Source organism: Candoia aspera, chromosome 1 (genome assembly GCF_035149785.1).
Source record: "Candoia aspera isolate rCanAsp1 chromosome 1, rCanAsp1.hap2, whole genome shotgun sequence".
NCBI lineage: Eukaryota > Metazoa > Chordata > Lepidosauria > Squamata > Boidae > Candoia > Candoia aspera.
Window position 1 is genome coordinate 137,925,955 of NC_086153.1, and position 144,179 is coordinate 138,070,133.

The window sequence follows — 144,179 nt, forward strand, 5'->3', positions numbered from 1 at the left end:
GCCTGGACTGGTCCCTGCAGTTTTCTTGGCAAGGTTTTTCAGAAGTGGTTTGCCCTTGCCTCCTTCCTAGGGCTGAGAGAGAGTGACTGGCCCAAGGTCACCCAGCCGGCTTTGTGCCTCAGGTGGGACTCTCTTGGTTTCTAGCCTGGTACTTTAACCACTACACAAAATAAGTAAGAAACTTAGTAGTAGTAGTAGTAATAAGAAACACCATATAAGTAAGAAACTACTAACTCTGCTGCCATCAAATAGTTGTCCGGATTTTTGCAGCCCAAAATATTGCTCTCCTAACATCTCCCTCTTTATAAACCCACACACATAACAGGGCAGCCAGTGCACTGGGCTACTAAGTATGTCCAGCTGCAGAAGCTTCCAATTTGCCTTTCCCTCCCCACCCTGTTTCCCCCTTTAAGGAAATGTCTTCCAGAACTGGGTTATTTCACCAGTTAATCTTTTTAACCCGAGGCACATATAAGGAAAGTGGAAATCCTGTTCCGCATTTTGTGCTTGCAAGTTGCATCTAAGTGCTAACCGAGAAACTGTTCTTTCAGAACAGCCTTCCTCTGCAAACACACACACACACCCTGATGCCCTCCAGATGTGTATGGTTTTAGCTCCCATCATCCCCACCAGGTGCCTCAGGTAGAGGCTGGAAATTAGATGAAGATGAAATCATGAGGACATGACACAAAATAAGAGGTGACCAGGGCATGTTCACATCATACCTCACAGGGTTGTTGTTGTGGGGAAAATAGGAAGAGGAAGGAGTATTTGGTATGTTCGCCGCCTTGAGTTATTTATAAAAATAACTCAAGGCGGGAATAAATAGTTAGTTAGTTAGTTAGTTAGATGCAAGTGGGGAAGGAAGCAACAATCCTGTTGTTCCTAGTCATTCCAGCTATGCTGAGTGGCAATACTATGACTTCTTCCCCTGTTGAATGGTTGCGACCTTGCCCCCTATGGGACTGATGTTATTGTCATCTGTTTGAGTTGCTTTTCATTTTGCCTTTTGTTTCTGACAATTCTGTCACTTTGGGATGAATACCTTCAAGCAGGAGAGAAGTCCCTTTATCATGTGGTTAAAGACACTCCAAGTAACTTCTTTTGCAAAAAGGAAGTAGCTGGCAGAATAGGGATGTATTCTTTCTGGTTATAAGCTTGTCATTTCAAAGTCTGCACTGTACAGAAAGGCAGAGACACCATTTTTAAAAACTGTACCTTAGAAGCATGCATTTTTAAATGTCCTGCTTTAGGCTTTTATTTGGCCCTCAGCCAAGTGGATGAAAGTCTGGCCAATTATTTACATAGACCCAGTATTAGGTATTAATAGCATGTCCCACATTCTCCTAGGGAGACCTGGCTGAATTACTAATTAATTTTAATTAATACTTTTATTTGTAATTAATTATGTTTTTTAATTTAATTAAACAGTGCAGTCATGCAAGGTAGAAAGGTTTCACCCTCAACTCCCAAATAGCCCAAATAACTTCTACACTATTTGACAGCTGGAAGGTGAAACCCTTCTGCCTCGGGAGGCTGGAAAAACAATGAAACAGTAGAACTCTGCACTTATTCTTTTAAAAAAATAATACAATAGGGAAGAAGTAGGAAGTGATTCAGAAGGAAAAAAATGGAGCTTTGCCTTCCATTACCTAGCCTGGGAAAATATAAGCAGTAAGCACCATCTATAACAGAACATGAAACTGTTTGCAGAAAAGTTAAAAGATTATGAAGAGACAAAATTTGCTAAATTTCACAGAAATTGGTGCATGGTATTCCAATTGCTCTCCTTTCAAATCTGAGCCCCCCCCCCCCGCCTGATGATGATGATGATGATGATGATGATTTTTGCTTTCACCTGAACAGGATGAAATTGAGAGAAAAACCAGACAATTATGAGAGGATAACACAAAAGTCAAAAAAAGATGTGTAGGTGTTTTTGAGTTGTCTTTGACTGTAGCTTCTGCCTGTTTGGATTTACCTCCACAGCATTCTGAAACTCTCAGGATTCTGGGGGAAGGCAATTTGATTAAGACCTGATCCCAGTCTCCCCCTCCTGTGATTGTGGCTACTATATTGAAACACACATACACACACATCCCTACACCTCTGTTGGTAGGCCAAAAAGGGACAGCATGGGAAAAATCTCATTTACAAGGACAAAAGAGAAAAAGAAAACAGGCATACAGCTCTATTATTTATAATTATTTTATTCAGTAAAAAAAATAGAAAGAAATCTTTTGTGGGAGGGATAAAAATGACAACAACAGAAATCATGACCTTTAAACAAAATGAAATAGTGGGATAGAATGTGTATGTTGTGAAAAAAAATGGAAGAGAAGGTAGAGTAGGGTAGGATAAGATAGGACAGGATGGGAAAGGAGAATAATAGAAAATGGAATAAATAAACTAACTGAAGGAGGATCGAGCTAGAATGAGTCAACTGAGAATGGGAACGAGGTTGATAAACAAATGGGTTCATTCAAAAGAGAAAGCATCATCTCTACTCTGGAGCAGTTTGGACAGCAGTATGCCAGGCCTCAATTCCACATTGGACACAGAGGTTGCAGAGGCTTTTGAATCAGAAGAGGGAAAGTAGAGATGTCATCCTGCCTTGACTTAAAAACCATCCAAATTGCCCTTTTTATACCAGGTATGGCTTTTGCCCCAAGTTGAAGCACTGCTGTATATTATATGCCTGGAAGTTTTCCTTCAGGTTACCACCCCATTGTTTTTGTTTATTTTTTTCTTAGACTAGGGCTGATCTTAGGCTCCTGGACTCAGTGAAATCCTGTAAGCAAGATGGTTTCAGAAGAGATCACGTTGGTAATGGCCCAGTGAAAAGATCTATATGAGAACCAGCAACAAGATTTGTTTTTATTGCCTTTCATTTCGGGAATAGACTTCACACCTCGTCAGAATATAAGATTAAAGAAATTAACAGAAATTATGAGGAAACCCAGGGAGGTTATAAACTAAAATGTGGTCATTCATTAATTGAATGAGGTTGGATGTACCCCAGCTGAGTCACAAGCAGCTCATCCACAGGAAGGCTTTGCTAGGTTGGGCACTCCTGATCTTACATGAACATGGTTTCATTTGTGTGGGAGGAGGAATGCATCCTATGCGTGCATGAGAGAAAAGGAAACAAAGTATGTCAATACAATTTAGGGCAGGGAGAATGTTCAAAAAGTACCTGATGGCCTTCTACTGCTAAGGGCAAGCTGGCCATTTAAGCTGCTTGGATGGGAAGCATACATATGGAGAAAGCAAGAGAGCAGAACATGTGTACATTACTCTGAGCAACTTGGCACTACAGAAGGCCATAAATGTGATTGATGCAAAAGAAAAAAGAGAGCTGCAGAATACTGCAACCATTATTTGTGAGAGGTAGCTGCTGAAGGCCTAAAATGATGGTGCTACTAAACACAGGATGTTTGATTTGCCACTAGGCCCCTTGACAGTGTTTCTGTCACCATGTTCTTAAACTGTAAGGAAGAGACAATGCACCAATCAGTCTCCATCCAGGACACACCTCCTATGAACGTCACTAATTTAACTGCGAAGGCAAAACAGAAGTCTTCCTCTGGCTAGGAAATGGCTCCAGAAACTGATAGAGCCCCCAAACTGGTTTAACCTAACCTATATGTTGTCTTTCTCACTTTGACAAAAGCTTTCAAGAAGGATTGAAGGAATATGGGCAACAATGAGCTTAGAGGTTCTAAGTTGGTTCAGGTTCAGGATTCCAACCAAATGCTTTATCCAAAGGCCTTTTATTGCTGGAGCCAATATCAGCTGATCAAGACCCTTTAAACTGGCACACAAATTCTGATCCACATCAAAATATAACTTTGAAAACATACTGCATTAGCTAACATGTAGTAGAATGGCCTAACGCGGGATAAGCTGCATTAATGCAGAATTGCAAGTCTACAATTTTGGAGTTGCTCCAGGTTTTGAAGCCATATCTAGCAGTGTGAGCCACATATAGCAGTGTGATGCCCTCCAAATAAATGCCAAGTGCCCTGGCCTTGATGCACAAAAGATATGAGTCATGATGTTGCACACAAGCACACAAGCATACACATACACAATGATGAGAGGTCCTCTCAAAGTGGAAGATTACCCACAGGGCAATGTAAAGAGGGATGCATGCAGGTCCTAATTTGATAGATGTGCAGGTTACAGGCTGTTATATTAGAAACAAAATTCAATTTCCCAAGAAGCTAGCTTTTATGTTTATATAACCAATTTTCATCCCTTATGGCTGTAAACATGTACTATGGAATAAATACATATGTGATTCTAAGTCAGGGGTGAACAACTCACATGCCCACACCATCCAGAACACTATTTGTGGCCATATTTCACTCTGAAATTGTGCTGAAATTTGGTAGCAAAGTGCCCAGATTTCAAGTGGCACCTTCTCGCCCCAGAATGAAGGGTGGAAACATTACTGGGTTTTTTTCCCCTGGTTTTCTGTTTTATTTTAATCATTGTCAGGTGCCTAAAGTTCCAAATTATAACTGAAGAGGTCTACAATTTTGACTAATAAAACAAAACAAAACAAAACACTTTTTTCAGGCTTATTTTGAACCAACTTTTTCTTTTGCATTTTTTCCCCACAATTTTAAGGATAGAAATAGGAGGGGGGGGGGGCTTCTGGCAGGCAAACCATTACCACTTTCACTCTTACAAATGTCCCAAACTGTTCGGGATTGGCAGTTGAGATGGGTAAGATGGGGATAGGAATGTTTTGCCTCTGGCTTCAATTTGTACTCCTATCCCCTAAACCACAAGAATTTGGCTAAAAAGGTTAATTTCTGCTTATTCCAGTGATACTCCATCCCTAGGTGGCCTCCTGTAGCTCCTCCCACCCCTTTTTTAAATTACAGAATTAAAACATTTTCCCCAGGTACTGTAGGAAGGAGGACCCTAGGCAATACCATGGACTTCATTAGCAAACTAGGATCTAAACCAAGACAGCAACAGGGGCAGTCCAGCTACTTCTATTACCTGGCAGCATATTATCTCCATTTGTTTTCTTTAAGATAACTGCACCATGACTTTAAACCTCACACCAACTAAACACAGGCAGTGGAGGTCTATCAACCCCAGGAGTGGACTTGTCTTCCATTGCCATAAGCCGGATGGTAAGACGAAGTAGGTGGGTCCCACTTCTGAGTGTCTTAGAGTGCTTCCCAGGATCACTGCAATAGCAGTAGCAATAGCAATGCAATAAAAAAGAATAACAAATAAATGAATGGAGTGTCAACACTCAATAAAGTAATAGTTAATGAAATTTAGTCCATTAACAGATGATATGATCCCCAGTGGATCAATGTGTTATTTTTCTTTCTGCAACAAGACACACATACACAACAAACCTATAAAGGGATTACTATGACTGGGAGATGTAATTTTATATAAACACTGATGACTTTTTTTAATTAGTAAGACTTTGATGCTTCTTCCATCTATCTCCCTTCCATGGTATTTGATTGCATTTGAGATAATGCGCTCATGTGTCTCCGGCAAGTGGAGATCCAGCTAAAATATAAGAAATATTTTCCCAAAACAGCTTCTGTCAGATTTGTCTTGAATGAAGCAAGACTGATTTACTCTAGAATTAAAAAAAAAAAAAAACCTCTGCCAAAAAGTAGAACAACTGAGGACTACCTTGCCACCCAAAGCCTGGTGTACAGGACTGGCTATATTTTCACACTGTTCTATATTAAGTCCTAAGCTCTGAACTTTCTATGAACCATTTTAAAGCACTGATTGAAATTTAATGTGCTGTAAATTATGTGTTTCCTGTTTGACTAATAGTGGGACTGATTTGTTCTCTTATTTAAATGAATTTTAAACTCAGAACTAATTTATCCCTTTGTTAATGCAATTCCTAATTTATGCTAAGAACAACCCTCCCTTCCATCCAGATTTTGGAAGGAAGAGTCAGACCTGTACCTCTGACTCCTTATTTAAATAAATCTGTTGCTTCTCAGAGTGGAAACACAGGCTGGGCTGGAGCGGGAGAATGCCTCTTAAAATTTTCCCGTAAGAAACTACGGTCAGCTGTAGTCAGAAAGGTGTTTATTTATTTAGGTTCTTTATACCAATGAAAACCAAAATTTCTTGGCAGTTTACAAAGCAAATCATAAAACCAAGATTAAAGCTCTTTTACAGTTAAAGATTGTTTTAAACGATCTTATTAATGCCTGTTTAAAAGCCAAGAGAGGACTCACCCAGAAACACATTTCCAAGATTTGGGATGATTGCAGAGAAGGTTCAACCAGAAATCCTCATGGGATAAAACCTGCAAGGGAGTTTGTTCATCTGACCTCGGTACGTTGTAACTTTCATCCTTGCAGCATGGCTAACATCCTCATCTTTCTATACACATGCATACCCACACGGCTATGAAGCAGGGAGTCAGGAGTTCAAGTTCCAGATGTTAATTTTATTTATTTATATTTATTGGCTGCCCAACTCCAGTGGACTCTGGGCGTTTACTGCTTCATGTACTTCAATATGTGAGAAGAACCCTGTCTGACTATATTTGGGGACTCTCCTGCCTATTTTGCCAAGTGGGTCTGTGGACTTGTGTCCCACTGTTCTTCTGTAATAGCATCACTGAGTAAGCTGCCCACTAATGGCAACTAGTGTTAAAAGGCACAAAAGTACTGGCTAATGTAGTTGTGTTATGTGTGTGTCACCCACCAGATTAAAACCTGTCTTTGTTTAGATTCTCAAGCACTTTCAATTGCTTTCTGGATCTTGGCTCTCATCCTGTTTTGCTGACAGTCTGTAGGCTTCCCAGGATAGCAGCTGGCTGCCTTCTTTCTCCCAGGGAATTCTCCATGATTCCTCTGCCTTTCCAGAAGATACCAACTCAAGTCCAAACAACCATTTGTCCTCTAGTGACCTATGTCCAAATCACTTGTCTGTTGGTTTTTTATCTCTCACCAACCTCTGTGGGCTCTTGTCAGGCATCATATGAGATAGAGCAATAAATCTTAACTCTGATGCCCAATGCCATATTCAGGAACTTGCTTACAGCAGAAACTTTACAGATATGATACAGCTTAAATAAGTTGTGTTAGTGCAGATAAGGAAAATCATATATGCGGAAAAGGTCTGCCTACTGCAGAACCCAGAAATCAAGCCCTAAAAATGTATTTGCTACAAAGATAAATTCTAGGCTTCCCCCCCACACATACTTTTTTTCAAATTAATTGACTTTTGTGCGCTGTTTTCCCAGCCTTGAGAGTCAGAGACATCCCTTCTATGTTTACGTAACAGTTCTGTCTGGCCTGAGAATTGCTGGTCCTTAGCTGACCAGCTTCAACCCATATAGCTCTGCAGCTTCTTCCATTTCCCAGACGGCGCTTTCTCCAAACCTCATGTCTTCCAGCTGCAATAAACTGGTTTCTTACTTCTCTGCACTTTAAAAATAAAACATTAGCAGCATTTTTAAGATGCTTAAGATGATCTCTAGTATGTATAAAGATACTTACAGACACACATACAGATATATAAGCTCAGTCCTGGCAATTCTTTTGTCAGACCATCATCATCTCAAAGTGGAGGGTCCTTCTGGACAAGCTATAGCATGGCTTTATCCTTGTGTCTATGACATTCCACCTTTTTTTATGCTTCTAATCCTGGGTCAGCCATGACACAAGCAGTGGCTGGGTGATATTATTTGTGGCAGAGCAGCGCTGAGCAGACTTGGGGAATCTACTTTTAACAGAACTGTAAGGTTTACTGAATCAAGTGAGATAAAAGTTGGATAATGGAAAAATGGCAAGGTAAAGGCAAATCCCGTGACTAGCATACAGTGAAAGGAATGGTCTACATATACAAATACAAATCGACACCTGAGTTACGAAGGAGAGGGGATCTAACTAAAATGAAATCTGATCAGCAGATCTGTTCAGACTTCTGCAAAAGCAACCAGCCAAGGCCCTCATTTAACATGTGAAGGACATTATGATATTAGGGCTACTAGATATCAGCTGCAAAAATCCACAAGACTACAGTATTCTACAAGAGCATAGCAAGTTTTTGCATGTCTTTGTTGCCATCTAAAGATCATATGGAGTCTTGAAGCTTAAATCTCATAGCCATGTAGTTGAGAAGCAACTACCACAAAGCAGTTTTGGCATTTTGTCTTTGCAATTTCTTTGTTACTGTTTAAGCATCAGGAGTTGAAAACACTTGCTGCTCCATGCGAAAGCTTCTGGCAGTCTATCAGGAGATCTGAAGATCTGAATCGTCTTCTGTCATTGCTCAGCTGGAATGCAAAGCCATCTTCTCTGTAGCTGATCAGGTGGTCATTCTGCCTGTTGAATATAATAGCAGTCTTTGAAGGGGAAGAATTAGACACATGACTGTGGAGTCATCAGGTTAGTTTTTGTCCTGGCCCCACCCACTCTTTTTGGGAGTGTGCCTTCCTTTGCCCTGAAGAAAGCTATACACCTCTGACTGAAAGTATCCTAAGCTTGCCATACAGTTTTATGCTCCTGGCTGGGTGGTATTCAGCAGGAAAGGGGTGAGATAAACTTTTATGACATAGGACCCTTCTAATCCACAAGAAGGATTCTTCTGTTGTTAGTAACTCTCCTACATCCTTAACTTGAAGCCAGGATTCCGCCTTGCTTAGCTTGAGAATTGCAAACTTTTCATTCTGCATTGGACTGAATGACTGACTAAAATATATCTGCAATTTTGTCTCCACTATGGAAGTGAATGTTTGACTCAGAAGAAGCAGGATAGCAAGGGTATTGATGCTTTTAAACTTTGATGTTGGAAAAGACTTCTGAGAATACCACTGGTAGCCAAGAAAACAAACAAATGGACCAATAAACAAATCAACGGAGAGTTCTCACTTGTGGCACAATTGACGAGGCTCAAATTATCCTACTTTGCATACATTATGTGAAGAAAGACCTAACTCTCTCGAGAGGGCTGTAATGCTGGGAAAGATGGAAAGAAAGAGAAGAAGATGACCAACAGTGGTGATGGTGCACCACTGGAAGACTTGAAGGACCAGGTTAGGGATAGATTATTGTGGAGAAAACTCTAGGAGTCAACACTAACTTAAAAGCACATAATCAATCACTCAATCAATCAAACACATTAAACTATCAAGCTGCCAGTGAGCTTTTGTCCTTTCACATCACATCTGTCAAAGAATAAATTCACAACCCATTTGTACTTTTTTACACCAGAACAAAATTCTAGGTAGAGAAAGAACAAATTCCTAACCAAAGTGAGAGAGAGAAAGAAAAATCTTCCAGGATTAACTTATTATTGAGCACATTTCTTTCCCTTAATGAGCCAATTTGGTTAAAAGAAATGCTTTAAGGCATTCACAAATGCTTTAAAAGCAGTAGATCCTCTGGTGTATATCTCAAGATGCAGCCAACAGAGAAATTTCATCGTCCATTGGGGAAAAAAAATAATTTGGCCTACCCCTCATTATACCAGTATAAGCAAAATCCATTAAAATAAAATACATCAGAGACATAGAAGAGCTCTCTGTAATATGGTGTCAGATCAATGGATCTGCTGCTACATAGTTTAAGAGTTCCAGGAATCTTCATTTCTCCAGGCTGAATTAAGAAATGCTAATAGAAATAGGACTAGTTGAGCATGGCAGTGTAGCAGAGCAGGTCACCACAGGAAGACTTTAAAGGTTAATGAGTAAGAATCCAGCAGAAGATGGAGGGTTTCCACATATGAACTGATAGGCCTATGAACATAATTATTATCTGTTCCAAGAAAAATTTGAATATATTCTGTGCATATCTACATATAAAAAAGCTAGGTATTTGAAACAGGACACAGGCCCCCATAGCAACTTTGTATCATATTTGCATAGTGTAATTTGAATGTAGAGATGCAAACAAAAGCCAACTTTGAAAGGGTAGGGGGAATCCAAAGTCTCTTGACCTTTCAGAAGAGTGGCATGAAGTTTAGGCAACTCACCTAACCTCTTTTTTACTTGTTCACCTCTGATTATGCCTCTCCCTTTCTCTTTAGCTAGAGGTGTGCAAATGTTTTTTGGGGGAAGGCTAAGGGTCACATCTGGCCTTGGAATGGCATGCCAGGTCAAAACCTGCATTTGATATAAATTAAATACAGTGTTTAAATCATCTCCTTTTCCCACATAATTACAATTTGGCAGCACCTTGGGCACCCCAAACTCATGCTGATTGGGGGACACAGGGAAATGTTGTTTGAATACATCCAGAGGGCACTATACTGAAGGCAGCTGTTAAAAGGGATTTTTCATATTCTTGCCCAACAGTATAAAGATGCTTTTGAGTTAAGCTCATTTCCTGCTGATTTGTGAACATAATCAAGCCATTTTCTTGCCAACAGTACACAAGTATATTGTCACTTTCTTCTAGGATGTGTTTTGACTTTCTATTCCTAGCATTGGTCTAGTGGTTAAGGTGCTGGGCTAGAAACCAGAAGTCTGTGAGTTCTAGTCCCGCCTTAGGCAGGAAAGCCATCTGGGTGACCTTGGGCCAGTCACTCTCTCTCAGCCCAACTCACCTCAAAGGGTTGCTGTTCTGGGGAAAATAGGAGGAGGAAGGAGTATTGGGTATGTTCGCCGGCTTGAGATATTCATAAAAATAATAAAGGCGGAATAAAAATTAAATAAATAAAATAAAGCTGTCAGTATTTTCTGGTAGTCTCCCATTCAAGTACTAGTGAAGTCCAGCCTTGCTTAGCTTTGACCCCAGACAAGACTACTAAGACTTGAGAGGCAGAATATACTTGAGAAGCAGGATGGGTCCAAAGGGCAATTACTTTGGACCAGTCAGGTAATTTTTCCCCAGACAGAAAGGAGTAGTAGCCAGTGAGCTGTGCTGCCTAAAGGAGGAGGACACCCTTGTTTTGCTGAATAAACTGCATACCCCAGAAACTGACGAAAGGCCTAGAAGGCAAAGGTCTTACCACCACAAATGGGGGCACAGTAATGTATTAAATCCTCAGGAATCCCAGACAAGGGTGGCTTAGACAGCCTCTGGAACAAAACTCTTAAAGGTTCCAGTAGCATTAGGACCTCACCAGCCAAAGGTGGTCTTCAAACTGCCACCCACCCCAATGTCTTTTTTGGGGCCTAAACTTATTATGACATCTCCTCCAGCCAAAAGTTAGGTTTTTAAAGTGTAACTTTGGGGAAAACCAAACAAAAATCAGGAAAAGGATGGTTGCTAAGGTCTTGCTGAAGATAGTTTGATCATAAAGTCTCATTAATCTATATCACTTGTTGCACAGCAATATAATTCTACCCCTCCTTCGTTCTCCTGCCCCTCATCTTGCGACAACAGAATCAAGAATCACCCAATGAAATTATGTGATGGAATATTTGGGAGAAAAGTACTTCTTAAACTGTAGAATACTCTACTGCAAGATGCAGTGATAGTTACCAACCTGGACAGTTTCAAAAGGCAAAAAAATCTTGTTGGCTGTCACAGTACCTCTAATAATAAAGGCCCTATAGCTCTCAATTCCATTTACTAGGACATATACATGGAAGGGTGCCAACACACTTATGTCTTCTTGATAGGTTTCCAGGAGGTGTCCGGCTCATCACAATGGGAAGAGGTTGCTGGACCAGACATATCCAGCTCAGTTTTAATGTTTAATGTTAGCACTGAAGAGTGTAAACCATCCCAAATTCAAATATTCTAGATTAAAGGATCAATTTACAGTATTTTCTTCCAGAGCTGGGTGAAGGCCTTGGCAAATGAGCTTCTGCAGCTAAAGCCAACATTAAACTGCAAAGGCTACAAGTCTTTGGACTGGACGTCTGCTGACAATGGCAGTGAGACCAAAGCGTAACCGTTTCCATAGTTCAGTAAATGGAGTGTATGATCTTTTTAAAAAACAATGCTGGAAAATCTTTCAAAAGAGGTCCTGGGCAATGTGCAAGAGTATGTGCTAAGTTTCTGAAACAGTGGCACAAGCCTCAAAAAAGACACAATGGCTTTAATGGTTTCCAAGAGATGTTTTGCATGTTTGTTTATTTGACTGACATAATTATAATTATGTGGCCTTTGAGCAAAACTGAGACTAAAAGGAAATGTTTTCAGGTCAGAGCATCTCATCTTAGGAACCTGGCATTGAGAATGCCTAAGCATCTCAGCCAAGCAAATTGTCTTCAAGGGAAAACCTTCCCAGAGTCGTGCCTGGCTCACCATCCCCAATTTGGTAGCATGGCCTGAAGCCCTACAGTGAATGTAGTACTTCTGGTGTAGCAGAACCCTTTATCTCTACTCCCTCACCCTCCAAAGGAGGGGCAAAAAATATTTGCTGTTGTCCGAATTATAGATCCTGAGATGCCTAGTTCCCTCCTGCCCTCTAGTGGGCTTAACTACAAATTTATATAAATTCAGAGATATCCCCACCACCACCCTATGTTCTACAATGAAACTAATTTATTAATTGTGGCAGCCCTTTCAATACCACAGCACCAGCTCCAACAGGAATCACAAAACTTATTTGGAGTTGTAAACGACAAAGATTTTTGATCCTGATGCCAATTCTATATATGACTGCTGAAAAAAGTACAGGTGCTCTTGTTTAGCAACCACAACTGGGACTGGCAACTCGGCCATTAAGCAAAGCAGTCGCTAAGTGAAACCGCGACTGTGCTTACAATCTTGCTTCAGCTTTCCAGCTAGTTTAAATCACTCGATCTTTGCAGGCTTGAGTACCTTGTTGCAAAACAGCATAATTGTTAACCATGTTTATTTATAAATTCTGGAATGTTTATGAAAGCAACGAAGTGGCAGTATGAGCTTGCCCTGTTAGAAGAGAACATCCAAGAAGCAGGCGTTATCAGTAGAATCCCTCTCCAGTAAGGCACTCCAGGCACCCGGTTTTACTATCTTTCCTGCATGAAAGACATTTTTATTCTGCCAGTCCTTTTAATATGTTAATGTGCCACCATTTTCTCCTATGCTGCAACAGAACCTTTAAAATAATATCTGCTGTTGCAATGTTTATTTTTTATATGTTATGTATTTTTAGCTACCGTTTTTAAATGATGATTTGAAAAACATAAAATCATGATGATTTTAATGCAGGAAGGTATTTTACTATTGCTACTGAAATGCTAGACAATTACAAATTCAGCAAACAGAAGTAAGCAGTAATGGAAATAAGGTAACATATTAAACCAATTGGTTCCCTTCACTGAAATCTACAGGCCTTAAACCTGCTGACTTAACCTGTATGCCATGTCTATTAAAAAATTAGTCTACAAAGATCAAGATGTTAAAAGCTGAAGAAAGATGCACACAACTGGATACTGTGTAGATAACCCAAAATGATAACTAATCCTCTTATTTGAAATTGAAATCTTAGACATACAACACCTTCACAGTACACTGAAGCCAATTTTAACATATTATTCCTTTTAAAATGAGGACCTGCACTTCTTCCTCCTCCCTGCCATGACTGCAAAGTGTGTTAATGGAACAGAATGAGTTATCTTCAACAAATATGGCAGGAAAATGGAAGAACACAAAAAGATGCCTTAGACACCATTCCTTTTTCACTTCAGTGCAGAATTTTATCTCCAGTGACCATACTCATTCATGTTAAAGTCCTTAATTATTTTACCTTTTGATAAGCCCACCTCATTAAGCACTTACTACAATTTGTCTATGTGATACTGTCATGAAGTTAATTCAGACTGAGAGCAAGGAGAATGTTTTGGAAAATCTACAGCAAATACTTAGTATCAATCCATTTAATTTTTTTTATCATGAACATGGACATGCATATTTTGTTTTTAGTTATGAAATGTAACTATTGCATTCCTTTAACAGGAATGCATTTCAATATGATCACCATATTTAAAAAACTAGCTTGTCCATATGAAAGCCTATTGTTTTGCATATGCCTTATGCTTCTTGCTTGTTCAGAAAATATTAACACCTAAGTGCTTTGCCTGGGAAATTTTGATTCTGATTGTTACTGACACTCGGGCAGAGACAAACAGCTATAGAAAACGGCACTGACTTTTAATCAGATGTAGAGCAGCTTTAGCCACATCTTCTTTAGAAGGACTGGCATCAAGGATTTGACATGTTGGATTTTTCATTCTTCTGTAAGACTCTTCAACTCTATTAAAAAAAATAGGTAGCATTACAAAATGTAGAAATACTTAGCATACATACTAGGAACCAACAGCAAAACTTTCAGTGTAGTTCAGAAGCTATGAATTGTGGCTTAAATACTGCCCTGGCAGGGTTCACACAGTCATTAATCCAAAGCCAAGCAAACTGATACGTTCTTTGTCCAAGAACAAGGAAGGGTTTTTATTAGGGCTGTGCAAAGCTTCAGTTTTAAGCTTTGATCTGAAAGTGAGTTCAATTGTCTCCTCTGAATTGAATGCATCAGATCTAATCAGTTAACTTCAAATCAATTCAGAGAGTTCATGGGCTTTTGCATATATGCAGACACACATTTATTAAAATGAATCTTTGAATCAGAGCTTGGCTGGTTCACAAACCTGTAGGTTCACAAACTCCATACTATCTTTGGAGTATGTTATGGAGTCAAGCTGAGAACCCAAGATTTCACATACTCCAGCTTCAATTACTATGGAACACGATTACACCTGAAAGCACAGAACCTTATCTGACTGAACCTGTTACTATTTGCAGCCAGTCTACCTAGTATTTCAGGACACCTGACCCAAAGCAGCAGAGCCTGCAAAGTGCAATGTCACACACATACCCCATCCTTCTAAAGGCCTTATCGTTCAGCAAAACCAGTGTGTAACTCTCTTCCCCATAACTGTCCATAATTAGTTTTCCCATAATTAAATAATTCCTTACTTACTCCTTATCTTAAACAGACAAAGCAAGATTTTCATGGTTGTGCCAATAAGGAAGATAGTGGCACCGTTTTGTATTTTAGTACATACTTTAGACGGAAGGAATCATTTGCTGCCAACTCAACCTCTTCTTTTGTCTTCTCCATCCCACGTCCCTGTAACCTCCGGACTCTTTCTTCAGGACTAACAGTTAACAGCAAGACAATGTCTGGGCTCAGAAGGTCATCAGGCCAGTGATACACCAGATGATGAGATGGAGGGAGATTCTGCACTTTCCCAGGTATTTCCGCTGCAATTGCATATGCTGCAGTGCTATGCCAGTATCTATCCAAACAAAGGCATTAGGGTGACTTTCGAACCAAAGTATCTATTGTTTTCTGCTTCTAGCTTTTGCATGTGAAATGAACTGTGAAGACAACTCTCTCTCTCTCTCAAAATGGTCACATGAAGGGTGGGCTCTCTCTGGTCCCTTCTCTTAGGGAACATCAACTTCAGGCACCGGGGGCAAGCCTTCTCAGCTGCAGCCTCACTTCTCTAAAACAGCATTCCAAAGGCAGATAAGCTCCCACACTACTGGTTTTTCAGAAAGCCAATAAAACCTAGCTTTTCTGAAGTGCCTTGGGAACAGATGTGCAATGAAGGGGACCCTCCTGCTGTGTTGTGGCTGTCACTTGGAACACTGATATTCTAATGTTGTATTTTTGTAAGCTGCCTTGAGCCTTGTTGGATAGACTAGTATGTAAATTTTAAGCAGCATATACATAAGTATGTTCTGATTCTGAATGGTTTTAAGGAATTTAAACTCATGTATTGCTCACTTTCTCTTCACAAGGACCCTGTGAGCAGGTCAAGCAAAGCGATTTTCTCAAGGCACCAACTAAGCTTTGGAGCTCCGTGAGGACTTGGGCAACCCCACAGAATTACCAGCTTTGCCTTAACATTTTGTCCAAAAGTAACAGAGAAAGTTGTACAGGTACTTCTGCTCAGACTGCAGTATGAACACCAACCCTAAACTCAATGTGATACAAGAATACAATCCATAAGCATTAAAAGTTTTTAAACTTTTTAAAAGTTTAATTTCTCTGAGATTTAAAAAAAAATCAATTTCCTTCTACTATGAAAAGTTTTATAAATATAATACAGCACAGTATGTTTGTGTATTTTATTTATATATATATACACACACAAACACCCCTACATATACAGCACTACATATAGATCAGAATTAGTCATTCTAAGTGAGCAAGACTGAAGAAGAATAAATGGATTTAAGTCTTCTATTACATCTGTTACTGTATTAATCTAGTCATTCCCAAACTCTCCAGGCAGCTCATAAACAAATACAGCATTAAAACACAAGAATAACACATTTTTTTGCTTTTGTTAATTTAGATTAAAGGAAAGACACATTATGTGGTCCAATAAATTTGGGAAATTAAAGTCCTGGGGGCTCAAGGCCAAGGTACTTCGATATATCTATATCTCACTCATATAGATACCAATACATATACAGTTATCTTGTTCATGACTGATGGAAAAAATAACCTAGATGGCTGATATGTTTTAGAAACAAACTGCACTCTGCATTCTACAATGAGAACTAGAAATTTACTATTTTAAAAATAAGTTGAGATTTTTGAGACTCTAAAGGAGCCAAATACAAGGTATCAGCTTAAGAACCGCTATATTCAATTACATTTTTGTAGCACAGATATGGTGGTCACAGCATCCATGGTATCTCTGGTTGCTTTTGAAGCTCCTCAGTTTCCTTCAATATAGATTGGAGCTGCTGTTAAAAGCACAAATACCAAGTCCCTTTCAGCAATAAGAGAAGTCCATAGTTGTTTTGATCCCATTAATTCAAAATTAAGAATGATATTTTACTGCTATCATCAACATCATCATCATCATCTAGCCTTTTTTGCAGGAGTGCCTTCGAGTCAGTTTTGACTCCTGGCAACTGTCTGGACTAGTCCCTGAAATTTTCTTGGCAAGGTTTTTCAGAAGTGGTTTGTCATTTCCTTCTTCTAGCCACATACATTTGACTATTCTGAAGATTCTGTATCAGAACTGTGATAAATAGAATAAAATAACCTCAGGTAACGGATAAGTATAAAACAATTCCACCCACAGTTGCTCTCTGAGTGAGATGGGCAGTGACTAAATTTGAAATATAAATAAATAAATTCATGTTAACTTCCTACTTCAACCTTTCATAGAAATACTAGAAAAACAACTTGTATGGCTAACAAGACGACACATCTTTTCAATCAAGACACTTTATTTTTGTGGATAATTTGGTGCTCTCTGAGCTTGGTTGTTTACTTGCAGATGTTTCATTACCCAACTAGATAACATCATCAGTGCAAGTAAGTGTGAGGTTTGCTCCCTGTTTATATACAGAAGCTTGCCCAGCCAGTTTTGAAACAACTGTAAGCAAACAACCAAGCTCAGAGAGCACCAAAGACTCCCCAGTTCAACCCTGAGCTACATAGATTCTCTTCTATTGGAAACACTTTATTTTTGCAAACCTGTCTACAATCACCAGTGACTTAGCGGATTCGTGAGCTATTTCAGAAGCCACAATGTAGTTAGTCAGTGCATAGAATGCTCTCCGTATGAGTGGTGGTTCATCATCAAAAATCTTCCGCCACTGGCTAACACAAGATGGAGGAGTCCTCAAGAGCACAGCATTCAGTGAATCTTTCAAAAGATGAGTTACTGTTGTTTTGCCTACATGTGGTACAAGAAGGAAAGTGGACCTTAATTATGATACAGCACATGGATTGATCAAGTTTGAAAGAACTTAGATTAGATCATTGGTATCATATGCAATAGCCCATTGAGTTTAGATCCCTTCCTGTCTTATGTGCAGATGAGGCAAGCCTTTTCAGAGAAGTTAAGACAACTGGAGCTGTAAGGCCGATATTCCCTTAAGAAAGCAACTACCAGCCATTCTCTTGGCAGTTGCTGTCAGAAGGCTACAGCTGTGACTGAGAAGAGTTGGAATCTTAGCCTGCTCCAGGAGGGAATCCCCCTACCTCCCTAGTAACACTACCTCACAACTGCCACCAATCCTGCTGTGAAGAGGTGTGATGAAGGCAAGAAGCAACTTTCTTGTACCTGCATTGAATGAAAAGATTAGGGTAGCACAGGATCTAAGCTTCACACCAGGGCTTAATCCCCTACTTGCACTGAATTCACTGGCCTCATTCATAAATCACACATCATGCTAAGCCATAAAGTGATCTATTTGGTTTAATATGCAGTGTGCATCCAATCATGGTCTTTTGTAAATCATAACTTTGTTCAAATTCAGCTAGTTGGGCATCATTCAATAAACCATGATCAAATAAACTATGGCATACTACAACAAAGGAATAGAATGTCATCACCTAGATATGTTTATAAATGGCAAGCATCAGATGGATTACTAAACAAAGTGAAAAAAAATAATGCTTACTCACCTGATAGAATTGCTTTATGAATTAAAACAGATTAATGTATGTCAGCCTTCCTCACCCTGGTGCCCTCATCCTATGCTGGCCTACAATTCCTATGATCCTCACAAGAATGGGAGGCAAGGATGCTCTGAGGGAGGTAGAAAGATGGGTGTGCAGAATATATTTGATCCACGCACTGTCAGCTACCCAACCCTGCCATATGGCAAAGATTTCTGTTTTCTACTAACATTAACATCTGTTCACTGGTCCTCAAATTACTATCAATCACACTTATCTTTTATTTGATTGTTGCCATTTTATTTTCTTGCTCCTTTGGACGCTCGAACAACCTCCAAAATAACTAATCACCAGCAAACAATTCTGGGCAGTATGTGGCTTGCTTGCTTGATTTATTTATTTATTTCTGTGCAGCGACTACAATTTATAAAAAAAAGTATTCATAATTCTCAAGCCTGGTGAAACATTTGTAAAGGCAGTGGTGAAAAATGAAACCAATTACATAGGGTAGCTAAATAACTAGTATTTTTTATTGGGAAGGGTTAATTTTCACGCATGTTAATCCAATGTATCCCATTTAGAAGTTAAAGTCCTGTTCATGAGCCTCTGCTGCAAATTAGGATTGCATGCCAGATTGTCAATCCACATCCCCTCACACAAAGTGAGACACTCCAGCCCCTCCCCTCTGCTGGGGACAGAAAATATTTGACCATTTAAGGCAAAGGGGAGAACTCCATGGGGTCTGTTGACTGAATCTGGAAAAATCATGGGACCACCATGATACCCCCAGCCTTTGGTTGCCAAGAGGCTTCTGGGTGCAATTTAAAATGGTAGTACTAATCTATAAAGTCTTACATGGCTTTGTGCTTTGTTATCTGCAGGACCACATTCTCCCACTGGAATCAGCCGAGCTAGTTTGATCTACAGGGAAAAACTGTTAGTGATGCCCCACTTTAGAGAGGGGAGGAGGGCCAAGGCTTGCTGGTGTTGCTTTTCAGTGGCTGCACTGGTTCTTTGGAATGACCTCCTAGCCATAACCAGTTGGTTCTCAGCCTAATTACCTTCTGGAAACTGCTCAGAACAGACATCTTCCAGAGGGCATTTGAGCCTTGACACCATCTTAGTTTGGTTGTAATTTGGTTTGGTTAATTTAACATCACTCTATGTTTTTCATTAGTTTGTGGATCTTTTATTTGCATACATTGTTTATTGTATATTGCTTCTCATATAACTTACCTGTAAACTGACATGATTTGGCAGAATACTCACTTGTCTACTCTTAACCCCAATTTTTTATGACTTTAAGATGTCACACAAACCCTGTGTCTTTTCAGTTCAGTGTGCTATGCAACCCACAAAATCGGTTGATTTGATACCTATCTGAAATGTGTTCTATGAACTCAGTCAAAAGAAATGCCTATGCTTTCATAAGAATATATTTAAGATTTTCCTTACCCGTTGCATCCAGCCCTTCAATAACTATTACGGGAAAATTCCCTTTCTTTGGATGCTTAGGACACTTATCCACAAGTTCTAGAATCAATCCGGCTTCAGGAATTATTGAAGTGCACTGTAATAAGAGGAGACACTGATTTAGAAGGGCCTAGAAGCAGAACCTGAGGCACTGCTTCTGCAGGTAAATTCTTTAAGTGGCCTCAGCAGTGTTTGTGATGTCCGCTTGAAGTGTCAGATGGATTAGAGAACATGGCTCCTGCACCCTGAGTTGTCTCACCTAAAAGAAATTCAGCTGACATTCACAAAAGGCAGATGCTGAAATCTTCCATCTTCCACATAGGAGCTGTATCTTGGCCATTCAAAGGGAAGATAATAGGAAATCAACACTTGAAATCATCACTTACATTTGATTGGCCTAATTTAGGAGATATTGTGTGATTAAACATGCACGTTTTTCAAGATTCTTTGGAATAGCTACATCTCCTGCAGCATCTTCAAGAAAACATATATATTCCCTATTACAAGGCACTATGGAGTGCAAAAAAGAACTTGGACATTGAAAAGCTGAGTTTGCACAACACGCTATACCATGTTTTGCATAGTGATGCATGGTTTACATTCTCTACCAGAATTTATACTTTCCCTTCAAACATCATAAGCAGTTGATTAAACAAAAACAAAAATCAAAAGGCCTTGGTAAAGGATACTTCTACTTAAACTCCTTTAATAACTTATATAGAACAGGACAATCACTATGGTCTGGCTCAAATGAAACTTTTGAGAAGATACAACCTTTACAGAATAAAAGATTTCTATAGCAATAGAGAACTCCTCAATAAAGAGGAGGTAGAGCATCAAGTTACTATGTTTTTTCTTAAATATTAAATTAAATTAAATCTCTACCAGGGAATAAGGATGTTACAGCTTCAGCAATTTGGTCTTACACTAATTTTGAGAACTTAATACTTAACTATCTAAACAACCAAAAGGAACAATCTCAAAACTTTATAGGCTACTGATGCAATTAGAAATAAGAGATCCACCTCTTCCTTTTAAAGGAAGCTTGGGATACTCATTCTGGTAAACCCATCCAAGAGACAAATTGGCAGGCATTATGGAAATCAGGTGGATTCACCTCAGCTTCAACGCAAGAACATCCGTGGAAGATTTTATATCACTGACACTTGATTCCAGTCAGATTGGCACATATATATCATAATTATTCTTCCAAATGTTGGAGAGGTTGTCTTTCTTTTGTAATAGTCATACAATAAAGCTATACCTTTTTGGTGTAAAAATTTTGGGGAGACAAACATCATTACTGAACAAAGGACTGAATGCTCCCCAGAGTTAGAGTTACTGTACTTATTTATGGGACTGAATCTCAAGCATAAAAATAAGAAACCTATAATCTACTTAATTTTCAGCTAAAATAATAATTGCCCAACACTGGAAAACTGTGGATAATTTAATAATTGAGGTGTGGATTAACAAGGCCTCTTCAATTGCCATGTTAGAAAAGATTATAGATACAGTGAAAATAAAGAAACACCAGATGCAGGAACTGCAATTCTATCAAATTTGGGTGGACATTATATTTTATGTCAATTGCAACAGATGTACTATTGGTAACACTTTAGATATATGGTAACTATCAACATGTATATTCTGTCTTTTTTTAGCAGGTTTTTAAATAAAATTATATATCTTTATTCTATATGCATCACGGATTTATGTCACTCTGTTACTTGACAGTTCAATAAATAAAAGCTAAAAAAAAAACCCTCCTGAAATTGAAACAAGCATCATCAAGAGTCATGTGTTAATGACATACATTATTTCTACATATTCCAAATGTGCCATGGAACAATGGTTCCTGAATGTAATTTAGTGATTCTTCCTGAAAGAGACATGAATGGGTCAACACAGGTGGAAGTAATGTATTGTGGGTGTTTGGTTTTGTTTGTTTTTTGTGCCTCCAAGCCAGTTTTTGACTCCTGGCAACTGCCTGGACAAGTCCCTCAGTAACATTTCAAAAGTGGCTTGCCCTTGCCTGCTTCCTAGGGCTGAGAGCACACGACTGGCCCAAGGTCACCCAGCTGGCTTTGTGACCAAGGCGGGACTAGAACTCACGGTCTCCAGGTTTCTAGTCTGATGCCTTAACCATTACACCAAACTGGTTCTCATAATTTATTGTGGAACGCAAGAAAAGAAGTCAGTTAACCCAAGAAACTAAAACTAAGGGAGACAGCTTTAGCCTACAACAGAGCCAATATTGCACGGGGTTATACTAATCTCACCCAATCGCCTGTGTTGTGGGAAGAGCAAAACCTAATCAGTTGACCTGTATATCTAAATGCATCCTATCCAGTTCTTTAAGAAAAAGAACAGGAATGACTAATTTACTGCCAAGGGCTGAGCACAGAATACTCCTCTCAAACAGTGACTGACTGCAGTGGTCAGGCCAACTGCTGCCGATCTGACCAAAAGATGGGACTAGTGATATCATGATATCATACCTTGCCAATATGCTCCAGGTGTAAAGGCTCAAGAAATCGTAGGCTTCCTGGAAGAACCATGACAATTTTTGACCCAATTAGTGTGGCTGCTACTACCGCTCCCACCAGTAAGGCAATTTAACTAGGTTACACATCTTGCAGGAGCAGACACATATCGATCACAAGGTCTATTTAGCACAGGGGTCCCCAAACTCTTCAGCTCATTGACCCCTTCATGATGTTTCAGATTGTCCATTGACTCCCAAATGTTATATGAAAATAATTTAATAAATACTACTTTAACTAATAGTACTATGAAGAAGAAGAATATCAACCCTTGCAGGTTGATATTGACCACTTTGGCGGACCCTGATTTAGAACCTAGATCAGTGCTTCTCAAACTTGGCAAATTTAAGACATATGGACTTCAACTCCCAGAATTCCTCAGCCAGCATGTCTGGGAATGGCTGGAGAATTCTGGGAGTTGAAGTCCACATGTCTTAAACTTGCCAAGCTTGAGAAACACTGACCTAGATGATCTGACTGAGTCTACCTTCCTCCATGCTCCACCTTAAAGCTGTAAAAAAAAAGACAGTTTGTGGCTGCAACATCAAGCCTACTTTATCATCCTCAAACCACCCAAAGTTCTGGAAACATGAAAAAACTGCTCACCAGTTTGTGCCAGTACTGATTAGCCTCAGCAAAGTTGTTTTCCCTGTATCATCTTCAACCCTTATCAAACCTCCTCCACTCTACCCACAAGAGTACCTAGTTACGATCTGGTTGATGCCTGCTCAGAGACACCCTTCCTCCTTCTGTACATTTCACTTATGCCCAGGAAGGAGATATGGTTCGACGGACTCCTGTTTCTATGAGCAGCCCACAGGAGGGCACTTACTTCCTCTAGCACTTCGCGGGCAGCTTCCCAGGATCTGAACACGGTATTGCCGAGAAGGTGAGCAACGGCAGGATGGAATTCCGGTTCTTCAGCGGCCACGACCTGTGCTCTACTAAGCAGCTCTTTATCCTGTCCTGCCCCCTTAAGGCGCCACAAGGCACAGCAGAGCCCGCCGCTTTTGGCCTCCTCGTACACAGAAAGGTGGGCTGGCGCTGGGAGCAGGAAGCTCAGCAGCTGTTCCAAGAAGGCCTGGGTCTCCGGCAGCCCCTGCTCGTCCTGAACTAGGAAGCCTTTCTCCAGCACTGCTCCGTGAGGGCTGTAAGTGAGGAGCGGCAGGACTCTGCCCCGAGCCCCCCAAGGCGCCCGCTTGAGTCGGCACTGCACAGCTCTGTGCAGCCTGGCCGCTCTGACGCGCTCCCGCGGGGCTGGCGCCGCGGGGATGCCAAAAGAATAGCTTCTGCCCGGAGGCGGCAAAAAGCATCGGGGCCGCGCGCGGTTGGCAGAGTCCCCACCGGCGCTGCTCAGGGCGAAATAATCCACATCGCCGCCTGCCGATTCAGCGACGAAGGAGCGCTCGAGCCAGCCCGCTTGGGTAGGAGACAGGCGCTTGGGCGGCACTTCCATGGTTGATCTCAGCAGCCGGAGGAACCCAACCATGCTGCCCTGCAGCATGACCGCACCCGGGAGAGTTGAAACCAGTGGCGCGATAAGCCGCCGGCCCGCGCCTTCCCCTTTCGGCGAGCGGGGAATCGAAAACTTACGCGATAGGAAATGAAAATGAAATGAAATGAAATGAAATGAAACTTACGCGATAGGAAGTCTGCATTCAAGAAACAGGTGCGGCGGGTCAAAAGCCAAACGAAATGGGATACAGGACATATCAAGAAAGGAAAACTGAGAACTGGGAAACGAAATTGACCCTTGCATGAAAATGAAAGTTTACAGAGGGATCTGAGTATTAGTAAGCAGGCAGGCACCCCTCGCAATGCATCTGCCGGTGGATTGCTTTGGAAAAACGAAACCAAAACACTCAAAAGGCTGGTAAAGGCAAATAAGTTTGTAGTATTTTACATGAATTAGGTTGGGAGAAGCCACATTATTTGCTGTTTTTCTTGCATCAGATTAACATTCGTATCTTTGGGAAAACGTTAACATGCAAAAAAAGGAAAACAGTATTGTCACATTTTCATACAAAGGATATTTATTTATTTGAATTTATAAGCTGTTCAACTCCAGTGGTCTCTAATATGCAAGATAAGCATTATTCCTGTTCACAGCAGCATCTGTAACTATGCCAATAAGGCAGTCTTCCTAGCTTTTCTATAGAAATTGGACATGTATGGATAGTAAAGGAAAAAAAACCATGGAAATCTTGATTTCTGACCAATTTCTTTTAAATTAGGGTCAGGTGGATTTCCAGCTTGACAGTAAAACTATGGTATGATGTGTGTTTAGCTTTTTTAAGCTGATCCGTTGCCAACACATATATTAATGCATTTCTATATTGTTTTAATGGAACCTTTAATCTGGTATGTAATTATGGTGGTTTCTTTTGCAAATAAATTGCACTGACTCAAGAAAATGGAAGCCTCCAATACTTTAAAGTAGGAGTGGGCAACCTGGGACCCCAGGGACAGAAGAGTTGCCCAGCTCCTTTTCTGTGGCCCCTAGAGCCCTCCCCCCCCACTAGAGATTATTTTTAAAACTGAGATCCTGAAGTAGAAGAAGCATAGCAAAAAAGAAACAAACAAACAACACAAATTCTCCAAATATACAGAAAAGCCTACCTGTATATGTGTGACACAGTCCTTTTCATTTTGCATCCTCTGCCCAACAGTGTCTACAGGAACTATTTTACATTTTAGGTGCACTCTAAACTCTACCCCTTTGGCACATGTGTGTGATGTCACAACATACATACAAAAGCAGTGAGGTTTGTATCACAATCCATCTGACCTCCCCTTGCCCTGCCCCTGTCTGCTGTCTCCCCACTGTGGTCCTTGCCCCAAGTGCAGTGCCTCGCTATCAAAACTATGGCTCAGTCCTGAGTCTAACTATTTGCTTTTGTTGTTTATTCGTTTAGTCGCTTCCGACTCTTCGTGACTTCATGGACCAGCCCACGCCAGAGCTTCCTGTCGGTCGTCAACACCCCCAGCTCCCCCAGGGACGAGTCCGTCACCTCTAGAATATCATCCATCCATCTTGCCCTTGGTCGGCCCCTCTTCCTTTTGCCTTCCACTCTCCCTAGCATCAGCATCTTCTCCAGGCTGTCCTGTCTTCTCATTATGTGGCCAAAATATTTCAGTTTTGCCTTTAACATCATTCCCTCAAGTGAGTAGTCTGGCTTGATTTCCTGGAGGATGGACTGGTCTGATCATCTTGCAGTCCAAGGCACTCTCAGAATTTTCCTCCAACACCACAGTTCAAAAGCATCTATCTTCCTTCGCTCAGCGTACCTTATGGTCCAGCTCTCTCAGCCATATGTTACTACGGGGAACACCATTGCTTTAACTATGTGGACCTTTGTTGTCAGTGTGATGTCTCTGCTCTTAACTATTTTATCGAGATTGGTCATTGCTCTTCTCCCAAGGATTAAGCGTCTTCTGATTTCCTGACTGCAGTCAGCATCTGCAGTAATCTTCGCACCTAGAAATACAAAGTCTTTCACTGCTTCTACATTTTCTCCCTCTATTTGCCAGTTATCAATCAAGCTGGCTGCCATAATCTTGGTTTTTTTGAGGTTTAGCTGCAAGCCAGCTTTTGCACTTTCTTCTTTCACCTTCATCATAAGGCTCCTCAGTTCCTCTTCGCTTTCAGCCATCAAAGTGCTATCATCTGCATATCTGAGATTGTTAATGTTTCTTCCAGCAATTTTAACTCCAGCCTTGGATTCCTCAAGCCCAGCTTGTCGCATGATGTGTTCTGCGTACAAGTTGAATAGGTAGGGTGAGAGTATACAGCCCTGCCGTACTCCTTTCCCAATCTTAAACCAGTCTGTTATTCCATGGTCTGTTCTTACTGTTGCTCCTTGGTCATTATACAGATTCCTCAGGAGGCATACAAGATGACTTGGTATCCCCATACTGCTAAGAACTTGCCACAATTTGTTATGGTCCACACAGTCAAAGGCTTTAGAATAGTCAATAAAACAGAAATAGATGTTTTTCTGAAACTCCCTGGCTTTTTCCATTATCCAGCGGATATTGGCAATTTGGTCCCTAGTTCCTCTGCCTTTTCTAAACCCAGCTTGTACATCTGGCAGTTCTTGCTCCATGAATTGCTGAAGTCTACCTTGCAGGATCTTGAGCATTACCTTACTGGCATGTGAAATGAGTGCCACTGTTCAATAGTTTGAACATTCTTTAGTGTTTCCCTTTTTTGGTATGGGGATATAAGTTGATTTTTTCCAGTCTGATGGCCATTCTTGTGTTTTCCAAATTTGCTAGCATATAGCATGCATTACCTTGACAGCATCATCTTGCAAGATTTTGAACAGTTCAGCTGGGATGCCGTCGTCTCCTGCTGCCTTGTTATTAGCAATGCTTCTTAAGGCCCATTCAACCTCACTCTTCAGGATGTCTGGCTCTAGCTCACTGACTACACCGTCAAAGCTATCCTCAATATTGTTATCCTTCCTATACAGGGCTTCCATATATTCTTGCCACCTTTTCTTGATCTCTTCTTCTTCTGTTAGGTCCTTGCCATCTTTGTTTTTGATCATACCCATTTTTGCCTGGAATTTACCTCCAATGTTTCTAATTTTCTGGAAGAGGTCTCTTGTCCTTCCTATTCTATTGTCTTCTTCCGCTTCCGCGCATTGCTTGTTTAAAAATAATTCCTCATCTCTTCTGGCTAACCTCTGGAATTTTGCATTTAATTGGGCATATCTCCCCCTATCACTGTTGCCTTTTGCTTTCCTTCTTTCTTGGGCTACTTCTAGTGTCTCAGCAGACAGCCATTTTGCCTTCTTGGTTTTCTCTTTCTTTGGGATGTATTTTGTTGCCGCCTCCTGAATAATGTTGCGAACTTCTGTCCATAGTTCTTCCGGGACCCTATCTACTAAGTCCAGTCCCTTAAATCGATTCTTCACCTCCACTGCATATTCCTTAGGAATATTAGTGAGCTCATATCTAGCTGATCTGTGGGTCTTCCCTAATCTCTTTAGTCTGATCCTAAATTGTGCAAGAAGAAGTTCGTGATCTGAACTACAGTCAGCTCCAGGTCTTGTTTTTACTGACTGTATAGATGTCTGCCACCTTTGGCTGCAAAGGATGTAGTCAATCTGATTTCGGTGTTGTCTATCTGCTGAAGCCCATGTATAAAGCCGTCTCTTAGGTTGTTGGAAGAGAGTGTTTGTTATGCAGAGTGAGTTGTCTTGGCAAAATTCTATCAGCCTATGTCCTGCTTCGTTTTGTTCTCCCAGGCCATGCTTACCTGTAATTCCAGGTGTCATTTGACTGCCCACCTTAGCATTCCAGTCTCCCGTGATGAAAATAACATCTCTTTTAGGCATGTTGTCCAGAAGGTGCTGCAGATACTCATAGAACTGCTCTACTTCAGTTTCTTCAGCATCCGTGGTTGGGGCGTATATTTGGATCACTGTGATGTTAGATGGCTTGCCCTGAATTCGAATTGAGATCATTCTATCATTTTTTGGATTGTATCCAAGCACTGCTTTAGCCACTTGACTATTAATTATGAAGGCTACTCCATTTCTTCTGTGGTCCTCTTGTCCACAGTAGTAGATCTGGTGGTCATTTGATGTGAAGTGGCCCATTCCAGTCCATTTCAGTTCACTGACGCCCAAAATGTCTATCTTTAACCTTGACATCTCACCAATAACCACATCCAATTTGCCCTGGCTCATAGACCTTACATTCCAGGTTCCAATGGTGTGTTGATCCTTAGAACATCGGATTTGCCGTTCACCACCCGCACTGTCGGCCGCTAGCCGTCCTTTCGGCTTTGAGCTAGCTGCATCATCACGTCTGGGGCTAGTTGAACTCATCCTCTGTTCTTCCCCAGTAGCATTTTGACCATCTTCCGACCTGGGGGTCTCATCTTCCGATGGTATACCGACATCTCTCTGGTTGTACTGATCCATTTAGTTTTCACGGCAAGAATACTGGGGTGGGTTGCCATTACCTTCACCAGGGATCGCATTTAGTCTGACCTCTCTGTCATGACCTTCCCATCTTGGGTGGTCCTTCACGGTTTAGCTCATGGCATCATTGAGGTGCTCAAGCTCCAGCACCACGACAAGGTAACGATCCTTTCCTGAAGTTATTTGCTTTATTGATATTATTTTATTGATTTTATTGTAATTTCTTTGATAGTTGTGAGCCATTCAGAGTCATTAAGAGTTGGGCGGCATACGAGTTTAATAATTGATGATGATGATGATGATGATTATAAAATGCCCCAAATGAATACTTGCTTTGCACAAATTCAATTACTTACACTCAATGTCTATTCTTGTACCAAGAGTTACAGTAACAACAGATAACCTATTAACACATGGAACATTGGTTCAATTCTGCTATCCATTTAGCAATGTGGGAAACCTATGGAGCAATGTGGGAAGCCTATGATTCACCAGATGTTGCTAAACAATTCTCAGCATCCGTCAATGTTAGCCATGCTATTTAAAGCTACTGGGAGTTGTTCAGTGACATCTCGAAGGCTGCAAGTTCCCCACCTCCGCTATCATCTGTTTTTCAATCAATTCTGACTTTCTGGAACTTGGTGGACATAATTTCATCAGAACTGTCAATGAGTAACTGTTCCTTTGAGTTCTCGTAAACTCCTACTGGTGTAATCAGATAGCATCTAGCCACATTTTCTTTAGTCAACCTCTTTTTTCAACATCTTTTTGAGGATCTTCCTCAATGGCTCTTACCTGCACATTACATGTCCAACATTTTTTTCCTTCATTTAACATTTTTGATGATCCAGTTTTCACAGCTATGAAATCCATGGCCTTCACAATACAGCCACTCCTTATTTAGCTACTATCTTGGCGACCATTTGAAAGTACAATGGTAATAAACGGTGATTAAAAAATTCATTTTCCAACCAATGCCACACATTTATGACCAAATTTCCTGCCCTGACAAGGAAAGCCTTCTGCGTGAAACTGATTAAGGTCTGATCAGTTTCAGGCAGCAGCTGCCAAAGGTTGTTAACTTGAAGTTAGCACTGGGGAGAAAAGCAGGGCAGGAAGAAATAGCTTGTTTAAGCAATCTTTCTGCCCTGCAAGGGGGCAAAAAAAGATGGAAAAATGGTTCAGGCCCAGGACACTGTAGGAGCAAACTATTTGAATGAGACCACAGTGATCTTCACAGTGTCTCAAGCAGAACAATCACAGCAGCTATAAAGATATAGACACTGCAACTGAAAAACCGTTGGAAGAGGGCTGATTTAGGAGAAGAACAAAGTACTTACTGTATGATCTCTACTCTTATCCAAGGCAGGTAGAATATATACTAGGATTAATGATTGGTGAGAAAGCATTATGTACAAATCCAAAGGCTACTTCGTCAAAAACTGGAAAAAGATCCAATAAGACTTAATATTTTAGTATTCCTTTTTCCTATACTTCAGCAGGTATAGGAAAAAGGAATGAATAAAAATGGCAAACCATGCTCTGTGCTACACTACCATTTAGTAAAATGCCTAACGTCACAACAGGCAGATTGTTCTGTAGATAGGCTACATATTGCAGGGATCATAATATACCCACCGAGGTAGGCTGAGGTGGTTCTCAAATTCTAATGTATTTGAGTAGGCACATTTGAATGCGCTTCAGAATTAAACGTCCGACTTTTTATACTGAAGAAAGGACAGGGTGTACAGCAAGGCTAAAAGGTCTGTACTGTGATGTCTCTTTTCTTGGTTGTTCTCTTACACACACAGACGTATATTAATCTAGCATCTAAAATATACTCAGTGACAAGAACTGCCAAATTAATATTGTAACTGGAACAAATAAAATTAATACATAAGGTTCAAGTGTGTAAAAGCGTGAGTTCGAATTAATACAAGAAAGAAACTTAAGGGGACCTATGTTAGTTTACAAAAAGAATCATCTCAGCAGGAAAATAAAACCACACATTCACCTTTATAGTTAAACATATAAATAGTACAAGTCCAGCACTGATCAACCAGCTACTAAACACAGCATAAACATGAATTATAAACCTATCTCTTTTTGGAAACATTAATCTCCTTCCAGATACTTTGTTTAGAGATCTGAATTCCACTGGCAATTTTAGACTCCTTATCATTTTGGGGGAAAAAAGGGAATCATTACAGAAATCATGGTTGGCTTATCAGTGCCCTTGGTTAGGAGTCTTCAGCCAAACTAGAATAGCAAAGTGTGGCAGGGGGAAGCAGAGCACAAGGAAAAAAAAAAAAAAGGAATAAAGCATGAGGGTGAACTCCAATTAACCCCTTGTCTACTGGACAGGAAAGGCACCATATTGTATGGTCATTTGCATAGTTTTCAGAGACCCATTATGGATAAACAGTTTAGAGATGAAATTTATATACCGATGCATGGATTACAGGTAGTCCTCACTTAACAACCATTTGTTTAGTGACCGTTCAGACTTATGACAGTGCTAGAAAAACAACTTACAACATGTCCTCCCATTTATGACCGTTGCAGCATCCCCACAGTCACATGATCACGATTTGGGTGCTTGGCAACTGGTTTGCATCTATGACCATCACAGCATCCCGTGGTCATATGATCACCATTTTCTACCTTCCTGGCTGGCTTCTAGCAAGCAAAATCAGTGCGGAATCATGTGATTTGCTTAATATGGCTCACTTAACGCCTGTGGTGATTCGCTTAATGACCACTGCAAAAAAGGTCATAAAATTGGGTCAGATTCACTTAATGACTGCCTTGCTTAGCAACCAAAATTCCAGGCCCAGTTGTGGATGTTAAGCAAGGACTACCTGTATTCTGCTTTTTATGGCTGCCCATTGTTTAACCATTTGTCCTCAGACATACCATGTTCACATGTTTGTGGTGAAAGCGACACATCAGCCTTCTTGTGAAGAAGTCACAGCAGCAGAGAACGAGGGCCTTCTGACTCAGCGTGCTGAGCATAAAGGCTGCTCTGTTGAAGGGGCAGGTGTGGAGGGCTGGAGAAGAAGGTTGAGGGAGATGTCAGAGGACAACACAGAGAAACCAGCAGAGAAAACACCTGCTGGATGATCTTTATCAGGTTTGTAGAAACAAACTCCCACCCTTCTATTCTGCCTCGCCTGGTCTGAAGTCATTGCCCAGGCAGAGAAGAGAGCTGGTTCCTCATGGAACCAGAAGAAGGAAGAGACAGGGACAGGGAGTGCACATGTAGGGAGCTGCTTATATGCCCCCAGCTGAGATTGGAAGGCTAACTGAGATTGCTTCTAAGAGTCCAGGAGAGCAGAGCTCAAACGCTTACTGCCAGATCACAATTTATCTCCTTGGTTAGGCGTTTTATTTTGAACGTTACCCTGAGTTCTTAATTTGGACTGCTTAGGCTCCAAAGAGTCTACTTTTGTTTTCCAACCCTGTCCCTGAATGCTCAAAGGAGAATAAAGTTCAGCAGGTTCTCTAAACCTTTGGAGAGTCCAGTGTTTGCTTTCTGTTTCACTAGTCCATTCCCAACTCTCTGATTCATTTTTTCTTGAAATAACCCAAGTCTACTATGACTCAACCATCTGATTCCTACTGCTGCTTCATTTGGTATTATTATTAGGCCTGATACTTACTTTATTCATATCACTAATTTTGCTTCACCAGAATTCAAAGTTCTTTGGAAAGAGGCTGGACATTTTCTTAGTACTGCCATCTATTTTAATCCTGTATGGCTAGTCTAATATTTGTGGTGAGAGTGACAACAAAAACAGAGCAGCATACCACAAATGCTGCTTGCTTGCTTTCTTTCTTTCTTTCTTTCTTTCTTTTTTATGTATGTATGTATGTATTATCCCGCCTTTATTATTTTTATAAATAACTCAAGGTGGCGAACATACCTAATGCTCCTTCCTCCTCCCATTTTCCCCACAACAACAACCCTGTGAGGTGAGTTGGGCTGAGAGAGCGGGACCAGCCCAAAGTCACCCAGCCGGCTTGCATGCCTAAGGTGGGGCTAGAACTCACAGACTCCTGGTTTCTAGCCCAGCACTTTAATCACTAGACCAAACTGGCTCTCTAATAAAGCATTTCTTGCTGGTTTTGAACCCAGGAACATTCTGCATGTGAAACAAGCGTTCTAACTGCTGTGCCATTGAGATAACCTGCAATATGGAATAACCTGCATATGGAACTATTCTAAGTTAGAATGCCCAGAATGACAGTGTCATCTACCCTCTGGTGGCCATGATAGAAGCCTCTGCGTGATGCTTCCTTGGCACCCTCCACTGCACAGGATAACATCCACATCCCACCCAGCAGCCCGGATTAAGTACCATCTGAGAGTTGTAACCAAGCATACCTGGAGAGCACCTAGTTCAGAGTAGTATGAAAACACCGAATAAACAAAAATATTGACATTTGCATGTTAGTGAAAGAGGGCACTGGAGTTTTGTTACTCATGCATAAATGAAGTAAGAAACTTAGGATGGGGGAAAGAATGGAATGTTGCCATAGTCTCTTCCCTTCATCCCACCTTTACAATGCATACACTTTTTTAAAATGCCTCTTATATGCTTTTAAAATATTCAAGGAGAGGAGGGTTCCCATTCCTGCACTGCCATATGAGAAGAAAGTTGTATTTGTTGGATTTATAGCTATCAAACACTGTTATAAGGAAGAGACCTACTTAGGGGGATGTAATGGGAGCAAAAAAAAATAGTGTGGCCCTTTCTGATTCAGACACTAGTGTATTGATCAGAGACATACTGTACTGCCACCATAGAATTAGGTCATATTTTTCCTAGATGGAAAAAAAACACCACCTACTATGTCTTGTGGTTATAACCTAAGTGTGGAGTCTGGTATTGTGTTTGGTTCTTATTCTGACAGCCTTATATCACTCTAATGCAAATGGTGTCAAACACAAATAGTTTAAATATCTGTCTATCTTCTGGCTGTGTTCACCTGACATACTGACCTATGCGTAAATTAAATATGGTTTTATTCAATTATCCCATTTTCTAGGCTTGCGCAACTTCCAGTGGCTGGAGGGCTACACCAGGCAAGGGCCACTATCCAAAAGATGGGGGGGTGTCTTGTAGAGTGTGGAACATGGTCTCTGTTGCTCCCAGCGCAAAACACCTTCCTTTGAAGCATATATTATGCACGTTGTTCTGTCCTAGGCACCTTACCGGAGCGGCGGTCCGATTCAGGACCCAACCCTGCCATTTCCAGCTTCCTCACTGGTAGCATTTTTCACCGTATCTCCTCGGAGCACGGCCTGGCAGCATGCCGCCGGGGGACTTCTGCACGGAGTCTAAAGACTGGGCGTCCTGGATGGCATCACGCAACTTTCGAGAAAAGGAAATCGAAACTTTCGCCATGGAAGTGGTGATCACATGCCCGCCGTTATCTGCCTGTTAAAAAGCCGCGTTCTCCTCCGGAGCGCCGCAGCCCCGGCTGAGGTTGAGGCTAAGCAAAAGGGAGAGAAGGCGCCATGCCCCTGCCCCCCCGCCAGTTCCTCCGCCTTCTGCTCCTAGCGCTGGCCGCGCTCTGGAGCCGGCTGTCGCTCCTCTGTCTTTGGCGAACCCGCCACCGCAGAGTCTACCTCAGCGCAGCCCTTGAGCCGGGCGCCGCCCGCTCGCCGGTGCCGCTCAGCGTCAACTATCACTTCACCCGCCAGTGCAACTACAGGTGCGGGTTCTGCTTCCACACCGCCAAGACCTCCTTCGTCCTGCCGCTGCAGGAAGCTAAGCGGGGCCTCCAGTTGCTCAAAGAGGCGGGTAGGTGAGGCTGCCGGCTCCGGGAAGCTACAGAGGGGCGGCGGTTGGGCTGGTGGTGGAAGGGTTCCTGCTCTTCGGGATGCATTGAGAAAATGTCTCAAAACCACCCAATTCAACATTCTGTGTTCATATGTAGGGAAAAAATAGTTCATAAAATCTAGTGTTGTTTTTTTTAATTTATATTCTTCTTGCAGTAGGGTATTGCTTAAATGTTCCTGTCACTTTCTTGTTCTCTCTGGCACATCCCAGGTATGGAGAAAATAAACTTTTCAGGTGGGGAGCCGTTTTTGCATGAGAGAGGCGAGTTTGTCGGGAAGCTGATCCAATTTTGCAAGCAGGAGCTGAAGTTGCCGAGTGTTAGCATTGTGACCAATGGCAGTATGGTGAAGGAAAGATGGTTCAAAAATTATGGTAAGAGAAATGATTTTTTTTTAATCGTATGGCATAGCAGTTCAGTGTTCATGCTGCTTTTTCTTGCTGGGAAATCCTTGTGAGGTCCAGCAGCCAGATGTGTAGAGTATTTAGCCCTGACAAGTTGCCCCCCCCCTACCCCTGTGCACCAGAGGAGGATAGTCTACATTGCAGGAAGTTGGGCTGAGAGAGGGGGACTGGCCCAAGGTCACCCAGCCGGCTTTCATGCCTAAGGCGGGACTAGAACCCACAGACTCCTGGTTTCTAGCCCAGCACCTTAAGCACTAGACCAAACTGGCTCTCAAACAAATGATAATCAGCTGTTCTAGCATTATATAATGTATTTATTGTGCTGGTTGACTGGGAGAAAAGAATAAAAGGAATGGAATGGAACAGTCAGAAAGAAGATATGGCTGGCTGGCCAAAACCTAACAAAACAGTAAGAAACAAACTTCTTCATTTCCTCCAGTTTTCTCATCCTGTCTTTTATTTTGGGGCAAAATAAAAGACAGGATGAGAAATTGAATGGAATATCCTGGTAGGAGCATAACTCGCTGGCTGGCATTTTTACTGGAGCACTGTGGTCCCAATAAAATGCTCTGGGTTGGACTTGGCAGCAGAGCAAAAGTCTTTCCAGTTGAGGAGATAAAATTATCCTCCTGGGTCTTGAAATTTGTCCACCCCTGGACAAATCTGGACAATAAGGCTCCTGTTTCAAACTGTTTGGAATCTATAGCATTTTTTTGCTATGGCATGCAATTTTGTTGAATGCCCCAACAAATGCTTTTCATTTGTTTTCATTCTTATCCCCAAACTGCTTCATGTACAGTACTTACTATAAACTTTATCATTAAAAATATGGGGAAGGATAATAGCTTGTATTCAAGAGAACCCAGGTTCAGGCAGTCCAAAAAAGTGTCCTGTTTCTTGTCCTTGGAAATCTGGGGTTTCAAAATTTGGAGAGCTGCTTTCAGTTATTGTTGACAATATGGAGTTTGATAGACCAAGTATCTGACTTGGAATTAGGCAGCTTCCGATGATCTAGAGGTTTCTAAAAGGTCTCTGTCTTCTGTTTATTAATCATGCACTACCTTCACAATTAAATTGACCTCTAGGAAGCACCACGGGACCAGTTTTATCCTATTTAGAACTTGTCAGATGTCAGTACCCAGAAGTTAGCATGTGCATTTCAAAGTCCCTACCAGGAATTGAACTCAGAGACCTTTGAATTTTGGATTTTAGACTATATTTAATGCATTAGTTTTAGGAGCTATTCATGTCCTGGTGTTCAACAGTTGCAAGGAGCGGGGATATATAGAAGCTATCAGAATGGTATACTCCCCTCCAATGGGGTGATGGCAGAAATCAGGTAAAATCACATGCACGGGGCATGGTAATTAACATAATGTAACATCTGTATCTCTCTGTTCTGAGAGCTTTATGTTTACACCATTCTGAGAGCTTCACTAGGTTCACACAGCATGTTAAGCCATGAATTATGATTTCTAACCACAACTGGATTCACACTACAGACTGAACCTAAGCCAACAAACACTGTCACATAAGTTCTTCCCTTTAGTATTTTAACAGTGGTTGCTTTTTTCATCAATCATAATTTAAAGCTTTTTGTATTTACCATCATCAAGTATATTTTACCTTTCATCTTAAAAGTCTTTGTGTGCTCCAGTTTGGTTTCTGTATTCTAAAAATGGTTTGGTTTACTGACATATAAACAGCAACATATTAAAATACTTGTTTTTAAACAGGCTAGTTTTTAATAGTTAATTTTAATATCTCTGGTTTTAACTTTATTGTTATATACTATTGTAAACCTCAGTAAGCCAGCAGTTTAAACGTGAGATAATAAATCATGTTTACCCACTTAGAACTTAATAGAATTAGATGACAATTGGCTGATGATATTGAATACTAGTGAACTTTTTCTGTTTTAGGGGAATATCTAGATATTCTTGCTGTATCTTGTGATAGCTTCAATGAAGAAGTCAATGTTTTAATTGGCCGTGGGCAAGGGAAGAAAAATCATGTTGAAAATCTTGAAAAACTGAAGATGTGGTGCCACAAATACAGTGTTGCTTTCAAAATAAATTCTGTCATCAATCGTTTCAATGTGGAAGAAGACATGAATGAGAAGATCAAAGCTCTTAATCCTGTCCGTTGGAAGGTAAGAGCAAAAAGTTGACAGCACAACTTTCAGTATTATAAAGTGGAAACATTGCCTGAAATGGGTATAACCCCTAAAATATTTTTTAAAATAAAGAAAACGGCTCCTTTGTATTCTAGAAGAAACTGTCCACGTGTGTGGCGTGGATCTGGTTCATATTGTGTCATTACCCTGTCCATTGTATTCCTTGACCTCTTAGAAAAGTTAACTTCAGTCCCTTAAAGGAATCTGGACTTGATGCAAAAGAAATATAATTTAAATGAAAGGATTTGGAATCCAGCAGTTTCCTCAAAAGAGCCTGAGGACACACACACACACCTACATGCATTTGTTTTTGGTCCCTTCCAGCTTTCTTCATTTCACTTTCACATTTATAATTTGGCCTGATGAAGGAAATAATTTTATGGTTACTATTGTTAAAATATTAAGAGTCAGAATGTGCTGTAGATCACTTGGGAATCTACCAGTAGTTATCAATTTACTGCCACCCATCTTTGCTCTAAGATACTCAGTTGCTACAACATAGGTTAATATAAACCATCACCAAAGTTAGGGGTGGGGTTGATCTATAATAGGTTACTGTACATTTCAGATACCTTGACACAGAAATCTGCAGTGTCCTAAAGTAAAAAATTTTTAATTCTACTTTGCATTTAAGGGTTATTTGCTTATGGCATATTGGCAAAGGATCCTAGAAATCCATTCATACTGTATATCCCACAATGTCTTCAACTCCCATTAGGTGGCAGTAAGTCAGTTGAATATAAGGCTCTGTGTCCTTTGAAAACCATTTTTTTTCATCCCCTGCTGAACATATATGAGTATATTTATTTATCCCAAACATAACAGGACTTACTGATATAACTATTTCTTTTCTGATCTATATGGTCAAAATATTGGAGTTCTACCTGAAGCTTAAGATTTTTAGTATACCTGCACTTCCTAATATTCATCTCTGATTCCAATACAGGCATTTCAGAGGGGTCTGTAACAGCTGACCACAGTGTGAAACAGCGTGGTCACCTGAATTAGGTTTGATAGAGGCCAAAATAATTATCACTACAATATTTGATAACTTTAATTTGAATTTTTTGACCAAGTGAAGAAATAAGCCATATATATGGGTTGTAGAGAAAAATTTAAATATAAAAAAGGATATTTTCAGTAATATGGGCAGTGTTTCACACTATACCAGAACTGTTTCAAGCTTGACACACTTCCGAAGTGCTCAAAACACTGATTCATGCCCAGAACAGGGCTCTTGCACTGACACAGGACATTTTGAATTTGAGACAGAGTGTTTTAAATTCAAAACAATTCAAGTCTGAAACATTTTGCACGCAGACACATACCTACATAAAACCTGATAATATGGCCATATAAAAGTAATGGGCAATGATAGAGTCTTCTTTCATTTTCACAGGAGTTAAGTAAGATTGAGCAGGGTAGGAGCACTCAAGGTCCCTTCAGTTAAAAAGTGTTGTCTATCGGGACCTAGGAAGTGTGTTTTCTCAGTCATGGCACCTGCCCTCAGAATTAGCATCCCCCAGAAATCAGTATGGCTCCCACCTACAGCTGTTCCCCAAATCTGAAAAACTGTGCTCCCAGGTTTGGGGTTAGGGTGGCTGTGGAGACTCTGCTAGTTTTCTTTTAATGTGCTGGGTTGTTGGTTGCAGATGTATATGTCTTTTTTCTTTCATTCTGTTGTTTCTGACTTCTGAGATGTGAGCCACACAAGGTTGCTGGGAGTTGGCCGGCCTCTAAAACCCATAGAATAAAGTAAAGTCTTACTTAATTGGTTACAAAACTCATATGATTTGTGTAAAAATAGCAGCTGTTTAGTTTCTTTTACTTCAGGTCTATTGTTTTTACCTAGAAGAAATAACAATAATAATAACAATAATTGTATATGCTGCCTAGCAGCTCTGGGCAGTTTACAGATTTAAAAAGTTTCATTAGATGTCATTAAATAATAAATGACCAGTCAAGAAGGACAATGATCCAATATTCCTGGACATAAGCCTCATTGACTTCAGTGGGACTTACAATGGTTATATAAAGGACTGCAGAACAAAATTTCTTTAAAATCTTAATGCAATGTAGGAATGGGGCAGCAGGACCATAAAGCAGTCTGCCTCTTGGGCCAAGCTGAGCATCTCTTTGATAAAAGTGGTTTTGCTTCCTGCCTATTGATTTTGAAGTCAAGATTTTCAAGTATGTAAGATACCATGAAATGCGAGTGGAGGTGTGGCATTTGAACTGATGGCTCAAAGGTTTTGGAAGTCTGCCAGAAAGCTATATGAAAAAGGGCATCAGTTGTTGGTAGCCTCCTTCAGAGACATTACAGGTAGTCCTCACTTACTAACCACTCATTCAGCAACTGTTCAGAGTTACAACAGCACTGAAAAAGGAGACTTACAACTGGTCCTTGAAGTTGTGGCCATTGCAGCGTCCCCAGGTCACATGATAGCAATTTGGGTGCTTGGCAACAAGCATGTGTCTACAACGGGCTCAGTGTCATGTGACCACCAATTGCGACCTTCATAGCCGGTTTCCAACAAGCAAAGTCAATGGGGAAGCCAGCAGGAAGTTGCAAGTCACGATCACATGATGTCATGCTTAACAACCACAGCTGATTTGTTTTATGACCACAGCCAGAACTGACAAATTGGCATTGTAAGTTAGGTGCAGTCATGTGAGATTTCACTATATGACCACACTGCTTAGTGATAGAGTTGCCAGTCCCAATTGCAGCCTGTAAGTGAGGACTGTATTTCTAATAAGTCCATTGCTGCTATACTTTAAAGGTAAAGGTAAAGGTTTCCCTTGACGTAAAGTCCAGTCGTGTCCGACTCTAGGGGGCGGTGCTCATCTCCGTTTCTAAGCCTTTAGAGCCGGCGTTGTCCATAGGACACTTCCGGGTCATGTGGCCAGCATGACTCACGGAACGCCGTTACCTTCCCGCCGAAGCGGTACCTATTGATCTACTCACATTTGCATGTTTGTTATGGCCTAAACTTTGGTGAGTTTATCATAGGGTGGGCAACTCACAGTCTACTTTCAGAGGCTTAAGGACACATTACAGGCCTAAAAATGCAAAGCCCACCCTGATGAAACAGTTTTCTTGGGGGGGTTTCGGTGGGGTTACAACCAAAATTGATGTTTTAATCTGCAGAATTTAAGGCAGAGGATTTTGCCCTTAAACCTTCCCAAACTCACCCAATATGCAGAAAACAAACAAACAAACAAAAGTTAAAGTTAAAATTAATTCTCATATATTCTGGTGAACTCATGTCATTTATTAGATGGGGTGGACTGCAGTCCATGAAAATATAGATGGCATAAAAATGATTTGACTTTATAGTGCCAAGACACCCTTTAGTAGCTCTCTGCCAGTGGAAGAATGTGCTTGTCCCTGATACAGTTTTGCAAAAAGTCTGTCAGATTCCCTTCATAGTGTTATTATATTGCACAGTAATTGTCACCAGCAAGAATTCTCTCTTAATCCTACACTTGATGCTTTCTAGGTATTTCAGTGCTTGCTCATTGAAGGAGAAAATACAGGGGAAGAAGCTCTGAGAGAAGCTGAAAGGTTCATCATCAGCGATGAAGATTTTGAACAATTCCTGCATCGTCATAAAGATCTCTCATGCTTAGTCCCCGAATCTAATCAAAAAGTAAAGTAACAATGTTGATTGTTCGTATATTTTGAAAACAACATATTTAATGCTGGGATTAGAAGTCCTAATGCTAATTGCTAACAGAAAAGTGCAAGCATCCAGGTTCTTTTGCCTTTTGCTACAGTATAAGAAAGCTTTTTATGGGTATTTGTTAGGATGCTTGCAATTTATGCCCCTCGGCATTTTGGCTCTGTATGGTTGGAATCTAGATGCCCAGTGTTATACCAAGAGGCATTGCTGCCCATTTCTTCTTAACACTGTTGCAAGCAGTTGCATCAGAAATTAACAATAATGACTTAATCATTTCTTAAGCCCAGGGCCACTAAAAATAGTTAGACATATAAAATTATATTAATACTGTATCATGATACAGTAATAACATTATAATACATCACGTAACCGTTGATAGCGAATACTCTGAACAGGGGCATAAACAAGTAAAATTAGATTTTGCAAAACCACAAATTAGTGTTGGGTGCAGCAGAATTTAACATTCCTAGGATCTCAAATTTGTCTTACTTTAGACTATCATTAAAGGAATGAAAATAACTCTTTTCCCATCCTTTAATTTTTCCCCATTTGGATTATATTTTATAAACTTACTGTTTGTCCTCTTACGCGTCAGTAAATTAGATGAAGTGCATATTTACATACATATCTGAACAGTCCCATACATAAACAGTACTGGAAAACATGTGAACCTTTGATAAAATGGACCTTTATGTTGTATCTCAATGATTTTTTTGCTGCTGCTGCAGATTAATATATCTCATGCAACACAGTCTGTCACACATTTATTCAAAAGTGATGCCTGTCCTGCTTGTATAGTAATATAGCAAGTATGTACAGAAATTGTAGCCTTGGTTAATAGAAGTTTTCAGAGAGAGGGCTTCTAACACTACTAATGAAAAAGCACTCAGCAAATTATCCTCCTTCTTAACTACTGAAATATATACAAGATTCAAAGATATAACAACCTAATAAGGTTGCAGGTTGAAAATACTGTGTATCATTAAGTAAATGAAACAGAGTAGTTGTATGACCATAGGTCTTGGTCTGGAAACACACAGTATTTCGCTGGAACTGTTAAGATCTTCCCCACCAATAGCATAGCTGTCATCCAGAGGCCACATCAGCTAATGTATGGGAACTCCTAATATTTTCTACAAGTTTTAGCATAAGAGGTTATTCTCAAGCAAATAAATTGTTTACCAACTCCAAGTAAACTTTTGTGTCTACTATAACAATCCAATAGTTGTGATAATAGTGATTCCCTATTCAGGTAGTGCATGTTTAGTGACCACAATTGGGACTGGCAACTTGGTCATTAAACAAAGCAGTCACTAAGTGAAACTGCAACTGTGCTTATGATCTTACTTCAGGTTCCTTTGCTTTACAGACCTGTGAAGGTCATAAATAAGAGGATTGGTCATAAACTTACTTTTTCATCACTGTTGTAACTGCGAACGGTTGCTAAATGAGGCAGTTGCTAAATGAGGACTACCTGTATTTAAAAAGAGAACTGCTTGAATCATGTCCAAAGTGTAAGACTGCTGATTTTACAAGAAAAAGAGACATGGAATTGATGGTGTTTCCTTTTTCAGGCTCATCTCTACCCAAGTAATTTTCTTGTAGCCAGGCAAACTTTTAGTATCAGTGCTTCAGGTAGGGAAAAGTACCTAGAGAATAATATGATATGGACCAAAGGAGTACTCCTTCCAAATCTCTATGCTCTTCTTTTTATAAGATCTGAGCAATTTCATGTTTAAATGTGGACTTTTGCCTTGTGCCTGTTTTTGAGCAACTCACTTAAATCATCAGAAGAATTCTATGGTGCATCTCTCCTGGAAATGTAGTAGTTGTGGGTGTTGGGCAATCATAGGACTGAATGATGTAATGTCGCATCAGATTTCCATGATAGACCCTTTCTCTCTGCTAATCTAATTCTCTGGGCACAGATAGCTTTTAATTTGCATTCTAATGTGATACAGTCAATCCTGAGGGCTATATTTGCTCTATTTTGTAACAACAGGTCAGAATAAAAATAAGCTATACAAACTCATGGATAAAATCTGCTATTATTATTGATTGTCTTCACTCTCTAAACATACAGTTATATGTTATGGTAAATTAATGTAATTGTTGCTTTTCTGTCTTTTCACAGATGAGAGATTCCTACTTAATTCTGGATGAATATGTAAGTCATTTTGTGTGTTATTTTATTTGCCCTCTATTTTGAAAATATTTTTCCTATTTCTGAAGCCAGAGCTTTATTTTATTCCTTGCCATAGGGAGATCACAACTTATACTTCTTAGAAGTAAAACCCGCTGAAATATTAGGCTTCAGATATAAGTCTCCCTTATAGTACATATATTGTGGAAATCTGACTTGGTGGACCTTGGAGCAACAGACTCTGGATACAACAGATGAAAATTTCCATTGTATTTACATCACTTTATATCATTTGTGCAAGGTCATAAATTAGATGCAATTATTTCATTAATATCACTTGCATAATACTGTTGCTGTGAATATCATGTTCTTTGATGTAAAATAGAGTCAGGAATAACGGAACCCCCCTCCCGCCCAGTCCATTAAATGAAAAAACTCTGTATGTGTTTATTCAGTAGTGAGCCATTGCATTCAGTTCAGCCCACTGGACTGGAATGAAGTGCAATCCATGTAGTTTACAGAAGTGGAATTGTGCGCATATGTACAGTACAACCATGCGTTGTATGCCCATACTCAAAACTCAGGTACTTTAACTGAGATGTCAAGATAAATAAGCTAAAAGAAAAAGAAAAGAGGGAAAAGTCTAGGCAATCAATACAAGATTGAGATACTGCACGTATATCTCTGGGTCCTTTGATGCCAATCTTTATAACTGCTGGTTACAGGCACCTGCTGGGTTGAAGCAAATTTTGGAGTAAATCAGTTTACTTCTACAACTTTGGAATATACATTGATCCAGCCTAAATCTTCTTCTGCTTTGCTGGGAGACTGTATCTCCAGCTGAAACTCTGTTTCTTAATCATTTCTGCTGTTTGTCTTGAGATCAAGATTTGTGCTGTCAACATCTTTGCTGAGGTTTTGGTTTCTGCTATACAAATGGCCAAGATTGTTTGTTTGTTTGTTTGTTTGTTTGTTTGATTGATTGATTGATTGATTGATTCCTACAAACAGACCTACACATATACATATGTATTCTGGCCTGGGAAACTACAGACCCCTAAGTTTCAGCATAAAAGCACCCTGAAAGGCCTTTCAGACAGTTTGCCCTATGTTATTTTTGTTGTTTTGTTGCTATTCCTATATGGAATCTGACAATAAAATCTAAACTGGCTAGATTATATATATTCCATTGTGCATTGTACTGCACATCTATGCACAAATAAAAACGATTCAGAATGCTTTTACTGTTGTTTGTGGAATAATTCTTCCCACATGAGCTAAAAACAAATGCATTATGGTAAATGGCATCATTCAGAATCATAAATATTAATAACACTATTCACTTGTATATAATTACTTGAAGTCATTTGCAGGATTGGAGTTAGCACTAACTTCAAGCAATTTGGTTGTAAATCGTTTAGTTTGGTAGAACAGTTGTACACACTCACAATTCCCTTCTACTGTATCTCTTTTGTCTGTGTTTCTCCCAGATGCGTTTCCTCAACTGTGTAAATGGCCGGAAAGAGCCTTCTCGATCAATCCTGGATATAGGTGTAGAACATGCTATACAATTCAGTGGCTTTGATGAAAATATGTTTTTCAAGAGAGGAGGCAAATACATCTGGAGCAAAGCAGATATGATGCTACAGTGGTGATCAAACTGTTATTTGCTGGACATGTCTGCAAGTACAAACTGTACTCATTTTACTCTCCTCTTCAGAGAAAGATGCTCAGTGCTTTTTTTAGAAAGACACCATCCTGCATTCTAGGTACCATAGGCGCATGGTGATACTCCAGCGCTGCTTATTGCAAACAAAAGAGTATCTGAAGTTTTGTTCACAAGCAATGAATTGCACCAGCAACCAGCACAAAATATGTTGGCTTTAGAAAGACACTTGTCCAGTAGTCAAATGCTGAATATCGGGAAACCATCTGGGCTGCAAGACCCTGGCTGCTCCCATGTTGTAGGACTGCAGAGGTGAATTTTAAAATATTTAATGCCAGTGGGACTCTGCTATGTAAAGAAAAAGGAGATGGTGATTGTTTGTGAACACATGAATGCTTGGATACCAATTTACATACGTAAGGTCAGGGTCATTAAACTAAAGTTTTGGGAGGAATAGTTGTAAACAGAAGATACAGCAGAATATCAGGGTACCATGGTTATCACAAGTGTGTTACTGAAAATGATCCACAATAAATTTTTTAGATCTTGGTTGGCAATCTTTGGGTGACCCAAAACTGCCCTTAATGCTTCTAGGAAAAGCATAGCAGGTGGGCAGAGAGAACAAAGGCCAATGTGAGTAGGGCTGCCCAGGGTTAGTATTTTCTGCATTTTTCTAAGGTTCTTTTGTTTGTGTGTGTGGAATGTGAGTTTTGTTGGCAATACTGCAGATAGCCAATTTCAGGCCTTCTGCATGTTTCTTACCTCAGAATATATGTGGAACTGTAGCACTGGCTTCTGCAACTTCAGTTATCAATTCTGGAAGTGAAATGAAAGTGAAGGCTCCAAGGGCTGCTGATTTACACTCCTATCATTAACTTATATCGTGGAGCTATATATATGATCATTTTTAAAAGAGAAAATTCTAAATCCACTTATGGTTAACAATGGCTAATACACCTTTGGAATAATCTGTGGAAAATAAAGGAAGATATGTTTTATTTTGTGATATGGTTTTCTGGTTAATATTGTTTTCATTGTTTTCAACTGTTGTATTGTTTTGTTGTTTTCATACTGTTTTTAACTGTTTGTGAGCTACCCAGAGTCATATATGGAGATGGGGAGCTATATAAATTCAATAAACATGATATATATACAGTAATTTTTTCCTGCAAACTGATTCATTTATCAAGGCTTAATTTATTCAAGTAATTTTTCCTGCAAACTAATTCATTCATCAAGATTATGCTCACAGAATTTTTTTGCAGGATGCTAGAATTCAACTGAACAGTTCATTGGAAACGAAGCAGTTCATTTCTAACACAAGGTTAAAAGCTGCCTCTTGTTTACTTATCCCTATACTGCTGCTTTTGTGGAGATATTTCTGTTATTGCACAGAATGTGTTCTAATGCTGCTTTGGCCCAGGTACACAAGGGGATGCTGTCTTCCTTACCTGCACCTAATGTCTCCTTCAGATCTATTTGAGGGTCCCCCAACCTTCCAGAGCAGATTTGGGGGCCACCAAGGAAAAAAGGAATTCTTTCCATTCCAGATGCTGCACATTAGTTGTAATTTTCTATCATTTACTTGGCTGATCTTGGAAAATTATACAGGCTTGGACTGATTAAAACTTGGATGGGAGATGACCAGGAAAGGCCAGAACTTTAGGCTATACTGAGAAGCCAGTAAAATTCCTAGAAGGCAGTCCTGGCGATGACAAATGACTTCCATTTTCTCCCCAGACAAAGGCTATACAGATGTCACCAGAAATCCAACTTGAGCCAAGGGAACCTTCACCTTTATCTTCACTTTACATTCTGGGATGGATTTTTAAATTATTATTTTCAAAGTTAACATAAGGAGGTATAAAATCTGACAACTTCAGTTTACCCTGTTTTTTCAAACTTAATTACAGCAGTTGTAACATTTATTCACCAGTAATAATATATACCAGTAATGTTTACTGGTAAGCTACATCCCTGTTGGGCAAAAATACCTTAACCTTTCTTTTATAGGAATTTAGAATGTAATTTGTTGTGGGTACCTCGTGAGTCGGTGTTGACTCCTGGCGACTGCCTGGACTAGTCCCTGCAATTTTCTTGGCAAGGTTTTTCAGAGGTGGTTTGCCATTGCCTGCTTCCCAGGGCTGAGAGAGAGTGACTGGCCCAAGGTCAACCAGCTGCCTTAGTGCCCAAGGCAGGACAAGAATTCATGGTCTCCCTGATTCTAGTCTTATGCCTTAACCACTACATTAAACTGGCTGTCATATGCATTTAGTTTGGTTAAATGTCTGATCTTTTGTATTTGTGACATTACTAGATTGCTGTCAGCTTGGGGAAAAAAAACATTGATTTATATTGTTATAAATATGGCTTATCAATTTAATATTTAGTCTTGCTGGGGGAAAAGGGTCTCAATTCAGAAATGAAGCAATGTGCCCTGGATTCTGATGCTTGAAATAATTGGAGTCATATTATTTTAGATTTTTATCCTACCTTTTTTATAAATAACTCAAGGCAGTGAACATATCTAACACTTCTTCCTCCCATTTTCCCCAGAACAGCTACCCTGTGAGGTGAGTTGGGCTGAGAGAGAGGGACTGGCCCAAGGTCACCCAGCCGGCTTTCCTGCCTAAGGCGGGACTAGAACTCCCAGTCTCCTGGTTTCTAGCCCAGCATCTTCACCACTAGGCCAAACTGGCTCTCTTATCCCCTTTTCTTTATGATCATGGGTAAGGCTGAAGACCCTTCACTCCGGGTCTGTCTTTAATAACTTGTGCTTACTGCACCAACAAACCTTTTTCTTATTAAGAATTCAGACTTTCACCCTTCCCTCCACTGCTAAAGTGTTTTGGAGGGTCATGTGAGGAGAATGTGTTGTTCCTTTTGACTGATAAATGTGTAGAACTCTTAAAAGATAACCATGCTCTGTGCAATTGTCACTGCTGTTCAGAAATTGCTTGGGATCCCCAATATCCCAATGCATAATACTGTATCTACCTACCTACCTACTTACCTATCTTGGGAGAAGGAAGGCAGATTCCCATAATGTATGCACTTTTTGTGAGGAAATTACAAAACCGGGGGGGGGGGGAAGGACAGCTATATTTCACATACTGATTTGGATAGTTTGAACCATATAAGCTTGCATTAAAATGTAAACGAAACAGATTTCTCACTCTTCAACAGTGAAAAGACTACAGTATTAGCTAATGCTGGCTGAGGCTGATGGGAATTCTGACTCAGCAACCAAGTGCCACAGACTGCCCATACCTGCATCTTAACCATAGTAAACACAAACATATGAATTACCTCAAATAAGCCAGCCGTAAGCTATCTTTTTGGAGGGAGGGAGGCTTAATTCAACAATTTTCAGGTTCAAATTAATATTAATTGAAATGTTCAAACCTAACCTGACTGTGATCCTTTTAATCAATAGTAATTGTATTTATTCTTGAACAGCATGGTAATATTTGATATATGGCTTTTAAGCTGGTTTTGATAACCGTCTACAGCTGCCAGGCACAAATTTAGACCAAAGCCACAGTATCTATATAAAGATTTAATACTGTACACCACTGGGGAAAAAATAACTGAAAAGGCTTCTTAAGTTGCAGTTCCCTTAATCTCTATTTTTATTGCACTAACCATAATCATATTCAACTCCAGTGGAACTAAAGTGTGCCCAGCATTCTTTCATTTTGTGAATGTAAACTTCTTGCATAACAGCCCCCCCCCAAATATGTAAAATACCACAGAAGCAATTATGGAGCTTCATTCCATAGCAGTTTGGTAAAATTTGCCCTTCTTCAGATAGAATGTTGCCTAAATAAAGCTTGAAGGTCTGCACCCAAACCACACAACCTTTTATTAGATTTCATGATTTAAAACCTCAGAGCAATCAATACACAGGAACACAAGCATTCTGATAGCTATTCCACCACTACACCCAGTGACATGCCAGTGTTACAATGCTGCTTGCTGTTCACCCATAATTTCTGCAAGCAGAAAATGAATATATTTCAGTCTTACAGAATTATGAGGCACAGGAATTCTGGGAGCCACAAGTTATCTTGATAAGGGCTCTGATTTTAATTCAACTTTGACACTTCCATACAGACAGACAGTTCTTAACACCACCAGTCAACAAGCATATACTGTACAGCTCTCCGGGTTCCCTCCTTACAGGATTTTAAAGATCAAGGAAAGGTTTCTTCTCACTGAACACTCTTGTGTTACATACAGTGGTGTCTGCAGGACCCAGTGCTTTCATCAAAATGAGGAAAGTGGCATCACACTGTCACGATGCAAGCTCTGCCCCTTTTGTATGTATGACATCACAATGGACATTTAAAGGAGGCAGAGCGTGTGTCCAATGGAAGTGGTTCTATTTGTCTCCCCTGCCTCCTGCCCCCCGCCCCCCTTGACACCCTCTGCAGATTCCATGCTCACACTGTGGCCAAGCGAAAATGCCTGAATTGGAGGGTGACTCTCCTCTTCCACCATGGCTCCTCAGGAGCTGGAATTGCCATTGGTGATCAAGGAGGTAGTAAAGACTAATAATGGTGAGCCTGATGAATCAATCCCCTTATACAACTGTCTAACTTAGGGCACACCTAGATGGCTGCACTAAACTGCATTCCTCCAGCCTCTGAGTTGGCAGAAAAGTAAATTGTCTTGATCGCTGAGTTCGAATTTGCCTTAGTCACGAGGTGACATGTACATTTGATGTGGGACAATGTAGAGAAAATGATGGCCATCACCAATAAGTGCATCATATTCTACAGTTCAGCCATGCCTTGTCTTTTAGCATCTGCCACCTTAGGTTACAACTTAATGCTCTCCTTAATAGTAGGGACAGTCCGGGTTACAAAAAAGGAGGGGAGGAGTGTTGGGAGAGTGCAGGAAAATAAAAACTGTTAAATTCTCTAAAATCCCATGGATGAACCAGGGACCATAAATCTTTCTCGGGCAAAACTTTACTGCTCCCAGAGACAACGGATTGGCTCAGAAGGACGCTCTTCTATCTCCCTCTCTATCGCGGACTGATGGCATCCATAGGACCACGTAAGTGAGTCGATCATCAATGGCTCTGGCTTGGGACACGGCGTCCGCCCAAGCATGAAGTCTGGCGATAGCGATCTGCACCTCGGGTTGAATTTGAAGGCTCTATCCCTTGTCTTTGGCACCGTAAGCCGGCAGAGGGCGCGCAGGGCATCCGCGGCGCTCCCAATTTAGCGGTCGCTTCAAAGCAAACCCGCTTCGGCTGCAAAGCCACAGAAGCTTAATGGCGCCCTTGTGCTCAGATTAGCTATTCCCTTTCCCTCCTCCTCCTCGTCCTCCCCCACCCACCTTCTTCCTTCCTAAAGGGACAGAAGGAGGGGGGAAGAAGAACAGAAAGCGGCCAGCCACCGTGGCAAGGAAAGCGCGCAGACCAGCCTCGGCAGCGGGGGAGAAGCGGCAGAATGTGCAGGGTGCCCACACCCCGGAAAGGCTGCTCGCGCGACTGAGGAGGAGCGGGCGGCAGCGCGTGGTCCATGCAAGCGGGAGCGGCAGAGCGCAGGAGGCGCCCGCTTGGCCGAGGCGGCCGGGGCGGCAACCTTTTCTCTTTCCGAGGACAGCAGCGGCAGCAGGAGAAGGGTGAGGCGTCGCCGTCGCCGGGCTCTTTGTACTCCTTACAGGCGGCATCCTCTGGGAGCTCCTCTGGGTAGGCCGCCCTCATCTCCGGCGTCGCGGCTCCAGGACCGCCCGGGCGGAGATGAGATGCAGCGCTCGCCCGGCCGCCCGCGTGCAGGGCCGTCGGCGTTCGCTTTCGAAGCCCGAACGATTTGCTGAGGCGGCCGCGCGACAGGCGAGCTTGCACAGCTGTCATCCGTCGAGCAGTCTAACATCTAGCTTGTATTAGAGGACATCCGTAAGCGTTATTTAGGTAGAGTCAGCGGCATACCGTAGTAGGGGAGGCACGCTAATCTGGACCACGGTGGCGTAGTATTGGAGGCGCACCAATGGCGTTACGGTGGGAAGTTTGGGTGGCCTTTCCCAGTTCTTTATTTTCCTAGGATGATGGATAATGGCATCCTCCCCAAACTCCCATTGAAGGGCTTTATTTGCGTTTGTCAGTAGTATTTTCCTTTGAAGCTTCTGTTTATAAAAAAGATGGATGGGGTGCTCAGCTAACAGTTGCTTAATTCTCTGAGGCAAGCAACTTCCATGGAATTCAGAGACTTACTCCCAAATTAGTGCCAAGATCATCCATGCCAGAATCAGTATTTGGGATAGCTCACTCATTTTGGCCACACTATAATCAGGAATGGATACAGTTAGGTATGAAAGAACTTAATTATAGAATTGTGTGGTAGGTACATTCTCTCTGTGTGTGTATAGGTAGTCCTTGCTTAATGACCACAATTGGGACCAGCAGCTCTATCACTAAGTGATGCAGTCACTAAGTGAGACATCATGTGACCACAACTTGAGATTTTACTGCTGGCTTCTCCCTTGACCCTGCTTGTCAGAAGCCGGCTGTGAAGCGCACAAATGACAATTATGTGACTGCGGGACACTGCGTGCTGGTTGCGAAGCACCTGAATCTCTATCATGTGACTGTGGGGCTGCTGCGATAGTCATAAGTGCAAGGACTGGTCATAAAGTTACTTCTTTAGCATTCTTGTAACTTTGAATGGTCACTAAACAGGAGAGTCGTTAAGGGAGGACTACCTGTATCAGTGCGTGCGCACACACACACAGACACTTTAATACACTTCTGGACCTTTTTTCCTGCAATTATTGGCATAGCTCCATTTGGCTGCCATCCTAGTATCAAGTTCTTTTTATTAAATTAAATCAAGTTCTTTCACCCCATCTCTAGAATGAGCAATGGAGGTGAGTAGAGGCAAGAGGGTGGAGGATGCAGCATCCAGCATCTACACCCTCCTTTACTTTAATACTCGGACTGATTTGGCACCTCTTTGTTGGGGAAGAATCAGCAAGAGCAATCTCCTAGTTTAATCCTTTCCACCAACAGATTTTCTGTGGGGAGAAAAAAATACAAGGTCTGACAAATCTTGGCTGTACTTGACTGTTTGGGGAAAGCTAATAGAATAGAAAGGCAAATAAATAAATAAATAAATAAAGAAGCTTTCAAGGGATTGAGGTTGGAGTAGGAGTTATAATGGCAGGAAACCTCCCTTTGTAGATTTTCTGACTTAACTGAGGCTGATAATATTTTGTTGCTCATGCTGGCTGGGGATGATAGGAGTTGTTTAATATATATATATATGTATATCTATATCTAGAGGGTACCAGGTTGCAGAAGGATAATCTTCAACCTCATTTATATCAGATTGACAATTTCTTAATATATATGGATGAAAAAAACCAAATCCTTCCAGCTCATACTGATGGAGGAAATGGAAGCTTTGACTTTTGTTGAACTCAGCTGTGGTGAAAGCTAGATGCCATTGCTTTTTTTTTTTAATTCAGTGAAAGCTCCAGCTTTCCTGGACTCTCCAGATATTTGCTTAGCTACATCTCCCAGTATCCTTCACCATTGGTCATATTGGTGGTACAGTTGAATGCTGTCAGTTAGGAATAACTACAGGCCACCAGTTCCCACTCCCCATCCTTTGGTTAAAGGAGAACTTGGGGTGGGTGGATGGAATAAAGGTGCACATGGATCCTTGGGAATGCTCCCTCCCACTAGAAATCTTCTGTTGCCATTGCTAAAGCAGCTGCCAGTTTTGGGCAGGATAAGTTGAAGGGGTGGGGAAGGAAAAATGACCAGCCTACATGGATATAGTGAGGGACCATTTAGTCAAAGCTTGTCTAGATTCATTAATAGAGTACAGTATAAAAGTTTGATATACACCTTTAAAAAGGTGTAACTATGCTTTAACAATGGGTCTTTGAACTAATGCGTTCACTGTCTGTGCATTGGGAAGACGTTTTGCATCTTTTTTTTCTTCATATAAATGCTTTTAAAAAGTTCTGTGACAATAAGGAAAAGGGGGAGATGGTTAGGTTAGAATCTCCCCACCCCCACTTTACTCTATCAGTTATATGAATTAATTGGGTGGTGGTTGCCTGGCTTCTAATCTGCTCCCAAAGTTTGTTGTTGCTAAGATGGTTGAAAATGATAAGAATCAAAAATTAGCCTGGGAAGAAAGAGAAGAACTTTGTAAGAATAAGCATGGGAGGAACTGTATACTATATCCTGCTTCTTTCCGGCTATTAAGTATATGGCAGTGCCTTGAATATTCTTTGAAAACCTTGGTTCCTCTGAGCCAAAGATTAACTAATCTCTATTCTGCATGAATAGACTCCTACATATTTTAAAGGCAGCCTTCCTGAAACAGCTTGCAGAAACCCACTCAAATCAAGCAAAGAGATACCCTACAGTTGGCTGCAGGGAAACTGAAAGGAGATAGTTAAGAAGGGGACAGCTGAAAAAAAAGAGCCATCCTCAAGTGGCTTTGATGGTGTCAGTGCTGGGCCTGCAGCTTTGATAGGTTTCTTCACATGAAATGTCCAGGGGTAAGAATCACAAGACCAAATTTGAGAGATAAAAGTATGTTTTAAATGGCACTTGGAACTGACAGGCTGTGTTTTAAATGAAGTTAAGCATCTTAACTGTGTGCTGGAGTAAAGTCTACATATTACTTCATGTTTGGACTACATGAGACTTGGAGGTTTAATGTCTGAGTAACTACGCATGGTAAATTAGGCTTCAACCTTAAGCAAACTTTATGGGGATCAGTTTCATGGAAATCAAAGAGACATATTACTAAGTAAACTTGCATAATGTCGTACTGTTAGTTGAATGGCATATCCTGAGGAACACAGCCCTCTGCTTTTTAATTTTTTTCTTCACTTGGTGAAATACAACATATATATAAAAAAAACATAACCAAAATAAATATAATAAAAATAATAATACAACAGTGATAATAAAATAATGCACATGTGTACATATATATATATATAAAACTATAATTAAAATGAACTAGGTCTAAATAATTTTTTTTAAAGATCCATATACTATTAATATAGAACAAGCTCAAACCTTTAATATGTTGTTAAACCTAGCCCATATAGAAACATATCGCTCCATCTTCTCATTTTTACAATATAAAGACATTTCAAACATTGACGAGCCATAAGCCACATTGTGTGAAAACTCTTTTAGATCTCGCCCTTTAATCTGCATTTGCCAGTATTATGCAGAACTCCCTGTATTGGCAAATCGAACCCATATTGTGAGAGGCTGGGGGTTTCCCCTCCCAGAAGCCCTCTACCCACTCTAGCTCTACTGCTTGCTTTGGGGTGCAGCTTGATAGTTACTGCTGCCAGTACCTATATTCCTGGGGGATGTCTTTATCTGGTGTCTTCCCTTCCAACTCTAGCCTGTGAGAGGGAGACGGCCCTCACAGCATGTGTTTCCAACTGGCTAGTAAAGGGTGGAAAATAATAAAGGGAAATACATTCTAGAGCACAACTTCCAGGCCCTGTAGCATTGAAGCATATGATCAGCCCCTTCCTCCCATGCAGGATGAGACCAATATCACAAGAAATATGTAGAATCAAACTTTATTTATAACATCAAAGGAAAAGGGAGAATATGATGTTTCCTTTTTAATTTTCAAATAGTCAGATGTGGTACAGGGGATAAAAATACAGAACTGTTCAAAACACAGACATCTGAAAAGAGCCTCCAATAAAAAAGAATATACAGGACAATATAAAAACCTTAGCAGTTCAAAGGATGATAGATCTGCCACTAATATAAAAGCAACTCTGACATGAAGAGGTGCCACTTTGCATAAAGCACACAAGGACTGGACTTGTACAGAGCCAGTAGCAATACACTCTGTTAAAAAGCAATCCTATGCATTAGTTCTAGCTTAGCTTGTTACATGTGCTGTAGGAAGACCTGATGCCTACAAGTAAAGTTCCCTTGCTTGCTTTCATGGACATTTTCCTCAAGTTTTCCCTCCAGTTTTTTTACTGACTTTTTTACTGCTTTAACAGAGATCTAAGAGATTCTTCTCCTCTTTCCAACCTCAGCAGATAGCTTCTCACTCTTTTTCTCTCTGGATTCTCCAGTAGTCTTCTCAAAGGCAAAACCTCTTCCTCTTTAGCAGAAAGAGAAGAATTTGGTTCCTGACTTTGCTTGTGACCCAGGAAGCAATCTGTCCCTTGTGCAGGTGTAGTTTCCATGTCTGAGATGAATGAAGGTAAATTTGAAATTCAGAATTGTGTCTGGCTGACAGTGAAAATGGGATGAGTGCTTGCCATCTCATTCACCATACTCCCTTTGGGCCTGTTTTTCACCATGGTTTATATATGGATTGTATTTGATCAATGTTTTGGGTTACCCAAGCTATTCTTTAAAATCTAGTTCTATTATAAGACTCTATTTTATTCCAACAAACTTTCACTTGGAAGTATGAGTCTCCCATAACTGGTTTGGAGCCTTTACGTTCTTTAATTTTTTTCTTGCAGTTCTCCACTGTTCTCTTTCTAAAGCACTAAATCATAGGATGGTTATGTAGGACCTATTTTTGCCTTGTTGCTGCTAAAAAAAAAAAAGGAAAAGATTTCCTTCTTTTCCTTTGTTACAAATTTGAAGGTGCACTGTTGGAAATATTTACAGCACAATAGAGCTAAATCTCTGTAAGATTGAAACTCTATAGAGAATCGCCTGGGCTCCTTTGAGATACAGAGATTACTACCACATTTCTCTGAAAAATATTGAGATATTTATATATTGCAGTGTGGGAAATGAAACAGTTCTTAGATATATGACATCCTGTAATCTGATAGAAGAACTTCCAATCCTTTTTGGAAGATTCCTTTGCTTTTAACAGCTGCCTGAAAGGCAGCAATTTATCAGTTTTAGGCAGGGGGGTAAACTTATGGATGAAGCTCCATCTGCTTCATTTCTGCATGCCAGGTAGGTGGTGAGGGCACAAGAGTCTGCCAGGAAAAAAAGTTAGCGATCTTAGTTGAAAAAAAAAACAATAATTGCTCTTTAGAGGGCTGCTGATTCACTAACTATTTATAGTGTATAGTTTATCCCTCCCCCCCCCCTTTTTTTTTCAAAGTGGGACTGTGGGCTTGGTAAATTATATCTTTATATTGAGTGCACTAACCCACAAATGCACACTTTGTACTTTTGAATGACAAGAGGGAAATTTGAATGGGCGAGGCCCTCACGTCCTCAAGTATGCATCTCCATAATGAAGTTCCATGTTGGGACCACATCTGGCCGTCTAATTACATTGAAACTGCTGACATAAAATGTTGAGTATTGTGAGCTGAAATAAAAAAAAATCAGATGGCAAATTGTATAAGAAGCTCTTGACTGCAAATGTCCAACACTCTCCCCCCCCCACCATACACACACACCAGCAACCCAATAAGGAATGAAGGAATGAGCAACAAAGATGTGATGGAGGGATAGGGCCAAGGTTTCTCCTTACTTGGTACCACACATTTTTTTTAATCATATCAGGTGTACTTCTGTGTAGAGCTATATTTATCTTAGATATTAGATTAGTTAACTAATAACTATAGAGGTCTGTGGTCTTTTTTCAAGCCAAAGGAGATAGAACTGAATTGTAATCCATCAGCACCATCAAGAGTAATAGGTAGCCATTACTAATGTCCCTTCCAAGTTTTGGGGGATCCTTGGTTAAGGCTCTGGATGTAGGCATCATCTGTTCCTCACCATTGCTGCTCCTGTCCAGTTCTGTGCTTATCCCACATACACACCCCAGTGGGAGAGGAGAAAGAGTTTGCTGCTCCTTGAAAGAGCATGGCAGAGGCAGACCAAGTTTAGAACCAGGCTCAGGTGATTCTAGAAGATATCCACTGAAAATGATGTCTAAAGCTGGTCTCGTTTTTTGCAACTGGGAGTAAGGTAAGGGCCAGTGCTATCTGGAGTATCTGGTCAAATACTGAGTGAGAAAGCTTTGCCATAATATTTCTTTCTAAGATTCCAGGTGTATACATATACACCATTAATTTCAGATCCATGTATGCTTTGAAATACTTTAGGACAGAGATGGGCAATGCACAGGCCACCTGTGGCCTCCAGGCACTTGGAGATCCCACTACTGAAACTTGGCTGCAAAACTACCAATTTTCAGTGGTTATTTATTTATTTATTTTTTCCTGAAGCCAGAATTAAGGATGGAATTGGGAACAGAAAATTCCTTGGAAGTGAACCACCTCCATTTCTACCCATTATTAAGACTATGAAAAACACAGATATGGGGGCATTTTTTAGGGACTGGAGGAAGCTAAGCATTCGAATGGGAATTCTTTGCCTCTCAAAGGCCTGCTGCTCCCATTTCCACCCATTCATCCCCCAAAGAAACAAAGTGTTGAAAAATTCAGACCCGCTCCTTCCAGTGACATCATCCCATTACCAGATGGCCTCCTGCATCCATTAGAAAGGTCGAGAGGCCTCAACTTGGCTTTAAGGAAAAAATGTCTCTTGAAGGCTGACTCTCCATGTCTGCCACCAGTATGAAGGCTGCTGCTGGTAACTTATACCTGTGTCAGTTGTGCAAATCAAGGGTGCATGTGGTAGTGTGTTGAAAGGCTGAGGAGAAATTCTACTTGCACATCAGCTTGCACATAGCTCCCTCTGCCTTTGAGTTCTGAAGAGAGAAAGTTGTTTGAGGCTTATGTTATACTTTTTTTCCCCCAACTAATTATCCATGTGTCTCAGGTTGCTCTGTGAGCTGAACTCGATTCTGTGTGATATAAAACAGCAATCTATCTTTGTTTCAGCTATCTGTGCTCCTAGATTGATTATTATGTGCGAAGGCCAGGCTCTGCAACGCAGTGGGGAGACAGATTTATGCTTCTGAATGCACTGATGTACTGTTTTACTAATGCTGCTATATTGTTCCAGGTGGAATAAATTTTAAATCTTCTGGCTGCTTTGGGCTTTTTCCTATGTAAGGGAATACTTTGAAGTACCTTTTCAAAAAATGCTTTGGCACCACCAAGAATCTAAGATTGTTCTTGGATTGTCCTAAAATAACTGCTTCAAATAGTATCCCTTGTCAGATCTTGCAGTATAGTATAATTCTCAACATTTTTTAAAAAATAGGAATATAAACAGGCTTTTATCTATTTAAGTTCTTTGGTGCAGTTTGTTCTGGGCATCTTTACAACAAGCATAGCCACAAATGGCATCATTGTACGATTAAACATCACAAGTTTTTGCCTCACTCAAGATCTGTCTGCTTATATAATCACTGTGCTGTTCCCTACAAAAGGATTTTAAAAGAAGGAAAAGGAGCAGATATTAGCAACTCTATTGAGCTTTGATGAATGATATCAGAATGTTGCATCTTTTCAGGTCTGGACTCCTGGGGAAAAGGAGTTCTAGCCTGACTGGAGCTTTACAGATTAAATCATGTTTGGAAGCAAGGTACCAGCTAGCACAGCTTTTGGTACATAGGAGGTATGAACCACCAACAGGGGGCTATTCTCTAAAACGAAGGCTTTGCATTTTGTCTTTGCCCCAGCTTCGTAATCCCATGTTATATGTGCTGGAGCTTCCTGAACTGAAGCTGGGTAATTCTCATATGAAGCTTCTTTCACACGTAATGTATATACATTTCTTAATTTTTCTTTGAATCTCTGGTAAGCTAGCCACTAACTCTGTGAACTCATTGCATTGAAAATCAGCTTATTAGCGATGATAGGACTTCCTTGCCTTCCATTATGGCATTTTGGTACATGGAAGCCCCTCAGTTGGGGCTCCTTCAAGGTTCAACTCTCAAAATTCCCCACTGAAAGATATCTAGATTGGAAAAGGCTGATAGAAGTGATAATTTGACATTTTAGCTATCAACTGCTGAACATGCGTGGTTGAACCGGGCCTATAATGCATGTGTACTCGTTTTCCTAGTTTTGTTCTCTCTGTGGGTGTTGGGGAGCATGTGGGGGCAAATGAAGAAATACTTGATGTCATACAAATCTATGAAAGTGGCATGTATGTGATGATGTCAGTGTGGCATCACCTTGGTTTGCTACTGACACGATTGCTTCTCTTAGTTACTTGGCTGCAATAATATATATGTATCTCTATTACAGTATTTGATTATTTCTTTAATGAAGGGCACCTGCCAATTGATTTTAATTTTTTTAGTCAGGACAGTCTGGTTTTTATCCAGTGTATGGATTTGGAAAACTCTGGTTAGACCCCTCTGCTGGATTGTCCTTTATAATCACAGTGCCAGTGTGATGGTTGCCTATCCCAAACACTCAGACTCACAAGAGGTTACTTAAATGAAATCTGATTAGGGAAATTATGACAGTTACAGAGAAAGCTGAGAATGACTAAAAGCGCGCCAAATACAAACTAAAAACCCTCGGCTCCAAACGTAATCCCTCCCCGCTACCAGCCATAGCAACCACCCCCCTCCCAGGTGCTGGTAACCGTTTTCTACACATCCTGGGAAAGCAACCTTGAATACATGAGATAACCCAAACACATTCCAACCCAGCAGCCAACAGATAAGAACTCCCCGAAGAGGAATCTTCCTCCCTTCTGAGATCAAACACGTATCAGGCTAATGACATGTGAAACGTTACGATGTACCAAGCACATTGAAACGGTGAACATGACAGCCAGGAACTGTCAGGATTAGATCCAGAAATTCTTGGCCCTGTGTACAGCAAACTTGTGTGGTAAGCCTCAGAACTGTAAAGTGAATTACTTTTCCCAGGAAAATGAATTTCTTTCAGGCCATGGACAGACCTTGCCCTCCTTGGGCATTCCCAGACTGGCAAAGCTATTAGAGGCTGGGAATTTGACTGAGGAATAGTAACTTCTTTGGCCTGGTCTTTAAAAAAGAAATTAAATCCGCCCCTTTTTAGTTTTGGCATAGATACCTATGTAACCTCCCCCTACTCCCAAGCTCTCATCATTTGACCTATTCATGTCTGGGTTCCTGGCACTTGAATCCCTTCCGAGAGCTGCCTCTGATTCAGCACTGGTGCACAACAGGGCGTAATCTGAGAATCATTATTCAAGAAGAGGGAATGGTGTTTGCCTAGTGCTCCATAGGAGAAAGCACAAAGACCAAACCTCTTCAAGGTTAGGCTCGAGTAGAAAAACCATGTCCGCACCAGTGCTTTCTTTATTTTGCACATCTTCATTTCCAGAGTCACTCATGTTGCCCAAACAAACCATACAGATGAGGGCGTGCTTTGCAGTCTTGATGTCCCAGTGTCCAGATGCCCTCTGTGTTTTCCCTCCCCCTAAGGTTCTGCTGGCCCGAGTGTTGTTTGTGTGTGTGCCTTCGAGTCAGTTGTTGACTCCTGGCAACTGCTTGGACTGGTCCCTGCAGTTTTCTTGGCAAGGTTCTTCAGAAGTGGTTTGCCCTTGCCTCCTTCCTAGGGCTGAGCGAGAGTGACTGGCCTGAGGTCACCCAGCCAGCTTTGTGCCTCAAGTGGGACTAGAACTCACCGTCTCCCAGTTTGTAGCCTGATGTCTTAACCACTACACCAAACTGGCTCTCACTGAGTATTATTTATATCATTTATTTATGACATTTATATCATACCTTTCAGGATAATAATCCTCTCCAAATGGCTTATAAATAGTGTAAGCAATTGTAAATAAAGGCACTGTAAATAGAATTATACTTACCAACTAGGGAGCAAGAGGTGAAAATGCCCTTGAAGACTGGGCTGTAATTGGGAAGAGCTGCTTATTTAGTGACGTATGTATGTATGTATGTACTGTATGTCTAAACAGGATTTCTCTCTTTTGCTTTACTTCCTCCCCCCCCCCCCCCAATCTCCAGAGTCTACTAAATAAATAAATAAATAATATTTTCCCCTTCTTTTTGGCTATTTCTACTGGAAGGAGGGAAGGGAGTGTCTGTGTGAAGTAGGACATATCTATGTAGGAAAGAAAATGATTAGTATATGCAACAACTGTAATGTTCTAAATGAGACATCCATTTTTTTTATCAGCGGTTATTAATTCTATTTATTTATTTATTTATTTATTTATTTATTTATTTTCTATCCGGCCTTTATTATTATGTTTATAAATAACTCAAGGCGGCAAACATACCAAATACTCCTTCCTCCTCCTATTTTCCCCATAACAGCAACCCTGTGGGTAGAATATGGAAGCATTCTTCTTTCTGTTCAAAGTTTCTTTAGGTAGTAGGGAAATTAAGCACACCTTGTTTCTGCACTACCCCATGAGATAAGAAATGGAACTTTGCACATTTACTTTCAGTCTAGAATATTTAAATGCTAGACTTCTGAGTTAGTTGTTCAGAGGAATGGGTGAAACAAAAGGAGACTCACATCAGTTAGACTACAGTGATCATACAAGAGAAATTGCTTTCTTTGGTTTCAGATATTATAAAAGAGGGGAAAATGTGAGACAGGAATATCTTACACTTCCAGTTTCAGTAATTCCTCCACATTTCTGATGGAAATTTGGCGTGTCAACACAAATTAGGAAAATATTCTATACATGGCCATAAATGTGCCATGTACAGAAATACCATGGGAATTTCCACTTTATAGTTTTATTTCCATGCAACTTTCTTTCTTTGTATGTTTTCAACTCTTTTGGACAGCATGATTTCTAAGTGTTTTCTACCTAATGTGTTGAAATAGTGTTGCTTTTTAAAAGGTGACATTTTGTTATGTGTGGTCTTCTTTTATCTAATAACACACACTTGGGATGAATGGATTCTGAAGTGTCCTGGAACATTTTATTAAGTTAGGTACTGGTGACAACTTTCAGTGAAAGTACACCAAAAATCCTTGTATGCAGTCACATGTCTGCTACAAAAGGATTCACTTTCAGACTGCTTTTGTGCTATGCAGAACTTTAAATATAATTTGGTTTCAGTGAAAATATTAAAATCTAACAGTGACTTTGACCACCCATATGGTAACTCTTTACATGGATACTGAAGGTTGCAATATACCATGTGGTCAGCTCCTGTGACCATTGTTATGGGAAATTACAAATGATATTAGCATAATTTGCCTGGAATGCAATATTTTAAGAAAATAGCCAATCTACAAAGTAAACAGGATCAAGATCACGGTAGGAGCAGACCATGTTTTACTTCTATATATTTACACTAAATTTTTCAATCCTATGTGTTTATTTAGCTTGGTGAATTATTGCTTTACTGAAATATCCCTGTACTTTTTTCCTTCCTAGCATTTTTCCCACAGGTGCAGGGTCCAAGCCTTTTTTTCCCCAGATCAACTGAATGTTGAATTAACCAACCGGCTTGTTGCCTGAGCTTGACATGGTGGGCTGAAGAGAGATGGACTGGCCCAAGGTCACCCAGCTGGCTTTCATGCCTAAGGCAGGACTAGAACTCACAGTCTCCTGGTTTCCAGCCTGGAGCCTTACCAACTAGACCAAACTGGCTCTCTGTCCTTGTACTGATACTTGTTATTCATATCAGAGGAAAGCACTCATCACTGGTTGGCCCCAAAAGAACACATAGCAGATCTTAAATCTCCCAATCTGAAGAAGCAAAATCTGGAATTCAAGACAGCGCCTTGCTGTCTGACATTATTGCTAATTGAGAACAATTGTCTACTCTCATCTATGTCATGAGGAAACCCATTGAAAATTAATTTGCCCTAATTATGTGAGATTTTAACCAAAGGGGTGGTGAGTGCTGGGGCACCTTTTAAGATCTAATTGCTAATTGAGAACAATTGTCTACTCTCATCTATGTCATGAGGAAACCCACTGAAAATTAATTTGCCCTAATTATGTGAGATTTTAACCAAAGGGGTGGTGAGTGCTGGGGCACCTTTTAAGATCTAATTGATGTTTTGTTGTTGTTTATTCGTTCAGTCGCGTCTGATTCTTCGTGACTTAATGGACCAGTGCATCGCCACCCCCAGCTCCAAGGTCGAATCAGTCACCTCTAGAATATCATCCATCCATCTTGCCCTTGGTCGGCCCCTCCTCCTTTTGCCCTCCACTCTCCCTAGCATCAGCATCTTCTCCAGGGTGTCCTGTCTTCTCATTATGTGGCCAAAGTACTTCAGTGGTGCCTTTAATATCATTCCCTCAAGTGAGCAGTCGGCTTTATTTCCTGAAGTATGGACTGGCTTGATCTTCTTGCAGTCCAAGGCACTCTCAGAATTTTCCTCCAACACCACAGTTCCAAAGCATGTATCTTCCTTCACTCAGCCTTCCTTATGGTCCAGCTCTCACAGCCATATGTTACTACGGGGAACACCTTTGCTTTAACTATGCAGACCTTTGTTGTCAGTGTAATGTCTCTGCTCTTAACTATTTTATCGAGATTTGTCATTGCTCTTCTCCCAAGAATTAAACATCTTCTGATTTCCTGGCTGCAGTCAGCATCTGCAGTAATCTTTGCGCCTAGAAATACAAATTCTTTCACTGCCGCTATGTTTTCTCCCTCTATTTGCCAGTTATCAATCAAGCTGGTTGCCATAATCTTGGTTTTTTTGAGGTTTAACTGCAAGCCAGCTTTTGCACCGCTTTTAGTATCATCTGCATACCTGAGATTGTTAATGTTTCTTCCAGCGATTTTAACTCCAGCCTTGGATTTCTCAAGCCTAGCATGATGTGTTCTGCATACAAGTTGAATAGGTAGGGTGAAAGTATACAGCCCTGCCGTACTCCTTTCCCAATCTTAAACCAGTCCGTCGTTTCGTGGTCTGTTCTTACTGTTTCTACTTGGTTGTTATACAGATTGTTACAAGTGCTATATTGCCAACCCTTCTTACACATGCTTTTCAGTTTGATTTCTAGCTTTGTCATGCAGTAAAACAGTGTTTTGGTAGATGACCTCTGCTAAGTGGCATTTGGTACTATGGAACATATTTTTTTATTTTACTAAACAAAAACAAAAAAAGAGAGAGAGAAAAGAAATTTTAAAAATCCTCACAAAATGCACACACAAAAAAGAAAAACAGTATTACATTCAGAGAAAATCATTCACTCCACTTTCTAAACACACCATTAACTCTTGGCTAAATGGAATAATATTGATCAGTCTTTCTATTACATCGATAGAGAGCCAGTTCATAAACAAGAAGCAAACACTTAATGGTGGTCTAGGACTGTAGATCTGGGACCTTACTGTCTTTCCAACATTGAAAAGCATTTTTTTTTTTTGCTGTCTGCTCCTCCCCAGTTAATAATTGCATCATTTTTCATATAATGATAAAACCCAAGTTTTGGATATATGATTCAAAAGCAGTCACATATTTAAACAGCATTGATCTTTGTTATTTTACATTTCCAACATTATTGACCATTCTTTTTAAACGTTCTCTGGGGTGTCCAGTAAAAGTAAAAAATAACTTTACTGAATATTTTGTAAGAATTCTTTTTAAGATCATAAGATATATACTTAGTCATCTTTAAGAACTTTAGCCACTAATTTATCAATAATGGGATATTCTGTCTCTTTATTCCAGTATTCTTGCAAACATCTACTCTAGTGTTTTAAATGATTGTTTATTTAAAAATACTGTACAGTTAGAATAATCCAAAATACATTCCAATACTGACAGTAGCGACTTTTAGACACTACTAATGCATCTGAACCAAATTGTGAAATCAGGAGATGTTTTTATTGAGTATACCAAGATTTCACAATTCTAGGCATTCCAAAGTCCTTGTACAATAACCCAATTAGCTTTAAAACTTGATCAGCAGTAAGCTATTCTAAAATATAATAACTCAAGCTGCCCATGATTTCAAGAGAGAGAGAGAGCACAGGCGAGAGAGGGAAGATTTACTTGAAGTTTTAAAGTAGGATTATCCCAGAGTGTACATTTCTCAGGAGTTGAAATGATGTTTGTCCCTATGTTTTCCAAATGTGCCTGGCAGCCTTTAATGTGGAAAATAAAATAGAACTATTGCTAAATATAAAGCCTTTCCCCACTTTGATATCAGATGGATCAAATAATACGTTTCAATTGTGCATAGAGTGGGTTTAAAAAAAAAACTTGGTTGCTTATGTTCCAGAGAGAACAGAAAAATTAAAAACCCTACCATGGGCCATGTTATCCTTCTGGGGTGCTTTGCAATAGTTCCTGTTCTTCCTTAGGACGGTAAGTCCAGAAAGTGATGCTGAGTGGGAGGTGTTGAGCTCCATGGCTTCCAGCTAATGAATTCTGTAGAATTCTGTTCTATTCTGTGTGCTGGTGAGGTCATTTGGATTATGCTGGTGATACAACTCTTCTGCTTTTCCTAATGATCACTTCTCAGCATCCTTCCAGGCATTCGTAAGGTATCAGTAAAAAGGTAAAGATTCCTCAATTTGAGACGGATTCTTGGCGACAGTACCCATGTAGTTTTCATGGCAATAGCATGGAAGTGTTTTGTCATCAACTTTTTTTTTAACAAATTCTCAATCTAGCCAACAGTATTTGGTCCCCTGTGCAAGTACTAATCAGGGCCAACCATGTTTAGCTTCTGATATAAATCAAGGTAAATGTTCCCACTTACTGAGTTAAGAGGCTCCTCTAGGTCAACCCCTTCTGGTGCTCCTTCTCCTGGAAGATCTGCAAGGCTCCCTCTCTGATTGCATTTAGGAGAGCACTTAAGATTTTTCTTTCCTCTCTAGTGTTTTGAGTTTCACGAAATAAGTCATTCCTCAAATATTTAACTTAGAAATCACAATAATGTAAAAAAGTCCTTTTGAGTTTTGTTCAACTCCAGATCATGGACATGTTCAAATGCAGTTTTCTTGGCAAAAGTATGGAGCTGACTTGCCATTGCCTTTCCCTGGGGGTGACTTTCATCTTCCTTGTGTTGCCTATAGCTCCAGAATTCCTTGGTAGTCTCCCATCCAAGTACTGACAAGCTCACCCCTGCTTAGCTTCCAAGCCCAGACCAGTTTATCCAAGAAGTGGCCCCTTGCTTCGGTTACAATAAATGCTGTGATTCTGTTAATGGTGCTCAACTGATTCTATTTTCCCCTTTCCCATGATTTCTATGGTAAAGAAAATGATTGGCTTTAATTTCATTTCATATAGGGAGTGCTCATCACTTTTGTTCTGTTTTCTCTCCCATAGTATGGGATGAGGTCTGTTTGCTTGTGTTGTTCAACTATTTTCCAAATTAATCACACTCTGATGGCACAGTAATAGCAGTGCCCTTCTATCTTCTGCTTTATGACAAATGGATATCGGTTATAAACATTCACAAAACTTGTTTTAATGGCATCATTATTGAAGTAACACTGTATTTTAGATGTTTATTGTTAAATAACACTCAAGGGGAAGGCTGGGAAGTTTATTACTATACCTCAAGAACGTGGTCATACCCTCCTTGAATTAAGGCATCTGGAAACCTATTCAGTGTTCCACCCAAAGCCTGTCACTTGAGAAATCTGGTTAGCGCTGACTGCCATCTTATATGTTACCTGATCTCCTTTAATTTGATTGTTCTCCCAAGGCAGGTTAAGTAGACTGGCAAATATACTGAAAGGTTTCTGGCCCTCAAAAACATTAATGGCCACAGTTAACTTAATTAGATAGCTTTGGCTTATCGATAGCAGGCAAGCATGCAAATGAGGAAGAGAGAGAGTAATCTTAAACTCAAGTTTAAGTAATCTTAAACTCCTCAGGTGCAGAGAAGTAAAGCTCTACTGATGTAAATCTGCCACTAGCAGTGTTCCTGCTGTGGTAGACTTGGAAATGGGGCACTAAGAGAGCAGGTGAATTGCTATTAATTGGATTCTGATCCAGCCTGGGGTTTATATCGCTTATGGCTTTGGAGTGGGGGTGGGATTTAGAAACCATTAGATTCCCCATGCTAAAAATAAGTAGTGAGTGTTAGATCGAGGATTTTTAACATTGTTCCCCCCCCCCCAGTCATTAGGAAACACTTGCTTATGCCAAGTGGAAGCCATTTTCTGATTCCAAGAGTTTATAATCTAAAAATAGCTGGGGCACGTTCAGGTCAGTAACACAGAGAGGTGATGATTTGCGGGGATTAAGGTTTCTGTTCTCACCCTTGGCAGTAGCTACACAAGCAAACTACCCGGTGTTTAAAGGACTTTTGATTGGATGCTTCAATAATTCTAATAAAGGACAAATAAGCTTTTCCTTCCCAGTTACTGAAGTAATTAAAAAAAGGTGTTGGGGCATTATTGCATTTTTCCTACCCATGTAGGGGTGGATAAAATTATCAGTTATATCACAGATAGAGAATCTTCCAGGATTAGAATGTTCATCATATGATAGTTGTTTCCCTGGTCACTGCAGTAAGGAATCAGCTGGATTTTTTTTTTCTTTCTCAAGTTTGACAGGAAGGCCTGTGTTTTTTTTAATCTTGGGGATATTATTTATGTGCTTGAGTCATCCCATCTTTCTTGGCAAATGAAAGCTGTTCTCTCAGGGCCAAGCTACGCGCTCTGCTTCCACCTCAAAGGCCAGCTACCACTTCTCTGCTACACAGAGGCTGCAGGCAGGAAGAAGGAACTAGGCCCTTCTGCTCTCCAGACCTTCCAGTTTTTGATCTAAACTCTGAAATCTGGGTGAAGGAAAGACCGTTCTTCCAGCAAACTGCAAGAGAAAACTGGAAGACAGAAAGGGATGTAGTGTTTTCTATTACCACCCTTTTCTCTGATCCAAATAATCTCTTTCTTGTCTCAGCTGCAGAAGAGGGGTACTGTCTAGGTTTGGAAAATGCTCAGTAAAGTGTTTGCTGTTTGGCTTCCCTCCAAGCAAAGAGAGGGATCTTTCTTTCTTACCGCATTTCATTCTGGCCAGAGTTTTATGGCTTGAACAGCTGGATGGCAGCTGAAATTCTGTACATCCCCGACATAGAGATACTGCTGTGGAGAAATAAAGCATTCAACCACCAAACCTCCCCTGAAAGAGTTATTTCAAAGGCAAGCCAATAAAAAAATAAAATAAAACAAAACAAAACCCAACACAACGCAATGCAACCTCAACCCCAACCCCAACCTCACCAGAAAGACTGTCTTGTAGAAGTTTTACCTACCTGACTTTAGATGGTGGAAGCACACTGGGAAGCGTCTCAGGTTATATTCTCACTAAGGAGCCAAATAAATATAAGCTCAAAATTTATAAGCATCTTAACCAGAAATGTTCACCTTTTTCTTTATGTTGCCAGCCTACTTAAATGAATTCAGAGGGGTGCGTGTCATACATCACCCTAAACTGACATGTGGTTGATACGGTTTTGGTTCACTACATTACACAAATCAGGTCAATTCTGACTGTTTAGCGATGTGTGTGAACCTGATCAGGGTGACGTCAAATTAACAAGCAGAGAGACAAGCAACATGCCCTCCAAGCAAAGAGAATGGGAAAGGAAAGGACAGAGGTATTCTGGCTCCCACTCTGAACCAGCATCCAGAGTCTTACTTGCTGCAGTAGCTGGGGGAAGAGTAATTTAAAAGATTGGAGCTGGTAATCCTTCAAATCTACTTCTGCAGTTGTGTCTTTAAGTTCAGCAGTCAACAGGGTGATCTAGGCTCTAGACGTCCAAGGAGAAAAGCATTTCAAACTTCTTTATAGTGATCTCAATGGCAAGGCAGGGTGTAATTAGAAGCCTGTTATATTCCTGGAAAAGAAAACAGCCTCCATTTCCATAAAGCATTTGTAAATAATTACTTGTAGCTATGAACCTAAATTGTAAGATTGTCAGATCCTCTCTGTCTAGGCAAGGACTGTCAGCTCTTCATGAAACCTCTGTAACCAAATCTTTGAAACCAATATAAATGAAATAATTTACAGCAAAATTTCCTTCTAGTTGAACTTGTTTTCAGATGTCTACATGGCTCTGTCCATGTTGTTTTCTTGGCAACATATAGAATTGGTTTATCTTTTTCCAAAGTGGGATGGATGGATGGGTGGATGGATAGATAGATAAATAGATACTTGACTTTCCAGTCTAGCCTACAGCCCAGGAATTTTTGGTGGTATGACCTTGCTTGGCCTTTCCTTGAGGTCAGTGAAGGTTGATCAGGTGTTCCACCTGAGTGGCTATCCTATTGTTTTACATTAAAAGCAATGAATGTGACAAAGGGAAGAATGAACAAGTTATTCACTACAGTTTTTAGCAATGAAGCCCTAGACTTATCTATTCAGAAGTTGGGGGGGTTGTTTTGTTTTGTGCCTTTGAGTCAGTTTTTGACTCCTGGCTGGACAAGTCCCTGCAGTTTTCTTGGCAAGGTTTTTCGGAAGTGGTGTGCTGTTGTCTCCTTCCTAGGGCTGAGAGAAAGTGAGTGGCCCAAGGTCACCCAGCTGGCTTTGTGCCCAAGGCAGGACTAGAACTCATGGTTTCCTGGCTTCTAGCCTGATGCCTTAACCAGTACACCAAACTGGCTCTCTTGAGAAGTACTGTAAGTGTGTCTTATTCCCAGTCAGGCAAGTGGGCAGAAGATAGAATATCTCATGCTGTCTGGTGATTGTTCAGGTGAGGCTTGCGGTTTCCTTCTTTTCCATCTTTTACTTGTTCATTTGTATTTGCACAAAATGCTAATTAGTGATTTGCTAAATTATTTGCTTGGGTTCACATGATACTTTGAATAGTAAATCAACAACATTGGTTGCATTTGCACAATACACTGGTCATAAACTAGCCAACCACATTTTAGTTTAGCCTATTTTGTTGACATATCCATTAAGACATATAATTAATTAATAATAATAATTTGTTATGTAACTAAAAACATTAGGGATGTTCATATATCATTCTAAGCCATGCTGTCAGAGTTTAATTGGTCATCCAAATCCAGTCTATGACTTAGATTGAGGTTAAAGTGAGGAACTTTGACCATTACCTTAAAGAAGGCAATTCAGGATAGTGATCTACAGTGGTTAATATAATTCATTCCAATCTAAAGTTCATATCTTACTTCAGCATGATATTTCACTTAAAATACTTCGCAGAAGACAGATTCTGTAGAGCTGAGAAGTACATTTTAACTACAACTCGGTTATCTTCAAAAGAAGCTTTGACAAAATATCCCAAAGGCTTTAAATGAAGTCACTTAAATGCTTTCTTGCAGAGTGTCTGTGGGTGCTAAATATTTTCGCCAGCCACTTCACATATTAGTTAAATCATCAAAGAGTTCCAGTTCACAGTTTTGAATATAGTTTAACACTTTGGTCTTGTTTCTTACTTTTGATCCTGCATTAGTCCTGATTACATCCTTACTCAACATTTTCACAAAATGCACACGTTTTGTTTAATTTTTATTGGAATTTTAACTATCAGACCATTTCTCTTTCAAAATGCATTTTCTTCTCCTTCCCTTTTCAATCTATTTTTTTTAGCAATGGTAATTTATACTTGAAAAATTACTTTGTTTTACAAACTTGTAATACATTTTAGCTATTATTTATTTATATTTATTTATATTTCAAATTTCATCAATGACCAAAAATCTCTGGAGAGGGAGAGAGACTGTTGATAGAAGATTTGATGGGAGCACAGATTGATCTTAGCCATAATATACAAATTCAGGAAACTGCATTATCTGAAAGTTAAACTGCAAAAGATTAAAATATGTTAAAAAAAAAAAAAGCTTAAGAGACCTAAATTTAATAAGTCACAGCCATTGAGCGGGGTCTGTGATTGGTCTGAGAATTATTGGATTCTAAGTGATTGTGATACTGACATTGATAAGTCTTCTTTTTACATGTATTTCACCCTATTTCATCTTTGCATTTTGGACTAACGTGGGTGTTAAATAACTGGATTTTAATTGAATTCAACTTTCATTTGCAGATGTAGGATTTATTTTGTCCACATATTGATTGGAATGGTCTAATAGGGAAGGTTTTAATCAGAAAAGGGATACTTGTCCTGACCCAGGCCAGACACACAATGAGGAATAATTACAAGAAGCTGTACTTAGGATTTAGTAAATACAGGCAGTGGTAGATAGGGCATGTGTGCAAACACATACAGAGCAGCAAAGTCCCAAATCTCTAGAAAGCTCACCTGCAATGAGTTCCAAGTAGTCAGAGTCAGGGGGTGGGGGGCAGAAACACAGAAGGCCATGGTCTAAAACTCCAGTAGTCCAAATGTGGATCATCAGCTGGTCAGGGATCTAAGGAGAAAGGTTTTTTTCAGGCATCAGGTTCAGGAGGCAAATGCACAGAGTACCAGCAAGTAGAGCAGTTGTTCCCAACAGAGGACTGCTGGGCAGTGGTGGCTCTTAAATGGAGCCTGCACCAACTGCAGGCAATCAAGGGCAAGGAATGCCCTCATCATGTACAAAGCCTTGCAGATCTCCTCTGTTTGCCTCTGCACAGCGCTCTACATGCTCTAGGGCTGGGAGGAGGACCTGGATCCAGCCCCTTACCTTCTGCAGCCTCCAGCTGACTTGGATGTTTCTCAGCCATGTCAGGCTCAGGTGTCTGATTGCAAGGCTCCCCTTGAGGCTAGTATTCACTCAGGGCTTTTCAAGCAGCTTCTCCTCAGACTCTTCTGAGTCTGAGCTGGCCATCACAATACTGCATTTTATTTTGCAGTACTGGCTGTACTCCTTGTGCATGAGCATATACAATTGCAAAGCACAGTTGATGGGATTTAGACAAAATGATGATATGTCATCAATGATTGTGCAAGTTAATTGCATTCACATGATTTACAATCTTGTTTGAGCCTAGGAGGAAATAGCTTTCTCATGCGTTCTCTTTGTTTAATTGGTTCATTGTCTGAAATGGACATACTTGTAGTAGGCTATTAAATAAAATGGTTAAAGAATCAGAAATGGCCAAGAACTCTTCCATTACTTTTGTATTGACATTCTTTAATGTGGATGTTCCCCTCCTTTTCCAGGTCAAAGGGCCTCTGGTTTTGTTTTAATATTGTTTGTGTTTAGCTTTCTGTCATGGTTTTGCCACATTAAAATGTGGGCAGGAGGTTCATGGATTCGAATGCAATGAACACACAAATGAGGCAGAAGCTGAAAGGGTTTGTTAAGTAAAGCAAATTAAAAAAAAAATGTTAACTGTGAAACCTAATATAGACAGGAAATACAGGCAAGGCAGTAAGACAAGACATGGCAACATGCAATAAATATGGAACAAAGTCTCATGTCCCTTTAGCAGCTGCAGACATTTCCCCAGTCCTTGCTAACACATCACAGTTTCTAGGGTGGCCTATGCTGAAGCTCGTCCCCTGGGAGTAGTTACCCAACTTATATAGCATTCTGTTGCAATTAGGCATACTTCTGATTATGCATATTTATTATTCAGACTTCTTGCCTACTTACTAGTTGTCAAAAGTTCATGTGAAATAATACCAGCTCATCCATTGTGCTCTCCCTGTTCAGTGGCAGGCCTTTGCCAATCACTTCTAAAAGAAAGGGATAACATTCTTAGTCTTGACCACAGAGCTAAAGTGCATGAGGAAATGACCAGTTTGGGGTGGGGAGGGGGTCATATAGAGGCTTGCATTGTTTAAGGAATGTTACCGTGCTATGTACAATCCTCAAGAAGAGAAGTCATTTTATACAGGAAAGCACACAGGCGTGCCATCTAAACCATCCTGCAGTTGAAAATGTAAACCATCATTACAGTTTTCTTCTGCAACAGAACTGCAGTCACCTTAGGCATTTCATATTAAAAGCATCACTTAAAAGCCTTTAAATATGTTTTGTGTCTCTTTGACCCATCCTTTATTGCAAGTTTATCATTTCCTCTCAGTATTTTACAGGAATTTATCTGAGCTTAAGTTAATTTAAGGTTGGTAGAATCATGCAGAAGGAATGGGTAAACAGAGTTAAGCAGATTCTTGAAATAAGGGTATCTTTTTTGAAAACGTATTCATATACATGCACCACTCACATTGCTGTTTATTTGAATGATCTTTTTGGGTAGATGAGCAAATCTGTCGTTCTCCAGTTCTCATTTTTCCAAATTCTCAAATTCATTCCATCTCATCTGTTTGAGACTTAAAAAAACATCAACACAAAAAGACATGTTTCCACGTTCTCTTCTTATATACTTTGTTTTTAAGCACTTTCCCTTGTATAATGCTTTTTTGTACATTTTTGCCACTAATAGCATTTTTGTGTACATTTACTTATGGGGGCGGGGTTGGGGAACTGCATTACGAAGCATTGACAAATACAGAAATCAAATAGCAACTATATTCTCATTGCATTATCAATTTGGTAAGAGTAAATTTGATAACTTCTTATCAAAGTGCAAACTGAAAATAATGTTCTTGTATTCTTAATCTGTAGCTAGGTTTCTCCCTTCCTTGGAGTAAAAAATCAGTTATAGGACAGAGTAAAGAATACCAATATCAGAATTCCATTCTTCCTCTCTGCTACAGTTTGGAAGAGATAACTGCATCTTCTGACAATGAATCACATAAGCAAGGTGGATAAATACAAAGGGATTTACATCAGAATAATCTCTCTCAGGGCTCATAAGAATTTTAGCATCTAATGTACGCTGAAAATGCATGGGCTTTAAGTTGAATGTAAATACTTGATGTGTTACATAAATAGAAAGTCCCTAAGAAAACATGCAGTTAAAAAAAAACACTCTGAATATCTGTGCACAAGCTGTGACTCTGGTAGCATTTTATTTTCCTGCTGCCTGAGAGGCCAGGGTCTAGTCCGTGGTTTCTCTACCAGGGTTCTGTGGAACCCCAGGGTTCCACAAGAGGTCACTAGGGGTTCCCTGGGAGATCACAATTTATTTTAAAAATTATTTCAAATGTGGGCAACTTCACAAGAGGTAAGTTTCATTCTTTATTCTCAGTTTAAGAACACTATTAATGCACATAGACAGGCCTACACATGCAATCAGTATAATAATTTTGTAACTTCTGGCCTTTATTTGAGCCTGAATGTGCAGGGGTTCCCCGAGGCCTGGAAAATATTTCAAGGGTTCCTCCAGGGTCAAAAAGTTGAGAAAGGCTGGTCTAGTCATAAGGAAACCTGAACCTGTGGTGCTTTTCTTTAAAAATGACTCAGTAACCTGGCCTAATTTGAGATGTAGCTTGGAAATGGAGAAGAAAAAGAGATAATGGAAACAATAAACTGACCATTTACAGCTGCTTATTTTCCCTGACAAAGCTTTGCAAGTTTTACTGAAATTGGAAAGGAAGACTCTCTCTGAGATATTGATGATATAAATTCTGTACCAGTTGTAGGACATTAAGGCTGCTTCACTGTACACCCTAGGGACACCTAGTGCTAGTTCTGAGGACTTCTCAAGTAAGCAGCCCTCTGTCGCCAGTCTCCCATCATCCTCATCTGTGCAAAGACCCACCAGATTTATTGAGTGGTAAGGGACTGTAGTGGCAGGAACAAGTGTTGCAGAGGCACCACTGTAGCTGCCCAGCTTGCCACATCTTGTAGTGTTGAATCCTTAAAAGAGAAACAAAAATAATCATGCTTGTGCATTAGGGAAACTTTTGCTGAGATAAATTATTTTCTCTTCTGAAATGGGTAGAGAAGTGCCAAATATTTGTGCCACCTAGAGTTGCCTGCATGATTGAGGCAGCATACAAGCTGATTAAATAAATTAACTAAATGGCTACATTAGTACCATCTGTCCCCCGCTCCCCAGCTTCCTGCGGCATCTAATACGGCATCGCTAGCTTTGGGGCATGGCACTACATCTATCCAAACTTATTTCTCTTTGCAGCCCTGAGCCGTTAGAATGTGCTTAATAATAATCCTAACTTATTTGCATTGTGTTTCTGGAAGTGAACAAAACTGAACATGGTGGGACTTCTGAGAAGGCATAGGACTGTGCTATAAGAATATGGAGATAGCATAAAAGCACCGTTTTTGTAGGAGCAAGGTGAATGCCACATTTTCTCGACCAGAGAATTTGACACAGCTTACTCTCCACAAGTTGTGATCGTATGATAAACTATTTCTAACTACATATGACTGTGAAGGTAGAAGGTAATTGATCGAGACTCTTCTTTATTGTGTACCTACAAAAAAAGAAAAAAAATCTTTATGAAAGATAAGTTGGAAGTCTCCTATGATATATAGCCATTTGCTTGCAAAGGATTGCTTTAAATGGCGCAGAATTAGTCATTTCACTTCCTTAGTTGCAGTTGGAAAGTTGCAGTCCTGCAATGTCTCTACCATATGGGTTGTTTTCTGTGCAAATCAGTGTTTGCAACACTGATTGTGTAACAGAGCCAAGTTGTAACTGTAACAGATCCAGTTAGTTTAAATCTATATTTGCCACAATTGCATATACAGTTAAGATTTTACGGCATAATGGATGCCCTGGGAGAGAATAATGAAGCTGTTGCTTAACAAGTTGTAGATTGTATCCCATCCAATACTGTTTTAATTTGAGCTCTGGTTCAGTGGGATAAACGTGCTTTGGAGGAAGGAATCTCAGAGATCAAAACAGCAGTGACTACCAGCTCAACATTTTACTTGCATTTATTTAATCTACTTTATTCTACTTCCCATGTCCAAGAAACCTTGAAGTAAAGTATGGAATGTCCAGTTAAATAATGGTACAAATCTTTCCCTGGTGAAAGAAATCATACAAAGCATACAAAGAAGTTATTGCAATAATTGGTTACTCTCACATAGTCTGGGTATGTTCATATTCTAGTCATAGCAAAAGAAACCACATTTCTAGATACCATAAATGACTATGCCTGAGAACCATGTGTGTTGGGGTGAGTGGGTGGATAAGTGACAAAATTCGCATCACAATGCAAATTCCACTCCTTACATTTTTGTGCCTGACATCATGACACAAGTATGAAAGGGCAGAACTTTCACTGTGATGTCATGATACACATTTCTTCACTTTAATAGCCTCACGATTAGGAACTGATGCCTGTTCTTAGAATGGTCTTGGAAGACCTGACTAGGGAGAGGTAACTCTATACTTAATCCCATGTGCTGACTGTGATCCGGCGTAAGATGTAACTGTGCAAAATAGAAAACTGCCAGCAGAGTCCAACATAGTAATTTAAAAGTGAAATTTATAAAAAATGTGGGGTCTGGTTTAAAAAAAAAAAGATGCTGAAAGGAAATGGCAAAATGCCAAATCTCTTCATAATACCTGGAAGTTACTGCAATGTTCAACTAGAATGTAAGAAAAGCTTAGTCAAGTCAGTGATATGGCTGGCATGGCCTTCTAATAGTGTTAAGGAAGTTGTAAAAGAAAAGAAGGCTCCATTCAAGAAATGGACAAAGGAGTGGAAGGAATGCTTAAGGAGGATGGCAGCTGGAATTGCAGCTGGAATTTGGAAATTGCAGAGAAACTTAATGAATTATTTGAATCTGTCTTTACTGCATTTGTCTTTGCATCTGCTTTTTACTGCAGAAGATCCAGGACAGATACCTGAGCCTGCTTTGACTTTTCTCAAGGAGGGAAAGGAAACTGAACTGAGGGAAGATATATCTTGAAAGACTATGTAGTAATAAATTATGGAACATCCATCCAAAAATTCATAAAACTCAATGTGAAATTCTGACACATATGTCAAGTGTACTCAGGTTCAGTCTCAGTGTACTGAAAAGTAGCCAATGTGACAACAGTTTTTAAAAAGGAATCCAGAGAATATCTGGGAAATTTTAGGTGAGTCAATTTCTAGACGAATTGGTAGAAACAGAAAATCAAAAGGACCCCCCCCCCCAAAAATCAAATGTCACTATGCAAATCTATGGTATGCCCACTTTTGGAGTACTGTATACAGTTCCAGCAACTGCCTTTGAAAAAAGAGATACAGTGAAACCTCATCTTAATGGGTGAATTTGTCATGAGTACTGATGGTGAGCAGGAGGGGCCCCTATCCAGGGGGGAAAACGCATGCGTAGTAGTGAGGAGTTAAGCAGCCATTCAAAGAGACACAGAACAGACCCGCCTTGACTTTTGGGGTTTATCTGTCTGGGTTTTTCCCACGCTTCTTCAGTTTGTTAGGATTTTCTGTCTAATGTAGCAGTAATAAACACTAGAGACCTACTCCTCCTCTCAGCGTGATTCCTGACTGTTAGGACAGAATTGGTGGGGTGGTAGGTTTTAAGATACCCTAATTCCAGTTAAGTACAAAAGTACATCATCTCAACAATGGATATCTTTTGATGACATTACACACGGGACAGAAATGACATCATTTGTGTCGATTTATATCACTTGTTGAAGATGTCATCACATAAATGATGCAAATCACTGCAGAAATGTGGTGAATTACATTCAAAGTCCATTGTTTCAAGGTCCATTAAATTGTGGATTTATTGTAATAGAGCTGAAAAATTGCAGAAGAGGACAACTAACCAAACCAAATCAAATCAAATCTTTATTACTGTCATAGACCAGCATAAAGGACAACTAAAATGACCAGAGGCTTCAAACAGTTTCCCTGTGAGCACAGGCTAGAACACGTGGGATTCTTTAGCTTTGTAAAAAGGCAATGTGGGTGGAGGGGACATCACTGAGGTATATAAAATCATGCATGACGTGGAGAAAGTGGTCAGATACGAGTCATTCTTCTCTCAGAACTGTAGGGCCAGTAGCTGTCCAATGATGCTTATCAGGAGGAGATTTAAAACAGACAAAAGAAAGTACAGTATTAATCTGTAATATTCATTTCCACATGATATGATGGTGGCCACTAACTTGACCATCTTTAAAAGGAGATTGGATAAAGTCATGGAGGATAGGTCTATCACAGGTCTACTTGGCTTGAAGACTCGGCATTACTTCTGGGTTGGGGGCAGCAGGAGAATTAATGGAAGAGAGGGTTGTCTCCATTGCCTGCTTGCAAGCTCTCCCAAGGCTGCTGGTTGGCCCCTATGAGAAACAGAATGCCAGACCAAGGTGGGCCTTGGCCTGATCCAAGAGGGCTGTCCTTATGCATGATTAGTCTGAGCCTTTATCTCTTAACAGAGATATTTTTCATGTAAAATGAGTTGCTTTGTTATGCTCTGTCAGTATAATAATATTTTAGTTTTACATCAGTAATGTGTTCCTATTTTTAAATACCACTAAATATGTTGCTATCCACAGAAGGAATTAATGAAGCAAAATGCTAAGTTTTCATTACCAGCTGAGAAACATTTTATGTATTAGGTAATCTTATATAATAAAACACAAATCATATAGTGATGATATTTTGCTAATTATTCCTTTCTTAGAACAGTCATTTTCAAACTCTGTTCTTAGCAAATTGCAGCTTTTTCTGACTTCTATTTCTAATTATTTGGGATGATGCCTGAATGAATTTCCAGATGAAAACTTGACTTCTTTTGCATTTCAATTTGGCTATACTGAATTGACTTGCACAGAATAAGTGTGCAACAGGGTGAATTAAAGTGCTGCTTATTGTCCCATGCAGACTTGTCCATAGTCAAACTAATATCGAACATGTGAAAAATTCTTCGTATTTGACTGTTGGAGTTCAGCCAGATTGATGAAATAACTTGATATTCTTTAGATTGGAGTTTTAACAACGAACATGAGTACCTTCTTTGGAGCCCAGCCCCAATTCGGCAACTCCTTGATCAGTGTGCAGGTTCCCCCCTTAATTCTTGAGCTGTTCTGTGATTTAAGAATGTGAGCTGAATGAGTCACTGGAACTCAGCACATGACAATGCAACCTTCTGAATTCTCTCAAATGCACCCAAAATAACTAATCAATCATTCATTCATTCATACAAGAAGAGAAAATGATACCGGGCACATTAGTTCTCCCTCATATCTAGGTCCACTTGCCTTGTACAAATCTGCTGTACCTGGGCTAGGCAGGTACAACTTAGTGCCCTTTTTTTACATTTAAAGCAAATGCATTTGGATTGTTTTATTGTGGACACCGACCAGAGTCATTACGTGAGGTGAGCAACTATACAAATGTGATAAGTAAGTAAGTAGGTAAGTAAGTATCCCGCAAGAGGAGTACAACCTCTCTAATGCATATAATGTCTATCCCCAGCTTGTGAAAAACAGCATCAATAATGGAACTACTAACATGCTTGTCCCCTCCTTTCCCCTCAGGCAATAAGAATTAAGGAGGCAAAATTAATCCCAGAATTTGGCTCCATTACTCAGTGAGTTTGCAAAGAGCCTGGGTTAAGACTTAAGCATGCAGTGCCTCAATGGCATTGCTTAGTACCTGCCCCATTTCAGATGTGCTTGACTCTCAGATGCTGATTGCCACTCTGGCTGCGTGAATTAGCCATAATTCATGTCCTGTTTTATCATTTGCATTTTGTCTTGTTGGGAGCCATAGCCGAGTAAGAAAAAACAGTATGACCAATTCTTTACACCCAAAGAGTTTGGTGATTGCCTGTGTTTCCCATAATGGCAGACTGTGCTTCACAAATCCATACTAAGCTAATTTTGAGACAGGAAAGTTTCAGATGTGATTTACAATATCGTATTGGTTATTTAAAAGGAAAAAAAATGTCATCCAAAGTACATTGAGAAAAAGATTCCTTCTGCAAACCAAACTTTTAATTCATGTTCTTGGATCTATGCTTGCAATGAAAGAATGCATCTCACACAGAGGCAAGTTACAGCTCTTTACAGTATTATAGTTGTGCCTAGAAAAGTGAATACATTTCTTTCAACACTGGAAGGATAACTGCAACAATAGTTTCTTACTAGTATAACCATAACCTTGCCTACACAGGTCATTTTTTTTCTTTAAATTGCCTCTAAAGGGAAGGAAGAAATCTATCATTGTAATGTGGTGAAGGCTAAAGTACATTTTAATTGTGTTCTGTGGTCTAGAATGAATGCATTTAGAACTGGCTTCATCAGGTTTCCCTGATTAAAAAAATGGGGGGAGTTATATGGGTGGTATGAAGACATTGCACAGTAATTTCCATTTAGAAAAAATGCTGAGGTTTTCAGAATCAGATTTTAGATTTTGCTTGGGAGCTTGACTGTCCTGTGTATAAGTACTCTCATTAAGGGCGCTAAAGTATTTTCAATTCATTTCCTAGACTAATATGTGATTTAGAACTCAGTTAAATTTTCAGTTGCATGTATTTCCAAATTTAGTGATACAATTCTTAGCTAAAAAATGTGTTTTATAAGGACCAAATATGTATTTTAGGGAAAAATATACATAATGCCCATTGGAGGGGGTTATACTATTTAAGTATGATTTTTGTGAGTTTAAAAATAGAAAACAACAATATTGGATTGACTTATGACTGAAGGTATACTAATCTGACCTGGTCCAGAAATTGACTGATTTGTCCATTCCTGACCTGAATGTAAAGCATTTTCAGGAAAAGAAAGTTAGCTGAGATAACATTGATTCAATTTCAAATAATTGGACTTGGTACTAAACAAAACATCATTTGGAGGAAAGCTATCCAAGTTTTGAAAGCTTGGGTCGGGAAAAAACAAATCCTGTATGTTGCTAAATGCAAAAAAGAAAAAAAAGAATGGATTTCATTGCTGACTTTTTCCTACCAAGTTTCCTTTTTTCCTGTCCTTATTTATGTTATTTTGTAATTGAGAAACTTTCTTAGACACTATAGGGTAGGTTTATAGTTGAAAATTACACATTTTTCATCCATCAATTTCATTTATATCCAATCCAATAAGATTCTCAGTGTAGCATTAAAGTTTTTTTTAATGTTTTAATTGTGAAAGAGCTCTCTATTCTGGAGTATTCTTTGGTAGAGATCAAAAGGAATACTTTCTCTTGCTCATCTTGGCCCCATCCATCTAACTGTAGTTTGCTCAAACTGTTGCTTGCTGGTTTAGACATAATGGTAAAACATGGTTGGTATCCAAACTGAAAGTAATACAACATTTTGATTATTTATTCTTTTTCTAAACTACACTGGGGAAATTAAGAGTGACAAACCACTCCGGTATTGTTCCTGAGAAAACTGCATGGACATATCCAGGATTCGAGCTCAACTCAAAGGAGACTTTATTTAATCTATTCTTGTTGAAGTTTGTGCAGAGTGCTGGAAAGCGTTTGGCCCGAGAGATCAGAAAGGAGACACCAGGCATTTCAGCAAAAATAATTGTATTCAAACAAAGCATAGAACATAAACAGTTTCCTCATCCAGAGCCCTGGATGGGCAAAGTCCTCAAATACAAAAAAGCATATTACAAGTACATGCACACACGCAAGTGTGCTGAGCAGAAAGAGAGGCTGCAAACAGGTTTCAGTTACCCATATAAGGTCATTGGACACTTAAACCTTGTTAACCACTTGAGGCCTGACCTTGTTAACCACTTGAGGCCTGACCTTTTCACCCTGCCAAACACTTAAGAAAACGATTTGTTACCATGGACACCTTGCGGTCCTCTGCAGCTTACTTTCCAAGCAGAAACAAATAATACCAACAGTTCTAAACAGCTTTCTTTTTCAAATTTGCTTTCTTTTCCTGTAGCTTTCTGGACTGGCCAGGGGAGGGGGCGGTGATGATAAGCTATGAGATATACTATTTTTAAACTGATGTTGCTCAGTACTGTATTTTAATTAAAAAAAATGTTTTATGGTAGCATAACATTTTCTGTATGGCAAATATTGTGGAAAATATTCACTGGGATTTTTTTTCCTGTCCAAGCTTTCTTTCCAACCCAGTATCTTTTGAACCAGTCCCCTGCTACAGAACCTCAGAAGCTCATCCTTCACCACCAATCCTGAAAATAAGTTCCCTCCAAATGCCCTTCTGAGCCATTTGGGGGTCTTCTTGGACTCTCAACTCTTGCTATGATGGCAGCTGTGGCTGACAGGCTCTTTCCACAGGTATATCTTGTGCACCAGTTGTGTCCATTCCTGGATTGGGGGGTTCTTGCTCACAGTCACTCATGCCTTGGTCACCTCTCAGACTGCTGGAATGCAGTGCACATGGGGCTGCCCTTGAAAACCACCCAGAAGCTGCAGCTGGTCCAGAATGTAGCAGCACAAGTAGTTATGGATGCACTTTGGCACATCCATGTAACACCACTTACTCTGCAAGCTGCATTGGCTCCCAGTAGGTTTCCAGGTACAATTCAAGATACCAGCTGTTATCTATGAAGCACTTCATGGCATATGGCCAAGTTATTTGTGGGACCATCTGTCTCCAATTAACTCAAATCACCCCATGAGATCCAGCAGACTAGTTATACTTCAGGTTCCTTCTACAAAACAATATCGCCTGGCAGGACCCAGGAGCCATGCCTTCTCTTTTGCAGCACCGGTCCTACGGAACAGTATTCTCCCAAGATTCAGATGGCCCTGACTCTGTTAACCTTCCTTAAGGCCCTGTCAACCTGGTTCTTATCCTAGGCATTGAGCCAGAGCTTTGATTGAGCCTGTTCAGAAATGAAAGACCTTGAAAGGAAGTTGTGATGGTTAACCATGGTTATTCTGTTATTCTGAGTGTTTGTTTTGTTTTCTTTTGTTTTTATGTTTCTAACCAGTTGTGAGCTGCCTAAAGTCACTTTTGCAAGTTGGATGGTCAATAAATAAATAATTAAATTAAATTAAATTAAATTAAATTAATTCTAGTTGCATGGAGGTGTCTGGCTTGTTTCTTCTTTTTAGGATAAGGCTTGTTTTGTAAACCAACCAAATTTTGGTTTTTTTTGTTTGCCTCCTGAAGGTTGATGAAGACAGACAGACAGACACCCCTGAATTGGGGTGGGGAAATGCTGCAAGTTGAAAATAACTATGTGGAGGGGATTTCACTGAGACCAAGAAAGGCTGTGTCTTCTTGGCAACTTTTTCTTTGATTTTTGAAGACTGGTGTTTGCTGGGTTACACTTCATGCAGTAGAGGTTGGGTCATGTTTCAGAAGATCTGCATGATACTCAGGATCATGTAGAACAAGACCATCTTGTATAACTTGTCCTTCTCCTTAAAGTAGGTAAGAGAGGCTGGTTGTCACATGCTGGATAGAAAAGTTAGAGGACTCTGCATGTCTTCTTTTTTTTTTTAAAATAGTCTTTATTAAATTATTTACACAAATAATACAAACATAAAATGACAAATCAACAATAAACATAAAATGCAAAAACAAGAGAAAGAAAAAAGGAAAGGAGAAAGAAGAAAGAGAAGAGGTTTAAAAGAAAGGAAATGGATTTCCAACTCCCTAAGACTCTGCATGTCTTCTGAGACTCTTTTATAATATCCTTGGTATATATGGAAAGTGTCTATTTTAAGTGTGCCTTTGACTCCATCTCTAGAGAAAACTTATAGGAAAAGCTTAATGCTTCTTCCATACAGTAAATAAATGCCTGCTTCTGCTTACCTACAACTGACATGCAAAGACCAAAAGATTCAACGTATAGGGACACCTTACATATTGTATTCCAGCTCAGGAACTGTTTGAGCAGGGCTGTTTACTTGCTCTTCAGCATTTATAGTAACTCCTTATCAGATTGCATGCTCTGGACTCCCGCCCTTCTAACATACCTGAAAAAAAGTTTATTAATACTACTTTATTTAGAGGACACTGATTTTTTTCACAGGTTCCAATCTGTATCAGGAAAGCATTGAAGATCCTCAGTGCTACTTCTGACAGTCCTCAAAATCTCTTAACCAGACAGTGTCTGGAAGTGTTGAGTGTTTGTAGGGGATTTGGAATTGTGATTGTGATTTTTGTTGGAGGTTTGGAGGGTGGCAGAATGAAAGGAGGCAGACTTGCAGAAGTGTTGAGAGTGCTGGAAGAACTGACCTTGGCCATTTGTAAATGGACTGTGATCCATGTGAGGAGTGGCAGAGGTGGCAGCAACAGTGGGAAGCATCTGGAAGCACAATGGGAGGCCAGCACAGCAAGGTTCACAGCCCAGCCGATCAGGTGAAGCCTGCAGTCCAGTGTGTCTTGGCCTAGTGTGGTGGGGATGTGGCAGTGGCTTTACTGGCTGCTCTGTTTGGACCCCACTAGCCACTTGGACATGTTTGGAGTGCTCCAAGGAGCTCCTGGAGATGAAGCACTAGAAGAGACACCTAGAATCCCCTTGGAGAAAGGTGGTGATTAAGAGGCTATATTAGGGATTACATGGTGGCGATAGGTAAAGGTAAAGGTTTCCCTTGACGTAAAGTCCAGTCGTGTCCCACTCTAGGGGGCGGTGCTCATCTCCGTTTCTAAGCCTTGGAGCTGGCGTTGTCCGTAAGGACCCGTCCGTGGTCATGTGGCCAGCATGACGACACGGAATGCCGTTACCTTCCTGCCGAAGCGGTACCTATTGATCTACTCACATTTGCATGTTTTTGAACTGCTAGGTGAGCAGGAGCTGGGACGAGCAATGGGAGCTCACCCCGCCGCGCGGTTTTGAACCGCCGACCTTCCGATCGGCAGCTCAGCGGTTTAACCCGCAGCGCCACCGCGTCCCTTGCACATGGTGGCGATAAGAGGAGTGAAATGTGGCTATTTCTCTGATTTTATTGTGTCCACAGATAAGCATCCAGTGGCCCTGTTCAAGGTGACTCAGTCCTTACTGGGGAAGGAAGAGCTTAACTATTCCAATTTAATTTTTAGTGGAAATTTTGTGGGGAGGGGAAAGCTTGAAAATGCTAACTTAAGCACTCCAATATAATTTAGGTTGTACGGTTTTAGAAAAAGAAAATTTGAGGTGGTGCCCTCTTTGAAGCCAAGTTCTATTTTTAAATTTGGGATGACAATTCTGTGCCATAAGGCTGTCCTTAAGGAAACAGTAGTCATTAAAGTAAATAGGAAAGGGCAATAATGAAAGAGTGTGCCCCAGAAAAAGATTCATTGTTGGCAAAACGTGATTGCTTTAAATAGTCGTGTATGTCCTCAGAGCTGATTTTGTTTTACCACATGACTCAAGGGGTTACTGGGATGCATCTCCATCTATGATCTTGTCAGAAGCCTTAAGAATGGGCAGGGACTTGTGGGTTTTGATTTAGGTTGACCTCAGACAGCGTAAACTGAATTTTGAGTTTTAGATCACCACCTAAAATCCTCTCTTTTAGAATGTGCTTTTTTGTTTTGTTTAAACCATAGGCTCTTAATAACTTCCAATGAAGTGTTTATTTAAAAGGATTTATTTCTTACTGAAATAATACCTGCTGCTTGAAAATCACTCCTATTTTATGTGCATGCTAGAAAAAGGCAAACATCTTAAAGCTTGCTCCTGATGGTCCCATTTAGAAAGCAGGCTTCAAAGTACTGCAGTGCCTGAACCAGACCTTATCTATGGTTGCAGTAGCCCCTGCAAAATCAGATGGGGGGCTTGGGTGCAACTGACCTCTAGGCACCCCATCACATACCAAGATGGCTATGGTGAGGTCAGCAAAGACCAGATCATGGGACATTAATTTGGTATTGGCTTTTCTCAGCTGCATAAATGCATTTGCCTAACCCCTTCCATGCAGGTAGCACTGACAGTAGTCAGTAGACAAAAACTTACAGCTGGGAGACATAAAAACTTCTGTCAGAATGAGCCTCTTTGTTTTAGTAGGCAAGTAAAATCTGTCTTGCATGCTTTTATCCTATATATTACTAGCATTATTTTCTTTTTATTCTTCTTAAGATTCTGCTTCCTAGTTTTTGTGGAGTTAAACCTTAATTGACCTACCTTACCCAAAGTTAAGGTTTTTAAATTACTAGAAATTCTACAAACGTTTTAGGGTGGAAGGAAAAAAAAGATGCCAGCTGTTGATATTTTAGAGTTGCGACCCTTTATGCACTTCCCAATTAAACTGAATAGGATTGCATGGTAAACAACTAAAATAACTGCATATTTTTACAGACCCCTCCGCTGAACTTTTTTTCCCCTAACTCTCAGGTGATGGAATCTGAAAGAAGTAATAATAGTAACACAATCTGTCCTCTGGTTAAAATAAAAACTTGTGGCTAGCTGCTGCTCAAGTATGGACATATTGGATGTCACATCAGGACATGGTCAAAGGAGGATTTTGTTTGATGGTCTACCATGAGCACTTCATTCCTTGGAATGCACAACTATGAAATGCACAAGCAGATGCTTTGTAATAAGCAGTGTGGATTACTAAGGAAGTCACTGTGTTGGAACTCTTCCTACAGTCCCAAATATTATTACCATTGACATAGGTAGGCTAGCAAAGGTAAAATGGCCTTAAAGGAAAGTTCTTCCCAGAATAGTTTCTTGGCAGGACAAATTGTCCTCCTTTGCAGAGCATGGTCAGCATAATATGGCATGTGTTGTCTCTTTGGTGCATCCAGTACAGATGCCAGTGGGCAAACTGTTGAAAGGGAAATTTGAGCAAATGAATTGAAGCCGGGCAGGATTTCAAGATGTAGACATTTGACTGTAGGTATATGATTCCTGGCCTTTCTCATGAAGTATTGATATATTTTTGTAGCTTCTCTGCACAAACCTATAAAATCCCTGTCAGTTCCGATACTTCCAAATGTTTTAATTCTATTTGGACATAGGTGGTGCTAGAAGAAGGGTCAAAAGATAACTCATCTGATTACTGGGAGGTTTGATCTTTTTGTTTACTTGAAGAAGAGGTTCACAGCAAAAGTAACTAAAGTTAATATTAAAGTAAGGCTGCAGCATCAAGCACACTTAAAAATTGATCCCATCAATATCAGTAAGGCTACCCTGAATACAGAATGTACATGATTTTCACCCACAAATTGCTAAATTGGCAGGAAGAGTCTAACCAGAATTTAGCATCATCTGCAGCAAGTCGCAGTGACACCAAAATGATGACATACATGCAGTGATATCACACTTATGCTGCCATTACATACTCTTGAGGCCCAGCTTCTGATACGAGTATGTAAGTTGCAGCATTTCTGTGACGTTGTCACATACGTGCCATGAGTTGCTCCTCCTGCAGATGCCCATGCGTGTGTTGGGATTCTCATGTGGGTGAGGCCTTTAACCTTTGACTCCTTCTGAGATGTCAGTCTAGATATTAATGGATTGCACTTTAAATGACCAAAAGATCTACTCATTTCAGTGGATCGATTTTTGGGGAATACGGATTGGTCTGCTGTGATTTTCCTGCCAATGAATTTCATGGACTTTTTTTTTTAATTCTATCCTGAGGCTGTCCAGAATAATCTCAGAGAAGACATGGAGGAGAAACTGTTCTTTTCTTTGCAATGAGCAGTACTTCTAGGAGGGTCACCAATGTCTTGTGAGACACCTGCCCATATCACAGAGTCCTCTGGCAGAGATGACATTGTTTTTCCATGGTTGTGTGTAGTTCTCATGAGGATTCTTTATTCTTTATTTGGAGGAAATAATTTTAGATAAATTCCTGTAATTCATGCTAAAAATCCATTACTAGATATTTGGGCTTAAGACCCATTTGCTGTGTGTTTTATGTTTAAATTGGTATAACTGAAAACATTTGCATTTAATAGGGTAACATTTGACCCCAGCATGAAAGAAGAAATGCAGCAGTTCTTAAATAATTTAAAAAGCCCAAGTACAAATCCACACTGTATTCCTTGTTTTCCCCAATGTCTTGAAAATATGAGAAAAGCCTACATCAAGTTTTGTTTTGTTTTGTGGCTTCCTATGGACCTTCCCTGACAATAGAAAAAGGAAAGGGCAAATATTTTTTTCCTAACAGATAATCTGTGCCCTTAACAGATCCATGGCAATGTACACAGCTAAGGCTATGGCCCTTCAACAGGAAATAACACAACCCTAGCTTTGAAAGTACTGTGTTTTCTATTACCACTTGGCTATTGACAAGTACACAGATTTCTTTGTTATCTGAATTGCACGAACCAATTTTTTTTTATCAACAAATATCAGATCTCCTTTCTTCAGCAACCTATGTGCATTTTATACTTAGCTACAATAGTAGTGAAGTAGAAAATACAGTGGTATCCCATAAGCTGTAAGATTACATATGTATAAAAGTAGCCATTTTCTCCTTTAAGATATGAGGAGCTTGGAGGTTAAATCCTATGAGGATCAGTTAAAAGAACAGGTATGTTTAGCCTGAAGAAGAGAAGACTAAGGGAAGACATGATAGCAATCTTCTGATGCTTGAAGGGATGACATAGGGAAATGGGTGTGGATTTATTCTCTGTAGTGCCCAAGGGTAGAACAAGAACCAATGGGAGGAAGCTTTACAAAGAGATCCAAACTCAAAATAAGGAATTTCTTGACCATGAGAGCTAATAAGCAATGGAACAACCTGCCTCTTGAACCAATGGGTGCTTCATCATTGGAGGCTTTCAAACAAAGAACATTTGTCTGGGATAGTCTGAGGATTCCTGCCCTGGCAGGGGGTTGGACTGGCAGACCTCCAAAGTCTCTTTCAACCCTATGATTCTGTGATATAAGACTTGGTAGGTGGTGATCTGTCTCCCATTTCAGTGTTTTTCAAGAGGAATGTTACCCACTAAGCTCTGTGATTGAATGGGAAATTGACTTGTGTCTTGCTATACAGTTGTAATCGAAATTATTCAACCCCCATTGCAAATTAGGTTGATAGTCAAAATGGACAGACTTTCAGCTGTTTGCAATGAACAAATCAAACAAAAGCAATTGAAATAGCTGAACACAAGGAATGCTTCAATGGTCTCCCCAAAGTCAGCTGAAAATGCAATTATAATGACTTCTGCAGTCTCAAAATTATTCAACCCCCTGAATAGAATCCGTCATAACAGCACACATACAGTATGCAAAACATGTTGTCTCAAGCACACCTGATGCAACTAATCAAGGGCTTCAGTAGTTGCACCAGGTGTGCTTGAGCTGGAACACATGAAATACCTGAAGTGGCTAGGGGTTTGTTGAGTGTCACGCTTGACTGCATGTTAGAAATACAGTATGGCTAAGTCAAAAGAATGGTCCAGAAAGGTAAGAGAAGAGATCATCACCCTTCACAAACAAGGAACGGGATACAAAAAGATAGCGAAGGCACTGAATGTTCCTAGAGACACTGTTGGAAGCATAGTTTGCAAGTTCAGAGTTAAAGGAACAGTGGTTACACTACCTGGACAGGGCAGAAAAAGGAAGCTGCAACCAGATTTCTGAGAAGGCAGGTTGAGAGAAACCCTCGAGTGACTGCAAAAGACCTGCAGCAAGACTTGGTGGCAACAGACACTGAGGTTTCAGTGAGCACAGTAAGGCGCGTACTAAACACAGAAGGTTTCCATGCCAGAACTCCAAGACATACACCACTACTGACCCAAAAGCACAAGAAAAGTCAGCTCCGATATGCTCAAAATCATATTAATAAGCCACAGAAGTTTTGGGATTCTGTTCTGTGGAGTGATGAAACAAAACTGGAACTTTTCAGCCTGATGGATCAGCGGTATGTCTGAGGAAGAAGAATGAAGCATACTCTGAAAAGAACATTCTGCCTACAGTTAAGTGTGGTGGTGGCTCGTTGATGCTCTGGGGCTGCTTTGCATCCTCTGGCACTGGAAACCTGCAGCGTGTGGACGGCAAGATGGATTCACTTAAGTATCAGAAATCCTAGGAGAAAACGTCATGCCATAAGGAAGCTGAAGCTTGGGCATCATTGGACCTTCCAACAGGCAATGATCCCAAGCATATGTCAAATTCCACTAAGGCTTGGATGCACAAGAAGTCCTGCAAGATGCTACAGTGGCCATCACAGTCACCTGACTTGAACCCCATAGAAAATTTCTGGTGGGATTTGAAGAAGGCAGTTGCAGCATGCAAACCCAAGAATATGATTGAACTGGAGGCCATTGCTCATGAGGAATGGGCTAAGATTTCTCAGGAACGCTGCCAGAAGCTGGTGTCTGGCTCTCTTTTGCAGCAGGTCATAACAGCAAAATGGTGCTCTACTAAGTACTGAAGATGCTTGCCATGAAGGGGTTGAATAATTCTGAGATTGGAGAAGTCATTATAAGTTGCATTTTCAGTTGACTTTGGGGACACCACTTGAAGCATTCGTTGTGTTGAGCTATTTCAATTGCTTTTGTTTGATTTGTTCATTGCAAACAGCTGAAAGTCTGTACATTTTGACAATCAACCTGATTTGCAATGGGGGTTGGATAATTTCAGTTACAACTGTACCTAGTTCAACATTAATAAGCATACCATGCTGGGTAATACTACAATAACTCACCTTCAGAAGTAGCGTAATTATTTGAGTAGAAATGGATGAGACACATTTCTCACATTCACAATTTCAGATTATCTATCTATTTATCTATCTATCTATCTATCTATCAAATTTATTCCCCACCCATCTCACTCAGAGAGTGTCTTTGGGTGGGGGAATAAATAGATACGATTTTGTAATGCAGAAATGTGTTTTACTAGTGGAGTTTCATAATGTTAAAAAAAAAAGAATGAGGAACTGTTAGAAAATGCATATTCTCTCTATAAGAGAAAATAGGGAAATGTTAAGACCTTCAAATTCTGTAAGAAAGGTAGTAGATAGAACATGGTCTATTGCCTAGAATAAATGCTTGTTGGGAAAAAAAAAAAAGCAAAAGCCTGTATAAAAATAAGTTGACGTGCAGCAGGAATGGATTGCTTAATAACTCTGGTAAAACAGGAAGGGATAAGGCCAAGAATGAATGGGTGCCAAACAGATGTGTACAATATCCCAACTAAAGCAGCAAGTCTGCTTTAGTTCCACCATAGCCAACCTTGCTGTACTTGTTGCTATTACTTTAGTGTCTCCTTAACTCAAACTCATATTATGAGTCCCCCTGTAGGGGAGACATGGGCGGTGAATAAATTTATAAAATAAATATTATCCTAAGCCCCACAACTACAATGTGAGAGGAGAAGGAGGAGGAGGGGGGGTATTAGTATTAGCCACCTAACTTCCAACGATTCTGGGTATCTGGCAGATGCAGCAAAAGGTGCTCACATTGGATCCAAAATACACTTGTCCACTCCACATCAGAATAATGCATGCCTATAATACTGAATGAATTCAAAAGTGAGTGACCAATATAAAAGAAGCATGTTGAGACTGTTTTGTCATCTGGAGAGAAAGGATAAGGATACAGTTGCAAAGTGCATATATGAAGCAAGGGTGAATGGGTCAAGGGAAAGGGGAAGACCATTTGTGTAAACCAGCTTTAGTTAGCTTTCCTTTTCTCCTACCTCCTACCTTTATGTCCTTGTTTTCTTTTCATTTTTTGCTTACCACTTCTTTTCTGCACTGTGTATAACACTGTTTACGAAAGAGAACAGCATGATGGTATGTATGTGTGTATGTAGGTATGAATAGCTGACTGTTTTACAGAACTTGGAAGTGAAAGGGGCTATTCAAAACCAAGATGGTGACAGTTTCTATATATTTGGAGGACTCTTTAGGAACACCAACTCTATAAATCCAAGATTTCTTTTTTAAAAAAGAGCAAACATAATCAGTGAGATTGCAGCCAATGTCAGTTAAGCCTAGAAAGTAAGACATTGATAGTAATTGATGTTACTGTTTGGGGCAGAACTTCAGATTCCTTTGGAAGCATTAGTTTCTTTCCTAGGGCAGATTTCAAGAGCAAGCGAATAAATTAGGATAAACCCAACCCACTTTTTAAGATTAGGACACTGCTGCATGCATGTGAAGAGTTGTTCTTAGAATCAGGCTTATATATATCTTTCTCTCCCTCCCTCCTTCCTATCTAAACACTACACACACTTGTAGAACTTCACATAAAGAAGACAGATTTTTCTGACCTTACTACATCTCTTTTATGACTTTCAAGTTGGAGCTAATATCTGTTCAATGACTTTTTATTTCCTTTTTTCTTTGGAACAAAGTTCAAGCTCATGACTAAGAAGAAATGATCCAGAACATCCCTAGAAAATAAGATTGCTTGATCGTTTTCCCCTTTCCTTTCTTGTTTTCTATCCAGTTGTTGCCAGCTGTAATGAAAAACAAGCCAATACAATACTACTTGGTGGCCAAGAATTGAAAGATTGTTCACGTTTCCTCAAGCAGGCAGAGGAATCTAAAAAGTGATTGTGTAACCTTGAAGGCTTCTGCCTACAATCAGTAGTGATAGAAAAAAAAAAGGCATCTATCAACTAAAATAATATCCAAAGGGAGTGGTAGGGAGGATTAAATTGTAACTTTAGTCTTTTACATTGACAGGCAATAAAGTCACAGTATTCTTCTTAAGCGTTCTTATACAGCCAATATGGTGTAGTGGTTAAGGCTGCTGGCTAGAAACCAGGAGTTTGTGAGTTCTCAAAACCAGATGGATGACCTTGGGCCAGACCTCCTCTCTTAGCTCTAGGAGGCAGGCAATGGCAAATCACATCCAAAAATATTGCCAAAGAACTACAGGGACTAGGGCAGACAGTTGTGAGGAGTCAACACTGACTTGAAGGTGTTGCTTGTATGTTATTAATCATACTTGTATATTATTTTGCTAATACAGTATTAAGGTGCATGTATATTTTGGACATTTAAATAAACACAAGCCATTCATAATTATGAGTTAGCCAAAGTGTCTTCCAGGCATTGTGGGATAGGAGCAGCAGCAGCAATCATGTACTCTCGTGTACATGTTCTACCTTCTGCTGGTCTCTGGTTCCCATTGTTCTAGAGCTGAAGAACCAGTACATCAAGGCAGAGAAGATCAGCATGCACAGATTGACCCATGATCTCCTACAGTGATACAGTTCAAAACTTTTTAGCACCCACAAGATCAGATGGCAGAGGGAGGGACGCTCCTAATAGAAGCATATTGGGGCAAGGGATAGGAATTATTGGGAAAATAAAACTTAAACCAGCATAAGATCTTCTCTGAATGCTTACATCACACATCTTTCCAAAATGTTATTTAAAACAGCAGTATTGATTGGGCTTCTTGGTGTTGTGATGGTTGTGATGAATATTCTGATTAGTTAAAACATTCCAGGGTGTATAACCAGGGTACCAAACTGGCATTCAGAGTAAGCAAGAAATAGGTTTGCCCTCATCCATTAATTTGTGAAGGGATATACTTAGTGCAATTTTTTCATTTGATGCAACTTTCCCAGTGTTGAATAAAGTGAGTCATCCTCTAGGAAAGGCCCGGGCCAAAACCCACAGGTTGACATCAACAGCAACAATTGAATTTTGGGAATGATGAGAAATAATAAAATATGTTCATTAAATTTATCAAAGGATACTTTGCCATTACTTTTTTTTTTTAAATGGAAACTTATTTTGTCAGTACAAAGTTGGGAAGCTCAGAATGGCAAAAAAGGGAGTTTGGCAGGGCTATCTATGACCTGCATGTTGCCCACTTCTGCTTGAAAAATTGTTTGTGCAACTTTTCACTGTGGCCAGGTTAAAAAAACCATGAAATTTCTGGCAGATTTTGTTTTTTATTGATAAACTCTTCCTCTTCCCCTTCAGATTATTCTGCAATGACTACAGCCAGATACAGACCCACTTGGGACTTGGTGCTTGATCCTCTTGTGTTGTGTAAGCTCTGCCTTGGGGAGTATCCTGTGGAGCAGATGACAACAATAGCACAATGCCAATGCATCTTCTGTACGCTGGTTAGTAAACGTCAAACAATTCTGTGCCCACGTCCATCCGAATTGCCCCTGAAGTCAACAAAAGTCATGTTTGTATATCTGTAGGCTAGATTGCAGTACTGTAGTTGGAGGAGCAGCATTTATGGTGAGCATGTAGTATACATCTCTAGAAAAATAGCAGAAGTGCTGTCCTGTCCTGAACTTAGAGTAGCCTATATTTCCTGTATAAGCTTGTGCTCATCTCCAAACAAACTAATTGGAAAAGAAAATGAGGATTCTGTCTGTCTAAGGAAAACCCAAAACTTCGTGGTTGGTCAGGCTTATTTATTAAGTCCAAACTGGGAATATAGCATTTAAATAAACATTCTTGTACTGGAAAATGTTTCAAGCTCTTCTGCAACATTTATCTAAAGCAGTTCTTTTAGCTGCACAATCACACCCCTTGGCTTCTAGAAACTGGTAGTGGTTAGAACAGGGATGGGTGATTTTTGCAGCTGGAGAATGGAACGTATTTCATTGTTACTGCTGCTTTGTTTTTTAAGCCACTGAGGGTCATAGCAGGTCAGGCAATGAAATCAAGAAGTCAAAGGAGGGGCGGGAGGATAATTTTTGGCTCATGTCTTCCTCTGAGGCAGTTTTTGAGAGGTATATTTTAAATTTATAGTTGCATTAAATATACTGTAAGCTTAATTCCACTATTTTCTTTCATTTCCCCCCGAGTCAGCACAATTTTTTTAGTTATAAAACCTAAGGAGATGAAATCTGGAAAATATGATCCCACAGAGTCCTCTCAAACAAGGGTTTTTTCTCTTAATGGATGTTATTTTTGTCTAGATGTTGTTCTTTTCACTCTCTTAAAAGACATTTGTTGTGGTAGAAATTTTATCTGTAAAAGAGTACATTTTAAAAAATACATTAGATGGGAAGAACAAAATATCAGTTAAGGTAAATGTCATTAAATTAAGTATCTGTTATGCTAATTTGAGAAATTCTATCATTTAACTTTAATGTTTAGGTAATCAGTTAAGCCATCAAAAGTCATTACTTAATATAAACCAGAAAAGCTTGATATTATCTGCCTCCAGGAAATGCATCATTCTCCTAAGGCTAATACATAAGAATTCCTGGATCAGATACCAATTTTTAGTTCCAGGCTCTTCCAAATCTAGAAGAATATCAATTGTAATATCACAGAGTTGTCAGCATTGTGCCAAATAATATCTTTCTTGCACAAGGCCTTAAACCTTTCCTATCACTGCACCTGCCCTCTGAAACGCTATTCCCCTCCAAGATTAGATTGGCCTCATCCCTTCTAGCCTTTCAGAAGGCCCTTAAGACCTGGCTATTTATCCAGGTTAGATGTCCCTGTGAGATATTGTTAATTATTGTTAATGGTTATCCTCAGCTGCCTCTTTTTCATTTTATTCTTATTCTTATTTTCATTTTGTGTTAAGAACAGCTTTGTTCTTAAAAGAAACAGGATGGACTAAATTAGGAGAATATTAAAAATAATGCATAATACTAAAATTACTGAAATTCTATAGTTTTATTAAATTTTGATAGGAGTGGTAAATACATTTCTCAAACAATTATTACTGAAATGAGATTTGGAATTAAGTTCATTTCTATAATTAATCAGTTATATATGGATTGGATACAGAATGTTTTCAAATAAATAAACATCCTCAATTTCATCTATTTTGTTCAACCTCATTATTTGAGAATCATTAAGAATATTAGGAAATATTTAACATTCATAATGTAATATATAAAACAGAGCATCGTGTAATAATTTGTTCCTTATTTTCCTTAGGAATCCAAATAAGGACATATTTGAATGGTAGTTTATATTAAATAAATTTCATGCAGCGTCAGGTTTAGAACTTAACATTGAGAAATCATCTGCTTTTTTACCTAACACTGATAAAGAGTCATAGAAACAGATTCAGACATTGCATTTCTTAACAGTGAAGTGGGATTTAAATGTTTAGAATATTCATTAAAAGGATTGGCATCAAAAATGGAATTTTGAACCTCTTCAGTACAAGATTATCACCATTATAATATTATCATTCATAATTGTCTCTTGGCAGAATAGAAGCAGTTAAATGTCAGTTCTACTGAAAATCTTGTCTGGTTTTCAAACTCTTCCAATTCCAATTAATTTAGTTCAGTTTAGAAAATTAAATTAAAAGAAACTAAAGAATGTCCAATCAGTACAAATTGAATGAATGTTAGATGGTTCTTTAGTTAAAGTAATACCATTCCTTCCTGAAAGTAAGAACTTAATAGCTGCTACTTCAAATCTGTTAAATATAATTCTTAAAGAGTTTGAAGAGGAAACAGTGTTTGATTCCTGAGTCATCTCCTCTCCTGCCATTCCATCATTCATATTTTAATGATGGAAATGATTAATATGAGGAATTGGAAAATTAGGATTTTATGGAATTAAAAATTTCATTATACTGTAGGTAACAATTATGTAAATTCTGAGTATTACTGCAAAGGGAGTAGAAACAAGTGTAAACAGGTATAGAATTTCAAATGAGTCATGTTCAGTAATTCCTTCATAAGATGTATAATTTACAATTAGACAACAATATCTGAATAGCAGCAGCAGTGATAGGCTATCTCTGTTTTGCCGCAACATCATCTTGCAGTCTCCATCTAATTGGGGCATGTATGTGACAATACAATGCAAATAGAAAAGGGCCAGTGCTTGCATTGCAATGCCACACTGCAACTTTCATCACTGATACCCACGCACCCCCTGCAGATGCTTCTAAACATAATAAATATCTGTTTTGCTTAATAGAATGGAAATCTCAGGAAAGTGGTATAAAACTCTTTTTATTTAGCATAGTGTTTCTCAACTTGGCGACTTAAAGATGTATGGACTTCAACTCCCAGAATTCCCCAGCCAGAATTCTGAGAGTTGAAGTCCACACATCTTAAAGTTGCCAAGTTTGAGAAACTCTGATTTAGCATAACATGTTCTCTTGAAAAGTTAAAAACTTAAGGATGATCATTTGAGCACCAAACATGATGAATCTTGTTAGAATTCTTTGTGGCATAGAATTCCTTATAACTCTGTTTCAGCATGCAACCATATTGATTGCAGTTACAATAGTTGTGGTCATTCACTCCACTAAATTATACTATATAACACGCAATTATTCTAGATTATACTGACGAATGTGTAACAAATTTATACACATTGTCATCTTTGTTGGCTATCTAGGTCAGTGCTTTTATAAACCTCTTGAAGAAATAGGGGAAATCGCCAAGCAGATTTTTTTATCATGAATTCTGAAGTTGGCTTACTCTCTGTATTTTCAAATGCATGTAAATTGAGCACAAGAAATTGATTCAGGTTTTTTTGGTGGATAAGCCACCAGATTTCTTATTACCAAACACTGGAAAATTAAAATACATTGTTTATTTGACCTGTGGTGCTTAAAAGAATGGGGAATTGTCTTGGCCAAAAAGTAACCCAGGAGCTTAATTTTGCAGGAGGAAGGGGTGGGGGTGGGGGGTTAAAAAAAATGTAAAAGTGGTCCAGAGATGTTGGATTGCCTCCCTCCGCTGGGCTAGAATGTCTTATTAGAATTATAAGAGGCTTGAATCAGTTCCTCCAAATTCTGTGAAAATTTTTACTGAGTGGAATTGAGTCAGTCCAGCTTTGACCTCTTATCATAATCTACCTCACAGAATTACTTGGGGGTGGCTGGGAGGGCAGTTAAATATTACAATTCTTCAGAAGATCAAAGGTATAAAAATTTAAAACAAAATTATGCAAAAGCAATGTTGAGTGAGATATTTCAGTTCCCTGTTCAACCATACTGTGAGACATGAGCCCATTCTCAGTTAATTAGCTCACAGGGAAGTTGGGAAGATAAAACAGCATCTTCCCACATTTACCCTCTTGAGCTTTTTCAAGAAAGGAGATGATGGTAAGATAAGATAAGACAAATATGACAATAGCCGGTCAGAGGAGATGGGTGGTGACAAATTTGATAGGTAAGTAAGTAAGTAAGTAAGTGCCCATTCCAGATTTTTACATGAAACTGCATCTAAGACACTTTGTAAGTCTGTTATTATGGTCTTTGATTTAGGGGTGGTATTAGTTAACCTGCATGGCTATCTTTGGTTAAATATGCTCACACATCTGAAAGAAAAAAGGAGATGGAGCAAATAGTAATGCTGCATTATCAACTTCTGAGCCAGAGAAGCAAAAGACAATCTGCTGAACAACTGCCTGGAGCACTGACATCTGGGTTTCAAAGAATGACATGCCAGAGAAAAGAAAATCCATCTGGATTAAACACATAAGTGTATCGAGAGCAAGAGGGGTGGAAAAACATGCGGGGGTTGAACTGCATCCATCCAATTAAAAAAAAAGTTGCTTCAGTATTATTTATATGGGAAGTAAGTAATTAATTTCAAGCATAGAATCTTTGCCTTTACCTGACAGGGGGTCCACACACTATGCTATCCAAGCAAGCAGTCTTTTCCCCCCCAAGAAGGACTTAGATGAAATAAATGGCAGCTGAAAATTCAAGGGTGGCTTTTGGGTGTAAAGGATGCTGTTCCCCCTGCAGAAAAAAAGAAAATCTTACTGTTTCTAACTAAGTTGATATCTGCCATTTTCCTGGCATAGTCAGATGACCTTTTCTTTGCTTTGGACGCAGCAACGGAAGGCAAGGAAGTATTCTGGTGCTGCCTAGGCAACCAAGCAGCATTTGCTTTAAATCAGTCCATTTCCCCCCAAAATCATTGTGAAGTATTTTTGAAATATTAGCAATGAAGATAAGAATTATTCTGGGCATATTTTTTTCCCTGACTTTTCCTGTTTCTGTAAATCTTTTGGCTTTAGACAACTGCAGCTATAATCAATCTGTTCATGTGTTCAGTAAAATTTAAGCACAGGTAGAACATCAGTGTGCCAAGTTCGACAAATTGTGTAGGATTCCATTTGAGTTGATTGCTACATGTGTCTTAAATGGTCCTGCAAGAGAATTACTCTAAAATAACCATTCATGGCCAGACATATGCTCTCTAGTCTGCAGATCAGACAAAAGCTAAAGTACAAACTGGTTCTGTCCTCTGTTTTGTTTTTTCTATCTACCATCTGCTGGCAGCCTGAATTGCTGATTTGCTTTTCAGTGCTGTGTTGCATTAATTTAGTGCAAATCCTATTTCTGGTCAGAATAAGATGGGGGGGAGGAATTGTAAACAAATCCCCTTTATGGATTATTCCAGTCAGAAGTAAACATTAAAACACAGCCCCTGGAAAACAAACCAAAAATGTGGTTTACAGTTTTGTGACTCTGGAGGTGGGGCACCTATGTATCTAAAGCATCCCAATCTCTCTCACCCCCCCACCTCCAAAAGAGAGTGCGTGATAAAATAATGGCAATTAAAGCAGGATTCTGGAAGTTGACTAAACCTTGAAGCAATGATGCAGAGACATCTGTCCTATGAAATTTTTAAGATTAAGATAACTGGGATTTTTTTCTAACTTTATATAGAAGTGCATTTATGCATACATGAGAGTTACTCAAGGCAGAGTCATCTTTCTAAACCCATGGAGCAAGAACCATATTGTTATATGGAGCTTTCAGCACTGCAAAGTCACACTAATGCTTTTCGTTGTGGAGGTAGACAAATATTATAAAACTCTGACTCTCTTGGCAACACTTGGAAAGTCATTATAAAAAGCCCTTAAAGGAAAGTCTAATTCCACATTAGCACAATGGTGTCACTTTGGGACAGGAAGAAGATGGTTGTTGACTTTATTCAAAGTATTAAATTCTGGAACAATACAGTGAGTAGTTTTTGATGTTTTCTGCCCGGTTCAGATCCTGCTTTAAAGTACATGAATCACTTTCAGATTAGGGATTAAAATTCATGAGCATTTTCAGGAAGCAATCTTTTTAGAGGACAATAATTATCAAACACATTTGATCAATTAGTGTACTCCTAAACAATTAACATTCAAATCTTTGCTTTCTGCATATTCCCTAGTGGTCATGGTGGAATGTCTGCAGAGCACAGACTGTCCTAAAGTTCTCTCCTATGATTTATCTCTCAGCTTCCTCTAGGCTGTCTCTGATTTACAACCTAGAGCAAGGGTAAGCAACCTTTTTCGGGCCAAGAGGTGATTTGGCTTTATAGAGGAATTCAACGGGGGGTGGGGGTGGAATGGGGATGTTCTCAAATAGGATTGAAAGAAGGTTGAAACAAAAAAACTAAGCTGGATTGAATTTTAAATTACAGTTAATTCAATGAAATAAATGAAAAACAGTGATTTGAAAACACTATATATATTTTTCTTCTTTCAAATTAAAACTATAATTTGGTGGTTACATTTTTAGAGGTTTGGGATCACTGTAAGTGCCACAGGTTGTGTACATTTTCTCTAGAGGGGCTATGCCTGTTGTGCAAGCCCCATTTTTTTAGATTAAAGCTTCCAGTTGACAAGAACAGGGCCAAGGGGCTGTGATGGAAGGATGGGGCCAACATGGATGGTTCCTCTTTAACTCTTATGTAAATCATAAGGATAAGTGCCTGGATCAGGTTCAGACATCCTTAAATAAGTTCTTCAAATGCAGTTTAAAAGTTGAGAAGCATATTTCCTGAGTATCTTCAGTAACACCATCAATAACAGCCCCTAAGACTGGTCCATACTCCATCTAGTTTCTCAACCATTCACATCACCATCTACATCCAAGTTATTTCTTGGAAGCCATCAAATTATTTATTTCCACAAGAAAACGATCTTCAGTTAAACAGACAATAAATCTGATGAACTGATCCAGTTTGGGATCCAAGAGAGTATGTGAGAACATAAAAACCTCTCCTTCCAGCCATCCCCTACAGATTATACCACTGCATTAGATGGCGTTCTAAAAGGTCCCTGATTTTTGGTTGCGAGTCTTTGGAGAAGCAGGAAGATGGCAGGACAGAAATGTATGATTCTAAGAAGCCAAATTATGGAATAAATACCCTGTTTTGATAAGCCAAGCTGGACTCTTCTGGCTTCTAGATTCTGCCAAATGAGGAGATCACAAAGACCATTAAAATAAATGTACGACAGATGGATTCACATTCCTGTAGACATTGTGAAAGCAAGAATAGAAATGTGGTTAATACTTCCTCCCTGTGTTCTTGCTGAATTGCAAAGGATTTGGGGAAGATCTCTTACTTGGCCCTCAAGTTGGGAATTGTTGAATACTACAGACTTGGTGTACCATTGAGAACCAGCCTTTTCTTTCTCCCACGTAGAGAAGCAGGAAAGGACTTTTTTTTTCGTTTTATTCAATTGATAAAACAATCCTCGGTGCCTAGGGCAGGGACAAAGTTGGAGTATCTGTTCCAGTGAACTTCAAGTAAGCACAATGGGCTGAGTGATGATTTGGACATAGCGAATATAAACATTACTGACTCTAGCAAGAATCCGGGGAAACGTTCAGCAGAGCACATTTCGCTTCAGGTAATCAGTTTGGTGTAGTGGTCAAGGCATCAGGCTAGAAACAGGGAGACCATGAGTTCTAGTCTGGCCTCAGGCACAAAGCCTCAGGCACAAAGGACCAGTCACTCTCTCTCAGCCCTAGGAAGCAGACAATGGCAAACCACTTCTGAAAAACATTGCCAAGAAAACTGCAGGGACCTGTCCAGGCAGTCTTCAAGAATTGGACATGATTGAATGGATTTTTTTAAAAAAGGTCGCATGAATGAGCCTATGACTGTGTGCTTTGGGGATAGGAGAATCTTGGAGTTTTCTGAGTGTGTTGAGCTGCACTACTGTATTCTGATATAGAGAAGATAAAGAGATGGTTGACTTAGAGTTCCTGCTAACTTTATTAGTGGGCTTCACTTTCAACTTTCTTTTCCCTTCTTTGGATTTGTGACTTGTAAATTCAGGCTTGCAAGTGATAGAAAACGCACAGTCCCTAATCCACTCTTTGACTTCTCAACTAGGATAGCAGCTACCAGCTTTGTTCTTGAATCACATAGTTATGCAGGCAATTTATTTTATTTATTTGTTTGTTAAGGTTTTATCACCGCCCATCTCCCCCCTGAGGAAGAACTAGCACCCACCAATTGGCAATTTTTGCAGCAAATATCGAGGCTTATAAAATTTCAGCAGCACCCTAAAGCATCTATATATTAATTTCTATAAAAATAGACTATATCAGTACACATCACATCAGTAATGTTTTAAGATTACTGATTTATTACTGAATTTGAATGATCAAATAATTTTTGTTATGAGAACTTTTTTTTGAATGGTATTTAATTACAAAGGAATGTCTTTATCAGGCAATACATTGTTTAGTAACATATTCTTAACTTTTAGGAATAAATATTTAATAGGATGCTTCAATATAAACGTGAAACTTTGACCATCCATGCTTAATGGTTGTACAGGAGTCATATTCTGTGAATTAGTTTTCATTATTTCCCACCTGGCTATTGAGCAATGAAACTGCCAATCCTTGAGATCATGAATATGACACTGGAAAGTTTAAGTGTCTCTGCATCCTATTAGTGTAACTCCCGTCCCAAAGGGGTCTCCATGCCTGCTTTCTCTTTAAAATGTTAGGAAAGGGGAAGCAAATTCTGGCTAACCAAACAAAATTCCTATTCAGAATAAGAAACCTTGTAGTTTCGAATTAATCATTTATAATTGCAAAATACACTTATCTCTCAGAGTGCTTTGTGAGGGCTAAATGATGCCATAAAAAATACACACTTTTGTTTTAGTTCACATTCTTTATTGGCAAATTTGGGAAGAAACAATAGCAGGGTGGATCCAATTTTCAGTCTCTTCCATGTCTGTCTGTCTGTCTGTCTGTCTGTCTGTCTGTCTGTCTATCTACACACACACAGACACACACAAGAAAGAAAGAAATCGGAAGGAAAGCTAAAGGTGCAGAAAGGAAAAAAAGTAAAGGAGAAATAGAAAAGAAAGAAAAAAAGATACAAAGAAGTAGCTTCTGATTTTCTGTACAGCAGTTGTAAGTACAATTAGAAGTTTGTCTCCTACTCTAAGGTTACAGCATGACTCTCTTCTTTCTATAGTCTATTCTGTCTAATCATCAAAACCATAAATCGTAAGTTCAATTTTGCTGTTTCATGCAAAAAACCCATAAGGGGTTTCCAGTCAGCAGCACAATTTTCAGACTCTTCCCACAAGTGTCCCTCCTGCTTCTCTTGACATACCCAGAGATGGTGTGGTTTGCTGGTATTCATCTTAGAGAGAAGGGTTTTCTTTTTGAATTCTTGTGGATTTGTAAAGTGTTATGTACCTGTCATGTCCACAAAGCTTTCCAGTTTGTCTCACCAGAAAAAGCTAACGTGTTTATGCAAATAAATGTATATGCAGAGAAGCCTGCTGTGTACGAGGCAGCCATTTCCAGTCAGGAGAGGACATTATGGAAGTCCAGTGGATGTATAAGTTCATTTCCTAAAGCAGAAGGCACCTCAGGAGAATAGTAGCAAAAGCATTTGGTGCAAATGTGGGGGTTCCATTTACACAAATGGGGAGATGGGGGTTCATTGAAAGTTTGCAAACTAATATTTGCTAAATGTAGCCAGCTCTTAAAGGAGAAGATGATCCATTAGATCATATATTTCACAGAATGGAAGCATATTTGATGTTTTGGTTTAGCTCGTAAATGTAACTAGCAGGTTCTTCAAAATTCTGCCTCTGAAATGCATCTGGAGCAACTCCAGCTTTTAAGATAAGATGCCATACTGTAGTATGGTTCTCCTTAAATTGGTCCTCACTAAACATCTGCTTGTTCACCCATGTTCTCTTTCCTAGCACACAGAGGACAGCAGCTGCTTCTTTCTCCAAGTCTTTGTTCATCCTTTTAATTCAGAGGGAAAGTAAGCAAATAAGTGACAATTATGAGCTGCGGGAAAAGCATATTTGATATTATATTGCCTGCAAGAGGCATGAACTGTGTAAGACCATGCTGTCTCTGAGTGACCTTCTTGGTTTCCTCTGAAGTACTGAACAGCTAATAATTAGATGATAACAAAGTAGTCCAGATTATGCTGTTGGACCAGTCCTGCCAGTAGGTGGCATGATCTGATTTGCATGGAACTGTTCTTCATGCAAAAACATGAAGAGGAAAGCTGCATCAGTGTGGACCAGAGCAAGCTGCTCCAGTTGTGGCTTGAAAAAAGAAGGGGAAGGGAAGCAGAAAAGACTTTATGGTCAGGGAAAGAAGGAAGGCCACAGAAGAGTAAAGAAAGGCCTTGGCAAGGGTGTACTTGAAAAGAAAAACAGGTATTCGGACTTCAAAAAGGTTGCCTTGTTGCAACCTCAAAACCAAAACAATGTGGAATCATAGTTGGGCTAGGATTCAGACATGAAGCTCACTGAGCGACTTTGGGCCACTAACTCACTCTTAGGGTAGACCTAACTCATTGAGTTCTCATTGTTGTGAAGATGGGCTTTGTAAACTATGTAATAAAACTATTCTTCTTTAAAAAAACAACAACAGTGTTCAGTTGTCTCTGCCCAAGAGAATTTTCTTCCACTAAACTGGTGTGAGAATTACAGGAAGATGACAAAGAAGTCAGCCTAGGGAACTGCACATCCCAGCACTTTGGTGGTTAGATTTTTCTATATATGAGTTTGTTTGTTTGAGGATATGATTTAGCTTGCTTTCCGAGAACTGAATCTTAGTAAACACAGATTACTATGCCTGGACCTTTCATTTCTTGTATAACCATCAGCATTCAATTGTCCTAAATTCTCATTTTTAAAAAAAGTAAACTGATGGCCTTATGAAGGAACAATACATCTGTCCTTTAATTTGGGTGAACTTCTGCTGATTCAAATGGCTACACTCACCCAGACAAACCCAATAGGTATGGCGAGAACTAGCAGGTAAGGCTGGTGTAACGCTATTATCCTTCCTTGTTTGTGTTCTAATGTGAAGCACTGTGGTGAAAAGGACTATCTGTAAGTAAAAGAATTACAGGTAGTCCTTGTTTAACGACCACTTGTTCAGTGACCGTTCAGAGTTATGATGGTGCTGAACATGTGGTACTTATGACCAGTCCTCGAAGTTTCAGCCAGCCCATCACCCTCACGGTCACATGATTGTGATCTGGGCACTTGGCAACTGGCTTGCAGTTATGGTGGTTGCAGCATCCCATGGTCACGTGATTGCCATTTACGACCTTCCCTGCCAGCTTCCCACAACCAAAGTCAATGGGGAAGCCAGCAGGGTAGGTTGCCAGTCACTCTGGTAACTCGCTTGCACCTGCCTCTGCCCTGCAGCAGCCACCCCTGGTGCCCTTGTGCCATGCCTCACAGGCCATTGGCACACCCTTCCCCACCCAGCAACAGCCACCCCTGCCACACCTCATGCCATGCCTTACCTGCCTGCTGGCCTGTTTGCGAGCTGCCTGGGACTCACTTAACAACCCACACTCCTTGCTTAAAGGCGGCAGCAGGGAGTGCTGGGATTGCTGTCACTAGGTGATGCAGTCACATGGCTTCGCACTTTATGACCACATCACTTAGCGATGGAAATTCCAGTCCCCATTATCATTGTTCACTGAGGACGGTATGGGAGAATGCTCAAGGACTGTATACTTGGAAGCTGATAGCAGCTCAGTGGTGGATAAGAGCATCTTAGAAAATCTTCTAGGAGTTTAGATCAGGAAAAAAAGAAAGAAAAACATACTTCTTTGTAAAACAAAACTGTTGTGATGCTGGTTTACTTATCTATTAATGGGTAATATAATCATATTAACTATTAATATCTTTCACTTTCTAATTTATGGTAAAATTATTTGCAGTGGGTGTCTTTTTTTTTTAATCATCTATCGAAAATAAACTTTGGTTAAAGATAAAGACAACTATTTGGCCCACCTTAAAAACGGCAGAAAACCGAGATTAACCTAAACCAAGAAACCGAGAAGGGAATCATATATGAGGAAAGAGTGAATATTTCTGACTCCAAATTAAGGGTTGACTATGACATCCAAGCTGGAACCTATTTCAGGTTCCTTAGAGTTACCTGATGAGTGGAACATTCATTCAGTAAGCAGTCTACCTTTGTTAACAAGGAAATATTGAAAAGGATTTTGTGGATGACGGCATGAAAAGGGCTCAAATGTAATTATGCTGCTCATGTGAATTGACTCCTATGGCTTCTGCTTGTTTTCATTATCTGAAAAAGTACTCAGTATTCTATGTGTCTTCCAGTCACAGTGTGACATTTATAGCTCTTTTCCCTGACTTTTAACAGTGCCTGAAACAGTATGTGGAGCTTTTGATCAAGGAAGGCCTTGAAACAGCAATTAGCTGTCCTGATGCTGCTTGCCCAAAGCGAGGTCATTTACAAGAAAACGAAGTACGTTTCCTGTATATCTTTATATTACATAAGAGTCACATTCACTTCTAATTACAAATCATGATTTTCTATTATGTTCCTTTTGTCTAATAACATTTAATATAGCTATAATCAAAGGGTTATTTCTCTCTCTCTCCTCAACAGATAGAGTGTATGGTTGCATCAGAAATCATGCAGAGATACAAAAAACTACAATTTGAAAGAGGTATTGTATGTAGCTGCTGTCTTTCCACTAGGATCCACAGTTGGCCCCAAACTATGTGGAAATGATTTTGTTCCATTTTTGAAAAATCTGTTTCTTTTATTCTACTTTAGTCAATGCTCTCTAGAATATCTCTCCCCGTTTATTGATATACAGATAAGGAAGTGTGTTTTGAGGTGTTCTCTTTTTCATTTTTAGTTTATTTATTATTAATTTACTGTATATCCTGTCTTTATTTTGTACAACTCAAGGCAGGCATCCATAATACTCCTGCCTCCTCTTTTCCCCACAACAACTACCCTGTGAAGTGGTTGGGCTGAGAGAGAGTCAGTGGCCCAAAGTCATTCAGGCAGCTTTCATGCCTAAGGCAGAACCACTACACCAAGGTCATCTATATTCCATGCTCATACAGAGTTTGGTTGGTTCTAATTTTGGGGGATAAAAAAAGTTAAAATAGGCACAGAGTCACCCTGCAGTCATGGCAAAGAAGACACATATAAGGGAACACAATAATTATACTGTCTTTGGTATTATATTATAAACCTGCAGAAGTTGAGACTTTAGACCAGGTTCAAGCAATATTTTTGTGGCTGTGAGGGGAGAGGTGTTGCACAGAGTTTTTCAATTATTATTTTTTCACCAAGGACTGCTGGGGATAAGGTGATTAAGCAGTTTGTTTTTCCTTTGTGGGGGTTACTATGTATAGTAAAAACCTTTCCTTTGGAAAGGTTTTTACTATATATAACATTTATTTCATTGATGGGAAATCAAGCTGCTGCTGTTTGGTGGATTGCCACCAAATTTCAATGGCATAATCTTAGTGGAAGTCTTTGGGGATTGTAAAAAAAAAAGGGGAGGGGTCTGGAGAGCTGCATATGATGGAAATCCAAGACATCTTTGCAAACCAAATAACAACAACAACAATTCCACTCGATTCCCAGCAACTCTCTCAGTTCTGTATAACTTCCCTTAAAAGTAAGGAAAGTCTTTTGGGTTTAGTTGAATTTACTCCCAGATAAGGATGCGAGCTTTGCTATTACTTGTGGAGAGAGCCAGAGACATCCTAGAATAAATCTGTTGAGTTTGGATTCATCTCCCGAGAAACTACTGTGCATGGGATGTTGTAGAACATTGTGGCGAGGGGACAGGAGGCAGGAATGGTTCATGATTTTTTTTTTTTGCTTTACCGTCTTGTTTGACAAGAGAATGTTCGCATTGTTCCCTGCATATTCTGTAACAGTGAAAGCTGCTTAGAATGCATCATCATCAGGCATTGGGCATTCCTTATTGTGTTCCACAACTCAAGATCGATCCTGAATCTTCACCCTTGTCATGGAATTTAGCAACTGCCTTATACCAAACAGATTATGGATACCTAATCTATTCTGCCAGACCTCTATAGGGATTAAAATTATTGCTTCTGCTGTCAAACTACATCTTTTCCCAACTGTGTCTTATCTCCCTAACAGAAGTGCTTTTGGATCCTTGTCGGACTTGGTGCCCATCTTCTTCCTGCCAAGCAGTTTGCCAGCTTCAAGAATCAGGACCTCAGAGCCCCCAGCTGGTGCAATGCAAAGTCTGTGACATAGAGTTTTGTTCAGCATGCAAATCTAACTGGCATCCAGGACAAGGTTGTCAAGAGAATATGCCAGTCAGCTTCCTACCAGGGGAAACGAGGTACAGGGCTATTGAGGGAGGTGGACGTATCGCTAACACATTATTGGCAGCTCTTTCACTCAGCTTTCAGAAGGGTGGTTTTTATTGCTATTGTCTCAGGGGGCATGCTAGTCAAGCTTATTATTAGTTGCCTGGACTTTTTTTTTTTAACCTCAGTACCATTAGCAACTACAGTGGAAGACAAGGGGCTCAGAGTGATGCAAGAAACATCACGGTGTTACAATGCAAGCCCTGCCCCTTTTCTACGTGCAATGTGACGTTACAAGCATGCCCCAAAAGTGAAAGGCTTGCACCATGACAGTGCTTTTGTCATTCCAACAAAACAGTGAGTGCCTGTGGACACTGCTTTTTAGCGTTATCCAATTAGACTGAATAATAAAATCAATGGATACATAGTCCTGGAATCTATCTTTGAATATGGTTGCATCACATATAAACATAGACACAGAAATAAATTCAATTCGAAAGTGACACATACTGAAAGAGTATTTCGTCCATAATATTATCAACATGTTTCTTCTAGCTCTGTTTATAAAATGGAAGAAGATGATGCTCCCATCAAACGCTGTCCAAAATGCAAAGTTTATATTGAAAGGGATGAAGGCTGTGCCCAAATGATGTGTAAAAACTGTAAACATGCCTTCTGCTGGTATTGTCTGGAATCACTTGATGTAAGTTTTCTTTTTAAGATGGGAATATTATTATTCATTAAAGTTACCGCTGTCATGGGTCCTAAATGCCTTTAAAAGAGACCGTCTAAATGCCATCTTATGGAATATTCCAAAATTATAAAAATGAATATGCCAACATTTATAAGTTAACAATTTAAATATTAGATTCCTTTGTAGATGTAACAATTTTTTGCACACATATTCACTGGTATACAGTATGTGACACCGTATCAGGAAGACAGCATTAGTTGAAAAGCTCATATTTGGGATTTGTACATACAGTATATATATGGCATTATTGTTATTAAAGAATCACCATTTGGGGGAGTAAATAGGTGAAATATATCAAGTATCAAATATCATTTTACAGAACCTAGTGTTATATGCTAGTCGTATTGATGTTCCACCCAGATTTGCAAAAGAGATTCTGTCAATGATAATAAGCACAGTGATGTTGGGTGATGATTGCTATGCCAGCATGGGCATCAGCATAGGCTGCAGTGGGTGACTTTTTCACTTCACTTTACCTGTTGTGGTACTCGTGGCCAAAGAGAGCGGAGGTGAACATTGCCAGCCTCTCTGAGGAGAGGCATTTTGATTGTTTGGCAAGATTCAACACCCAGAGCCTCTCAAAACTCTTTTTCTCTCTTTCTTCTAGGATGACTTTCTCCTTATACATTATGACAAAGGACCTTGCCGAAACAAGTTAGGTCATTCCAGGGCATCAGTTATTTGGCACAGAACACAGGTAGGTGCTTCACTATCTTTTCTGTTTACTATGCAGACTTTAAATGAATTGAAACAATTACGGCTCAGAAAATTTTGAGAAATTATAAAATAATTCCATATTTATGATTATGGTTCATAAAAGAAATGAGTCAAAGAAAATAGAAAAAAAAATGATGTCAGCTACTTGAGTTGCTCACATGTGTTGCTAATAAACTTTGATATATGGTACGAAGAATCACAAGAACCAGTTTGGTGTAGTGGTGAAGGCCCCAGGCTAGAAATGGGGAGACTGTGAATTCTAGTCCCACCTTAGGCATGAAAGCCAGCCGGGTGACCTTGGTCCAGTCACCTTCTCTCAGCCCTAGGAAGGAGGCAATGGCAAACCACTTCCGAAAGCTTGCCAAGAAAACTGCAGGGACTAGTCCAGGCGGTTGCCAGGAGTCAACACGGACTCTAAGGCATGAAGAATCACACAAGGAAATCCTAAGTTGAATCGGAGAGGGTGGGAAGAGAATATCTCCTCCCAAGCCAATTTGCTAAGGTTACCCAGGACAGAAAGAGTTGAGGAATGTTTTCCCTGGGCTTCTCCTCCTGGAAGATCTTTGTACTTTCACATGAATTAGGACTTTCAAGAAGAATGGAGCATTTCTGACTCCATGGGATTCAAAGCTGGCTTCTTTCCAGCACAGTCCATTTTGGAGCTTTCTAAGAGTTGGCAGTGATGGTTCCTTTCCACCTACCTGAATGTTGTGAGAGATTTCTGCCGCTTCTCTGCCAAGGAATATTTCAACATTTCCTAACATCTTCCATCATTGTTAGGAAAGGAGGGCAAGTGGTTAGAATTGTGCTCTGGTTCCTATTGGAAAGGAATCAAAATATTCCTGGAAGCATTTCAGGAATACTTGCAACAATCTAAAGGAGAGGGAGGGGTGTTAGGATTATTATGGATAATATAGGATAGCAAACTGTGAAGGGGGGAGCCATGATGTTTTTCGTGAAGTGAAACACAGTTATAAATTCACCACTCTGCAAAATGGATTTTAAAAAAATTAAAATAGTGTGGATTTTTGCAACCACATACAAGGACTTCCAAGCATGCAGTTACATAACACACATGCTAAACCTCCCAAAGTGAATGTTGTTTAACACTGCCACCTGGTGACAAAAAAGGGCTTTCACTCCCTGATGAAAAATAATGAAATACTAATATTATAACGTAGTTAACATAGATTCAATTCTTCCTTAAGACAGAAAAAGCCCCCCTGAAAATAGACTTTAAAAGAAATAATATGATATATTATCCCAACAGCTATGGAGAGCCTGTTAGGAAACTATCTCTGTCTGCTGTGCTAACCTTTAGGCTGACTATTGGGAATTGTAGTTCAACAAATCTGGGAACACAAACTGCGCAAGGCTGAGTTCAGTGATGGATTGGAGAGATCCAGCTTTAAGCTCCCGCTTAGTCACAGAGCTAGCTATAGAGCTTTGAGTTACTAAAAGCAAGGTGGGATATCCATGTTAAAATAAACAGAGTTAAGCATGTGCATTGTATTTGCAAGGAATCTCTTCTTCCACCAGCCTGAGTAAGAAGAATGTTTTTATGCATCAGTTTTAGTTGGAGCTATTACATCTGTTTTACATTTGCAATCAAGGCCAAGTAATACTTAAAACATTTTCAATGTATTGAAAGATGAGCCAGGTGGGATAATTGGGCATCATTTTCTGTGAGATGCAACATTGCTTAGTTCCAAACAGTGTTCCATTCTCTACCCCTTCTGGGACATGAGCCCTTGCACTAATATTGTGGCATGTTAGATCAGATGGTAGCCCAAAACATGACTCATTCCTGAGACTTGGAGAACCCAACCCATCCCTAGCCTTAGTGCTGGAGTTGCTGCATACTTCTTCAGTAGAAGGAGCATTTATTGGTTCCAGGATTGTAAGAGCTGCTTGATGCAGCCTGCACCTTGTGCAAATCATATGCCAATTAAGGGTCATCTGGAACGGCAGAGTTCTCCAAAGCTCTTAGGACTAAAGGTCCAGTTGGATTGTCAGTCTGGGCTCACAAATGCCTTTTCATTCACCCACAGCAACTCTGGGAATTTGGGAGAGCCTTGGAAATATGCATGGCTAGTAGAATTCTCTTCTGTTTAAAAAGGGAATTAGGAGAGGGAAGGGGAGAGATTCAGCAGATAAAATACTTCAATGTATTTCTTGTGTAAAGGAATCTCAAAGCAATTAGCAGTCTTCCCTCTTGCGCTTGCTCTTCTATTGAGCATGTGTCTGGACTGCTGAGACAGTTGTCCCCCTCACCCCCAGCACCCTTCCCTGTGTATGGTTGAATCTTCCTCTACTGCTACCTACAGTGACAGAGGTGGCAATGAGAGCAGCCTCCAGCTGGAAACCAGCCTTTCCAGTTAGCTCTTATTTTTATGTCTCTCTGTGGTCCTTAAACAGAACATGAAAGCACTGTGGGCCCCACAATTAATAGGACTCTATCAGTTCTCATCAAGTTAAGCAGAATAGGAGAATATATTTTTTTCTATTATTCTATGTGTTTCTTTTCTCTTTTCTTAATGCAGGTCGTGGGGATTTTTGCAGGGTTTGGCCTGCTGTTATTAGTGGCATCTCCCTTTCTTCTGCTCGCTACTCCATTTGTCCTCTGCTGCAAATGCAAGTGTAGTAAAGGAGATGATGACCCTCTGCCTACTTAGAGAGAATGAAGAAGGGACTACTCATCACTGCTGTCCATTTCCTACCCCTCTTTTTTTGCACTTAATCTTGTTAGAGCCTTGCCTTTTTCCACTTGGAGTGAGAAGTGAGGCACCCTGATTCCAGGAACTACTGGTACCAGAGTTCCCTATCTACCAGTTGGATTATGAGGAACAGTTTAAGGGCTGGCAGAAAACAAGCTGAACATTGGAATTGTGTGCATCAATGATACGAGTCATTCCTTATTCTCTGGGAGACGACATTAGCAGATGCCGAACTGAGTGACACTACCCAGATGAAAATCTTCATTCACGTTAAACTGAGAGAGATTCTTACCTTTAAGCATAGGTGGTTTTTACAAATCCATTACCAATTTAAATATGTTCGTTTTAGATGTGGCTTCCAATATCTGTTTATTAAAATCAATTTCTTAATATTTGCAATTGGAAAACATCTAAGCATCCTTGTCTCCCTTCCACTGCCCATCTTTCTCAGTCGCGCAGAGTAATGGCATCCAGATAGATGCCCTAGGCCTTTGACTTTCAAAGCTAAGAGGAGTCATTTCTGCCTACTGATATTTGAAAATCTATGTGAGCTAAATATGTGGATATGTCTGTATTTTTTTTTAATTTGTTTAAGGGTTGGGAGGGAGGATTGCAAAGTTTTATGGTTGAGATATATGGCCCAGAACTGTTACATAATCCAGAGTCTTTTAAAAATTGAGATTACACTAAACCTTTGATTTAACAGATCTCAGTTTAGTGGACTTCAAACTTAGCTAACAAAATCTGTTAGAACAGGAATATGTCATGCTGGGACATTTGTGGCAGTTGAACAGCAGGGAAGGGGAGGAAAGGAAGGTGCTGGGAAGATGGTGGGCAGGCTGGCCAATAGGATATGCCACTTTGGAAGGCACCGACTAGAGGAAGGTGGAGACATGCACCGTGCCCTGTTTGCTAGCCTCGTCCAACTGTGCCTTTTGTTCCTATCTAGATTTGTTTCTACCTGTTGTTTGTTACCTATTTGCTACATGTAAATAGAGCTCCCTCTAATCTGGTATCCTTTTATGTACCTAGAAAAATAATTTTGTAGAAGCCAAGCATGCAGACAAATGTTCTAAATTTGGGGAAGGCCTGAGCTCATGATTTCTCTTTTGGTGGTAGGTGCTAATCTGAAGATAGAACAGTCATCATCATTTCCCACGTGGACAGCACTCTGCGAACCAGGAAAGAATAAACACAGTTCTCAGCAGAACGGGTTTTCCTCTATCACTGTATGATCTGCCCCTGGCTGAGACAAGCTATTCCATGAAAGGAGATACCGCCTGTATATTTACCTCCTCCTTTGGTTCATCTGAAGGTTCAAGGCATGAGTTGGAGGGGTATATGGAAAATGTAGATGATCCCCCATCTTTCCTAGTGTCCAGCAGGCACTGAAGATTCAGCCAGAGGGAGGGAGAGAGAGACACCTTATGTCTGTTCATCTCAATTCACTAAGCTGTGCCTGGATGTAGACAGATAAAATAGATGTTACAGTCCCATAATCCCATCTAAATTCCGTAAGGTTCTGTTCTCCTGTTTTCCCTGTCCCATTTTGCTTCAATTATTAAAAATGCCTGCAGTGATGATACATACTCTAAACGCTGTTCAAAATGTACAAGTATTTAATTCATTTTTAGAAAATCACTTCTATTTTATGGTGTATGGTATTGTGATGGCAAACAATGTTGGTTTTTAAATATCCCCTTTTCCATCTTATATTTTCACTATTATTATCTTCTGTATGTTCTGAAGGGCCGTAAAATGGACATCAGGCTACAATTGATAACTCGACATCGATTATGTTGTTTTGAGTGAAAGCTGTAAAATGTAGATTTTAAACTAAGGGGAAGTATTAGCTCAAAATGTTCTATAACCACATGAAATCTGGAAATGGAAAAATCTTCCGTGCATATGTAAGTCAACTGAAACAGAAAATATTTCACGGCATAATAAGGACATAATAGTTTGGACTGAGGGTTTGTACCTGCATCTAATGCAAATCTGATCCCAGCTGTCCTCCCGTATCAGAAAATTAATCCATTGGTTGCATTGTGGGAAGTATGTGCTTTGCTCTTGCTTTAATCTTTTCCTTTTTTGCTAGTAACGAAAAATAAAATCACTGCTCCTAGTCTTCCCATTTATCAATCTTAAGATGATTGGCAGAGCAGTTATGAGTGATGCTTGTTTCTTGTGCCAGTGGACTTTTTTTTTTATTCTAGCCATAATTGGCATGCAAGGTACAGCAATCCTTGTCAAAATAGTAGTGGGAATTGGAGAGATAAAAATATTCTTACTGTGATCCTAACTGGAATCTTTGCCCCTCACCCACATTCTTAACATTCAGCATAAATAAAAGAACTCTAGGCAACCTGAGCAAACCAAAGCATCGTAGGTGTCCATTCCTAACTATAGTGATGTAGTTAGGAATGGATGAAGAAATGTGCGTCTTGACATCACAGTACAAGCACATAAAGGTCAGAGTTCGTGTTGCAATGTGGCAACTAACTTTTCACCCCTTGTCCCCACTCCCCCGATGCCTATGCAGAGAGACCTTCTAAATTTGTGCCGCAAAGCAGGATCACTGTCAAAGTTTGCTCCCACCTTGCCTACCTAAGTCGGTTGTCAGCTGGCCCAAGTAAAGGAAAGAGGAAAGCCCAGAGTGCAGTTTGACCGGGCTCGGGCCTTGCTTAGACTAGTGTGATGTCTTGCCTACCCAAAGCTGGATCTTGCTATGCCTGGGCAAGCCTACTGTCAGTTTGTCCAAGCAAAGCCTTGAGCAAAGCCTGCTACATGCTTATTGGTTTACAGTACAGTCACACTGCTGAATTGCTGGCAGTCCTCCCTCCCACTCGGCTTGGACAAGCCAACATCTGCCTTGTCTAAGCAAAACCTAGAGTGAGTTATTCTGGGCTCCAGATTGAGGTGCATGAGCCTCCTGGCATACACATCTGAACCAGGACCTCTGTCAGAATCCACTCCTGGTCCGCATGGACCAGCCAGGAGCAAAGGCAGGATCCGCTTGCTGCTATAAAAACCGAACATTGATACCAGAGAAAAGTGTAATGAGAAATGAAAAATTAAACCCATATTTCAAACATTATGCAAAACTAAGCAATCTCATTGTTCACATTAGAAATACATTTTAAAACTGTATTGCTCGGTGTATTTCTAATGGAAAGGTTTTAATTTAGAAAGTTGCAAGGTTGTATCATTGTTTTATCTAATATATAGATTAAAATTTAGTTAAGTTTATGGCTTGCCCGACCTCAGTGAAATGATTACTTTTGTTCAGGGGCAGTGGCTAACAGAAATTCATTTATCGTTTTAGGGAGTCGTGGTTCTGCCACAATGAGGACCCCTGTGGAATTGGTTTTGACTTTAGAAATAGTACTATTCCAAGCATATCATAATGGACATTTTCAACACTACTTTAATGAATAAGCCGTTGTTGACATTGTACTGTAATTTCAAACCAGTTTTATGGCTTTTATATCAGGGTTTTCCTGTGGCATCTAAACTTGAATCAGATAATTGCCATTACAAATTCCAATTATATTATCTTAGAAGGTAATATCGCTTGAATTTCTCTAAATATTACTTTTGAAAATCTTTGGGAACTCCAAAAATCCACATTTTGTCATTTTGTTTTCCAATGAAAGCTGAATTTTACCTGATAACACTTTTATTTTTATACTGTTCTTTGCTTTCAGCAGAATGCCTTAAAATCTCCTTTTAGTGAACTCTTACCTGTTGCAGTATATATCCCCTTGGACAAAGTTCCAACCAATAATTTTTGTCACCATCCAACTTCAGCTGATCAAAGACACAGTTCTGTTCTCATTGAAATGGGAACAGGACCTAGCAAAATGACTGGCTTTCTTTATTCGAAATTGTGCTACACCCAGGTGTGGTTGGGCAAGTCATCAAGCTAAGATCTAATATGGTAGGATGCTTTGGATTTGGGTTTTCAGTTTTTGCATACTGTGCTGCGTAATTTCATCCATGGCTTAGCTTTTTTTGAGAACCCAGCCCGATTATGCCTTGTATATCGTTCCATGGTCAGTAAACCATGACTTAATGTGATGCGTGAGCCCAAATGCTTTCTTAGTTACACCTCCTCTTAAAATAAATCAACATGTTGCAATGTCTTTTTGAGAGATAATTTCAAGCTTCTTCAGGAAACACTTAGTATATCATTTCAGCTTTAACTCTTATACCATAGAAAACCACAATTTGTCCAGTGATAGGGATCAGAAATGACAGATTATTCATTCCTTGAAACTACATGAAATAGGCAGGATTCACTTGGATCACTTGCTTTCAGACTTCGACACACCTAACAGCACAATTATCCTTCTGTCAGGAAACAGAGCAACAGGAATTTGTAATGGACCAAAACAGCATACATTTAATTTATTGAGGCTTGAAATTTTTGGCAATTATTGTTAGAATTATTTGTACAATTTTTCGTCATGGACTTGGATTTCCAAATTGCTTCGTTTTATTTCCAGAATATCACTGGGGCTTTAGAAAATTTTCAAATTCAGTATCCAATTGATGTTCAGATTGCTGTACCTGGATATTTTGCTGCAGTTTTCAGTTTCACCTTTTTTCCTTGCTAGTTTCTGATGAGCATGAGGAAGCATGTGTGTTGATGTTTAATTACATTTCTCTGGTAGCAGATAACTTCCCACATACGTGTTAAAGATAGAAAATGTGCATCAAAACTGCAGCGTGCTATGCGTGCACCAATTCCAAAAATAATGATAAATGCTTTCCAAGTTAAACGGAAAAAATGCAGTCCAGCCCTGCCATGGAACAAGACCAAAAAAAAAAAAAAACATCCCTAGTTATCATGCACATTTCAGTATTGCTGGCTTGCCAACTGAGCTATCTCAATAGGAAGATATGCAGTGTCAGTTAAGATACTGCATATACAAAGCACCATGGTTTACAAAGGGGTTGTCCCAGGAAAACAGACAGTAATGGAAATAGGTTTTGATGGATAATGGCATTAAGGGTTTTTTGGCAATCATGCTTGCTAATGCACTTCTGCAAACAACAAACCTACCTTTTGTGTCTAAAGTCCCCTGCTGGTTCCTGCTTTCTTAGATGTGTAATCCTCTCTTACTGGAGTCCAGAAATATTAGGTCCAGGAATGTGCCATACAACTGAATCTTCCTTGCTCATTGAACCATGGATTTTTTTTTAACCCTGTATTGAGAAGCATGGAAGAGTCTTGCCTATCTATAAATGATGTATTTGACTACAGTAAAAATAAATACATTTTGTTTCTGTATTTGAAATGTAACTACATTTTGTGCCACTAACACTGTGATGTATAAAAGAGCTGTTGAATGCCTTTGAATGTTGTTTTGTACTTCGAAATCATATCAGAGAGTTTTATTTGTAATTTCAATAGATATTTTAAATGAACCTCTCTTCTGTCTGTCTGGGTTTTTCCCCCTCCCCTTGTCTTAGCCTACCCATGGGCTGTTCCTACGTGCAACCAGAGTTACCACTACTCTCTCTGGTCAAGTGGTGATGGCCAGTGACATCACTTGTAGAGAAGCAGTATGCTAGGCTGGCCAGGGGAACCTTCACTCTTGATCCCTATGAGAGGTTGAGTAGATTAGAGGCAACAGTAAGGACTACAGTTGTCAAACCCAACCTTTATTGCTAAGTCCATGGAATTCTTGATACTTTCCTGGAACCAAGCAGACAAAGTGCTGCTTGTGATAGAAGGTCAAGCTATGATGGGAATAAACTAATAGCATTGTGGTTTGTTCATGTGCTTTTTCTTGCAGCAGAATGGGAATCTCACCTGAAAAACACTTTGCATAATCCAGGGAGGGGAGAAATCACAGAAGGATGATTTCTCCTCATCTCAGAAAGCTGAATGCCATGGCCTTATGTCAGTTGCACCATATCCTTTCAGGCAAGACGAGGGGCTGAAAAGCTAGAGAAGGTGGCAGAAAGTGAGAGTGGAGTCAGTATGGCTATTGGGCCTCTGTAGGCTTAAACAGGACACGGTAAGTTTCGTTCTTTATTTTTAGCTTAAGAACACTGTTAATGCACACATACAGGCCTACGCATGAAACCAATATAATAATTTGGTAACTTCTGGCCTATATTTGAGCCTGAATGAGCAGGGGTTCTCTGAGGCCTGGAAAATATTTCAAGGGTTCCTCCAGGGTCAAAAGGTTGAGAAAGGCTGGTCTGACCAAAGCAGACATGGAAGTCACATTTCTGTTGATGCAGCCAAAAATTGCATTTACCTGTTTGGCAGTTGCTTCTGGCTCATGCATTGTCAGATTGCGGTCAACTATTATTTCAAGCTTTTTTTTTTTTTTGCAAGTAAGATTACCAACCTGGGTATCTTCCCTCTGATGCCAGTGCAAATTATTTTCTTTGCACTTGATTTATGAAATCTATAACTTGCATTACAGTATCATTTATATAGCACCCAAGGAGAGTTTGTAACCATTAACATTACCAAATTAGAAAATGTAAGCATAAAAACAAAAGCAATTGAAATTAAGGCAAAAATAAAATCAATACCATTAAAATCAAATCAGTTCCACTAACAATTAAAAGCATAATGAAAAAGATGGGTTTCTGCCATTTCTGTAAATACCAGGAGGGTGGGGACCAAATGAACTTCCTTTCCATAGCCAGGGAGCAACTTAGAAGAAAGCGTTCTCCTACATACAGGTAGTCTTTGTTTAGTGACTGCCTCATTTAGCAACTGTTCGCAGTTATGACAGGGATGAAAAAATAACTTTAAGACCAATCCTTGCATTTACGACCTTTGCTGGTCTGTTAAGCAAAGGAAAGCTGAAGTAAGATCATATGCACTGTCATATGCACATTTGCGGTTTCATTTGGTGACTGCTCCACTTAACGAGTTGCTAGTCCTGATTGTGGTCACTAAATGAGGACTACCTGTATTAGATAGCTGAGATTTTGGCAGTGGGGGGGGTATTCAAAGGGGTCTCTCCTGCAGATCTTGGTAACCAGGCAAGTACATAGCAGGGGAGGTGGTCTCTTGGATAATCAGGACAGGCCGTATGTTGCTTAGGGGGTTGAGGTCAACACCAGATCTTCCAATTGTGCCAGGGGAAACATTCTCAACCAGAGCAGATCTTTCCGTTTCAGCATCATATCCCTATACTTTGGACTGGTTAACAATTGCACACGGGCAATTTCTGATCCCTTTTAAAAGCTGTCTGCACATGCGTTGAATATCAAGACAGAATGTAACCAAGGTGGAGACAAGCATAGCAAAGTCCAACCAGTTCAGGAAAGGTCACCGTTGGCTCAGCAAGCACATCCTTCATCTGTAAATCCAGGAAAAACGGGGGGTGAAGAAGCACTCCCAAACTGCAAACCTTCTCTTTCTGACAGAGGGCACGTCTCCCAAAGAGGCTTCACCTCTTTCCCCAAGTCCAGTTGCTTTTTACCAACAACACCTCCTTAAATACCTGGATTTAATTCCAGCTTATTCTCCCTCATCCAGCTCATCATGGAGTTGGATGAAGCTGAATTTTTTTTTTTTTTAAATGTCTGCTGGGATGATATGGTCATGTGTTGTATCAGCAATGGAGGAAGGCCAAGCTTGGAATATTCTGAAATTCTCAGTTGTTCTTTCAAAAGGAGGGGAGGTGAAGTCATGTAAATGTTCTGAATGGGAATTGCTATGCTAACATTTCCAAGGAAAGACTTTTATGTATATATCTAATGCTCCAATAAATTTGGTTATTATAATTTATTTTGTAATCTGAATGGCTAGGATCCCAACTGAATGTTTCTTTAATTATTCTATATTGCCTATCTCTTTTACAAGCAACTTTTAAAAAAAGCATCCTTCCTATTTCCACTTATTTTATTAAAAACCAGCAGGGTGCAGCCTTTGCACACAATATAAAAGGATATCAACTAGCTTCCCTACTGAAATATTTAACATGCAACATACAAATATATGCATAATACTGAAACACAAAACATTGCATTTGGATGTAAGAGTGATCACTGATGGCAATTCGGTACATTATGGATATATACATTCTTTACTAAATAATGGTATTTTAAATGCTAATTAATGGTATTTTAAAACTTTTTTCCAAGGGTATCCATGCCAATCTTTTACACAGAGCAACAAAACAGAACAAAATAGTGAGGTTTTATAGCATATTAGTGTTTTCTGTTGTTGCTCTAGCTTAAGAAAACAAAACAAAACCATAAATATAGATTGCAACCAAATATTGGGGGTAAAAAAAATGCCAGACTATTATTGCTTCTCTTCCCTGATGTGGTTGTTCAAATAGGCACAGGTAGTACTTCAAAAAATTCAGTCAGTCGTTAATTAAAATGTGATATATACCTAATTAAAAAGTTATATATAAAATAAACATGGATGAATGAATTATTTTTATTTCTGCCTTTGGGCAATCAAAATTAGGATAAAAACAAAAAACCACATATGCAGACTCCAACCCAATGAGCAGACTTTTGACAGTGCATAATAAAAAATAACCAAGAAAACCAAAGTCAATCTCAATTCAATACCATGCCATGCCATGCCATGCCATACCATACCATAGAACGGCTGATGGCTGCCCACAGTCATACTAAGTCAAAGACACTGAAATAGCCTTGCCAAATGCAAAGAGGATTGGAGCCAAATGTACCTCCAGAAAGCAAATTCCAAAGGGTGGGATGCCCTGCTAAGCTTTCTTTAAAGAAACATTTTATTTTATTTATTCATTTATTTATTTTATTTATTTATCCATTTATTTATCAAATTTCTCTGCCGCCCATCTCGTACACAATGACTCTGGGTGGCTTACAGATAATAAATAGCAGTCAGTAAAAACAATACAATATAAAATCAATACAGTATAAATATATTTAAATAGCAATAAAAATATAAATCCTGTTGATGCAGCCTTTGTCTCATCCCCAGCCCATAACTGACATTGGCTGGCTCCATCTTTTTTTATCAGATCTGATGTTTAAATGGTTTTTCTGTTTTCTCCCAACACAAAACTTTCTGAATGGACTTCTTGTGGTGCTTTGGCAGTAACCAGGGCGATAACATGGAAGAGACTGGGATTTGCATAGTTCCTATTGGAGGCCTTGGGCTTGCACACCTGCTCCCCTCTGGTTTCTCGTGACTTCCCACCATTGCTATTTGATCTGGCACTGGGCACCTGATGCAGAGCACCAATCAGGCCTTACTTGGGCTCCCAAGCTATAGAGATAGATAAATGACCTGAATGGCACAGGGCCAGGTTATTTGCAGGACTGCCTCTCCCTGAAGGTATCTGCCCACTCCACTAGGTCTGATGGGCTGGAAACTCTCCAGGTCCCTTTGCTTAAATGTTGCCATCTAGTGGGACCTGGGCAGTACACCTACTTAGTAGCAACCTCTGCCTTTTTGAATACCCTCCCTCTGAGATATGGCAGGCCCCTGGCCTTCCAAAAATCTTTGAAAACCTGGCTTTTCCCACAAGCCTTGGGGTATGGTGAGGCTGGAACCCAGTAACATTGTTTGTGCATGTGTGGGGATGTGCTGCATTGGAAGGTGCCAGGAGTTTCTGTGTTGGTTTTTATGTTTTTTTTTTACTGTTTTTACTGTTGTTTGTGAACTGCCAAAGGTTATGTTGCATAAGATGGGCACCTAAATCTTAAATAAAAGATAAAATTGGGATGGGATGGGATGGGATGGGATGGGATGGGATGGGATGGGATGGGATGGGATGAGATGAGATGAGATGAGATGAGATGAGATGGAAGATGAGTGATGGAGTAAGAGTGACAGAGGAATGACAGAGAGAGGAAGTGATGATGGGAAAAATAGAAGAGGGTATAGAGCCAATTATGGAGCTGTTGGCAAAGAAAGTGATAGTACCAATGATGGAGCCAGTGATGGAGATGGTGATGCAACCAGTGGTAAAGTTGATGATCATGCCAATGATCGAGCCAGCAATGGAACTCATGATGAAGGCAGTGACAGGGTTGCTGATGGAGCCAGAAAAGAGCTGAACTCCAAATACTTGTATTCTGAAGTGGGCCACGTTTCTTTTCAGTGTCTGCAGCTTTTATTGGTGGATGGGAAGGGGTGGTTAAGAAGTCCTTGTTTCTCCTTCCCCTTATTCTGATTCCTTATGCTTGTGGTCCAGTAGTATATAATGGCCCTAACAGTGGTAGAAATAGTTTGTTTTTCCACAATGCAAGTAATATTCTGTGCCTGGTGTAATGTAGTTCTGTGAGTCTGTTCCTCAGTTTCTCATGTCAGGGATCCTCAGCAACTGCAGCATTAACTCTTTGAATCTAAGCCCAGCTCATCCACTTGCTTGGTGGAGAGAGCATCCAGAACACAGTATGAGAAAGCAGGGAGGGGAGAGAGAGAGAAAGTTAAAACATTCCTGTCCTCAAACCTCATAGACCTAGTGTTTGTCTTGTGCATTAATGAATAAAAACCAATCTTCCTACTTTAAACCAAGTTAAGTGTCTTCAGGGCCTGTTCATCTATATCAGTATCCATTTTCTCTACTTCTTTCCCTTTAAAAGTTTTCCCAGAGGGATGGCCACATTAATCTCCTGTAGCAAAACCAATAAAGATCTTTCTTTCTGCCCCTCCCAGCTCAGGATGAAATCCAAATGTGCAAAACACACAGCACACATTTTTTGGATTTCTAAAACCTATATTGATGATAGTTGATATAAATATATCTCCTGCCTAATCCTATCTGTGGGTGTGTGCCAATCTCTCAACCTGGTGCTATAAAGGAAAGCCATATGTCTGTAATATTGTGCATGGAGAAGAGCCCCTTCAGCCCTTTGTTCTTCTAGTTCTGGCTACTCTTGAATAGTTTTGGAACAATTAATCAAGTTAAATGTAAGATCATGTATTCAGTTTGAGCATCAAGATGAGGACTTTGATGATAGCCTTGTGCTCCAAGTTGTGCTGATAATATTTCTTTCTGTCTGGTGTCTGTCTAAGAATGATCACCAGCACTTATCTCTTCCTGAACATTTCCACAGGCTGAGCTGGCATTTTATTAGCCTACAGGGAACGGATGAGCACACTGTCAGCATTAACATGTTTTTGGCAAGCACTTACTCTCCAAGGTCTTTCTGGCTACATCCTCCATTTATTCTCGTATTTCACTTTCTGCCTCTGTCTGAAATGCAAACTGCTACTTTGACAAGGTCTTTAAAAGTTAGGACAGCTAGGAAAACATTCAAGGCATGCTAATATATTTTTGAAAACTGAACATTGAACACAAGGCTCAGATATAAAGATGGGAATTTCCCATTGCAGTCAGGTGAATACAACTCCCCCTATTATTTATTTCTTTATATTTCATATTATGTCAGGATGGTGACACCTACTTATAAAATGCAAACATTCATGTAACATCATGTATAGATACTAGACTCTGAGGCTCCTTCCCATGGCCGTGTGAAAGAGCTATCCACCAGTCCTTGAAGTAGCAGAAAAATATGCCAGTATAAATTGTGCTGACCCCATTGCCCATTCTTCTACTGCAACAGAAAATAGGCTGGTGAAGGATGCTATCTTTACACAGCTATAGCGGGCCCCATCAAAGAAAAGGAATCTCCCAGCTTCCTTGCCTTTCCCACCCGTTGGCAGGAAAACAGTAATTGATAATGGGCCTTCACCTGGGGTGGCAGCTTCTTAGAACAGTAGGTTCAGCCACCCATCAAGTTGCCTTCCAGGTTGCAGGTGCAGAGCAGGGTGCTGGGTGATACGGGAGGGAATGCTCTTGATGCTCCTGCTTAATGCAACCCCTTGTCTGCACCTGCACTCATCAGGCTATTTCTGAGAATGGGTATACTGCTCTTCTGGAAGAACGCTTAACCCATGTTTGAAAAATAGCTCAATTGACAGGTATCAGGTACAGAGAAGGGATGAAGGTAAAGCAAATGTATTGATAATGAGTAAGCTTTGTCCTTGACTAGTTCTGGCCTTGTAGTTGGCAGCACCTGGAAGTAGCCAGTCAACAGCCAGCTGTCATCACCATGGCATTGAGTGTCACCAAAGCTGGAAAAAATAAGGAAACAGCCACATGAAACCCGTTGTTGGCAGAAGCAGTGGAAAACTTGTCCCCAATGATGACAGGACTGGTAACACATAGCTGACATCAAGTTGCCTTTCAGGTTGCAGGTGCAGAGCAGGGTGCTGGGTGATACAGGAGGGAATGCTCTTGATGCCCCTGCTTAATGCAACCCCTTGTCTGCACCTGCACTTGTCAACTCTCTTTCCAGGTTTAAACGGACCCTGTTAGTGGTCTCTCACAAATACTATATATGTTTCTTAAACACAAATTTTAAAAAAAACAAATCCAGCATTTTTCACACAACCACTGAAGATCCTCTGCAAGACCTGACAAAGGCTTTGGAAAGTACCAGTCAGGCATGACGCAGCCAGATGCCTGTGTGGAGGTCAGATGTTGGGCCTCTCCTGCAACTCTAGCCCAAAGGACCACAAAGCGCAGTCCACAGTGACCAGAGGGGAGGGAGCATGCCTGCAGCAGTCCAAAGCGCCCAAGAGGAGCTGGGCAGATCCCAAGCCCTGTTGGTGTCAGCAATCGCATCACTGGTGAAGCATGCTAGATAGTATCCATGACCAAAATTGCATCAGAAGTGGGAAAACACTACTTTAAAATGAGACAACTAAGTACACTTTAAGTTGGGAATGATGAGATAAAGGAGATGTTATAAAGATATGGAGGAAAGAAGTTACTAGACCACGTTCTTGCTGCCATTAAGGAGATAGGTGTACATGCTGTTATGACTAGAATATTATCCTATTGGCAGATCCCTTCTTTCAAGTTTTCCGAGGAAGAGGAGAAAGAGGAAGAGGCGAGGTGCTACCAGTCCAGTTGTACCTTCTTTCCATCCTCCTCTTCCCAACAGGGAGTTCTACTGAATATAGAACTTTGAAACCTTAGGCAGATCTTGAAAATACAAGGAGTTTTTTGCTGAACTGTGCAACGTTATATATGAAGAAAAATTTGATGAGAAATCCTCCATTAATATAGCCAAACGTCTAAATATTAAAATAAATTTATGGGGGAGGGGAAGAGGAGGAGGAGGAGGAGGAGGAGGAGGAGGAGGAGGGACAATCATACAGAGTTCCAGGCAAAAGCAATAGTTTAATTGATCTAATTACATATTACTCGTTTTAATAGGATCGTGGACTTTAAAACCTGTATAAAGTACGTTACTTGAGAAAAAGTTTCCTAGCCTTCTGCTTGGAAGTTATTAGTTCTCTTCTTGCTCTTCTAAAAACATTACTTTTTCCACATTTCTACAGGGGAGACAGATAGCTGTCTTTTCCCCTCTGATATTAGATGCCTAGGTAGTAAATCAGATTGCTGGGCCCAGTTTCCTAAGGCCCTTTGTTGAATGATAACCATTTCAGCTGCTTTTTGTTTTTGTTTAAAACCAGTTAAGGCATTGTATAAAAAGGATTATGCTGGAGAGGAATATTGGGAAAGAAAAGGTGAATTCTGATTTATTAGGTTTCCCAGCATGGTGTCAACTTACTAGATGCTCTTGGGGGCACTGTTGAGCCATATCAAAATACTGGAGTTTGTTACACACACACATACTAATATAGGTAAATTTTATATAAAGCATCAGCTTTTTTTTCCTTTCATACTTTTTCCTTTTTGGTAACATGTAGGTGGCCACCCTAGATGATATGTGTTGTCTGTCCTATGCTAATTTCAGAAGGATTTGTATGATTTCTTTGTGTATTCACACATTTTGCACCTTAATGTAATAGGTGCAAAACTACATAGAAAACCGAAGAGTTGTATGTCAGATTGGAAAATTTGCACATGAATCTAATGGATCTTCTTGGCTAGCCTTAAAAGTTCTGCAATATCCATATCAGCAGCAAGCACATGTATATGTATATGTGTATGTGTGTGAGTGTGTAAAAAAAAAGATGACAATTGCAGCAGTGGGATCAGAGCCCCATCCCTTTTGCACGTGTCGACATTGCACTGCCATGCTGTCACAACTGACATTTGGAATGTTTTATCACTCTCTGCAGAAGCTGCTGCTCCATGCATGTATATTAGATTATTCTTTCATGACAGAACACTTGTTGCATCCAATTTTGTATGGCACTTATACTTTAGGTTCTGAGTAACAGGTGATATTAGACTTGGTCATAAGAAGCAGGGAAAATTTCCTTAGCTTCCAAGTGCCTTTAATAGCAAGATATATATACACATACTCTTTAAAGGGTGTGTGAGTACACACACACACACACAGACACACACACACACACACACTTTAAAGCAATGCTAAAAAGTTCATTCTAATAATTGGATTGTTTTAAATTTAGATATCCTTGTATCGTACTACCCTTTTCTGACCAAGGCCAAGGCATGATGTATCCTTGGCTAGCTAAAATATTTGTGTATTTTCCAGGGTATAATAGCAAGCAAGAACCATTGGCTAAGGCCTGGCATTTATTTCAATAAACTGAAGCCGAAGCTCTGACCTCTTTGGTCTTCAAGCTTAAATGACACCACATCATCCATAATCAGTGAAGTCTGCAAGAGTTTTTTTCAGTTTTCCCTTACTTTGAAGAATGCCTTGAAGATCCAATGTGGCAAATAGAGTTTTGGGTAGTAAAAGTGGGGATATTTGTCCCCACTGACTTAGCTGCTATTATCTCCTGCTTCCGAAGTATTGTTTTAAAGCAAGCATTACTAATTCCACTGGCCTGTTTTATGAATGCTAAACAATACTGATATGCTTTTACTACATGACCCTCTCTCAAACACAACCCGTGTGTTCCAGAAGAGAGAAGCTTGCTTCCACAGCATAGACTCTTACAACAATAGTCATCAATATATGTGAGTAGACTTATGGTAAGCTTGAAAATCAGAAAAGAAAATCAGAAAAGTCCAGTCTATGCTCTGCAATGGTGGCAATTGAAGAAGAACTGAGGAATGAGTAGGAGTCTCACCCAGGATATGTGCAGGGAATATGGAAGGTGGAGCTCCTGCCCAAAGTCTTACTAGGTCCTGAAACATTCTCTAGACTTGTAAAGGCACAGAACATATTTATGTGAATTCACCAATGGCCACCCCAAAATTCTAAGATATAAGCCAGATAATCCATTCATTTTCAGAAATATATATGTGCCATATTTTAATTTGATACATGATATACCTAGTTTGTTTTAGAAGGGAAGAAAAAAATCTATTATTTTTGGCATGCCTTGTAAGTTTCCCCAGCTCTTGGAAGTGTGGGACACTACAAGATCTAGTGGGCCAGGCCAAGTCCAGTTGGAGCAGAAGATCCTGCAGGGACCAAGCCATGAAGGGCTTTGTAAGTCAATACCAGCACTGCACTCAGAAACCCAGAAATTGGAAACCAATGCAGGACTTGCAGAATCAGTGTCACATGCTCCCAGTCCTGAGGGCCCAGTGAGCTGGTCTCATTCTGGACCAGTTGTCTGAGTACTTTTTAAGGGCAAACGCATGTAAAGTGTATTGCAATAATCTCACTGGTTAGTAATGAGGCCATGAGTTTTTGTAGCCAAGTCCTCCTGTACCAGGTATTGGAGCAGCAGCAAGAGTTGGGCAAAAGTCCCTCTAGCTTGCCCTCCATCTCCAGATCACATAACGACAAATGCAAAGTCCAGCTGGGAAAGGCTAATGTAGAATGTTATTTCTTGGTGGTTTTTATTTTATTTTATGCCAGCCAGAGAGTTTATAAGTGAAGGATAACACTAGTTGTGTTTAAAATAAAAGCTTACAAATGGTGCTGTTGTGACACCACATTGGAAGAGATACCATGGCCTGTATCAGATAGAAAACAATCTTGTCCAAATGGAACCAAATAGATATACAGTTCCTTTGTTCCTGTGAATAATACACAACAGGCTTCGTTACCTGCACTGCCAGATTTAAGCGGGGAGGGGGAAGCGTCATTATTTCAGATCATTGTGTGGAAGGAGGGAATTTTTATTCAGTTTGTCATTTCAGAAGAAGGCGTGGAGGGAGGGAATCTTTCAAAAGCACACCACGCTGTGATGCTTGAGACAGTCTCTTCTGAGCATACAGAGTGTTTCTTGCTTGGGGATCCTGGGTGAGATCAAATCAAAAATAGCCCCTGTCTCTATTATTGGCAAGGCACTCTCTTCCAGGTGTGTTCTCAGTTCTCTTCTGCTTCTCCAGGGCTCTGGGTGAGCGAGGATAATTATCCAACCTTACAATGCGTACTCTGGAGGGCCAGTAGCCAGGGGCAACGATGCTGATGCAAATCTTATCCATTCTGATCTTGCTCACTGCTCCATTGCCTTTATGAACCAGCTGGACCTAAAGTTTTCCTCACAAAGAAACAAAACAGGACCTGCTCGTTGAATTGGGAAGTTCCAAAGGAGAGCGTGTCAGCTGCATTTTCATTTTCATGGAACTTTTCATTTTTTATTGTCAATACAAGAGCCAAATTAACATACGGGGGGCGGGGAGGGAGAAGCAAAAGACATCGGACACATCTGTTGGAGGAACAAACCCAAATCATGTATGTATTTATTATTTAAGCTATTTTCTTTTTCAGTCCTACCTTTAAAATAAAACATTTGTCCAAGCTGGATCTCAACATGAAAAGCAATACAGGCATAACGTAAATGCAATTAACACAATAACATTTTTTTTCCTGCTGAAGGCATCATCAGAAAATATATAAAACCAGCATAACATTTAATCATAAAAAGTCTTTTTGATTAAAAAAAATGCAAGAAGTCATATTAAAAGAAAAGGCTTGTTTTGGTGTTAAGTTATTTTTATATTTAGGCTTGGGAAAAACTTAAAAACAGGAAGCCATTTTTGGTGAATTGAAGGGATTTTTTCTTTCTATATAAAACTGTATTTGGAAAAATTGAAATAGGAACCCTGGCATTTCAAAAAGAATTTTCATCCTTTGAATATTAAAACAAGAATATTGCAAAATTTAAAATAACATTCATTGAAACACAAATTGAATATGTATGTGCACAGATGTGAATGAAAATTGATAGGGATAGACTGTATTACAGAACAGGCTTAACCTAGTTACTGAATTCTGGGTTTGCACAAGTCCTTGAACTATATATATATGTATGTATGTATGTATGTATGTATGTATGTATATGTATATGTATATGTATATGTATATGTATATGTATATGTATATATGTATATAGCACCATTGCCTGGGTTTTCTCAACATGCTAGGCCACACACATGCATACACGAACACACACACTCATGACAATTACCTACTGGTCTCCCGCAATTTCCCCTTTCCAGAATGTGCGCCAAGGAGACCAAGCAAAACCACAGCTGAGCACTGAAATTACACTAACTGAAGACCATTTTGACTATGGAGTTTTTCAGAACCTGTAGTCATCTCTCCATTTCTTTTTGTTCAGCATTACTTAACTACTTATATATCCTTCCCTTGGTGGTCACCTGGAAGTGATGTACAAATAACAGAATGAAAATGATTAAAATACAATAATAACATCCTAATAAATTTAAAATAGTGCAAAAACATAGGTGTTAAAAAGCCAGAGGAAGCACAGCCACACACCTTCCCTCAGGAAAATCTGGGTGAAAAGCTAATTTAGGCATAAAGCTAATTTAGGCATGTAAAAAACATGAAGGTAAATACCTCATGAATATTTGAGATAAAGATCATCATGGAAGCCCGCCTGTGAGTGATTTCAGTGTGATACTCTGAACGTCCTCTCACATTCTTAGTGATCATCCAAGTCTGCAGCAGGAAAATCAGATCTGTATCTTGGTCACAATGTGCTCTGGGCCTTATATATGACCTGGGCCTACTATATGGCAACCTGCAATAGTCTGTTCTTCTGCCTTCCAGTGAAGGGTCAGGCTGAAGCAGCCCAGGCAGCCTGCCCATCCAAAGCAGAAGTTCCATTCCAAATCTTTCCTACTCTCTGTTCAGCCAGTACAACCCCTGCCATATCAAACATGTGGAGCTGCCTAGATTTCTCTGCCTGATGGATGGTGTCCAAGGGAATGCTGAAGAATAATGTCAGATTGTGGGGGAAGTCATACTATCTGTTACAGAGTGGGACAGACAACATACAATTGGCCTCAGCTCATTTTCTTCTGAATACTGGGCTGAAATCTGAAAATGTTCTTCTCCTCCAGAAATATATTCTAATTGCTGAGCTTAGTCTCAAGGTGCCTTGGAATTTCTTCTGGTAGAATTCTTGAGCTTCTTTCTGTTACACATCTCACTATCAATCTTCCTTAGCTGTACCACTTCCTGATCCAATCAAGTGTTACTTCTCAATGTTTTCCTTGGAAATTAATTCAGGCAAGGAAGCCAAGGGGGCTACTGACTACCACAGAGATGACTGGACAACAAAAGACAGGGCCTTCTCACACATACACACCTGGGCCACCCTGTGTCCTGATAAGTGGAGGAACATTCCCATCCCACCCAGGTGAATTTCTCTAAAACTCTCAACACATTTCCAAAATTCCTTGGGGGTGGGGAAAGCCCACGATAACTTGAAAGGAATTTCTTTTCTACCAAACTGAATAGAGTTTTCTTTTTAAATTGCAGGGGGAAAAACAAGTCCTGAACTACTTTATGTAACTAAGCAATGTTTACTTAGAAGACTGTAGCGTTATAATTCCATAATATAGTCTTGAAAGAGGACTGCTGATGCAGCACACAATACCATTCTTTTTCTTTTCTATTTCCCTCCCTCCCTCATTCTCTCTCTCTCTTTCACACACACACACACACAGGAATGATAGCACACTTACGATTGAATGTATAGATTTTTTTCTTTCAAGCTGAATTAAAATGACTTTATATTTATCGCTGTTCTCTGTCCACCTCTTTCTTATGAAATCATTCATGCATAAGTGGTATGACAGGCAGATTTACAACAGGGATAGCTCTTCTTTCCATAAACATCATCCAGCACATTAAAACCTACCATCTCTGTCCCCCTAAGGATCCAGAGATGGCAGTTTTCCCTTCTTCATTGCCTTATTTTTAAACCTCAATGTGTTCATTGATGTACAGGAAATCCAAGACTATGGACATCTGGCTTTGCTTCCCAGCTATGCTACAAAGGTCCATTATGATCTTTGACAGGCACACTCTATCCTTTATATGTTTCATTTCCCCCAGAAGTTGTGGTGCCCTTTTAACAGGGATTTGTTTTAGAGCAGATGATTGCAAATTGTTATCTATAGCTAAATCTATCTCTATCTCTATCTCTATCTCTCATCTCCACGTTCCATAGCATGACAATAAGTCTGCTTGGAAGAACACAAGACTCACTCTTTAAAGGCATCTGTTCTTAAAGGGATTGCAACTAGGGAATTTGGAAGGGGAAGAGAGGAGGGATCCATTCATGGAAGCTTCATTTCAGAGGCGACTTTCTTACTTTAGCCGGGAATCACCTGTTGTATTCATCTATATGTCCTCTTCAAGTCCCACAACATCGTAGCAATGGACAAATCTTCCAGCTTTCTCCCACATTCAATTCTACATTTCTCTTCTTTCTTTAAGAAGAAATGTGCTAATTTTAGTAAGTCTGTAAAAAAAAAAAGGAAAAAAGAGAGAATGAGAGAGACAGAGAGATGGAGGAAGACAAAAGAAGCCTATCTGTTCCAGTTAAATTCAGTAGGTCCAGATATCATAAACATCAAGAAGGTTTATTGATCCATAACACCACAGACATGAGCATTTTCCCTGAATAAATAAATCTCTCATTTTTGCTTTATCCAGTGCTCACAAAACACAAAAGAAAACACAGCAAAGATTCTCAAATTCTTAACATCCCATTTTGGGATGAATTTTGGGAAGTTCTTATAAAAAAATAAACGGAATGAAATTTTCATGCTTCCCTAGTTTGGTGCTATGGTTATTATTTGTTATAATGCTAACTTAAGGTGGGCCGGAAGAGTAATACAAAAAGGCAGAAGCAAAGAAATAGCCTATGTGTAGGTTTTTTTTGCAGGGGGGGAGGAGGTGCACTTGCATTAGCATTTTCAGCCTGGTGGGTCCTTAGATTTCCAGATTCCCCTCCTGACTAGCTTCTGTCATGGCAGAGCTGACAGGCTGGATCAAATCTCTCAGGAAGGACTGAGCATCCCTGGATCCCAACTTGTCTCGTCCTCATCTACCTCCCAACTATTTAAACTTCGCCCCAGACAGCTGCTCTATTCTGCTGAAAGGCAGAACAGCATATTAAAAACTGAGTCTACACCAAAAAGGTCTGAGTATTCCTATTTTCACTGTTCTCAAAGAGTTAGAATCCTGGACTTGTGTGAGATTACAAAAGCCCTGTTCTATATATATAATTTTTTTTCCAGATAATTTGCCTATGTCCTTGTGCTCTCTCCCAAAATCAGACTCCAAATGTATTGATGACATTAGCATCCATTTGCCAGATATGCTATGAAGAGCGACACTGGCACCTTTGCTGATTTCTGTGGCAGAGGTCAGCTGCAAAACCTCCGCTGGATCAGCAAACATTGGGAAAGAGCTTTTAGTGGGCGAGTTGTCCAGAAGGACAGTGATTTGGAATGATTCCTACACTTTGTGTGTGCGTGCGGTTGGTTGCTTGGTTGCTTGGTTTTTGAGAGGCTGAAGTGAGAGCTCATTGCCACTGAATGAACAGTATATTGGGGCCTATTATTTCCCTTCATTATTGTGGAGTGGCTCAATAAAACCAAATGTGTTATGCGTCCGCCACAGTGACAGTGTATTTCCTTCATGACACAACATCATTGTGTGCCTAAGGAAACAGCTGCACCAGCCAGGAAAGTGATGACACATACTTGGAATTTTCTCCATCTCTCAACTATGTTTTTGATGACTATCCCATGAAATGAATAAAAGCTATCCGGTATAAATGTTAGGCAGGTGCTACCCAGCTGCACAACAAACATGGAAAGTGTCACTCATGAGAACATTTTCTCTCTTCTCTCCCTCAACCCCTCTGGTCATCCCATCTTACCCTTCCTCTCCCTGGCCCAGCCATCCTCCCCCTGTTATTATTAACATGGATAACTCTCCAGTCCTTTCATTCCAAATAATTCCCTTAATTCTTTTACTTCACTTAGAAACACCCATACGTTTACTTTCTATTTTCTGGTCACCCATCCATGGGTTTTCCCCCCCTCCATGCTGTTTAGTAATCATTTTTATTTGATGTCTTGTAGGGGACTTTTTTTTTTTGAAGACTAGCTCTTATATGCAATCTTTCAAATCCCCATCGAGCTTGGCCTTTGGAATCCTGGGAGTTAAAGGCTCAGCATATCTGTAGTATGCGAAACTGGGGTATAATGTGTTGCTCTTTGGCAATATAGACAGCAGAAATTTAAGTAAATGGAAACTTCATCTTCTGTGGGGCAAAGGCCCTGGGCGTCAATTACAGCTAATAAAGGCTAGTTTTGTTTGAGGCTCTCTAGAAGATGTTCTAATACTCTGCTTTGATGTAAGACAGTTTTCTAGATACTTTGTTCTCAGTGATTGCCATTTGCTGTTTTATACATGAGGTACTAAAGCTATACCTAATGATTATAAGAGGGATCTGATGCTTATAAAAGGTTGGTAAAAGGGCTCTGATCTCTGAGACAGACAGACAGACAGACAGACAGACAGACAGACAGGATGTTTGAAATCTTGACCTCAAAAAGGCAAATCAAAGGGGAAAATTAAGCCAGCCATTTAGCTGCATTGCACAATTTTGCTCCATTTGTTCGCCAGGGGGGATTTTTTTAAAAGCCCCAGAAGAGCTGAAGAGATGCAAAGATCACTCTGTTCTCATTTCCATTTTGCTGAACTTCTGATATCAAAGTATGAGAAAAGTTGGAGTGCTCCAGATGATGCTTTTATCATGCATCACTTGCCTTATTCACCAAGCATTCTGGGGAGGTGGGAGTTTCACAGTTTCTTCCTTTTTTCTTACTCGGAAAAAAATCCACTAGGAAGGGAAAGATAGAATACCTGCCATAATGCTTTTGGACCAATAGCAATTACTAGCTGCTACTAGTGCTACTGGTTCTAAGACCACAGTTCAGTAACATTGTTATAGCAGATTTCTAAATGTTGATTTACATTGACAAGATCTAGCTTCAACTTGTAAATTTTAAAAGCAGATTTATAATACTAAGATTTATTTTGCCAAGTAAAAGTTTATAATAGGGAGCCAGTTTGGTGTAGTGGTTAAGGCACCAGGCTAGAAACTGGGAGACCACGAGTTCTGGTCCTGCCTGAGGCACAAAGCCAGCTGGGTGGCCTTGGGCCAGTCCCTCTCAGCCCTGGGAAGCAGGCCAGGGCAAACCACTTCTGAAAAATCCTGCCAGGAAAACTGCAGGGACTTGTCCAGACAGTCGCCAGGAGTCAACATTGACTCGAAGGCACACATACACACCAATTTATACACATTGCAAACATGAACGCATTTGAAAGATATATTCATAGGCAACAAGTTTATCATAAAATCTCTCAAGCTAGGGAGATTTTACCTGTTTAGTTCTTACAAAATTACTTATAAGCATTGATTTTTATATGATCATTGTGCCATTTTTTTTGAAATGTGAGGTTTCTGAATAACTTGAACAGATTTAGACACGATAGTTGAACAATTGGATTTTCTTCATTGTGCTGAATCTGCAATTGTTGTTTTGTCTCTCCTGTGTTAGTTTCACATTCCTGTTCATGTACTAAAAAATACAAGTCTTACATCAGAACTTGATGTTGGAATTAAAGCACAAGTAAAAGTTCAGTTCATGATACAAATCTGAAATTATAGAGGTGGCAGAAAGCTATTTTAGCTTGCCTGTGATGGTGATCCCTCCAGAAACAACATGAGTGCTTTCTAACCCTCTTGTAGAATGGAGAATGTGGCAGAGGAACAAGCTGTTTTGGATCCCTGGTGTCATCCTCAACATAAAGAATAGAAATGAGACCCTGAATACTTTTCATTCATTCTGTGCATCTGTGACCTGATTTGAACCTGTACAGTCAGATGTCAGAGGCTTGTGAATAAGTATATTGTGCAAAGGTTGGATCCCGCCCCCCCCTTCCACTCTCAAAGAATGCTTGCCCAGAACTGGTGTTTTGAAATTTTGAGAACAGCTTAATTAAAAAGAAGATTAATCTTTTAATTTATCCCATTTATCCATAACATGGATCTTGATCGTCCTCCTGAAACTGTGCAATTATTTAGTCACTGCAGTGCTTCTCTAAGGGACCTCCACTGAAGAGCTGGTAGTCAATGGTACATCAGTGCTGGACTTTGGGACCAAGGAAAAGTACCAGCTTCTAGCAAGCATGACTAAGGAAAGGGATTATGAGAGCTGTAATGTCAAATGAGGAACTTGGATGCCTACATCTGCCTCAAAGACAGCAGGGCCAGATATGTTACATAAGTGTAGTAAATGAAATAATATCTGCTAACCTGTTAGAAGTGGTTGCAGGGACAAATATAACTCTATTAAGACCAAAGGAAAATGACTTAGCACATGATAGATGGTGCTATTGTTTACATCAAATATGTAAGGAGGAAAAATGCATTTCCAAATATAGCTATGAACATTTGGGTTGTCATGCTAATATCTACCATGATTTAGCAAATCACTGTCACTTGTTATTATACATCTTTTAACAAGCACTATAGAGTCTTCTAATATCTATAATTCTTTGGTCTTTTATTTTAACTCACCTACATTTGTACAGTCTGGTATCCTTTCTTCCAAAAAGTTTTGAATAACAAAATAATCTTCATGCCAAAGCCAATATATATACAGTGTGTGTGTGTGTATTGATTGTGTTTGTATGTATATATATTGATTGTGTGTGTGTATGTGTATAGATAGATAGATAGATAGATAGATAGATAGATAGATAGATAGATAGATAGTGTGTGTATACACACACACACACACTGTATATATATTGGCTTTGGTATGAAGATTATTTTGTTATTCGAAACTTTTTGGAAGAAAGGGTACCAGACTGTACAAATGTAGGTGAGTTAAAATAAAAGACCAAAGAATTATAGATATTAGAAGACTCTATAGTGCTTGTTAAAAGATGTATAATAACAAGTGACAGGGTGGGGGTGGCGACGACCGACAGGAAGCTCTGGCGTGGGCTGATCCATGAAGTCACGAAGAGTCAGAAGTGACTAAACGAATAAACAAAACATGTTGATTGTGCCAATCTCATGATGCTCAATATTCTACATCAAAATCATAAGTTCATAAACTCTATCAGCTGCATTGTATTTGCCTTGTAACTGTTCAAACATTTTCTTCCCTTCTGTTTTTCTACCTTCTTCTACTTGAGCTAAGTAGGCTAGGTAATTTCTTTCAGATTTCTTGTGGTGGTATTTTTGAATTTACTGTAGGAGGTGACAGCAGACATTACTGTTGGTGTTCTTGCTTTCTGTTACATGTATTTCCATCACTCTGGACATTTCTATCTACCCAAACTTCCCAATCTGAGAAAACCCATGGATAGAATGTTCTCATAATATCTTTTCTTGAGATTTAATTGAACTGTAGGAAGTCGGAGAGACTCAAACCCTTGGAGACATTGTTGTAAGTACAGGACAGGGCATTCATACAATCCCCTTAGCTACCTCATCACTAAATATGTGCAAGAACATGGCATGAGAATTTCACTGATATAGTCCTCTCCTTTGGGGGGGAAAAAATGAAAAGCAATTCTCTTTTATCATAAGGTAGAGAAAGGAGTAGGATAATCTTTCTTCATAGCCCTAATGAAGATTATTAAGTCCATTAAGCTACTCATCTGCCAGAAAAACTTACTTGTGTGAAAATATATGGGGCTGGGATTTACTGAGAAAGGAAAGTGGGAATGATTAGAACACAGATGGAATTTTGTTTCATTCAATTTGACCAGTCAGTTTTCCATGGAAATCTATTGCTTAGGGCTGGTCAAACAGAATGATGGAATTCCTCCCATGGGCTTTGTACCTAACTGCTCAAATATCTGCTGGTTATTTTTATGCAGAGCTGTTTTGGAGCGGCTGTAAGTTTTTAGGAATGTATTTTCCCCCAGTTATCTACAGGAAGAAGATTACATTTAATTATTTGAACTCCTGCACCAATGTCATATAAACTACAAGCACCTGTGTATTCAAATTGTGCTCATAACGAAAGCTTTTCTCACTAAAATAAAGCCATGGAAAAGCCACAACCTGTTGTATTCACAAGGGAGGGAGACAGATATCTGTCAAAGGCAGCTTGTTTGTCAGGATTTGAACTATTGCTAAACTGCCATTGTCTCTAAGAGCATACGAGCAGGAGAAAAAGAAAGCTTTTCAGGTGGCCTAAAGAGACCATAAACTGAATTTATGATGATCTCCAGTGTATGTTACTTACATTAAAAAACTGTCTTGTGTCTGCATAATTCATTACTTTTCTTTTCCTTTATATAGCCACAGGCATACTTACAGTATATTGCATTTTCTGCAAAAAAATTGGGGAGGGGGTGTCAGCCATGTAATAGGCAAGGTTTTTTAAAACCCTTAGATCTTTGAAATGCCAATGTCTGCTTCACACCTGGTTGCAATATGTATGTTTAGCATCTCCTCATTTGGGGAGGCAGCCATTGACATAGATACTCATGCATAGGAAGCCATTTTTGTTAATGCCAAGATAAACAGGCCAGTTAGTATGACCTTTCCTCCTGCTCTGGACAAATGAGAGGAGCCGTGCACTGAAGCTAATCTCAGCTTAGTTTAACAATACAGTACTTGAGCTACAAAAGGCCATGGTCTCCTTGTGCTACAGAAGGAATATTAGAATTCCCAGGTCTGGCTGCTGGACGTGTGCAGCAGTTATCAAGAGGAGCAACCCTGGAATGCAGTGCTTGGCTCTGAAGTATGGAGCCTTCATGGGGTCTGCATTTCTTGCCACCAAGAGCAGCTCCTTTCCACAGTGGCAATGTGGGAAGGGGCACTGAGCCCTATCTTTTTCATTATGGTGGCAAGCAGTCATCACCCACAATAAAGCTTTGGCTTTGTTGCCTTCAGCAGTAGTCCCCTGTTCAGAGGGTATCACTGATGGAAGTTGGTACTGCGCAAACTGTCATTGATTAATTGTTACCTGGTGTAGTTTTTCACTTTGTAATTCTGCAGTGATAGGCAGTGGAAGTTATGTCTATACATACACATAGCATATGTGTATACACAGAGAAAAGCATAGAAACAACCTTGATTTCTGAAGGTTGTCCATTATGGTGGACAATTAAAGCAAAACTAATCCATTCCTTTCTAGACTCCTAATTAAACTTTGCATTCATTCCAATCATACAGTATTACTAAAAGCATTTGGAAGGCAAAAATGCCCTGCATGCAGAGGCAGTGCAAAGTATCCATTTACTGAAAGCAACAAGATGGTTGAGGAAGTTCAGTGAAAGACGGTCCCTTAAAGCAAACCAACCAATCAACTCTTAACTGGTATATTAGCAATGCGATACACTTTCAGAGATTTAAGCTGGATTCTTTCAGATATAAATATAAACAATGATTTAGTCTTCCACGTGTTCATGTGCTCTATTCTTTTCCAAGGCGTTTTGATTCCCTCTTTGATTTCCTGGCTTTGGGAAAATGAAGAGGACTTTGCTGCCTGCTTATTGCCAGGAGCAGCAATAAAACTGCTTGTGAGCCAAAAGGAATCAATTGTTAGTCATATGAAAAGAGGTAAACTCAGGTAAACAAGAAAATCTTGTCACCCCAAAATCTGGTCACCTCAAAGGAATATACACAGAAGATTCAGAAACAAACCGTAGTTCTGTGGACAGCTCTATTTGCATGATTATGCATGATGGAATAAAGGACAGCAATTATTATCAGTAATGAGAGCTGTGAAAAGTAGGCTTCAATGCTACAAGTAGTCTGTTTCCCTAGGAGTTAATTGCCTGAAACTATGGGGGAGATTCTCAACCTGTAAGACTTGTGTCTTCGGACTTGCTCACGGCCACATTAAGACACTGTCTGCTAATGTGCTTCCAGGTGCAATTCAAGGTGTTGGTGGTCACCTATAAAGCCCTACATGGCATAGGGCCTGATTATTTTAGGGACTACCTGTCTGCCATAGTTTCTGCCCAGCTGGTGCAATCTAACAGAGTGGGCACACTTTGCTCCCCCCCCCCCCTCAATTAAACAGTGTCATCTATCAGGACCCAGGAAATGTGTTTTTTTCTGTAGCAGTGCCTGCTCCCTGGAATGACCCCCCCTTGAGACTGGATAGTTCCCACCCTGAGGGCATTCTGGAAAGCCTTGAAACTTCGCTATTCTCCCAGGCCTTGGGGTAGGGTGGATGGAACCTTGTTTTGGATTGGTGGGTTGTCTGGATTGCCATTTTGTAATTATTTTGTAATTTATTATTATTTATTTTTGGATTAATTTTTATTTTACTCTTACTTCTTTTTTAAAAATAATTTTTATTGAAAAGGTTTTTCAACAGAATTAAAAATAGTACAAATTTTGAATTAAGGAAGAATAAAAAAAGAAATAAAGTGAAAAAGAAATAGAAAAAAAGAAATAGAAAAGAAAAAAGGAAAGGAAAGGAAAGGAAGGGAAGGGAAGGAAGCAGCTTCTGATCTTCTTGACAGTGATTATAGATACATTTATATTTTACCCTCTCTCTATAAGGTTACATCATAATTTCCTTCTTTCCATAAGCTACCCTTTGTAATCTTCAAACCTATAAATCAAAAGTTAATTCTTCTCTTTTTCAGCAAAAAGTCCATCAGGGGTTTCTAATCACTAATGTAGTTATTGATCTTTCTCTAATCAAACAAGTTAATTTTGCCATCTCTGCTAGTTCTGCAATCTTCCGTTGGGGGTATTTCAGAATCTTTCCATTTTTGCGCATATAATAGTCTTGCAGCAGTAATTATATATAAAAATAATCTTCCATGGCTTTTTTCTAATTGACTGTCCATTAATCCCAGCAAGAAAAGTTCCGCTTTCAGTAGAATGTTGATCTTTAAAATTCTTTGTATCATTATGTATACATGAACCCAAAAATTTCTGGCTTTTTTTACAAGCCCACCAGGCATGATAAAATGACCCTTTATGTTGTCCACATTTCCAACATAAATTTGAAGTCCCTTTATACATTCTAGACAATTTTTCTGGAGTTATATACCAATGATACATCATTTTATAAAAAATCTCTTTTAATTTATAACATAATGTAAATGTCAATCCTTTTAACCACATATTTTCCCATTGTTCCATTAATATGTTATATTCAAAGTTCTTAGCCCATTTTATCACACAGTCCTTCACTTGTTCTTCTTCCATTCAAATTTCAATAAAAGTTTATACATTTTAGCAACTACATGTTCATCATAGTTACTTACTTCTTGTTTTTTTTTAATGCTTTTTTTTTTTTACCTTGGTGGCTGCCCAGAGTTGGTGGGAGTCAGGCAGCATAAAAAATCAAATAAATAAATGGCATATTCCTCCAATCCTTGAGTTGGGGAAAAAGTATGTTGATATAAATTGCATTGCCGCAATAAACCAAGTGATTTTGTCTCAGTGACAAAGACTGATGCTATTCTCACAATTTTAAGAAGAAGATAATTGAAGTTTGGGCCAGTCTCCCTCTCTCAGCCCAACTCACCTCAAAGGGTTGCTGTTGTGGGGAAAATAGGAGGAGGAAGGAGTATTAGGTATGTTCCCTGCCTTGAGTTATTTGTAAAAATAATAAAGGTGGGATAAAAAAGTAAAAATAAAAATAAAAAAAAAGTACAGTGGTTTTTCCTGGCTGTATTTCCCCTCTTACCCAGTGTCACCTGCTGGCAGGGAAAAAAAAACTTTTAATCACTGTCATTAATGTGAGGTGAGGTTGGCAGCTTCCTTGGATGGAGGTTTTAGCTCCTTTTCAAGCTGCCTGAGTGATAGGTTGCTTGAACAGAACTTCTCTCTGCCTCTCTCTTATCACTCAGGCTATTTCTGAACTCATATCTTACGCTGTTCTAAGAGAGTACTGGACATGTTTGTTTAAACATGTTTCTAGCTCTCTTCTGGAGGAGTGCGAAACCCATGTCCCAAAAAAGGCCCAGCTGACAGGATGCACAGGGCATGGGGTACAGAATGAAGTGGAAAAACAATCCCAGGAAAACTCATACATGCTTCAATCAACATCCATCTGCAGTGAATGCAACCTGTTGGCTGAGCTATATTTTGGACACAGATATAGCACTCTTTCCAGAAAAGTCTTAGGCACACTGTATGCTCAGAAGTAGCCCACCTGATAGACCACAGATGCAGTGGAAGGATTGTGAAAGGAGCTTCATAGAACGCCCTCTCACTTTAGCCTGTGCCCCTAACTGTTCATGTGACCCACCAGTCAGGAGTGATCAGTTCGTGCTGCAACGGATTGGCAGTGTTGGCAGCAAGTGGCCATAACTGACAGCACCCCAAAAAATAGTGCATGAAGTATGCAAGATGGTGTTGGTGTCCCACATTCCCCACACCCAAATAAATAAAACTAAGAGAAGAGACTAGTTTTTTCTTATCTCGAATTCTTAAAACTGCTGAGCTGCTGAGCTTGCCGATCGGAAGGTTGGCGGTTCGAATCCACGTGACGGGGTGAGCTCCCGTTGCTAGTCCCAGCTCCTGCCAACCTAGCAGTTCGAAAACATGCAAGTATGAGTAGATTAATAGGTACCGCTTCGGCGGGCAGGTAATGGCGTTCCACGTAGTCATGCCGGCCACATGACCACGGAAGTGTCTACAGACAAATACCGGCTCTTCAGCTTTGATACGGAGATGAGCACCGCCCCCTAGAGTTGGACACGACTGGACTTCATGTCAAGGGAAACCTTTACCTTTAACGACATCTTAGCAGAATGCCCAAAAGCTGTCATACGTATAATCCTCTTTGCAATGAACTTTCACATGTTTCAAAACTCAGGATTCTATTCTGGCAGGTAACTAATTGCAGGTAACTAACTATGTCATTCAGATTAATTTTACTAATTTTATTTGGAATACATAGTCTGTGTACTTGATTGTTACCTACCCTTGTTCTATATGCTTTTCCATTTATCCAGACAAACTCCTTGTTATATCTGAACATTTGACTATATTGCTTAAAATGAACTTCCTCACAAAATCTTCCTTTTGTGCGAGACTATACAGTCAGACAAATGCAAAGCATCTTTTTTCTGTGGTTTCTTAGAGCTGATCTGACAGAAGAAGGACTAAGAAATCTCCAGCTAGATAGGTAAGTTCTTTTCCCCTCCCCTTCCCAGTTGAGAACCCTTGAAAGAAGAGATCTGCTTATAAGGAAAAGTCATCCCAACTCCCTAATCTGTAAGAGTAAGCTACTATGAGAAGCAATGACTTACAGCACACAACCTAGTGATTGTTTTGCATTCCCCAAGATACTGAACAATCCATCTCCTGTTTTATAATTGTTTGTAGGGCAGCACAAGAGCCATACAAAAGCAAGTCTGATGAACAGACATCCCACTGGAAGCTATTATAGAGTATTGCAAAACACATTGCAGAAGACTTAGAGATATTTTTCAGAGATTGCACACTGTAATCGTAAACATCTGTAAAATGATGGTAGCCTTGTACAGATGTCAGATATACTCAATATTTTTTTCTTTTATGATCTACAGTAGGCTTAAGATACAGCAGCCTTTATACATGTGTTTTGTATTGATCCAAGCACTTCTCTGCAGTAGTAAAACATATACAAATATAATCTACCATACATACGCACTGTGGGTAAGGATCACTATCCTCATTCATGGAGTAATTATTGTTATTCATATATTTTCCTGAAATTTAAGCTGAGTCCAACACTACTTTGAAACCAAAGGTATAATAATTATAGTTTTATCATTTTCAATGATTAAAGTGACCAGGCATGTAAGCTACAGATCATTGTGAAATTCAAATCTCTATTTCCAAAACATTTTTTCTAGCTTTTATGAGAATTATGTGACTATGTACCATACAACTGTAAATCCAAGGGGACAATTTCTACCTTCTGTATCTTGCAGTTCAGTGTGATGTGCATCCAGACATAATTCATTACCTCCATGATAGGTATTAGAGAGATTTACAGGATGCAGTTTTGGTTGTCATGAAATAATAGCAACAGTTGAAGAAACATCTGTCCAGGTGGTTTTGATATATAAAACGTGCAGAGGTTCAAAAATGCCTTCCACTGGAATTTGAGAATCACCTAAAAGTACAGTCTATAACTGTACAGACATGTGAATCACGATTAGTCATGGATACGTTGCAATTTCAACTCTGAAATGCTTTGTACCCAGGTGTTTTCTAGCTTCTCAGAAATATATTCCCAGACTAGCAGTACGGAGACTACTTGCTTGTATGATGAATTCTTCACTTCCTTTGCTAGAATAACCTATTTTAAAAAAGGAAGAGTTTCATTGGGTTGATGGGGGATTAATTGATTTCTTTTTTGAAGCAATAGTTGTAATGTGTAATAGATACTGTAAATGTGCACAGTGTAATCCTGCTTATTTATAATTCTGTGTTATAATTGTAAGGAGGAGTACAGTTAGTTAAACAGCTCAGTCAAGGAACAACACCTGATTAGTTTTTGTAGCAAAACCCAACTCTGCAATGATAGCTACTTAAGATGTTCTTCTTCAGAGGCAGATCAGCTGTTAGGTGAAGCAAATCAGGGCTCTATTGCCAATGAAAGAATTAAGGCAAAATTTAACCAACAAAACTGCACCATTTTTGTGTTAGCCTTAAACTAATCTCATTTTCAGTTCCTAGGGAACTTCAGGGTCAGGTGGGGCTTTTAACTTGGACCTCTCTGTGTTTATTCAGCTCTCTAACCACGCTACTTCATGGACATGTATAGTATGTAGAGAGGGGAGTGATGCCATGTGTAGTAGCCTATCCCCGAGTAGTGGAGATGACATCTCTGCCATCTCCACTATTTCCAGTTTGCAGGTCTCTGTATAGCCAGTGAGGATCCACAGCCAAGGCCTTATATGTTCAACTGGATACTGAAGACTCTCCCTTTAGACATGAAAGGCAGGCCCTGTACTTCATAAGGGGAATGGAGCAGGCGAGTGAGTGATCTTTTGGGTGGTGTCACCCCTCCCAGTTAAACCAGACAGGAAACATGGCCAGATGAGCTCATTCTACTTTACTGTAAGGCTACATTAACAGAATCTCCTACCCGTCCTATTTACCACCTGAGTTATTAGCGCAGGGCCTTCCTAAGTTTCTTTCTCTGGCCATTATTTTGTTGCAGGCTCCTTTCTCTTTCATCTGATCATTCCCCAGGTGGCATTGCTTCCCCTGGTCTTCCAGGATCACCCTCACATTCCATCATAGTGGCTGCTTATGGCTCTTTCCCTTCCCTTTTTCAAAGGCAAGCAGCCTTCTGAGATCCCTTGGCTGGTCAGTAGCGGCAATGGTAAGGGAGGAACTTGTTGCCTGGATACAGTCAAAAGAAAAATCAGGCAACCTTCATCCCTGCTTCTGCTCCCCAAAATGGAACCACAAAGTTGGCCTGGCCTTGTTTCATTTTGACATCAAGCCTGGATTGGAACTTGTACTCATGTAGGTACTGTGCTTCTGAGCATCCTGTTCCCCACTGTCCATCTTAACACAAATGTAAATGTAGTTTCCTCTTTGTCAGGCTGCAGTTGTGGGAAGATAATACCTGCTTGTAGTGAGTTCCACTTGCCAGTGAGGAGAAGAGCCTTGCCATAAATTAGAAGCAGCTGTATTATGAAGGTAGTTTTGTCATGAGAATGGGACAGCAACCCTGTATAAGTAAGAGGTTTATCCCTCAGAGCAGGGTTTTTCAACCTTGGCAACCTTAAGATGTGTGGATCCACAGTCTCATTGTTACCTTTCATTATAATGGGAGTAAACTTTTTATAAAAAAAGAAAGAAAGAAAAAAAATTGGTGAGAAAAAAAGAGGAAAATGTAAAAGGAAGGAAAGATGAGTCCAGAAGAGCATAGGAACTGAGGGATACCCTACAACAGGCTGAGTGATATAGAATAGAAATAGAAATAAATAAGCAATAACATCAGAGATGCTAGAACTCATAATTGTGTACTAGATTCAGATGCAAGATCAGAAAGCAG

General features: G+C 39.8%; 3 protein-coding genes across 3 annotated transcripts; 2 read left to right on the forward strand and 1 right to left on the reverse strand.

The window, feature by feature from the left end:
• Nucleotides 1-14,028: 14,028 nt before the first annotated feature.
• Nucleotides 14,029-23,891, reverse strand: CMPK2 (cytidine/uridine monophosphate kinase 2). The gene is made up of 5 exons (XM_063314207.1): nt 23,182-23,891; nt 19,786-19,900; nt 17,401-17,602; nt 14,960-15,193; nt 14,029-14,153 (listed from the first exon to the last, which is right to left on the reverse strand). Exons 1-5 carry the CDS (start codon nt 23,851-23,853, stop codon nt 14,030-14,032), a joined length of 1,347 nt encoding a protein of 448 aa, XP_063170277.1. The 5' UTR covers nt 23,854-23,891; the 3' UTR covers nt 14,029.
• Nucleotides 23,892-33,772: 9,881 nt separating this feature from the next.
• RSAD2 (radical S-adenosyl methionine domain containing 2) lies at nt 33,773-45,358 on the forward strand. The gene is made up of 6 exons (XM_063314184.1): nt 33,773-34,095; nt 34,345-34,506; nt 36,459-36,688; nt 40,216-40,365; nt 42,533-42,565; nt 44,032-45,358. Exons 1-6 carry the CDS (start codon nt 33,810-33,812, stop codon nt 44,194-44,196), a joined length of 1,026 nt encoding a protein of 341 aa, XP_063170254.1. The 5' UTR covers nt 33,773-33,809; the 3' UTR covers nt 44,197-45,358.
• Nucleotides 45,359-49,594: 4,236 nt separating this feature from the next.
• RNF144A (ring finger protein 144A) lies at nt 49,595-112,336 on the forward strand. The gene is made up of 8 exons (XM_063314195.1): nt 49,595-49,844; nt 92,443-92,588; nt 104,849-104,953; nt 105,098-105,158; nt 106,625-106,832; nt 107,356-107,503; nt 108,162-108,251; nt 110,815-112,336. The coding sequence occupies exons 1-8, from the start codon at nt 49,742-49,744 to the stop codon at nt 110,944-110,946; spliced, it is 993 nt and encodes a 330-aa protein (XP_063170265.1). The 5' UTR covers nt 49,595-49,741; the 3' UTR covers nt 110,947-112,336.
• Nucleotides 112,337-144,179: the final 31,843 nt, after the last annotated feature.

Excerpts from the sequence above, each read along its gene's own strand:
- RSAD2 (XM_063314184.1), top strand. The coding sequence starts at position 33,810 with ATGCCCCTGCCCCCCCGCCAGTTCCTCCGCCTTCTGCTCCTAGCGCTG. Across the intron at positions 34,507-36,458 it reads AAGATGGTTCAAAAATTATG|GGGAATATCTAGATATTCTT; the intron begins GTAAGAGAAATG and ends TTTCTGTTTTAG. Across the intron at positions 40,366-42,532 it reads TCCCCGAATCTAATCAAAAA|ATGAGAGATTCCTACTTAAT; the intron begins GTAAAGTAACAA and ends GTCTTTTCACAG.
- RNF144A (XM_063314195.1), top strand. The coding sequence starts at position 49,742 with ATGCAAGCGGGAGCGGCAGAGCGCAGGAGGCGCCCGCTTGGCCGAGGC. Across the intron at positions 49,845-92,442 it reads GCAGCGGCAGCAGGAGAAGG|ATTATTCTGCAATGACTACA; the intron begins GTGAGGCGTCGC and ends CTTCCCCTTCAG. Across the intron at positions 106,833-107,355 it reads TTCCTACCAGGGGAAACGAG|CTCTGTTTATAAAATGGAAG; the intron begins GTACAGGGCTAT and ends TGTTTCTTCTAG.
- CMPK2 (XM_063314207.1), bottom strand. The coding sequence starts at position 23,853 with ATGCTGCAGGGCAGCATGGTTGGGTTCCTCCGGCTGCTGAGATCAACC. Across the intron at positions 19,901-23,181 it reads CCCGCGAAGTGCTAGAGGAA|TGCACTTCAATAATTCCTGA; the intron begins GTAAGTGCCCTC and ends CTCTTATTACAG. Across the intron at positions 17,603-19,785 it reads TGAAGGGCTGGATGCAACGG|GCAAAACAACAGTAACTCAT; the intron begins GTAAGGAAAATC and ends TACCACATGTAG.